Below are 140754 nucleotides of genomic sequence, written 5' to 3' on the forward strand. Positions count from 1 at the left end.
GGAAGCCCTTCGTTACCCGGTCATTGTAGCTCGAGTGGGTTCGTCACTCCTGTGCCCTGTTGTGGCTCATCATAAAGGCGAAGGACACGCTGGTGCAGCGATGCGTCGTGTTGCAACCGGTTGGACACACTCGAGACTAGGTGTGTGTGTGTGTGTGTGTACGATGGGTTTATGTTAACTTCTCGAGAAGCATTGGAGATACGCGCGTATTTAGGTTGCTATATATATATATAATTTTGTGCCATCACATGCCACCTGGCAAATGATTTGATTAAATGTGTCTAACAAATTAAAAGCAATTCTCATTACCTTCTCACATGAATGAGTATATAATTATAAAAATCCACTCATCTTTTTCGGTTCTCAATTGCTTTAAACTAAAGATACCTTTGCTTTCATTCATCCACTCATCGTTCTCAGAATAGTAAAGCAAACCAAACAAAGTTCGTTAAACATACACGCTACGTTTTCTGTTCGAGCTGTTCGTGCTCTCTCACAAATTTTCCCTGGTTTTCTCGGAACCAGTCACGTCGCAGGTTGGTATAATTTTTTAAGAGCCACTCTTGCCTTGAGTGCAGCAAGTGCAACTGCACATGCCTGTTGCATTCGAGTGTGGCTTGCTAGCTTCTGAGCAGTGTTCAGTAGTGACTCCTATACCAAATTCCCAGATCGCTTTTGGACGCCGGGCTAGACTCTTCTTTCCCGACCTTGTGGAAAACGGTGTTTGCGAGGACGATGTCCCATTTTCCTTTACTTGAGGGGCAGTGAAGTTTTTGTGTCCTACCATACCCGCGCTTGGTAGATGGCTGCTAACGAACCAGCGATGAATTAGGTGAAGTATGCCACGATCCGGGAGACACTCACCTGAAAAAGGAAGAAGAATGGAAACTGTGAACGAGCTGAAATACCGGGCAATGGGTAGAGGCGGGAGATAATAATTTAATTAGGTTGCAAACCTCATTCGCGGACCCATCATCATGTTTGTGGAATTTGCTCTTCAAACTGTAGATTGAAGCATCCAACCTGTTTGGATTCCGTTCGAATTCTTTTTGTATTATTCCTGATGCGAGTGTAGATGAATATCGCGCTAATTGCAAACTTCTCTTTTTTTGTGAAATACGGAGTGCATCCTCGTTCGTGGATCGGGCACTTTTTCTCATTCGAGCCCTTTCTTATTCTAGCTTTTATGTGAAGTATTTGTACACTGGTTGGAAGTTTGCTAAAGGCAAATTGATAAGTGTCGTATTCTGTTCAATTCTATGCATCGCCAAGTTTAATGACCACAAAATCACAAAACTACGTGAATGTTATCTAGCACAGGAAACGAAAAAATCCTACACTGCATTAAAGACAATTTCCAATATGTTGAACTCGTTGACGTCATTGCTCTCAAGGCGAGAGATTGAAATACTCCCGGCTACTATGGGGTATGCAAAGGTCAACTCAACAACATACATTGTACTTTGCTTCGTATTCCGGTCCCTGCCCCTTGCCAGGCTGCATGCAGTAATTTACGGACAAATTGAACCCCATTGACCATACACCGCACACAACTAAATAGAGCCCTTTGTAAATGATAATTTATTTTCAAGTGTGTGCGAAAATAGAATCCCCTTTTCTAGCACAATAACTCAAGTCGGAACCCTCCGAGGTCAGAACGGCTTCTGTGTTATTTCCGTGCAATGGAGACGCCTGGTGTCCTGTCCGGGGTAGGTTGTATTTCTCGGAACGCGCCGGACTCGAGCTGTCCCGGAAATATTGCTGATGGTTTAAATTAGGATCCGTGACGTAAGTAGCTGTGGGTAGTATCACATTGCATCCGTGACGAAGGCGCATGCTGTGCAAAATCAGTTGAAACACCGTCGAACGACACGACAAGGGCTGGAGTGGTTGCACTAATTGGATTTCTTGTGCTTTCGATTTGTCTCGGTAGACAGGTATATTTGATTGGGCAAACATTGACAGCGTAGCATTGAGGTAGCCCACCGCTTTCGGTGCATTCTAATTAGCCTCTAAAGCCGATAATACATGTTTCGTTGTTTTTTCTTCATCCGATTATTCGTGTCAATTTTGGCACCGGCCACGTGTCGCTATTGGAGAAACCGAACTTTATCTAGCTTGAGAAACTAATCTTTTCACGTCGTGATAGATTGAATAAGTAACTGAAATAATCGAAAGTGCAATGGAGAAGCACACCGCAAAACGGGTGAGGCCCGCTGATTTTGCCAGAAAGCACACCAACCAGAAAGGGATTTGAATCCCCAAAGCGGCACACAAATCTGCCCGGGCTGGGAAACCCGTAGAAGTGGATCCGTGACCGGCAACATAATAAGGCCGGGAATCGATTTTTGTTTTCTAGCCAAATGCTGCCCCTGCTGTGCAGCAGGAAATTGTTTGCGTTTCTTTCCGCTCGCTCATCGTGCGTACCATAGATATCGTTTTTTTTTTCTTGTCGATTGGAGCACAAGGAAAGGAAACTCCTTGGAGCAATAGCCAACCGAAACGTGACTACTTAGGAAGAGCGCATTGTTTTGTATCGGGTTTGTCGTATGGCCTTAATCGCTCACCCAGCGTTCTGGTGCTTCGTCCTACTAGATAGAAGCTATTTTCCCAAGCCAAACGTGGTATGATTTGATATTGAAACCACCATGCAAAAGCCTAGCAAAATAAGTGATTTATCGTCATAGTGGTAGGGACTCTGAAATGAGCTCAAACTTTTCGGCAAAAATTCGTATAGTTTTATAATGGTTCACATTCTTAGATTGCGTTTGGTTAATTTTCTCGTAATGTAGTAAAATGTGAAGAAATGATTATGAAGCTTCTTTTCTTCATTCTGACCGTTACGCATGTAGACATTCCCAACAAAATATTTTGCAATTTGCATTAATGGAGGTACGCATTTTATAACATTACCAAAAACATAGTTAGCTATCACACAATAGACGTCGACAGACAATTCTAGTCAAAGGTCACAAAGCCACGGTGGATTCGAGAAGAAAGGTGAGTGACGAGAGTGAACCGGGCTGGATTCCTGATGGTGCATGATGCACGCACATCGTCGTGTCGCAATATAAAAAAAGAACCGAGAGACATATTTTAGCAACCCATAGGAAGAGAGCCGGATAACCGTCTTCTCTTTTTCACGGTGCTCCACATACCGACGCATTCATTGGCGGTGGTTTCGGCACCACGTGTGGTCCCCTCGTGTCCTACGTGACTGTTGTTCCGGTGCGGGGACTGTCCGTGAATGCCAATGCTTTTGAGATAAAAAAGTGAGGCATCTTGTGGGACAAGAGGCAAGATTCGATTAAAACGGAACCAGTCGATAACCGACGGTCCGTTCGTAAGGCAGCCACAAAAGTCAAGCCACACACGGGCGATGTGAGAAACACGCAAAGATGGCGAAGGAAAGAAATGCAAATAGCGCTCTGATGGAAACGGAATGGAACGCAACCACTTGGGCATCCTCGTAGCCTATGAGCAGATTGGTTTTTGGGAGTTGGGATTGGAAAGGACTGCCTACCCGGGCACGTACACGGCAACCCGTGCAACCGCACGCAATAGCACAGCAAGCAAAGCTGGCTAAATGAACAATGACGTGCAGAGATAGTGATTTACGATAGCTGTGCTAGAGGAGAATACCCGCTTGTCGGGAATGTTGGAACTTCGATAGTCAGATTAACCGAGTCAGCCCGGGATAAGGCTCTCTGCGCCTGTTAGGAGGAAATGCCTTTCAGTTCACAAAAAATTATTCAAATCTAAATACGGCCAGGCTGTTCTTAAATAAATAACAATAACAATAACGATAGCCAGATTGAATGTTTGATGAAGCGAATCTATGAAAGAGAATTGTGTTACACTCACGTAGTTTTCTATTTAAAAAACTTTTCTGCTGACTTTGCCGTTAACCTAACACCTAATTGTGATTTTTCTAACACAGTTTATGTCGTTAACGATGGTAAACTGTTCTTAAGACTCTAATAGGTGTTTGAAACGCTTAAAACGGTTTATGTGATCCATAAAGCTACCAACTTTACTGGCACTAAGCGCTATTCCATTAGCAATACTATGGCGCTGGTACTGACGTGCCTATTTCTAGAATGCTGCTTGACATTTCGTGTAGCCGGAACGTCGTCTACCCGGCTCATAAATCGTATTTTACCAGCGGTAAGTATAATCCCGCTCAGCAGCAACGGCTTTTGTGTAGGGGTTAAGACCGATGCGTGTTTTTGGCACTGCCTTAGTGCTGCCGTATCGGGCCTGAGTTGATTCGTCTCTCGTATGTGAGTTGATCTGCCCGATTAGAGGAATGAAGTTCTATTGAGGTTATGATTTTGACATCTGTAGTATCAAATTCTGGAAACCGCGTATTGTTAAGCCCCTCAATTCTAACCCATTTCAATGCCATCGCTACGGTTCAACTAAAAACGTCCTAATCCGCTCTGCATGGGGTGCAAAAGAAATGCCGCTAACCGTCGGCGCTTTGCCAGTCCAATCAGATTCCGCTACCGATAAACGAGGGCTAAAAATACCATATCGCAAACTATTATTTACCGCTGAACAGGTAAACTAGTTCGGCGTCTCGTTGTTGCCGGTGTCGTTATCGAGATTCGGGATCTAAATCTGCTGCTCCCTGATGGTGCCATCATTTCCGTAACGGTCACCCTCATGACGCCGGCACGCTTTGCATAGCATCTGATCCGAACCCGCGTCGCACTAATGACAAGAACGAACCACCACCGTTGTGTTGGTAGTGGAAAAGTAGGGTGCCGGTTTCCTGCCGGAAAACGAACGACGAACCAGTCCGGCACAAGTCATGATTACTGTCGGTTCGTGTGACCTCAACGCTAATGCGAATCACTTACCATTTGTATCGGTCACTTGCTGCGGCGCCGGACGATCGAATGGCGTTCGCTTCACTTATGAGTTCATCACGGTTCGCGGGGGACTTAGGCTTCCATTTTCCAGCGTTTGCTCAAAATGGTTGGGTGGGTTTTTTTCCCCCACAATACGGATAGACTCACCGCAGCCCCACGAGTGTGTGGGAAATTTGTCGCACAAAGTTTTGACCCGCCGTACCGCACCGATAAGCATCGCGTGTCTACGTTTGATTAATTTATTTACACTCCGTGTAGTAATGGGAGAAAAGCGAAACATTTAGTAGTAATTGCTCGTGGCCGATATCGATTCGCTACGGGAGGACCCGGTTTCCTGTACATGTGAACACGTGCAGCTGCACGGTACCGGGCCATGATCGTAAATCATCCGTCATTAGTATGCTTTAGCTCCAGCTTTTTTGTTTCTTACCCTCTAGCGCAGAAAAAAAGAGACACGTGCCCTAATGATGCGCGGTAGACTTTGGTACTTGAATGTGTGCCCATTTCATGGTGGTTTCCTAACCGGGTTTAATGGGTATACTTCGTCCAGTGGTGTGCCACTTACGGGCGATAAGCTCGCGTTACGTTGTTCACGCCAGATCGGGTTGGAACGAGAATCAGCTGGTTGATTTGATAAGTTTATCGATAAAGTAACGATGAAGGAAGTTTGCCGAGACTTCTCGGAACTTCCGGTTAGATCATGGATGACAAACTTTTTCCCTATGAATGAATGTATGCTGCTGGAAGTTGAGCCGTTAGTTCGCCGGAATATAAACGAACATCCCACGTGCTCCGTTGGTGGATCGAAGTCATTCCCCGAAATTGTGTAATGGAAGGAATCGAGGGATAAAAATAGGTGTTATTCTTCGTATAGTTGCGTATCTTTCGAGATATTCTTTCACCATTGGATGGCAGGCTTCTTTTCCAGAGAGATACTTGAATCAAAAACCTCTTGTTGAAGCACGAAAAGTGGTGGGATCCATTGAACCCCTACATTAATCGTATTGCAATTAAGTCTCACTTTTGGTACGCATTACATTTTTGGCAACCCAATGTGACCTTTATCAATTTCACGCCTGCTAAAGGGCACGGGGTTTTTATTGGCTTCCAACAGCATCAAGCCAGCGTGCACGAGCTATGCAAGACGGACATTTTGCCCACACAATGAGCCTTGCGCGACCCTAAATGAGCGAATAATGGGCAGGCGTCAGCGTCGGTGTCAAAATATGTCAAAAGTTTCTGATCGTGCCCTTCGTGGGGACGATTTGCGGACCCCTCCGGTTCGATTTAGGTCTAATTGACAGCAGGAAAAGTCCGCTCCATGGGATGCGGTACGGCACCGTACGACAGCACTCGAAACCTCCCCGTTGCATACCATTCAGGCACGTGGCTGGACAAAAAGCAGAGCAAAGATGCTGCTGTCCGCCATTATCCCCTTCCGAACGGGGGCACATTGAGTGAATGGAGCCATCTCGGCGATCTCGCAATGCGTCCATCACGCAGTGGAGCGAAATGTCAAAGGTTGACGTTTCCGGCAAGTGTCAAGCGAGTTCAAAGGCGCTGCTATAACTGAATGTCGTGGCGATGGTGCCGAAGGCTCTTTCATGCTGTTATTGCTCACACCCGTTTGTGTGTGTGTGTGCGCACTCGTGTGTATGTGCTTTTTATGTGGTGTGCACGTGTGTTACATTCATTTTTTGTGATCTTACGTTTTCGTTGAGGTCATGAACTACGATAGCCTCCCGAGAGTAACAAACCCCTCTCGCAAGGAGTCGCCGGAGTCCGGACGATGGTGATGCTATCCGTAATTGAAAGCAATTCCCCATTGTAGCCATCTCTTTGTGTGTGCGTGTGTGTTTTTGTGTGTCCCCAAGCGACCCAGTGTCCCCAGGAGCCCGTGTAATAAAAGTGAGTGAAAGGATATGGGGAGATACTTGCGCCCCTGGGCCCACAGATGCGAGGCTCACACTCAACTGGACAACCCAATTTGTGAAGCGTGATGGACGGCATTCGGATGGACCACTGGTTTCGTCACCAGTAGCTGTGGCCCGGTTTCGTCCTTCAAATTGTGGCTTCACGGATGATGCCATCACCCACAGGATGCCGGTGTGCGATGCCGCACCATTCCTGTGACCATCGGCGAGGTTTGAATGGGTTTTCGGTTGGGAAGCGAACAATAGCAGGCAAAGAGCGCAATCGTGTCGTTGTGGAGAACCATCCGTAGGAGGAGGTGTGCGTTCTGTGAGTTCCGCATGCGAGCAAAAAAAAAAGTGTTGTTTTAGGAACGTTTCCGTTGGAGGAAATAAAGTAAATTAATTCCGCGCTGCCACGACCACAAATCGTTGTGGTTTGTGGGTGTTCTAGAGGGTGATTGCCGGTTAAGGCTCATAAATCTTTTTATTGCTGACAATCAACTCGCTGTTGATGAACGCCTCCCCTCACAAGGATGTGAGTGGCTAAGAAAAATTCCAAAATGTTCACCAACAAATAAAAATCCATAGCAGTTACTCTCGCTTCTTAGAATAGAATCAAGGCGCGAATATGGCCATGTTAGATACATATGTCAGCCGGCATGTACAGAAATATGTGCACTGTTATTGGAGTTATGACATTTTATGTAATGTAATGGTGTTATGAGTAACAAAAATCTCACTAATATTTGGCTGTTTATTGTAAATCCGATAAACCGCGCTCATTCGTTCGATCAATGATGCTCGATGCTTGATTTATTTTAACAAATCTCTATGATATGATTCCCGAAACGATGAGAACTGCCGTATAAGAAGTTTATTTCTAACTTTCTTCTTAAAAAATTTCTTTGCCTAAAACGGGCTCCGATATGATGCGCAATGAAAAATGAAAAATTTGTAAGATTTATAGTAGCGCTTTGCTGCTCTAATCCGCAGACGAACTGCTGGTGATTTTCGCTATTTATTGAGCGATCGCGACTATCAGAACCGCTGAACCATGCGATCGGTTGGAATTTCGATGTCATCAAGCACGAATCGGCTCGTCCAATTTGTCCAAAAAGTTATCGTGGGTGGAACCGATCCCGAAGAAAAAGTCCCGGCTTTGTGTGCCAGCGCGATTGTACCTTTTGATGCGAGAAGGCAGCAAAAGGAACAGTCCGGGACTGCAGAACGGTAGGCAGAATATTGTTTCGATTGTAAATTATTATTACCCCGGTCACGATTACTATCGCTTGGCACGGAATCCTTCAGCTGGCTTTTGGACGATCGTGGTGAACTACGCTAGCAGCCTATTGCCGTGGCACGATGACGAATTTGCCTTGCATGTATGCCTTTGTTCTTTTTTTTTTGTTTTCGTCTCATTCAGGCACACCGGAAAATCGAAACCTCCCGTGACTTCCCCGAACCCCAGGGCCATTTGCTTTTCGCACCCCGGATCCCGTTCGGAGCTACGGCGGAGTGAAGTGTTTTAAAACAAAATTAATTTAAATTAGTTTATTAACGATTCTCCGGTTCTCCGGGGTCCTTCCTCGGGTCGGGCTTGAGGAAAATAATGGGGATGTGTGTATGTGTGTGTGTATGTGTGTGGCTTTCGGTTCGTGACTTATTTCATTTCGCTGCCGGTTTCCGACGCTGCAGGAATAGGCAGGTTTCAAACCCGGGGACATAACGACCGCGAGGGTCCGTTTGACCCTAGTTTGACCCAGTTTGACCCCCGGTTTGGGCTTCGATGGGAGAGAGAAAAAAAGCGTTGGCAACAGCTCTACTAGTTTCATGAGTCAAGTGAATTAATTTTGCTGCATGAATTTTGGACCAGCCAAAGTGGCGTAACCATTTAGCAGCCACTCTGTCGGTCCATTCAGTCTCATATTTTATTCCATCGGAGGTCAGGTGGCGATGGCTGGGTTATGAGCAGATGGAATACCCTAATGGATGGTGCGGCTGCTTAAAAGATGTGAGAAATAGTTAGCCTCAGCAAAAAGGGTGCACTCCGTGGAAACAGCTGCAACTGTTCATACTATGGAAACCGTGCCACACACTTGATGTGTTCTACTTACTTAGTGACTTTTCGCATGGACTACGATAATTTAATTCATTTTCCAGAATAAATAAAAACGAACTCAAGTTTTGAAATTTATCTCAAATTAACTTACACATTTCACGTTCGTCATTGCCTACCTGGTGCTGTCCCATTGTATACCGGATTTCCCGGCGGGGAAATATCATTTCACGCAATTCATTGATCGAATCCCCTTAGGGATCGAATCTTCGCGCCCGTCGACATTGGCCACCATTACAGGGCTCGAACGTTGAAGCGATTAATTCGTGAAGCGAACTGGGAAAATCCCATCGATTGCGATAGAGCAATCAAACCGTAGACATCCTCGGCTCGGAATGGCGTGAGGCGTGTTTGTTTATAGCTCAGGTCGTTCGCGGAACTACGGCAAACGTGCGGATCCGTTGTTCAAGCAGCGAATACCAGAAAACAAAGCTGCAATCGAAATGCGGCGAATGGAAGAAGAAACGAGAGTATGACGCGTGTCGGAAAATCGATACACCGCAACACTGCCGCGCTGGGTAGGCAGCGAGTTGGCGAATTCGTACCGAGGGTCTCATCTGTGGGCACCAGCGGGAATCTCGACCTCGGATCCCGTTCCGGTTTTGTGCTTCTTTATCTTTGCTGTCTCGCTCGCACCAGGCACCCCTCCGAGGTAGTAGAGGACAAACGAGAGTAATAGCAGCAACAACAAAAAAAAAGAGATCCAGTAAAACTCAGCATCAGTAAAAGCGTTTGGTTATCTGCTTTTTCTTGTCCTACATGTTTTTCCAGCAATCTTTACTCGTCCACCGAAAAGGTTAGCAGGAGTATAAGCTTTTCCTGTTACTCCGTGCACGATCTGCGATGAGATTACTCTCGATCTCGAAGCAAAAAACCACCACGCTGTCGAACAGGCCATCGGAAGAGGACCGGTTGTGGTGTTTAGGTTGCCCGCTAAAACAAGGCAAACGAACCTAATCTCACTATTGACGTTCACACGAGAATCGATGGGAAACTAAACGAGGTGTTCAGACGTGTAAGGCGGTGGACGGGCATTTTCCGGACCATTGTCTGTGGTGTCGTGTGCCTTGCGTGCACCACACTTTTCGAATCCGAATTTCGTGCCAAACGTAACACGCTCCGAGAGTATTGTTTCTGGCATTGTGAATTTCGACTTAAAACCCGTGGAGAGGACGAAGATTTGAAATCCCGCTTGGAACTGTATTTTAATATGTTTTCTTTTGAATCGTTTTTTTTTCTTCGTTTCATTACTCCTAGACTACAGGTCGCTTTCAATGCACCAGGAGCTCGGATTTATAGCCTTTTCATAGTTTTTTGTCCCCGGCGTTCGAAACTCACTATGTGCGTGTGTTGATTGTGGTAAGTTGGGTGGTGATTCAGGAACGAAGAAGGGCGTTTCTTCACGTGAGGGTACTCCGAACTACCCTCCAAGCAACCGAGGACACAAGGTAAACAGTTTAAAAGCTTTCTGCAATAGCTTGTCACACCTGTCTTTTGTTGGGGCTTAAGTCAACTACGAGCTTTTCTGCCATCTTTGGTTTGGGGTCGATCCACGAAAAAGCCCTACTCTCCATTTCTTTCCTACGCTTTCCTGCCTCGTAGCACCGTTGCATAAACCGCTCGCTGCGGTCGACGTTTTCTCGGTTCGTTCGTCCCGAAGGGATAATACATACTAACCCCCACCACATTTGCGTCGAAGGATGTAGTCTGGGTAGAAAACTTTGGCCTTAAAGGGTGCCATTTTCGTAAGAACATGTCCTGCGCAGCTCCATCCTCCTATCCTCTCGGGGGAACGCAACGAGTAGGCGCACCGGAAGACGCAAGAAAAATAGGCTCGGTTAAGGAATGTACACCTTGACGAAGACGCGCCTCAAGCGCCGGCACACGGTACCGCTGAAACGAGCCGGATTGGGATGCAAACAAAATGGCAGATTCCCCTTCCGTTTCTTTGAGCTGGGCGGTCAAAGAGGGGTTTCGCGCAAAAAGGGGTGTTTTTTGCGCACGCCATCACTTGATTTACGCAGCAAATTCAATTTAATTTGCAATAAATTTCCCGCCCGCCCTTGTGTGTTGGTATGCGCGCGTGTGTTTTATGTACATCTTCTTCGTTTTATTTCTCCACCTTCTTCACGTTAGCTACTTTGCACGTAGTGGTGCCTTCGGCCTCCTTTTCTCCCTCTTCACGCACCTTATGCTCAAACTCGCGTGTCGATAAATGCGCCGGAAGCCGATTACAAAAAGGTTGGCTTAACGTACCAGTGCGCGCGGTTGTTTTGTTTGTTTGTCCCCGAAAGTTTTATTTATTTTACCACGGCTCCAGCGAGATCAGCCAACGTACCACCAGTAGCACCCTCTACACGCCCATCTCGTACCTCTACAACCCGATTCCGGCTTCCGGTGGTAAATGGTTGACACCTTTGCGTGAGGTTGTGCCGTCTTGTTTCGGTTGCTTGGAGAAGCGAATTTGTCTGCCGGCGCGTTGCGGTTTTGCGGAGAATTGTTTGTCGTGTATTGACTTACTCGTGGAATTTTTGTGTTGCCGAGGCTTGTTTCTCTTGTAACGGAATTTTCACGAGAAAAGTTATGCCGTCCTTGTGGTTTAACAAATGTGCAAACACGTGACAAAATGTGTTTCTAAAATGTAATTGAATATTGTCCAGCATTGCAGCATATCTCGAACCGAACGAAAGTTTGACTTCCAATGACATCCATTTAAAGGATCCAATCACACACGATCCGTCAAAGTATTAGCATAAAAAAAAGGTTCATCAGTGTGAAGCTTAGTAAGATGAAAGCACACAGCCTTGGTTCCAACCTGACAGCTCCTGGCAGATTAATGTGTACCTCCGGTGGCGATCGGCGCGACACGGTCGACCTCGTTTCGGTTGTCGATGTGAATTTGGAGGCACATCAGCGAGCAAAACGGAAAAGAAACAATTCCCAACTACAAAAACCAAACAAAAAAAACCCCGCCGGAAGTGAGCGAAACAAAACGAAGGCAATAGGGGCAAAAAAAAAAAGGCGCAAGACATCAAATGGATTGGCTTCACGCGGACGCGGGTTGTCGTCGTCGTCCAGATTGGGTTGGCTTCGTGGCTTTTTTGTAAGGCTTTCTGGATTTGCTTCCTGCTCGTCACCGCCTTTCAGTGTGATTCAGGGGTTATGCTTCCCGAGAACAGAAGAACAGAGAGGGAGAAAGAGAAAAAAACTCTCCATCGCCCCGTCTAATGCCACACTCGATGAGACGAAGGTCAATTCAATTAATTTTATTGCTAGATCTAATCCGATTTGAGGGATCGGATTTGTCCGGCTGGGACGGTCGTGGCTGGGCTGGTCGGACTGGTTGTGGACTTGGATTTGGTTCGGACAAATGGCACATTCGGACACTGGGCAAAACGAAGGAAAATTTCTCTCGCTCGAAAACCGACCGTTGCTTGTCGGAAGGCAAAAAGAAACAACAAAAAAACACAACAGCAACAACAAAAATGCCCAGACATTTTCTACCTCACCCGGCTGCCAACGGTGTTTCTGCGCGCGCGCGCGTGTAAGTTGAAGGCTAGCGGGTCAGGTTGCGTTGATTAATCATAGGATAGCATGCGGGAGGGGAAAGAAAAAAGGTTCCCCCGCGAGACCCACTCCACTGCCTGCACCTGATGTGTGCTCAAGGTTATTGAAAAGTCAAAGTTGTCCTCGCTGCTCCATCTTTATGCCGGAGTAAGACGTGCCTTTTGTGCCACAGTAAGCTGTGCAAAAAGAAAGAAAGAAAAAACCTTCACACTCACGAAGCGTCCGTGCGCAGCGAAACGAGCGCCTGGCCCAGAAACAATCACCGATTGGGTCCGCTTTTAATGGAAACGGAAATGGAAAATGGCCCCACACTGATGAACCCGTTTCCAATGCCAGCGCAGAGGTACTGCGAAAGCTGTGTGCATATTCACGACTGGCAAATGGCGCACTGGTCCCAATTCCATCAACCAGCCTCGTGCACAGACCCGTTATTGTGTTATTATTTTTACTCTCCATGGCCAAGGTCGTCCAAACATATGATTTACGGAGGTCACTCCGTCGCTACCCTTGGCACTTGGACCAGGCGTCCTTCTTGACTAGCCGTAACCCTCTGTGAACTGGGGGGCTTGGCCCTTGGAGCGATCGAATTCGTCCTCCAGCCGAGTCAAGGGAGCGACCGGACGCGGCGATGAGCGTTTGATGTTAGTTGCGTGTCGCGCTTGTGGGGTTCGTTTGTTTTCACGTCACTCAACAAGACTGAGGGAGCCCATTCTTCGTGCTTCTTTAGATCGCGGATCCATAGCGTGGCCGGTGATTATAACCATCGTCCGGTAAATTTTCACTATTAAGGTTACGAGGAAAGCAGAGAACCTGTGATGGAAAATTTTCTACCATCTAGCGTGCCATAATTCATTTTGTTCGAATGCTAATCAGTGAGCGAAAGCATTTAACGGGCTTTCTTCTCCTTCGCGGTACCCGACGGTGAATGATAAATGACCCCTCGGGGTATTGAGTGAGGTGACATGACCTCCACTAGGGCCAGTTGAACCAGTCCACCTACCGGACATAGTGACGAGAGAAATCAATTCCCATAAACGTTTCCACCCGCCCAGGCTTCGGGTAGAGCTGTAGTGATGGCTGGGCCGATGTGTGATAGTCGAGCGATAAGTACGGTATGTGATTTATGCTGCTTTTATGGGCACGTTTATGGACACTTATGGGCTGTAATTTTGAGAAAAACATTCGCCTCCGATCGCTCCTTCGGATTCCTCTCGGGGGATTGATGGGTAATGGCGATAGCTAGTTCGCTGAAGTAGATAGCTTTTCCGAATCCTGAAACTTTTATGGGTACCTTCCGGTTGGCCGACACAGCCGACGGGAAGATACCCATGAAGCTTCTGCTTGTTTCTATAGTGTAATCCTATTAAGAATCAGTGTGTTTATTTCATTTGGAAATATGTGCATATTACATACATATATGTGCATATTACACACATATGGTATGTACTGTGAGCATGTACTAATGGAGGCGCCTGGTCTTTTATAAGTTCTGTGACATACGATTCGTTCAGGTGGAGGCGCCTGGTCTTTTATGAGTACTGTGCCATGTACCACGCGTTCAGATGGAGGCGCCCGGTCTTTTATGAGGCTCGTGTGACAAATCAGGAAATCATATTTAGTTTTACGCCAGCGACTATCTTGTTGGAGATATTTTGAAAATCGTTATATTATGTTCTTAATTAGTTTGTGTATTATCTGTTTCGATCTTTCACTAAAAATCACGAAAGGGCACTATCATTTGGTTTCCAGGATCGTTCTCTGTCAGGGAAACCAAAAAGCCACCAAATGCAAGCATGAAACCTGTTTTCACGAGAGATTTTCATTGCGAAAGATTTACACTGCGGGTGAGAGCGTTCTATAATCCAAGGTAAGGCAAAACTTTTCGACTCCTTTCGAGCATGCTGGCACGAACCACAAGACTGGTCGCGCACTGGTGGCTAATTAATCCAAAAGCCAGGGCAGCTTAACGCTGGTAACTAGGCTTGAAAACCGACGGACTTATACGAGGGACAAAGAGAGAATAATAACGGAACAGTGTGCGAGCGAAACGGTGCTTTATTCGTGCTTCAGGTTCGGTGCCCCCTGAGTTTACCAGGAAGGCTCTTCGCCGTGTAGATTGAAACGAAAACAACAATTTTCCACCGCCGTAAGCGGTAGAAGCAGGAAGAAGTGTGGAAATTGATGAGCAATTTTGCGCTTCAGCTGCTCGTGCCTCTAGCGGTCCAACAAAGGAGCGCAGAAAAAGCAAACGGATGAGGGAGTGTTAAAATTTCTCCCAGGTAACCTTGCGTTTAAATAATTATCTGCATTGCATCACGAATCCCGGCGAGTTTCCATCCAGTCTTACTTAGGGCTTTGGTTTTCATTACAGCACCGCGTTTTCATTACGATATTAGCACATTTACTTGCTGTTTTATCTTTTCTTCTACATCTCCTCGGTCTTGTTTGTTTGATAACGGTTTAACATGTGATTAGCTTTATTTTATCTATTCAAAGTGGTTTTGGATATTACAGTAGGTATTTTTCTGACTTTGTTGTGTTCATTTTAGGTAGATATCGTTATGATTTATGAAACAGGCCAAAACACCCATATAATGATATAATGAATCGTAATCTTGTGTAATGATGACATTAGTATACTTTTTTCCCAATACCGACACGTCTACTAAACAAATTGAATATTTTTCAACCACTCTGCCACCCAGGTATGAATGAATGAATAGAACGCACCTAATCGTTTTATGCGGCCCATTTTAGTTTACTGTAGTTCCAAATGGTTAAGCCTCGCGAAGAGACACGCAGCTCCGAGCTTTCGAAGTTTGCCTCCTTCGTCACGCTTTCTTATGCTCCCTTTGCTTCTACCCCACGCCGCTTTCCAATCAAACGCCAGGATCACGCCTTTACTTTATGCCTCCCGCAAGGGTTTCGACCTGCACGAGGTCCTCTGAACGGCGTACAGACGCGCGAGGCAAACATAATAATAAAGCAGACATTTGCTGGCACACTGAGCATGAAAAATTCATCCCCAAACCCGCAACCATCCTAACCTGGGCGGTCCAGTTCAGGGGCTCCTCGTCGTCCTTTTCGTCGGTGCGGCAAAATTTTGCTTTCCCCCACACAGCCGTAGGGGCCTGAACCGGCACGATCCCACAGTCAGCAGTGTGGCTGTTTGCGTGCTTTCGTGCCGGCTGGATGCTGCCGCTAATGCTCACGATGGGGCTCATAAAAATGATTTCCGGTCTTGGCTCTTGGCGAACCCGGCACACCATTCCGGCCAGCGGATAGAGATTGAAGAGCCACGGCAGACGTTGGGGGAGTTGGCGGGCGTTTTTTTGCGTCTCATTTATCGTTAATTTTTTTGTGCCGCGCCCTCTTTTTTTCCGGTATCAGGCTCCCTGGAAAATGCAGCCAGCTGGACCGTGGCCGCGAGCGATGTCCTATTTTTGGTGCAGTGCTGGTGAAATGTTTGCGAAACGGGTTCCCTCCCCGGATGTGCTTCGGAAACCGATCCGTGCCCAACCTTGGAGCCGGTTTCACTTTTCCCGCATGGCAGCTCTCAGTGGCTCGGTGACACGTGAAATTAAGCCTCACCAGATGGTACTGCACATGTCCCTGCTGTTTGTCGAGATGCGCAGCAAGGTTCCGAGTTAGGAAAGTAAAATTGCTGGTTACCTTTTTGGAAAAACAGATCTAAAATTTAACTTATCCTCCGGCGTGGCATCTTGGGAAATGCGGTGCAGTACAACGAAGGCTCTACGCCGATACGTATCGACTGGATGGAGATGGGAAGAGAAAGAGAAAAAAAAAGCAAACAAACGAGAACGGAAAATCCGCCTGCAGTAGTAGCGCATCACATTTCGGTACGGTTCATGCCGGAATGCGCTACGTATGCTGAAAATTGGTGCAATGTGCAGCTTTGCTCGGTTGTTCGTTATCACTTATCAGTGCCAGAACGCAATCCAACCGGATTCACCGAACCAATTTTTGTCACCGATCGCATGCAGTAGGGAAGTTATTTTTTTACCTTCACTTCATTTTTTTTTGCTTCTTTCAAATTCTCTATATCCTTTTGCGTATCTCCAATTCCACTCGATGCACGGAAAACGTGGCTGCAGAGGTTTGCATATTCGAATCGATATGTGATGCTACCGGATACGTGCCGACGAAGCATTATTAAATCGATCTCGTTCGGCATTTGGTACAGTCGTTTATAACGAGCGCAGTGCGATGCGAACGGATGCGCTGCATTTCCGAAAAGTATCGTAATCGAACTACTTTTCTTTTCATACAAAATTGTGCGCTCATCATGAGATAAATGTGTCTTATATCGGTGTTCTTATCCTCAACACGAGCGCAGTTTGGAACATTTTTTTGCCAACTCGAAAATAGCTCTGATTGTCTTTTTGAGGCTGAAAATAGCCCACGAGCACACCCTAGGCAATAGCTGAGAGCGTACCGGAATGCGGTTCAAAGATTAAAATCACTTAAATATCCAAGAATCCTTCAGTACTGTATTGTTCCTGTCGTCGTGGTTGGCTGCATGAATTTCAAAATAGCTGACGCTAGACCTTCTGACTCCCACGTCGAGCAGAGATCAATGGTCCCATCTTACAGCGCCGGCAACTGGGAGTGCCACTGATATCGAATTGGTACGGAGCTGGCCAAATGGCCACCCTCTCCCGATCGTCGCGCCCGTTGATTCATGCTGCTTCGAGAGCAATTTAGCAAATTTTATTACTTCCATTATTATCCGGTCCCCTTTTGTGTTGCGTCGTTATCAGGCGGTGCCGTATACCTCCGATTTCCCACAGCCAATCTGCTGATTCGGTTCTCGGGGTCTACTCGAGTTGCTTTGAATGTGTGTTGGCTTGCGGGAAAACGTACGGCTAAGGGCGCACGCACAACAACAACCAAAAAGAGGAAAAATACGGTGTAAAGTTATGTTCTAAAAAATATTCATCTGCCAAGGGCACCTACACATCTCGCCACCCGGTGCTGCCCCCACCACGGCTCCATCCGGCATTTCCGTGAAAACCCGGGTGTGTTTTCTTGCCGCAAGCGAAACGTTAGCTTTTTGAGCTATTCGCGGGAAAAACAAACAACCGATCGCGCCCCGCGAATGCGTAGACGCGAAAACGCGCGTGGAAAAAGCACCGAGAGCCGAATGATGATTGAGGAAAATCCCTCGACGCGGGAAGATAAGTACGGTTTCGTTTTTGCATTCGTTTTCGCTCCATTCCGTGGGCGATAACTTCCTCGTTGGTTTTCGCGGGGGCCCGGTAAGCCGCGTCCGTATGAACCATTACGGGCGAATGGCGAAGGGCGTGTGGCAGGAAGTGGCCCCCTCGAGAGAAACACAACAACCGAGACAACAACAACAAAAAATGGAATAAAAGAAAACTAGGCGACGGACGGAGATGGGCTGTGTGAAGCTGATGAATCCAAGTAGCCTTGCTCAGCGAAATTGAGCGCACATTGGTATCGGGCGCAAGAAGGATGCGGATAAGCAAGGCAACAAGGAACGAAATCTAGCGCCTTTGGCTTCCGTGGTTGTGTGTTTTTGGAGCGTTTTTTTTTTTGTTGGTCAACCCACAAATGCGCCACCTTGGGGCACCTCGGGAAAGCCATTTTCTCGCCCGGAGACTATTAGCAAATTTGTGCCACTGCGTATATTTGAACCCAGTTGCCGTCAGTTAATACGGAGCATACTTCTCAACTAAACCTAAGCGCCAAAGTAGGCTTGGAGAAAAGGTGTTTTTGCTGCATGGCACCTCTGTTGGTGTGTTCGATTTCCCGCAAGTTTTCCTCCTTCAATGTGTTTTGCTGTTGAGTTACAATCCGTTGTGCAGCAGAATTTAAAGGGTCGTGTATGAAACCTTGTTCCATAGCAAAAGAAAAGCTACGAAAACAAACGTTTCTCCTCCTCTTGTCACTGGGAGATTTTCAAATGTTCAAAATGGAATTGTGTCAACGATGCCTCGCGATCGGTCGATAGCTAGAATTAAATTACGATTTCTTAATGGGCTTCAACCAGCGTGGAGTCAGCGCTAGCGTTTGTTTTGGAAAATTATACCACCATGATGATGGGCTTATCTGACGTGGAGCAATCGTTGAGGATTTAAATTTGCATCAGTAAGCAACAAGAAATGGGCTTATGCATTACAGCCACAGCTCCGCAAAGAAGAGTGTTGGTAGAGTTGGCATTATGGTAGTGCTTCGCAAAATGACCACTAATAAACTGATCAAACTGCCGAAGTGTTGGTTCATTGACTAAAAAGGGTGTCACGAAAAACAGAGAATTTTCTCTTACCCACAGCCACATACCCGTGTCCGACGGAAGTGTAACCGTTTCTGCCACGCGTCACTCTTCCCGGAGGCATTCCGAGGCTCGATTCCGTTAGTGTAACGGTTGGCCTGGAATTCGTAAACGAAGGGCCTCGAAAAGAAAGGTCCTCCAAAAAACCATCCCGTGTCGATAATAGAAATGTTAGCGTTAACGTCGAAACTAACCAATTCCAGTGACGGTACGGCATTCCACCGTCTCGAAGGGCTCGACTCTCCAAAGCTCGTCTTATACGCGGGCGCTTCGTAGCACGTTCTGGAGGCAGTAGTGTTGGTGTGCATAAAATGTACATTCGTCGTGTTGTTTTGTTGCTCGTCTTACCCGCCGCGAAACCGTCTAACTCTACTTCGATGCCAGGCTAGAGCGCTGGAGTTTTGGAAGGCGAATTTCGTCCGTCCGATTCGAAAGCAGCCGAGACCTTCTGCTCGAGCCTGTTTGTGATTAGTTTGCGACGGCAGAAAATGGGCGAGCTGGCCGGAGGCCCATCCATGAGTATAGAGAGGCAACCACCGTTTCGTTCACGGGTTGCCTCAGTGCGCTTGCTAGCTGGCAGAGGAAATATTTTCTCGTTACGTTTTAATCCAGGCGCGATCGTAAATTTCCACCCGTTTCTCTCCTGGGCGTGGAAAGCATCTGCGGGCGTTTGAATGCTGATTTTATTTAGCAGCGCGTACCGAAACGAGAACCAAGACTAGCACCGAAAGTAAAAGAGGAAAAGAAAAGCCCGCCACAGGGGTGACAGTTTCGGGCACGGTCGTTATGCACTCCGTAATGGAAATATTTGCGATTCATTAGCGCGCGGAAACCTTTTCACTCGCCATAAACTACGCAAGGCGGTGCCGAAACTCCACCAAGGGTATCATTTTCTGTCCGTTGCTTTTAGGAGAAGAAACGTTGATTGACTGGCAGATATTTTCAAAATACTGTTGAAATATTTGACGTTATTAAAATCTATGCCAAACTTATCTTAGCCTAACAAGTCCTGTAGATTTAACATGGCGCTTTAGGTTTATGTACATGCTAGACAAAGGCAAACACAATATAACTAAACGATCCAAATTAGAATCAAAATGCTGATCATAATTAAGAATATTACAACGAGCTAATTTTACTGATGAAATGATGTTCAATTATAAGCACTTTTTAAAAACCACGATAGGCGAAAATATGATCTCTTGTTATTTCCTCTAGAAAACATTTTCATCCTTGCGCTCAAAGGCGCTACCAGCACGACACGTGTCGTTTTCCAGAGGTGATGTAATTCTTGCTACCTAGTAACATCTTAGCAAGAAACCGGCCAAAAAGGTAAAACCTTACGAGGTCATCCAGGCGGGCGCCAAAGTATGTATCCCATTACGGCGGCACTGGCTAACGAAACGTGCTGGAACCTAGCTGCTGAAGGCTAGCTGGTCCCTTACATTGTTGTGCTGGGCTTACAATGTTGTGTGAGATTCGCTCCAATCCCTATCCAACCCTACGGTGGCCCTGCAGCTTCATCGTATGCGGGTTGTGTTCCAGTGCTTCCGTGCTACACGTTCGCTCTGTGGTGACCTGTCGGTCAGAAATCCGGTCCGTTTCGATTACGCCCGGATATGCGGGATAACCGCGGATCAATGTCCGTACCGTGTACGCGGTCCTGGTGCGCACTAAGCCAAACAAGGTCCATTTTTGTACCTCACTGCTTGTGTGTGTGTTTGTGCGCGCGCGCGTTTTCCGATCGAAACGAATCCACCAGCGAATGATATCATTCCCGGGGTGGGATATTTTCCTTTTCCTGGCTGAAAGAACCGCGGCCACTGGGGTGGTTGGTGGTTGGTTCGTCGAGAAAGGAGCAGAAAAAGAAGCAAACAATGCTCAAGAACGGCAATGATGATCCGTAGGGGGCTCACTTCGCAGCTGCGTTGCCGTGCGATGCCGAATCCATGTTGAGCCTGCCGCTGCGCCGGCGGAGATTAAGTACGTGCAATAAATTTTTAATATTATTTCCGCACGCTGATGCCGCTTACGACCAGCCCTCCCAAGGATGGGTGGCGTGGGGTTTCGAAAGAAACGGAGAATATTGTGCGAGAATAATACCCACAAACGCGTGCGCTTTCTCTGGGCACCACTGCGTTCCTCGGATCGATCGAACACGGGGCTGAAAGTTCCCAACCCATGCGATGGAGGCGAAGGATTTGTGACTAGATCGAGTGACGTAGCAAAAATCCACCCGATGTCGTGAGGCGTATGCGTAGTCCAATGCCGTTTTAAGACAGGGGAGGAGTCTTGCCTCGAACTTCTTCCTACAATCGCTCGAAACGTTCTACTCCGCCAAGAGCGTGTGAAATAGCTGGACCGGGTGGACCAAGGTGCGTCACTGCAATGCACCGCGGTAGCCTAATGCCACTAAACCGAGAACTGGATGCTTTATTGATTTTATTATAAAAATAAATGTCCTTCAGCAGGGCAATGGGACGGGAGACTCGTTAAGAGAACGCGAGAGTCATGGCGGATACGTGTGCGTTTTTTCAAAGCTTCCAGCGACGATTGCTTCAGCGAAACAACGCCTCTGCAGCGCACTGATTGTACTCAAGGGGTCGTTGACGTACGCGGCACTCGCCGCGGTAGGTGGCTGAAGTTGTCATCGGCGTCTGGTTAAAGCTGAAGCCAGCTCGTCGGTAATTGAATCTCGTGCCGGATCACTTTGGAGCTGGCTGATGTCCCTGCGAGGGACACAGGGCGCCTAGAATTCAAAGCATCAAAGACGCACAACTGGCCCTGGGACCGTTAATAAACCGGAATTGCTTCTTCCACCCGACCGAGCAGGATCCTCGATACAGTGTCTGTCACAACCGTCGCATAACGACGAGGTTTTGCTGTTTTTTTTTTCAATACCAAAGCCACCCTGGTGACATCCGGTGTGTCAGAAATTGGAGCCTTTACAGCTTGATCGCACTCGGCGTTCCTTGAAACGGCGGTTGTGCTAACGTTTTGTAGCACACTGTGTGCGTCGGTACGTGCGCACGTTGCCGAACACAATGGTGTGTACAGTGGGTGACTGGCGATTAAAAATTTAAACACTTCCCAGCACGGTACTTTTGCGTCCCTTCCAACCAAAGTTGGGCCCTGCTGCACAACCTTGAACCACCGGATAGGGATAGGAAAGCGGCGTGCATGTGCTGCGCCATCGTCTTCCTGGGGGCGCGGATGTTTGTTTGTTCGGTTATTTGTCTTCCGTATCTCTCTCGTTCTCTCGCACGCTTCCCTCACGGTACGTGCCTCCCGGTAAGCTCGGAAGGATGTGTTTTTCACCACGCAAACACACCACACAGGCACACATACTTGCACTTTGAAATAGACGCGAGCGCACCGACCCACGCACGCACGACGAACGGCTCAAATGCTCGAAGGCTCGTCGACGGCAGTGGGCAGCAAGCCTGGCTTTGGGAGTTGAGCGAGGCCATCGCCTCTGTGCGAGTTACAACGGCTTGGGTGGGTTGCAGGACGATTCCAACACTTGAATGAGAATTGTTTTGCAATTGCAACCGCCGTTGGTAAACATTTTGCGTAGAGAGCGGGAAGTTGACTTTGTTTAAGCAGCTGGTTCGAGTCCGGAACATGAGATACTTGCTGAAGGAACCGTAGTACTTTTTATTCTCTCCGGAGCTACAATTGTTGCTCTGGCGGGCTTGGGCTACGAGGAACAATTGCTATATTAAAAAAGTAAAATTGATTCAGCAACGCATTAAGACAATGCAATCTCAACAATGAGTGAATAACGAAGGACATCTTTCTACCGGATATGATCCATCGAAAGCAGATTGTATTATGCAAATTGTACAGGTTTAATAGTCGAATAGAACAGAAATATTTATATTAGACATCGTTTTGATGATTCAAACTGCGCCTGGTTGGAATGATTTATTTATTACAGCGGTTATTTCCGGCCCCTCGTTTGCTCTAGCGCAACCGTCTAGGAACCGAGTGTGTTGTATCCTGTGTCAACAAAGACAACGAGGGTTGCAAGCTTTCATGTGGAAGAAACGAGGCTCTATTTTTCAATGTATCATGTATTCGCTTTCACATCGGACCGGTGTGCTTGAGCGAAGGGCTTTTTGTTATTTTACATGCGAAGGGATAACCAAGGAAAATGCCGAATCTAGTGCTGTTGAAGACAGGTTTTTTTTAAGAGCGATTTGGATGGGTATATGAGATTGTTGTGGTGTGTGGTTGAATCGATTTCGTTTCGATTCAATTTTGAATAGATCCCACATTTACGTTTGAAAATCGCACCGCGTGATTCGAACGAACGAGTGGATTTAATGTGAGTTGTGTAACCAAACTCGGCACGTAAGAGGAGAACCTCAAAGGGATCACCGGGATTCATTCGGGAGCTACTTACCTAAGTAGTCGGATTCACTGATACAATCCACTGACGCTGCTCATCTAATGTGACTCGAAACGCGTACCGTGTCGCTCTTCTACGGCTTTAGAACCTTCGAAGCACAAATTCACCAAATTTGCCGCAGATCCGGAACACGGAAAACGCTCGACGCACACACACACACACAAACACTCACACGGACAGGCGGAACACCGTCTGCAAGGAATCCTGGCTCGTATCCGGAAGATTACTTCTGTTCCCCAAACAAACGCAACAGCCCACCTGGTGGTGTTGAATTTAGTAATTCTCTCTTACGTGTGGTGTGCAGGGGGAATGTGTGGCTTTCGTGTGGTAAGTTTTCCAAATTTCAACCGACATTCAAATTTGCCCTCCAATGTTTGCTTTCCACACTGGCGCACTAGCGGTCGATCTCGAAGAACATTCGGTTTTGCACTCGCGAAACGCAGAACTACACGCTCAGACTGGTGCTTACACTTTCACACACCCATACACACATACATATATGCACAAACACACAGCCTCACACCTTCGGGGCACAACGGGATGGAAGAAAAGCCACCCGCGCGGTTCTATCCAGGGAACTAGGCAACTCGTACGCGGAAAACCACAGCCTGCTGCTAAGTCGTCATCATACGTTACGCTGTGCCGAGAGAAAGATGGACATCCGCGTTAGCACGATTGTTTTCTTTTGAGGTCGCTGGTGCGAGCTGTTAAACTCGCTGCCCGATGCCACAAACCCGGGCTGTGTTTCGTCGCTGGATCGCATGAACTTGAACTTGAACGAACGCGTAAGCGGACACGGTTTTCCAATGCGGTGGTCTCAAATTCTGGCCCTCTACCAGGAGGCTCGCCGTCTCGGGTCCCGCTGGACGTGCTGCTAGTGCCGTACTCGAGACTCGAGCTTTCGCTTGCACAGGGAAGGTTGCTCTTCTGCACGGTCAAGTGAACGCCTTGGAAAGGTAACCTCAAAACTGTCGCAACCACCGCAGGGACGGACGTGCTCTGGTATAGTCACACGCCAAAATCCGCACCGTACGCCGTGTCCTGTTCAACTGACAGAAAAAGGACACCCGAAGTACGTAGGGGGTTGACCCACGGAATGACACAGCACCAGCACCCCACGACAAACTGAAATCCGTCCCTTCATCCCAGGGCTGGAGGAGGATTTCTCTTTCGCGGGAGCTCCATCTCGCTCGCCGGATAGCTTTCCAAGCGTTTGCGAGTGATCGTGCGTCCCGCTCGCACGTTTTGTCGCTCTTTTTATCGCCTTCACCGCATGGGGAAAATCGCAACGAGTGAGAGAGTGAGCGTAGCGCCAGCGAGCCAGAGCTGAGAGCCAGAGCGGGAGCTTTTGCTCGCCATTATCCTCACGGCTAAAGCTCGAGCGAGGGATGGCAGTTTTCGGCATCGAGCGAGGGCATGAGCAAGGACAGCATGAGAGCGAGTAGTAGCGTTGGAAAAGCGTTTTCCTCGGCCCGTTCGGTTCTGCCGCGCCAGGGTCGATAGTAGTGGTGTGCGCCGTGCTTTGCCTGAGGCGAGCCTTTCGGCATCGCTCGCATGTGATCCGCAAAAGAGGAGCCAGGGTGCGCGCGAGGCGAGTTTTGGCAAAACTTTCGCAACCCGCCGAGACGGCCAAGGAACGAGGGCAAGTCGAGGAGGAGCCGAAGGGATGGCTTGAAGAGAGTAGCAGGAGAATCGGTACTGCAGTGAGGTGCAGAGACCGACCCGGACGTGAGATACCGCAGCACGAGACGCGCGATTTTGCTAACCGACACGTTCCGGTTTCTCGGATCGAACCAGTAGAAAAAAGGGCTCGCACGAGTTGACCAGAAAGGATCGAGGTTAAAAATACCGTATTGCAAAGTGAGAAGCAAAATAAAAAAAAAACCTGAACTTCCTCACACCACCCACCCACTCGTTCACCTTTACCGCCCTGTTTTTTTTTGGCACCGCAAGAACAGCTGGGCGGTCGTTTTTCCGATTTCCTAGCGCAGCACACACAGTTGAGGCCCCATCTTGATGGTAAGGACTTTACCGTCAAGGACACGAACCAGCGAACCAATACCGCCCGAGGGTGTTCTCCCTTGCTGCGTACAGCTTTGTTTATGACCTACACAGCGAACCGCGTCGGATCGCCAGTAGGTTTTCCTCGCCAGTAGGTGCGCGTAGGCCACCAACGCCATCCGCCGGTTATCTGCACCGCTCGCGGCCTTACTGCAAGTTAAAAGAGCCTCCCTCTGGCGGATTGGAGCGTCACGGAGCTACACGGGGACAAACGGGGCATTTGCCAAATCGCTTCAGTGGGAGATTACGGTTCGGGTGTCGCGTACACACAAGCACACTGAGACGGTGACGGTGTCCCTTACGCTGGTCGTCACTCGCACCTGCAACCGACTCCTGGAAGAGGGAGGCTGCGATAGCGCCGGGTCTGCTTCCGGTACGCACACCACCATATGCGGGTGGCTTTTCAAAAAGTACGAAGGCTCGTGTTTTTACCGCAGCACACGACGATGGTGTAGGCAAAGGCACGCAACGGCAAGACGTGTGTGTCGTTCGCAATGCAGCGGTTTGCCGGTTGTTTTTTTCCGAACTGGCACCAGGGACGGAGTGTCGAGTGAGAAAGAAAAGCCCGCACTATCGATGGGGGTGAAGGAAAGACAGTGTGAGCTACCACAGGCTGAGCTACACGCACTTGCGGCGGTATCAGGTGGGAAAATTTTTAATTCCACACTCGTGGTAGCGATTGAGCTTGATGGCGAATACACGGCTCAGGTAGTCAGAGTGATCTATATCGTTGTCTTAACTAGACCTCCGGGTGAATGTATACACCCTGAAAGGTAGCTCCAAGTCCGAGCACCGAAACGCAATAGGAATTTTCGCTTCTTTGCAACATTACCAGCACAAGCACGTCGTTGGATGCCGTCTCGCTGGATCTCTTCAGAGGTCAGAGCTTTGGGATGTGTAAGCAAGGGTTCCTATCTTATTGGTAGGGATACTACCCCCTGACAGACCAGTACAACGCGATAACGGGTGACTTTTGGCCACGGAAACACTGGCACTCGCTTAAACAGACACACAGAACCACGCGAACGAGCAATCGCACACGCCACAGCCGCTTGGTAGCGAGTTCAATCTCATACTGTCGAACCGACGGTCTGTCGGTCGTGGGGCGGCTTTTTTTTGTGGTGTTGTTGGTCTGCTCAAGCAGCGCGCTACCACGGAAGCTGCTCAGAGGAGAGGTTTTCCAGTGGAAAACAATCGAAACGCCACACACATACACCCGCTTGGGCTGCAGGATGTTCCGGTTCGTGTTCGTGTTTCAATTTACTCGCAAATGTGGAGCTGAATCTGTTCGCAGAAGCGAACTAGAGTCGAGCTCGTGGATGTCTCTTCCAGTGCTCAAAGCTGGAAGCTGTTAGGGTATTATTTCGAAGAGTGAACTTAGGCATGCTTCTACCGGAGTGCCTGGTACCGGTGTACTACTAGAGTAAGGGCAAGCATTACTCTAAGTTTATGAAAATCGCCTCACAATGCGGTTAAAACTATATTTACAAATCTAGGAATGAGACGTTAGTATTTTGTCGGAGTACAAGGACACAATCACATGCTGTAGAAAGCAAACCGTCTTTAATGATAACCATACATCTTGGACATTTTCCATGCTTCCAGCTGCATCTGTGTGCGTTGCGGAGGGGAAATTGACGCATGATTTTATTATCACGTTTTGAATTCTTGCTCTCATTCAATACGGTTTTCGTTGCGAGAGCTGACCTATTGCCAGATCTTATGCTGGAGAGAACAAAGCAGTCGCATCTCTCGCTGACATGAGATTTGTCTCCTCTCAGGACGAATGGGTAGTACCAACAAAATTAGAAGAAAAAAAATCAATGACGTCTCCTGGCAGGATTGTAATGACGTCATTCTCATAGCGGGTCAAATTCCGATGTAGATAGTAAAAGTTTCTCTCAACGATAATGGTTCGTTCGAACACAGGGAGCAATGAAGGGGGAAAAAAAACATGAGGCTGCGTGTTACAAATGGAGGCGCCAGAAAGTTGTCCTTGCTGATTTATTGCTTCAAATATTTCGATCCGACGTCATTCGTGCGTGAGAGGCATGCATCTGAATCGGCTGAGTTAGATCGTGCTTTTTTGCCTTATGAGAACAAAACAATCAATGAAATGATGCTGAATTTTGAGATTCCAGTACGCATGATGGCGTTGGGTACCGCCCGTTCTTACCGGTGCTCTGTCTGGCACGGTATCTCCCCAGGTGTGTGCCCTGTGACGGTGATAGTCGACGGAACGAATCGATTGGTCGGTTTACAGGTGCACGAGAAAAAGCTTTATCTGAGGGTACCTTTTAATCGGTCGGCTTATCTGCCCGACTTCCAACCGTGATCCGACAGGCGATCTACATTTCTGTCTTGGGCCACTTTGACCACTAAAGGTGGACGCTGGAAGCAAAGTAAAAAAATGCCCCCAATCGCGATAAGAGATTGGACGGCTACTGATTTTGCGGGGTAGTAACCCTCGATGGTACGATAAATCAATGGGAAGCTATAAATACTCCTAACCTCACCAACGGGGGGGCTCATTTGTTCAACATTCGCAGGGATAAGAAGGTACTTGGAATCGGTTCGCACCAGACTTCTGTCTCGTGTGTGTGTGTGTGTTTCTGTATTTGATTAAACGAGTGCTCAAAAGCTGCATACCATTTTCATTTCCAGTCATCCCAGACATTAGCAGTACACTTGAGAGCTGACAAACTAACGCACCATGCGCACGGGATTCATTGTAGTGGCCTTAATGGCCCTGACGGCAACCACGGGTGTGAAGGGTGAGTGTTTCGGTTAACGCGATTGCCACTATCGATTTCATGTGTGCTGTGTGTTTCGCTCTATTTGCCGCCAGAGGTCGCCGGTCAGAACATCATTCTGGACGCGATCATGCGCCGCATTCTGGAGAACCTGCGCGAAATGATGCGCACCGGAAACCCGGAGACGGGCATGCCCGTGTTGGCCCCATACAACAACCCGGATCTGTTCATCAACGCCAGCTTCGGTGGATTGCTTGAGTACTTGAGTGTGTGATTTTCATGCGTGAGCTTCTAACCTAACGGCGGGTTCCCGATCCATTTCACTCTGCTCTTTAGCTTTGACGCACGTTTCACGCCAATGAACATCATCGGATTGGACACGTTCGTTGGCCGGCTGCAGGTTGATCTTGCGTCGTTGCGATTCCCATTCGAGTTCCGTTTCGATGAACTCAGCGCCCACGGCTTCTACGACGCTAACGGACGACTGTGGGGATTGATTCCGATCTTCGGTATCGGTGATTTCTCCGTGCGTCCGCGCGATATCCTGGCAACCGGATTTGCGACCATCACCGACAATGGTCAGGGTTTCTTGATGCTGTCCGACTTCTCCATCAGCCTGCAGATCGGTTCGCTCGAGAGCAACATCCAGGGCCTACTGCTGGGTGGGGATTTGTCCGATCTCCTGAATGCCGTCATCCAGGACATCGTTCCGTCCGTGCTGCGTAACTTCCCCGAAGGCATGACGAACTTGCTCAATGCGCTGGTTGTTCCCATTGCCAACCGATTCCTAGCAACGCGCACGATGGAGGACCTTATGGGTTTGCTGTTCCCGTGAGAACACGTTGACGTCTCGTTCCCTTGTTTGGTGTAACATTTTAAACAAATAGATCGTCCAAAGCGCAGCCATTCGGTGTTTGAGTTGATACTGTACTCATGATAGGCACTAACGTTATCACACTGTTTATCGCGATTATGCTCGTCGAATTTGTTACTTTGCTTCTTTATTTCCTTTGTCGTGGCGAAAACTTTCGCACCCCCGGGTTTGTTGTTGAGTTCACCAACGAATTATTTGACCACACTCGTCGCTTTGATAAATGTTCCGTGGCGATAAAAATCGTCGGATGCAGCTTTGATAAGATTGGGAAACAACACTAAATCAACAGCTGGGGGGTTTTAATCTGCGAGATAAATTTCACTTAGTGGTTCTACTACATGATTGAATTTAATGATGGATATGTAGTAAAGGAAAACAATGCTTCGTTTACTGGTGGTAGTTGATATTAAAAAGTTTAAAATGATTATTTGAAATCATGAATTCAAGATAAATTCTCTTGAGGCAACATGGAATTTGTATAACTCGCAGGGAATCTAACGATCGAGTTCGAACCACCCTGTGTGTGTATGGAACAAAGGGCACCATTGATGAGAACGAGCCATGGTTTATCGTTAATAATGACCCCCTCGGAAGCCCAATCAGGTGTGTTGTGGGCGATAAGAACGTACGAGATTAAATTTTGGTTTCTTAAAACAAACCGGTGCGACACGGCTGTCAGGTCACCAGTCAACAGCCAACCTTTCGGTAATCTCTACAGTGAACTCTTTTCGTTCCGTTCTGGTTGTACATCAGTGTATTTGTGTTCCGTGCCTCGATTGATTGTGCATTACTGCGATGATGCGATTGTTCGTTCTGACAGCGCTGCTGTCAGTGATGGCCAGCGATGCATCGATCATCCGGCGACAGCCTCAGGAGCAAGAAATCCTCCGGCCTGAACTACGGACAACGCTTGACGAAGCACTCGCTCAGCTGCTAGAGAACATTCGTGAGCTTCTGCGCACAGGTGACCCGGAACGGGGCATCCCCGTTATGGCTCCGCTGCAAACCGACCGGTTGGATGTCGATCTCAGCCTGGGTGGATTGCTAGAGTAGGTTTCGGAATAGTGCGTCTTGCAATTCAACAACGTATAGCGTATCCTTCGCATCTTCCTCAGCTTCACGGCCATTCTTGGCAATCTGTACGTGGATGGGCTCGACCGGTTCCAGGGTACGCTCACGCTGAACGTGATGCTGATGGAATTCCGGTTTGATTTTCTGTTCCCGGACGTGATCGCTCACGGACATTATGACGCGAACGGGCGTCTGTTTGGGCTGATTCCGGTGTTTGGGGTTGGCAACTTCCACGTGGCACCTCGCGATCTTCGCATTCAAGGAACGGCCCAACTGCGCCAGCTACCGTCCGGTTACCTTCACATGAATGAATTGAACGCCAATGTACGGCTTGGTTCGCTACAGGTTGGTTTTAATATCCGTTCTTTTTTGTGCTGGAGTGATAGCGAGTGAGGCATGAAGCATGCTATAACGTTTTATTCTCAACGTACTCTTGACAGAATACAATCGATGGTATGCTGCTGGGAGGTGAGCTTTCGGATTTGCTCAATGCTGTAATTCAGGACATCGTCCCATCGGTGCTGATTAATTTTGCTCCGGAGGTGACAGAAATCATTTCGCGTGTCGGCATACCGATTGCCGATTCCATTCTGAACACGATGACGCTGGACGATTTGTTTGCACTGATTCCTCTGCAGCAGCAGAAGACTGAATGATGGAACATCGTCGTTTAATGTTTATTAACTATTAGGATAACGTCAACACTACTGCAACAAAATGGTGGATGGGTTTTATCTTTCGAATAAGTAAATACATTTTATTGCAATTTTTTCTCACATCTAGTGTAATTTTTTTACTTACAGTTTGGTATAATATTTTTGAGACCGATGATCAAAAGTGAGAATCGAAGATGCATTTACACTGCACTCCTTACATTTTACAGAATGAACGATAGATTAAGCATGTCTGCTTCTTAAAATGTCACTCTTCGTTGCTTTCGTTCCCTTTTACAACAATGCCGTGTCGTATGCAACACGCAAAACACATGAATTTGTACGCAAGCTTGAACACAAACGAAAGCACACAGAAAGCTTCACAACGCTCGTAAGAACGCAGTTAAAAAGCCACAGAACGTCAATACACAGTGCATCTCTTTTATTCCGTTTATCGATTTTGCACGTGTATTTAATGGTTACTTTCACATTTATAAGACCCACTTTTTACGAACTTCACCGAAGTCTGCTTTCACATTCTAGGTTGAAGTTAAGAATGTATAAAGAATGTTGGTTGTATGTCCGCGTCCAGCATCCGTACTGGTTGGTTGTGAATTTTGCCAAACATTTACCGTTACCTCTCCGATATACCTTCCTTGTTGTACCGAGGAGGGGAATCATAAAAAAACTGGCCGACAGTTGTCGATGCATAGCATTCATGTGTAAAAAACACATCTTAAATCACACGTGCTTACCGCGTTTTGGGTCGACAGGGTTTCATTGAAACCGCCCAAAAAGGTCCATCAACCGTGAGCTACACATGACCGATTAGATAAAGCCATGCCGCTATCGACCACAATCGTTTGACATTGAGTTATTAATTTCCCGCGTCTCTGGCAGTCATTTATTGCTCGGCTTCTCAGCATCATGAACCTGCGTTGTATGTTTTGGTTGTCCTCTTCGTTCCACGTAGCGTTTGTTTTTATACTGACCATACCCGCCACATATGGTTTTTGCTTCGTCCGATATCTTACGATCCTTGAAATTAGGTTAAGCAAAGCTATCGGTCAAGTTCGTCAAACCATTCACATGCAGTCAACGTGCTAGTTTTCCCATGATAAGCAGCTCTAGTAGCATTAATGCTTACGGTTTGAAGTGCTCTCCCATGCGCTCCTTGCGGTTCCCAACGAGCAACCGCTTCAGTGAGCTGTTTTGGGGCAGAGTCCTCGAGCAAAGCTCCCGGAATAGTTGGACCAATTGCACGAGATTATCCTAGGAGCTTCCTCAGATAGCAGAGCGTTCTGGTATTACCATTATTCCTTATCGGCGTTGGGCTTCTTCCTCAAGAGTGTGGAATTTCTGTGGATGGGTTTCGCAACCCTCCTCGATGCCAGGCAAGACACCAGATAAAGAGGATGGCAGGTTGATAGAAAACGTGAGAGCAACGAGCGATATTTAAACACTTCTGGCGCAACGAACCAGCAGTGCAGTTGGGGCGATATCAACCAGTTGTTACCGTACTTTTCGAGCGTTCGCCTGGCAGTGTGTTTTCGAGCTCAGGATGAGACAGTTTACTTCAGTGCTTGTGTGCGCTTTTGCGCTGTTGGCTTTCGTGGGGGCCGAAGAGAATGCATCAACTTCCGAAGAGAATGGTGTCGTTCCGACGCGAGACAACTCGCTGAACGAAATGGTGATCGAGTTCCTGGAGAACTTTAAGCAAACGATGGTCTGTGGCAACCCGGCGATGGGCATTCCCGTGTTGGCCCCATTTCATCTCGATCACTTCGAGATCGACGTCGACGAGAAGGGACTCAAGTAAGATTCTGCGCGATCGAGGCAATGCATACGAAAAGATGGTGTCTCGTATGCTGACGCTAATAGAACTTTTCCTTCCGCCAGGTTCAAGGGACAGGTGGATGACGTTAGTATCGATGGGTTGAACGAATTCGAAATCAAAAAGATCGACATTAAGATGCTGAAGCTGCAGATGGACTTTGAATTCTTCTTCGGCTCGATCCGCTCCAAGGGCCATTACAAGGTGAAGGGCAAAACGATGAGCTTGTTCCCGTTCAATCGCTCTGGTCGCTTCCGATTCAATGCGAATGGTAGGTAGTTTTGTGGCTTGGCTGCCCTTATATTTCGCACGCACTACATCCTTTTCTTTTGTGTACATTTAAGGACTCACTCTGAAGGGTAGCGTAAAGGTTGGCCTCAACGGCGATAAGATCGAAATTCGCGAGCTTCTCGTGACTCCGACGATTAAGTCGGTCAAATCCGACATTAAAAACGCATTCTTGGTTCCGTTCAGCAATTTCATCTTCAATCGCATTGTAGAGAGTGTTGTGCCCAACTTGATCAACGACAACCAACCGGCGATCACCGAGTTGATCGAGCAAAGCCTCAAACCGCTAATCAATGGAAAACTGGGTGACTTGTCGCTACAGGACTTGATCGATATGGTGACCAACGGTGGTGGTGAATCTTCACCTGTCACCTGCTAAAGGAGACGGGTTGGTCCGCTCCTTCAAACATTACCGCCGACCTTGGTTTACTTATCTGAATCGTATCGATTATTTTTGTTAGGGGTTTCGAATGTTCCTCGTAAAAAAATCTACCGTGATGAGATAGATAGATGTGATAGCCGTAATAAGACTGCATAGACAATTGATTAAAAAATTGAAATTGAGAATGTTTTGTTTTGTTGTTGCATTGCCATTCACTTATGATTATAACATTCATTTTAATCATTTCTTCAATCAACCCCGCTGCGGGAATGGTTGTTCGTAAATCAGCGTAACGAACCAGATGCCCTTCCTTGCATTCGCCTCGTTTCGGATTATCTACATCGTGTCCTATTGTTTGCGGAAGCCACCGTAAAATCACTGTGCGGAAAATGTTTAGCTCCCAGTGGTAACGGCATAATGTGAACCTATTTTGCTGGCATAAGGCCCCGGCGTACCACAGTGCGCCCAAACAATGCCAGGATCATCCCCTTTGGTTCCGCCTAAATCCTACCCAGCGTAGCTTCCGCACCGACAGTGGGCTTGTTTTTGTGGGCTTTTTCCCTTCTCGCTCATTCGACACTTACGTTTATCGACAACTACCATCGGCAAGCTTGCACACGATATTGCTGTTTTTAAATTCCTAGAAGGACTGGCTTCGGGTGTTGTTTGTATGCGGTGTGATTGAAATGTAAAGTTGATCCTTCAACGATGTCCTTTCATTGTTGCAGGATGAGGGTCACAAATTCATAAAAAAAAAAGGAAACCGCTGCAGCCTCACGCCAATGGCCAATGAGAAGGACATAGGGAAGAGTAACAACAACTGCTTGATTACTCCGAAGCAATAGGGAGGAACACTCATAAAAGGTCCATAAAAGTGCAACGAAGTCAGGGCAAAGCGAAATGCTTGCTAACAGGCGGCACCGGGAAGTTGAAAGGCACTCGAGACCATCCCTGAGCAACGGGAAGGTGCGAAATGGTTTTTAGCACATCTAACATGAGTCAGGACAACTTTTTGTTTTACAATCCTTGGGAGGTGGCGAGGGACGAATTTCATTCCATAGAATACGAGTAACGAAAACGTGCTGACAGAAAGGTTTGGGTGGCCACGTTGTTCCTGATAAGGACCTAGAAATTCGACGCAAGGCTCATTTGTTTTATCTCGAAACAGCGATCGACGTTGGTTCCCGGTCTGTTGTACTCAAATATCCGACAGTTGTGCTGGCATTCGCATGAACTGTGAACAATTGCTAAACATTGAGCTGTATCAAATCACAATTTGCAAAGGTTTTTTTTTCTATCACGAAGTTATTGTGCAAAAAAACAGCAATATGTGGTATAAATAACTACGGATGTTTTTTTTTTTTCAAGAACCACTAGCGGTATGGATTGTTTGTTGGACGGGTATTGCGTAAGATGCTTCTAACTTTTGCTTTGTTTGGTGGCACTGGCGATGGAGTGACGAGAATAACTTGTTTGTTTTACCGTACCGCAAGTTATCAGTGATCGAAAATTATCGCTGCAATGACACACATTGCAGCTTGATTGGTCAAAGCCAATGTTGATTCTCAAGCCATCACGTTTTGCCATTTGCTTTCCGGAATACTCATGAAACGTTCTTGCCTCTCATAGTCATAGTCGTTGTTTGAAATCCCGTAAAACGCGCCATATCTAACGGGGTTGAATGCCGATGTTGTTTGATTTTCTGCAATAAGAGCACAATACTTCTTCCTAGCACTCGTCGATAAAAAAACGTGTTTCACACTGGGTCGGCTAGAATTTCTAAGGACGTAAGGACATGCCTCAAACGGTCGACCCCCGGGGGAAACAAAAGAACACACTCGTTACAATCCATTTGCTGCCTCACAAACCGGAACGAACCGAAACGAGCCAGAAGGTGAGGTGAAACACACAGTGTTGGGATGCGTTTTTGGTCGGTTGCGTTCCGAGAAGGGCCTTTAGCGCCTGTGCAGTTGCAGCTCTGGAGCACGGCATTGCATCCGCACACCGGTGAAAGTCTTTCCATTCGATGCCGGGTGGGAACTGTTGAGCTTCGAAGAGCCACTAGGGTGTGTGGGTTTTGTGTTTGTTTCGTTTCTCTAGAAGTGATCCCGCAGTCTGATAATTGTTTAAAGGAAGCGATCATGTACGGCTAGGAAACCGTTGCTGTGGAGAAGTTCTGGAAAAAAAAGAGCACAACTTCATTAGACGTTCGAGCACAGGGTATGGCTTCAGGGAACGGGCGGCCATCTGCCTGTATGCTTTTGCCGTCCTTCCGGACCTAATCGCATCGCAAGGATCTTCAAAACCGGTTCGGTTACTGGCCACAAGAGCGCGAAGGTTCGGATGTGAATTTCGCGAATTCCTTCCGCACACGGGCATGGTGTTATCATGTCGCTTTGATCTATTTTTCGCTTCACTCTTCAACATGGCCCACCAGAGTTGGCTAGCGTCTAGACGCTTGGAGCATTTTAAAGTAATTTCTTTCCGGTTTTTTCCCCAACGTACACGCGCACCGTTTGAAGGGTCTTGCAAAGCGAAAACACACCCAGTGGAGCCATCGCTATTTTGTGTGGTTCCCAACGCGAGCGAGTTTCCCGGAAATCCCAGACGACGGTGGAATGGCGCCCTCGCGAGGTCCCATATTTGCATTGCGTGCGCAGAGCTGTATCATTCGCCCCGGTCAGTTGGCTCTGTCGCTTTTCGACCAACCTCTCGCCGCACACCGCTTGATCGGTGGCACCGAACTTGACCGCTACCCCGTTTTCTGCTGGTTTGGCGGTTTTGGCCCTTTACATCCCGCCACCCCGGACGGCTTTCTGCATCCGATCCGCGCATGCGCATCGCCGCGTTCCGAGCTCGTGCGAAATGCCGCGCTGAGTGTTTATGTCTTTTCCATGAAATCCGCGCGCCAATCGATGGCGAGGTTTTGCTGCACAAGGAAGGGCCAAGGATGAAAGCGAATGGGACCGACTGGCGGTGCTGGTTCGCGTCTCAAGGGTCGGCGGTTGTTGTTGGCATCTATGTTGCGTTTGCTGCTCCTCCAAGCGAGTTCGAATGCCCGACACCACGCGCACGGTGGTTATTTTTAATTGCGCGTGAAGCAAACATTGCGATACATTTTATGAGTGATGGTTTTATTTGCCCATTTCTCCGAATTCGAGGAATTTTTTGGAAAGGCAAACAAAAATGCCAGACGCACACTTCTTCACAATGTATCACTTTTTGGAGCTACTTTCCTGTATAGCAGCAGCAGCATCCGCAGCACCGTGCGGTACTGGATCGCCCCAAGGTTATCCGATTGGGATGAATATTTCGGCGAACCGCAAACAAACAATCAACCGACCCGCGAGGAAGAGGTCATGTTTACGCTTCCACCCTGGACGTTGCGGTCGTCCCCGGACCCACCCAAGTGTGAGTGCATTTGAAACGCGCGCATCATGATGCAACTCGCGTGGTTCGGACGCTCCCACTGCGCGTTTTATGCTCACGGATCATGCTGCTTTTCTGCCATGCGTTTTGGTTTTCTTCGTTTACCACCCGGCACGCAAACCGCATCGATTCCTAGTATTTTTGTTTACGTTCTCTCGCTGTGCCGGCGAAAGAGCGAACGAGACAGCAGCACTAATGCTTGCTATTCGTTTCATTCTGCTTTTCGCAGCAGCCTGTCACTGAGAGTTGTGTCAGATGCTCTCTCGCGATGAAGCGCGCTTGAAATGTGGAACCGTGTTTGCCTCGCTTCGATTAGGCTGTGTTCTATTTATAGTTCGTTTCTGTTGACGCTAATTCCTGCTTATTTCATAAACCTGTTGGAAATCAATAGTATATATGTGATTATTACACAGTTGAGCTGAATTCTATTGACATTACCTATCAAAATGAAGCCCGGCTCAACATTTTGCACGAGAATTTAAATCAGACATTTTACAAGCACGACTCAACTCCTGATGCAGCACCTGTAAACAGTATGCGGCCTCTCGCGCTCTCACGCTCGCCGATCGCTCTCAACCGTCACCGTTGGAAACGGAACAACAAAATCATGTTATTTATTGTTCTATCTTCGGTGCGTTCGGTTCGTGTCAAACGGATTTCCTCTCATGCGACTTGTTCCTGACGGGTGGTAAAACGCGCGCATCCGGCGAGAGAGAGAGAGACAGAGCTAGGAATTCAATTTGTCCGTGTGGTTTCGTTCGGAAAAGCTTGTCTCCAGGCGCCAGCTGTCACATCCTTCAGCTGCCGACATCCTGGCCATCTTCCCATCCGATCCTTCGCGCAGGCTATCGACGAACTGTGCGTACGTCGAAAAAGGCGCAATTCGGCGAACTAATCAACACGCGAAATCATTGAAGCTTCATTCCGTTGGGTGTTTCGCTGAAGCAGCAGTCGAGTGTTGTGGAAACAGGAAGAGGTAAGTTTTGCGCCCCCGCCGAAAGTCCCGTTTTGTCAGCGCTCCTGCTAGCGGTAAATTTTTTGCCAGTTTGTGCTATTATTTCGTGGTTCGTGGTACGGGACTCAGGATGCCGGTAGTGCTCTGATGCGTGTGATAGCGTGATGAGTTTCAACGGCCACCGATCCGAACGGGGGAATGGATCTTGCCAAGGGCAATGAAACGGTTCGTGTGAAAGAGCGCGCGCGGTGATGGATTTTCCCAATTGTATCAATTCCCCGAATTCCGAGGACTTTGCGTTCGTCAGCCCCGGACGATGCGAGAAATTGTGCGTTCAGGTGTGTGGCATTTCCCAGCGAATTCCGGGAAATCCTGTCCATCGATTTTTTGGAAGAGACGAGATGTACGTTCGGTGCTCGGTGCTCCACCGCATATCGATGGCGATGAGAAAACGGTTCATTGCGTCAAACGAATTTATGAACAATATGTACATGTATATTGGTCCTCACGCCGTACATGATTGTACATGAGCAACGTGGAAATACTATTCGACGAATCCCTAACAATGGCACCCATCATCCGACACCCGTCTACCAGATCCGGCAAAATGCATGCCGCACGACACATCCAATTACACGAACCTCGTTCCAAGAAGCCGTGGTGACCCTTTCGCATCCCGTACCCATAGCTGGCTCTGGACTCCAGGAGTCTCCACAACATCAGCTAGACGATGGCTTCGGGCATGTTAGTGACACAACTTGACACTATGGCTGTTGCGAACCTTCTCCAGGATAGTCTTCAGATGCCATAGAAAGCCTTCGCAGTTAGGCGGCTGCGGTGCTATGATTGTATGATATCAAGGCACAATTGGCGATAGTTACGGGATTAAATTGGCGGTGGCTAAGTGATTAAACATCCATGATAGTTCTAGTTCACAACCCTATCGTTTTAGTTAGCTTGGTTATAATCAAATATTGAAATGATGCAACTACATTAAGACCTGTCATCTGGGGTGTCATCTACGATAATGGTTCATAATCCAAGATGTTGGCTTGGTTGATTTGTTTTCTTCGTCCCCTTGCAACAATCTACACAATGCCCACGATGACTTAGACCTCTCAGTGTCGCGGAGCGGAAACTTACAACCCGGCTGCTGCTCGTTTATTTTATGCGCCCAGTATTAACACGGGAGTTGTGCTCTTTCGCTAACGAAGACACGCTTCGTTCTGAACAATGAAGACACCTAACCTGAGCTGTAGTGGAGTTGGTCTATTAATATCTCCCCCAACGTTACACTGACGCCAGTTCATGTCATCGCCCAATCATTACTGTGCAGTGGCCTGTATTTCGCATCGTTTCTTATCTTCTTTTTTTATTGATAATTATCAAACAATCTAATGAACGAATATTGTTTCCTTTTCTCGTGCTTCAACCCTCCCAGCAAAGGGCAGCAGTTCCCTGTGCGCGGTGAGTTGCAGGTCAACTACTAATTAGAGCGATACGGTGACTAATATCAAGTAGCGAATCTTTTCCTGGAAGAGCGACCGGTAGTGTATGCCTAGCGAAGTGAACCGGACCGCGTCAACGTGGTGTGCTGCTTCTCTCTGCTGTTCCCTATGTTGGCATTGTGTGATATATCCTGCTCGTCAGTGAACGTGAAATTTGCTGAGCATTCGAATGAAAAATTGAACTTGAATAGGGGTTCGATATTGACTCGTAAGTGACGCTAGCGTGTTTAGTTGACGGTTGAGTTGATAACCATTTTACGTGTGTATCCGTCACGCCCTAGTGACCAGAGTGACCGTTTTAAACAATCGGCATTCTGGCATTCCATCTCCACCAGGCACCGTAGAAAGTGGAAGTGCAGGTGAGTGATAACGGAGACGTCGCCACAATTTCAATTAACCACCAGTGTGACAAACTTCCCGTTCTTGGCGTTCGCATCCGGGCGTGTCTTCCCGTTGCTTACTCTCATTTCCCGCGTGGTGATTACCCAACGACGACGCTTCATTCAGGTGAAGCGGATCAAGCGATAATTAGCGCCCGGGACCCGTATGGACGCTTCCTGGAAAACCGAACGCCGTTAGTTGCGTGGTGTCTGTAAGCGTCGCGCGGAGACCGGTAGGTGGCTTTCGGCTAAGAGTGGTGCTAGCACACGGACGCCTCGGAAGAAGGCGAGGAAAATCAATCAGCAACTTCCGGAAACAGGAAGTGATTGGGCAGTGCACCTTAAGCTGGTGGGCGGAAGTAATCGGCAAGGATTAAAGGATAAAACTGTTCGCAACCGTACTCTGGGAGTGCCAAGCAAAGTGATTTAAAGTGAAGCGTGTAAAGCGTGAGGGAGGAGTGGTTAGTTGGTTGGTTCGATTCGATTGTGGTGTGCTTCATTCCGGTTCAGTTGGCGATCGAGTGTCGATCTGAGTGTGATCCTTAATTACTCCGTTGGAGAAAGAGTGCGCGTACGAAACTCTCGGATCTCAGAATGCAGCTCGTTCGAAAAAACGTCATTTCCAGGTGGTGGTGTGCGGCGATTGTGCTGGTGTGCGTTTCCGTCGTCATCAGGGCGGAAAATCATTGCAGCGAACATCGGTACGAGCATTCGCTCAACACCCACCACCTGCAGTTTACGAAGGAAATCCCCGACCGGGAGTACGGCGTGCTGAAGCAGTTCAAGAGCTTGCACTGTTGCGGCAAAGGCTACCGGAGCATCGAATGGTGAGTTGATTGTGCTTCTGATTCATTATCCTTCACCTGCAGGTTGGGTTAAGCAAAGCACATTTTGTTGTCGAGGTTGATGGCTCAGTTTAGAAGGATAGAAAGCTGAGCTGTCTTAGGAACAATAATTGACCGCAACTAATAAATTTCGGCCTTTTTTATGGAACCCGACATTATGCTACGACCACTACAGAATGCCCCATGCTCGATAGCAACCTGTTCGTCATGTTTCCCTTCCGAGCTATTTTTAGCCATCGCACTAATATACCACTTGGAGCACTGCCGCCTCCGTGCCGTGTTGTTTTGAGAAAGCGATCTTTTGGCAACGTTTTTTAAACCGGCACCGCCCAACCAGCGAGCCCCGGCGGTCATCGTCTCGATCGATCCTTTTCTTTTGGCAACGATTTTTATGGTTCCAAGAAATGTGCGTTTTCACCGGCAGACAGTGTTATTTTTCCCCCATCCGCCTATCACACCAAGCCCGGTAAAATATTACGTGCGCATCGTACCGGCTCCGGGGAAACAATTTTTACCACAGCAACCGACCGGAGCCGAGCAGAAAATTAATCCGAGACTATAATGAACATCTCAAGTGGCCCCGCAGCTCTATCGGTGACGAGCGGGCGCGGTGCTCGCTTTACAATGTTCCACTTATGGCTTTATTTGTTCTACAATGTTGAGAATGGGACGTCATTCAGTAGGAACTTTTTTTCTGCGCATTCTTTTTTTGTGGCGCCTGGCGCGGATTTGCCGATTCGCGTGTGCCAAATTGGTTCGTCAAGAAAAAGCGTCTAAGCATATTTCGAAAATATGCTGCTGTTTTCGGCACTTGCAAGTGTTGACACCAGCACAGTGCAAATAAGCTGCCGAATTTATTCCCGCACAATCGATGAGCTGGAATTAGGTGCCAATCAATCCTTTGTTGACAAATGTCGATCATATTTTGAGTTTACGGTGATTTATGTTACCCTCATCGCATCTGCATGTCCCCGATTTCTTATCTGATTGCACATTGCAGGTTGGCATATGGCAATAAATCGCGCTCATCGATGACAAACACCGCCTTCTCGAAGCACGGTGGAAGATTTAGCATGAATCATAGCCAGACGCGGGATTTGCTCGCTTGCTTAATGCTTGTCGCCGGAATGAACTCGCATTTTTCTTTTGCTTCCTCTGTAGTTGTGTTTTACCGCGGGAGCAAAAAAAATAGAAAAGCAAACAACCACCGCACGGAAGATTCCAAGGGCTGAGAGGTGACGCAATTTCTTCCCCGCGTGGAACACGGGATGTGCTTCCGCGGTAGCTTAACCCTGGGAATGGATGGTGGCGTAAAGCAGCAGCGTTGCAAATGCCGCCTCGTTTCATGGTGTTGATGTTTTGCGATGCGAAAAATTCCACGAAACATGTATGATTCTTTCATGTCAGTTCCTCGCTTCCACGATCAACTCGTCGGGGGATCAAAGTTTTCCCTCGCACATAATTTAAGCTTGTGGAAAACATTTTTTGGGAGATTTACTCTTTTGTAATCGATGGGAATTAGTTTACCGATCCCAAATTATCTTTGCATTCCATCATCCAAACACGTCATAAGCACGAGGGAAAAATACTTTCAGCGAAGAGCCTTGTTTGCGCCCTTCTTCTTCCCCTCGTCACAGTCAACACTGCGCGGGAATTTTCAAAAAGTTTTCTCTCACCTGACACGTTCCGGGGGGAGTCATTTCTTGCTAGGGAAGTGTCAATACCACGCCGTGCATTGGTTTTGGGTTTGGTTTGTTGTTTCCCATCATCACTTAGCTGTGATTTCGGAGGAACTGGCGACATAGGTAATCAAACTCATGAGCGCTCTATTTGCTTCTGCTCGTGTGTGTCGTGTTTGCGGAGCACAACAACTGGGGCGCAATGACGGAAGACGTGTTTAATGATGCACAGGGACTGGTTAACTCGTTGGAGAAAACAAAAATGCAGTCAACAGAAACAAACAACCCGACGAGGGCAGAAATTGATCAGAAGACGTAGCGCTCTCTGAGTCATCAGTTGCCGCCAAAGACCCACGGTGTGACGCAAACACTTCAAAAATCACCGTTTGTTTGTCCGTTTCCGCACTGACGTCGGCTATGAAACTAATCGAACACTTGTGGATGCTTGTTGCATCATGATGTGCCTAGGCTTATCTATGCTATTGTTTCTATCCATTTGTCAATTATGATCATTAGTTTTGATAGTTACATGCCACCACAAGATCGAATACAGCGGCGTGTCGTTCAACTAGGAAGCACTAAGCTTGCAACTGAATTTAAACAACAAATCATTGTCCTGCTCCAACACATTTATGCGTGCCTACGGTTGTGTTGATAGTAACAATTGGTTATCATGGGAATGGTTGAAACATATTTCTGCCATCGAGTGGAGCATTGTTTGCTGCTTATTTCGGAATGTCGTGCATAACGCAGCCCGGCAGAACCCCATTGAAACAACAATCGACAAGAGTTCTTGGTAAACCATTCGATTACCACAGATTTTTTTTATTTCCGGAGCCATGCTGCGTCGAAACGATCAGGGGCCAACCAATCGTAATGCTTTCGATGAGATTGGTTGTTACCTAAACAGTGCCTATTATCGATGCGTTAAACATTTTTCTTGGAAAAGGAAAACGCGAATCAATTTCTAAACTCCACTCGACATAAATTTGAAATTCAGTGCATGATTATGGCAAATATCAAAAACAAAAATACAAATTGTATGAACTGCTGGCGTGCAATGCACTTGATTAATTAACACGAAATTGAACTCATCAATCCATTTCAAAACGTTAATTATATCTGGTACTCCAACTGTTGGATAAAATTTGCAAAGCTATGTAATGATAAATATATATTTATCCACACATTGCCACATACACACATGTTGGGTATGTCTATTTCCACCCCAGCATGCACACATTTGTGTTGCAATATGATTTGGTACTGATTTTGGGAGTTGCAAACACTATAATACGTGTGTATTTCGAAGAATAAATATCAATCAGTAATTTGCTCAGTGACATAAGCTTGCAGTGGCTTTGAGTTGAATTACGAAAACAAACTAATGAGATGAGTTATTTCAGTAAATCGCTGCATAATGAAATTAGCTGCACGATCATTACATTTACTACAAACCAAGGTGGTTGGGGAGGCAATTGAATTCACAGTCAACTGCAGATTTTAAAGTCGAGTAAATATATTTATGTTGCCGCTGGTTACTTCGCTTCCCTTCAATTTTCTTTCTCCTCGTTTGGGCTTTGAAAATTCAATCCGCCGAATGTAAATAGAACAGGCTGTTTGAATGCAAACAAATGATCAATTTTTAGAATTTGCTCGAGCATGTCGCTAGGGAATATGTTTCTGCTCAACCGGCCGGGTTGAGATGGACCCCATACAGCTACTTGTTTGTAATCAATCGTGTATCAATACGCCCGTGATGCAACCACTTCAGACATATTACCATTTCAGCTTAGGTTGAAGTATTACGTTGAAAAAAATAATGTTTTTTGCTCGTCTTTTTTTCTCATGAACGTGCTCTAACATTGTATGCGTAAGATTCAAATCATCCACAGTACGATTGCAATCGTTTTCTCATTGGAACCTGCCCGGGAGGGGCTGTTCAGAACGTTTCACCCCAAATATGGGCCAGTACCACCGTGGCCCCCGGAATTCTCGAAATTCATTCTTCATCCAGCGATCTGCGTGCCTGGGAATTCGCGGAAGGAATCCTTGGTGAACTGCGAGCAAATAAGGGCGTAAGCATCGGCGGGCCGAGTTTTCATCGGCAAGTGAGAAAAATCCGTGCTGTGTAAAGCAAGCGGATTCACCGAGACGACGAACGCGGTCGATGCCAAATGAAGAGAAAAGTGTGAAAAGCTACATCGAAACGTGGGCACACTACATGTCCTTTCGATGCAGGGGCTGGGTGCATTTAAAGATAAATTAATCCCCTCCCTCGCTCGTGTTTCGCGCCGGGATTTACCCTGACGCACGTGGGACAAAGAGAAGGTTCGTGTTTGTGTTTAGTCTCTGGCTTTCGCGGAATTATCCTCCGCACTGTTCGTTCATCACGGGCCAATAGCTATCCCCTAACCCACTAACCTCCTGCGCCTATGTCCCATCTGGCCTACCAATGACGGTAAAGTGCGAATATTTTCCGTGCCAGCGAGCCACACTAACTGTTTTTCCTTCCCGGAACCGGAACCGTTGTTTTCCCATCTCCAAGCTCTAGGCGCCTTCTACTTTTCTTTTCGTTCGACATGAGAGGTCGCCAGGGTTTGTCCTTTGGTATCCCCGGTTCATGGAAAGTGGCACATCTCCCCGAAGCTCCGTCGACTCGCTGTAGATGAGGAGGACACTCCGTCGTTGCTGTCGTCCTATCGGTGTGAGCCGCCAGGGCTGGTCAGTAAGACGCGCTTGTATGGATCAAGTCAACGTCCTTTTTCCCAGTGTGACATGGACAATATATGGTTATTTGGCATCGGTTGCAAGCCGGCGTTCACAATTTTATCCACTAGAAATTGTGCCCACAAGCGTGAATGGGGGAAAACCATTCAAGTGGCTCGTAATGGCGTAACCCAAGTTTGCCGTTCGGTTTGCGCATGCTCAGGAAATTGATTCCCGGAAAAACTGTCTGCTCCCGCTTGCTGCTACGGGCAGGTTTCGCAAACCGTGCTGTCGGAAAGGTTCAACGTTGTTCCCCCGTTGTACAGTTTCCGGTAGCAAGCAGCCGTAGGAAAGTCATTTGAAGTTCGATGTCTATGTATATGTCGCTTAAAAAATGCATATGATGTATGTGTGCGATCGCCAAAACGAACCGTTTTGCAGTTTATTTACAAGAAGGTGGTTGATATTTAGCAGACGAGTTTTGCTATTAACTTTGTACTGTTAATGCAATTATTTTTACATTTTCTTTCCTATCAAATACCACTGTGCACTTAAAGTTTGTATGACATATAATGGATGCGAATAAATTCATGCTCGCGCATAATGAGATCGCTAACTTTAACCGCGATCAGATGATGTTTTTGTGGAAACTCACAATTCATTCTCCTTCGCTGTTGATAAGCCGGTCGAAATTTTCCACTCAAGGTGTCGCTTTTAAATGGACTCATAAATTGATGCACTTACAATTTATGCTACTTTTGCGCACGAACCGACGCCATCCAGGGTAGCTGCACGCAGTCACAACATTGGTGTTCGAATTTTCGACTTTTCCCGCCAGATAATGGCCCTTCACTTCTCCTGCGCATATGATGTGTATCATTAGACGCTGGTGGTTGAGCAGGAAGAAATGCAGGGGCGCAGTTTTCGTGCAGGCTCCGAGGAACGCCCAATTACCGGCGGGCAATTGCAGACGATTCGCTTTTCGCGGAACTCACCACCGTCCCCGTCTGACCTTTCGGTCAGTGCCGGAGGACAATTTGCGCCATCAACCGTAGCCCTTTCGGATACAAGTCCCGGTAGAGCCGGACGTTTTATTGCATTTTCGTGTGCATACATCATCCGCGCCATCATCATTATCTCGTAATGTTTGGGGAGTAATTTTTAGCCTTTTATTCACCGTAATGGCATGGGAAAGGGCGGAGTTCGTGCATGGGTTCCGTAAGCTGGCTCCATAGGGCTTATCTGCAGGCCAGCGGTTGCGAGTCAGAGATGGGAGATGAATGACTGTCAAATTGGGCTCACGCAGCCGGTGGAAAGCGGGAAATTTATGACGATGGTTCCAATCGTATGCGAACCGGAATCGATGGCTTTTTCGCCCATCTTCCGCATGCTTTTGTAGTCGAAACGAAGCACAGGACAACAGACTTTCGTGAGTATGGGGTTGTTATGTTTTTTTTTTACCGTGTTTCACTCCTTGCGTAAACGTAAAACGAAACTGGCAAAAAAGTGTAGAATGGCAATGGGAAAAGAAACTCTAAAATTGGGCTTTAAGTGCAAGATCAACTACAACGTGGCTACGATTACGATTCTCCAGGCTCACTCGCAAAGAACCTCTGTTGTTGAGAATCCTCTCCTAATTGGCCGCGTACAAAACTCCTCGCTGGGGAAAGGAGCAAAACTGCCCAATTTTATGTGCAACTGCCATGTGCATCTCCTCCTTAACCTGTTGTGGAATAATTTCCCTGCTTTTTTTCTGAGAAGCCTTAGCAATATAGCATGTTCTTTTTGGCATCGTCTACACGACGGCTTACAAATCGAACACCAAATTACTCTGTATGTTCGCAAAGGTCTCTCTTATACTGTATGTTGCAGTAGTTTAGCATCCCTTTAGCGCTCCGAGGCAACGATGATTGATCGGTTGAAATTTTGAAATCCAGCGCTTTGAAACTGAGCCAATGTGTTTCGTCCGAGAACACCTCAAGCACAGAGGCAGACTTTAAATCGTTCGAAGTAATAATTTGTGGGTGCATTTCTACAGCCAGAACCTCGAAGATGCGCGTTATAGACGCATAAAAACGAACCGAATAAGTTTGTTTTTACGATCGAAATATCGAGTTTTTGCGTTCCGGCATCTCTGGGTAATGAAATTTATTGCTGCAAATGATGGCTTTCGAGTTTCTTATTACGGCTCGGTCAAACCACTGAGTAGCTAATTAGATGCGAATTCTTGGTTTCCATTTTGCCATTTGCAGTTAATTTGGCTACAATGTTTTCGAATCCGAGATTGGCGTTCATTGTTTGAGTTTTTCCTTCCGCTAACGAAGCCTTTCACTTATTCAATTTCATCATGAAATAAAAAAAAATTTGAGTAAGGTCGACCACAGAGGTGGATGGCGCGTGTCCGAGGCTTTCCGTCAATGCTTTGTGTGCCATTGTGCATGTTAATTAAGGCGCTCAAGTTCTCTTTCTTACCCACTTTACAAAAATTGTTAAATCCTGGCCAATATAGAAAAGTGGACCCCTTGCAAAGATTTACGCTCGAATCTAGGATCCCCATGAACCAAATCAGAGAAAATATATGTCATCAACTTTAGTTGATTCTCAAGCCAAAGGGTAGGGTAAGAATATTGTTCGTGAATAAGATGCCATTAGTGTTTGTCTGTCACAGACTACACCTACAACACCGCGGTAATTGCAAGTGGAAATAGGATAAAGTCTCTTTTTCTCATGTGTATGCCCCGTCTCTCTCTCTCTCTCTCTCTTTCTCTTTCTTTCTCTCTTTCACTCTCTCTATCTAACTACTCTCAACAATGGCGGCTTTGAACGACGATTCCCTGTGATGGTTGATTCTTAAAATTACATTTGCTTCTTGGAAGATCGGTACTGTTCGCCGGTGTTCTTCTCGGAAAATCTGCTTTCCCAAGCACGCACACATTATTAGCTGCAAAGAGGATTCCCGCTATCTGCGTCGTCCTTCGTTCGAAGCGATGGAGAGTGATGCGCGGGACTGGGGACGGGCGTCAGGAAAACGGGGAAAACTCATCACCCCGTGTCAGAAAGAGCCAGCCCAGCCCCCGTTTTGAACGCCCCTCCGTATCGCTGTTCTGGCGATGATGAGCAACATCGGTATGCCCCCGCACAACAATCGTTAGCGAAACGGCTTTTTTGTGTGTGTTGAGATGATTGTAAGAATGTAAATGAAGGGTCGGAGGTGGCTGTGCCCGTCACTTCCCGGAAGTATGTCGTGTGGTAGCTGCGTTGATTTGCTGCCCTCGGAAACGCAATTTGCTGGCGACAGTTTGCTCCACCGCGAACCTAATCGCGTAATTCATTCACCCAGAAGAGTCCTTTCGAAAAGTTAGTATTACGCGCAAGTAGAAGAGAGTGGCAGTGCGGTTTGTTATAGCGAGAACGGATCGACGTAACTCGAAGAAGGGAGTCTGAAGGTCTCATTATTTCGTAAATCACACTTTTTGTCTTCAGGATCTCGGTGGTCAAGCCAATATAACATTCCTTCCTGAGTGTTCTTTTCCAACACTGCGTCCCATTTAATATGTTTTTCTTCCTGTAACGGTTATAGTGTCCGATAAGTGTCTTTTCCTTTAGGGTTATAGTGTCCGATGAGGGTTCGTTTATCTTATTTCGAATGCGAAAAAGTACCAACGTTGGTTCACCTTCCCAACATCGCCATTGATTGTAGTAAAACAACTCTGGGAACAACATTGAAAGCGGTCTACTGTACTCACTCAAATAGCGACCAAAGTATGCAAATTTTGTACAGCGACAAATTTAATGGATTCCAGGAAGGACTTTCGATAAACCCAACGGTACGCAACCAAGGGGGTCCTGCGATAAGAAAAACCCCGGGAAAGGCCACATTTCCGGATAGAACATCACCCACCCAATATGTTCCACATTGCCACCCGATGTTTGTGGTGCGAACGCTCCTGTGTATGGGTATCGAAAACCAATATTGCACAAAGACACTCCTTCAATAGGTCAATCCCCTCGAAACCGGGCCCCGGTGTGTTGTGCAGGGCTTTGCAAGAATCGATTGGCTTCTCGGAAAAGTCGATCGCATTTTCCGGTTGCGCTTCTCGGCGTACCCAAGTTGTATGGTATTTTTTTTGTTGCCAGCAGTTTTGATCTTCTCCTTCCTATCGATACCGCGAGAGCCTACGCACATGTTTTTAATCACCTTAATGTCGTCACCAAAGGACGGCCGTGAACGTTGGGCGTTGTTGGGCTGATTATTTCACACGTTACTTTCTGATGGCGCCCTGAATTGCAGAAGTGTACAAGACGCTGTCAGTCCCACACATACAAATACTGTCCATCACTGGTAGATAAGAGTTTTCCGTGAAACGGTTGGGATATACTTGTTTTATCTCATTTTCATCTCATTAATCCCTTTTTTTCAATCTCTTGTGCCCCCACACATTCTACATATCCTTGACGAAGCGGCACTGTATCCTTTTTCAGCGTGGTCGCGAGGCGCGTGATAGCCTTTTTTGTAAAATGATGGAAATGCACAATGGACAGCATGAAATAGTGCATTGCATTTATGAGCCACGGGATTTCAAATGATTTTTTTCCTCTCATGTCTCTGAGTGTATTACAAAAGTAGCTTTATGATGGTACACATAAGCTTTTTTTAATCTCTCGTGCATGCGCGTGCGTGTGTGAAAAAGTCTCGGTCTGCAATACAACCTCCCACCACACGAGCCGGCCATTTCCATTAAACCCCAATGGTGACCCATTTCTCCGTAATTGTGTGAGCCATTTCTTGAAAATCCCGGGATTAGCAAAATCATCAGAAATATCTCCCCCAGACCTTTTTCGACGCCCTTCGTTGCTTGCTGCTGCACAGCCGGTGTCATCTGTTTCCATTTCGTTTCCAGACGAGACGAGCCAATGGCTGGAATTTCAAAAAGAAGGATCCTTGCGTTCTGGCCGCCCCAAAGGAAGATGCCGGACGCTGGGTTTTTCGTGCAGTAAGCATTTCGTGGAAAGGCTCCAGTGGGCGCTTCCGTGGAAAACCAACCCGGCACGAGAGAAGCGAAGCGCTGAGAATTGCGTCAATCACAGTACGCTTTCCATTTTGTCATGTGCTTTTGTTCATCGGTTTATACCATTGGGGTTCACCGATCACCAGGGAATCGGGCTTCATCATTGTTGGAAAATAGAATAAAGTTTTCCAAAGTCCTTTTCTCGCATGGCGTCTGACCCAGGCGCGGTGGCTGGTGCATCCAATGGCGCAGCCAGTAGTGAGGAAAATCCCCCTTACTTGGTTATGTGGGGCATTGTGTACGTGCTGAATTGACAACACCAGCAGACATTCGTGTTGGTGATCCTTTTTTTTTTTGTGTGCAAACTTGTCCCAGCTCATTTTGCTGCAGTTTTTGCAACCGTGATGCGCATTTGCATCCCTCCGGACTTCGGAAGCACTTGGTTGGTTTTAGCCTCACAGCCACATACACACAGCCCGAACAACGAACGCGACAACGACGGTCACTTGCACTACCTACCGGTGGTCAAACGATCCTCCCAAGCCCCAGCAGCTGCACAAGCAATTACGGTTCAAACACTCTGCCTCGCCACGGAAAAGCGCCCGACCTGACCGGGGGTCGGTTTTATTAGGTTTCGGAATCTATATGGTGTGTGCGGAGGTTTTATTTTTTATGTGTTTGCTGCCGTCCGATTCGTCGTACACAGCATAATTGCAGCCGCTGGGGTTGGGGGCTTTCGCACGCAAAGCAAAAACACACACGTCGCCCTGGGGAGGAAGCGCGCATACGTTCTCCGACCCAAACAGAAACGCAGAAACGGAAATGGAAACCGTTTTTCGATCGAGACACGTAGCTTTTTTTTTGTTTTCGTTGTTTTTATTTGCCTCCACCGCTCGCTGGTGACTATAGCAGCCCTCTTTTGGTGCTGGTGTTGTGTGGAAAGAACGGGTGAATGGAAGGTTAAATTGCACGTTGTCTCCTCCGTGTCGTGGCGAAACCACCAACCGTGTGTGTGTGGGTCGTACCCTCCCCCGCGATCCATCCGATGCATCTCTTCTCTTCGCCTACTCCAGCCAGCCAGCGAAGAAAGGCGCCCACAAACACCCGGTTTCACCCGGTGGCAGCATAGGTGCTCGCTGCTGCATCATCATCGTCATCATCGTCATCATCATCGTCATCCCCTCGGGTTGCCCTTGTTCCGCGCGCGTCTGGGAAGCGACCCGCGCGCAAATAATTTTCCGGGAAATCAGCCATCGCCTGGAACGCGCACACGATGACGGAGGAAAGAGGCTCAGAATAAACGGAGTCGGGCAAAATGGGGTGAGGGGGAGAAAAAAATCCCCCCCCCCTTTCCGCCACCCATCACCCATTGCTGTGCTACCGTCGGAAGTTGAGGGTGGCGTACCCCTTTCTCTCCTTTGTTCCCTCTCTCTCTCTCTCTCTCTCTCTCTCTCTCTCTCTCTCTCTTTCGTAGCCACTTGGTCTATTAGATTCGATGGGAGGGCTGTTATTATTTGTAGGTATTTAGTTTCGCTCACGGGGAGTTCTCTTCTTGTGCATGTGCACTATGTCGAGAGAGAGAGAGAGAGAGACATACATGCATTTCTAGACTGTAGATCGGATCCGTCCAAACGGCTGGGGGAGTATTCTATGCAGTTTTTGTCTTTGAGTTGTTGCATCACACGAAGCGGAACTCTAGCGCTAGTTGACCAACCGTGTCGAGTTCGACAAATCGGATCATGTCGGGTTTGTTCAGATGAAAACGGACAAGCAATGCACCAATGAAAGTCGGCTCAGAAGTGTACTTAATTTCCTAATCTCCCTCCCCCCAGCGCGCACTCATGTCCTACGGAACAATACCAAAACCAACTCCACACTGTGTATGGTCGCTCTTTGAGATCGTGTGCAGTGACTAACACGAATGTCCGGTAATTCCTGACGACTTTCATACACCGAGCGTAGTCTTCTAGCTCCCACGGTTATTAGAGTTGATGGGGAAAGTGTTAATTAGGGCGTAAGTTGGTCTTTTCACACCAGAACTGACGCACAACGACCCGTGGAGTTGGCACAACATTAATTGTGAATGGAAAATGGGCTATTTGAAATGCGAGTTATTTTAAGCTCGCGTTGGCTTATGCGAAAAAGCCGTAGGTGTTGCAGACGTTTTATATCCACATTCGTTACCATTGCTTTACTGCATTATTTAGATGTTGAAGAAACGAGGAATTTCGTTTCACCTTCCTGCTAAAGAAGGCCAATTGGTAGAAGCAAACCACTTCAGAGATGGTCCAATAATAACCAAAAGGCTGTCCTTTCATTATTGCTCTTTTCCGTGGCCACGTACTCCGATTCATTCCAAACTATCAACGGAAGGTGTACATTTTGCAATTCCATTGCGCCCTCTTTTTTTTTTTCATTGCAAAACCGTGCGTACCAATTCTTTTACTCGTACTCCTCGGACCGCACACCGCCGCAATGGTTGGAGACGAATGGTCGCCATTAATAACATAAAAAGTGTAAAAGCGAACCCAAACAGGAACACAGGAGTCGAAGAAGATCCTTTTATGTCCATGCGTTTGCGCCCAGGGCTTTTGCATTCCGGTGTAATAATGCCCAGTTTGACCGAACCCCGAGTCCCTGTTTCCCGGTATTGATGATGATAGAGAGCAAAAGGCAGAGCGAAAAACGAAAAGATAAAAGAAAAGCAAGAAAGAAGGAAAATGGCGTGCCAGAGGAGATTGCTTTCGTCCCTGCGTTGCGCGCCCCGTCGACATGATCCTCTCTTGGTCCTGTCCGGCGGCGTTCCACGAAATCGGTAGTTACAGATGATTGAAGAGGTCCCGGCAGTAATTGTAGCCCGGTGTCGAGATGCGTTCGGCCCGCAGAAAATGCTCCCAAACTGAAGCAGAAGAAAGAGCAAGAGTCTGAAGGACGCGCACAGGACGGGGCTGATGTGCGATGAGAATTTATCCAAAAATGTGCACTGTGGATCGCAGCTTGCATATGTATTGGTGATTCTTTCACCCTAGCAGCAGCATCGGTGCAGTTGCATTAAATGTGCACTTTAAAGTAGCAGCTTAACGAAACGGCTTTATATAGATTTGTTTTTTTTTTTTCATTCCTGCCACATCGATGCTCACCCTGCTGCTGGGTCACCAAAACGAGCAGCACCTTAAATCCATCATGTGTGCGCCGCGTGTATGTCCTTGCGCCCTCTTTGGGATGTGCTTCCTCTCACCTATTAATTAAATGAAGAAACGATGCTTTAGCTAGGCGCTGCTGGTCTACCCGACCCACCACACACACCGCAGCTATTGAGATGTTTCTGCCGGGTCTTTCGTTCGGGTGGTATGTTTTGCTCTTTTACTTTACCTTTGTGTTCGGGTTCGATCGCGTCATTTGTTTTACTTGCTGTATTTCGAGTGTTTTCCATGCGCCCCAAAACACCGGTTCTCGTTAAGATTATCTTCTACCGCTGCTGCCGCCGTCACAGCCACACACCAGCGTGTGTTAGTAAAACTGCGCGAGAACCACCGAGATGTGTGAGATGTGTGCCCTCTGTTGGTGGCTGCTGCTGCTGCTGCTGCAGGTAAACGCGGACACAATGGGTGAGAGGATTCCATGCGCCAAGAATGAAGAATGGCCCTTTTGTGGTGACCCATTCGTCCGTCCTTCCGTGGGGCATTCCGTGGACTCGACGACGGGGTGATGATGAAGATCCCGTGCTTGAGATTAGATCGATCCTTCGGCGACCCGCCGCCTGTTCGTCGGTCGAGACGCACGGAACCAGCATTATTATAAACCGCACCGACTCGGTTGAACCACATTTTGTGCGGCGGGGCATGTGTTGTAGCTCTCCCGCGTGTTGGAATTCGGCAATCCCATCCGGGGGATACCTAGAATTTGCCTTCGTCCCACCCCGGCGAGGAGAGCAAGCAAGGAAGAGAAAGAGAAGAAAAAAAACGAACAGTATGCCTAACATTTCCAGTGGCATCCGATAGTCGGTGCTCGGCCGCTTCATCGGTGTCTGGTGCTGGCGGATTCGTTTTCATTCTACTTTTCTCCTGGTGCGGGTCGGAAGGAAAGCACGCGAATCTCCACCGTTCGAGGGATTTGCACACACTTCCGCATATTATGTTTCACCAGCCCTGGGAATTGAAGGTTTCTGCCTACTTTTCCCTTCGCTTTGGTCCTTTTCTGGCGTAGGTAAAATATGCGTGTATGATCATGTTTTCATCCCTGCATTGGTCTGGGCTGTGAGCAGCGATTTGCCTTCTCCTGAAGATGATCAAAGATGAAGCGAAATGATGTGCCTCTGATCCTGTCTCCTTCGGTAGGAATTCTCTCCCCGAGCGTTTGATGTGAGAATGAAGCTGACAAGCGTGTATGTGCTTTCAAAAACCACCGATAGCTTTGATGAACCTCCGGACGTTTGTAGCCGCTCATATGCACATGATGATGTCGCCTGTTGTGGCTTTACCTAGGAATCCGCCACTTTTAAGGTGGCCTCGGAGACGCTGGGGTGGAAAACGCGATGAGCTGGCGACGGGGCGGTACTTGTGATGCCCTTGATGGCTTCCCGAGAGTGTTCACCAACCTACAATGCAGTGCCACAGGGTCCGGGAACTCCGGCGGTATTTCTCACACTCGCCGAGATGCGGGATTTGAATGGGGCCATATTTCCGAGAATCTCGACTCTCTTCGGGTCGCCTTCCTGGTTGTTGGAACGTGTGCTCGCGACGTCCGTCGTGGAATAAAAAGAACCTCAGAAAAGCACAGAACCTGAAACAAGAACCTCTCTAAACCACCGGACCGTAATCATCATCTCTCTCTCTCTCTTTCTCTCGGCGCGTAATCCTCGTCTGCACAACCCGGCTGAGGGTCAACCTTGGTCCGTAGCAGCGGCAATAGCGATAAAAGGATGGTGGGTTCATTTGGGACGACGTTCTTGGGTGGTAGAATGATGAAGAGAGGAGTTGCTCTGATGTGGCTGGGTGTGTCGTCCGCCTATTGTTTTAACCCGACGGAAATACGACACCAAGAAAGGAAGAAAAGAACGGAGGGGGGGGGGGGGACTCTATGTTCCCTTGAGACCACGAATCGCAGAAAAGGTTGGTGATCTTCGCCAACGTTGCCTCACGAGAAAGAAGATCCTTTAGGTCGTCCCACTGCTATGGAACGCTCTGAATCCCGTGGGTCGCAGAAGTAATGTGGATTTTTGACTCTCTCTCTCTTTCTCTCCTCGACGTTTGAGATCCAATTTCAACTGCATGACTCACCTTAAGGTCCTCAAAATATCACTGGTATGCGCGAACCTAACAGCAACTCCCACGGGACCACATTACGTATGTGCTGATAATGATGACAATCAGATCACCACGAGCGCGTGGTGGTCAGTTTAGCATTCTGTCCGCTTTGGAATCTCTGCCTCCAGGCCAGCAGGAAACGACATCTTCGTCGGTCTCCGTCCACCCTAAACACAACCCCTGCTCATGTGCAGCTCGCCGGAAGGGACACAAACTTCAAACATAATCATCATCATCCACCCCGGCGGCGGTGGTGGCTGCATTTCGGACCGACACACGAGCTGGCCAATTTCGGGACGTAGATTGGTGGTTTGCCGTTCCGCGAATTGCACAGACCGGTCGCCGCTAAATTGGCCGCCCGGGCGCAGGACTACTGGCTCTAGTAGAAAGGCTCCATGGTGCGGATCTTTGTGAGGATCTTTTTTTATTATAATTTTACTGGCTCTTTTTGGGGGTTCCTACGAAGGGTGGTGCGAACCCGAGGCACATATTCGTTCGCCCTTGAGCAGTTCCGTTTAATAAGGTTGTTATGATAAGTGAGAAGAGCCAACAACGTCGAGAGATTGCGCGCATGCGTGTGCCCTTCCCACGAAATTTTCGCCTTCGCTTCTAGCTGGCGATCTTGTGCGGTTGGAGGATTCCTTTTAAGTAATTTCCCGGAGCCGTTGCCCCGGGGGCCGCAATCAATACCGACGAAACGTGGCCAGCGGCAAGCCATATTAGAACGCCACCACAACCACAGTCGAGCAAATTAAGCTGCCAAAAGAAAAGGAGGCAGCAGCTTGCAAAACTCTCCGTCCAGGGGAAAGATCGGCTTGCAATAAGGCTGCTGTGCACCGTCGTCGTCGAAGTACGTTCAACGAAGAAGGATGGCGACGATGAGGGACCACACGGATCCCCAAGGGAGCAAGGTCCGTCCGGGGTTTTCTTGGAAGCGGAAGCTGTGTTTCGTCAAATTTATGAAATTCGAATCCCCAGAAACGATAATGAGAGACCCAATTAGGTGCGACCGCGCGGGGTCGCCATGTCGGGATATGCACTCCGCCCAGAAGTCCGGTCTGTTTTAATTTTATCGTTCCGACGCTTGCTTGTGGTGTTGCTGCTTGTTTGCGACCTCCTAGCGACTGGTGCGGCGGAAGATGCGATGATTGTTCTACCGTCAGCTGAGCCAGAGTCAGCTTGAGATAGTAGGAAAATGTGAACAATGTACGACCGGTGACGTACCGCAACGCGTTGGCGCGTTTCTAGCGTGTTCCGGGGTGAACGCCGGTGAAGTTTTAATGCACCTTATTTCGTGGAAGGAAGGTGTTGCTCGGCACAAAGCCACGTAAAACAAGCGCACTTGCGGTCGTGGAAATGTACCACCACCACTTTGCTGTAGTTATAACTAGACACCGGGCACTAAAGCTTTGGTGCTAGTTTTTGGTACTGCTTTTTCTTTGGTGTCGGTTTTTTTTTAATGCAACCAAGATCAGATCAAACTTTAAGTGCTCTAAATGTAAGCTCTTGTCTCTTGCTCGTCCTCGAGAAAAACACGCATACGCTTTATTCCCGTTTAGTCTCTGCAAACTCTTTTTGAAACGTGCTTCGAATGTGGGATGAGCTCACGCACCAGGGAATGGGAAATGGTATCATTTTCTCAGAACACACTTCCGTTCGGTGTTGCAGATGAGGAAAAAGCCCTCGTTATCGGACTATAGTAACATTTTCCCAAGAACGTCGCGCCCAGGATGTCATTTTGATATCACCAAAAAAAAAAAGAGCCCCGCCTTTCGATCAACCAGACAACTGGCGTCAACGCAACAACACCACCCCAAACCTCTTCACTGTCCAGTTCCTCGCATGGTTGGCCCAAGCAACGACCTGTGATTCGTGTTGTTACAGTTTTGCAATTGACTGCCACTACCGAAAAGAAGGGGCTTCGTTAGCTTGTCGATAATGTGCAGTGATTTCGCAAGGTTCTCCCTTCCGAACACACCACTATTTGCTGGCCGATTTGAACAAGCCGGTGTCAAAATTTGATGTGCCCGCCCGGTGGTGGTTTGATAGCGTCGGCCCGGAAGCAGACGTTAGAAATTTGCGTGTACTTGGAAACAGATGCGAGAAAGCTATGTATGACAAGCACCGCGGGGGTTTTTAGCTAATCGTCTACGGCCATTCCGGTTAACAGCTGTGCCCCTGAGTTGTGAGGCTTGGTTTCGTTAGGTCCCCGCACATGATAAAGCTCTCATCTATGAACCCTCGGTTCATATCGACAAACTTTCGATCGAACAATATCACGACTCTAGGTGCCACTGCGCGAGTGAAGTGTGCTGCTGATAGGATCGATACCGAATTAAAATTGATAACGAACGGAATTCTTCCGAAATAAGATAACCTACACTACGTGCTAGATCTAGATTGATTGCGACATATGTGTGCGCGACGTGTGTGCGTGTGTGCGATTGCAATGGCGCCCCCGCAGTTCGTAGAAACAAATCATTTTCATCCCACCCCCTGCTGAGTTCCACGGATTACGATCGATGCGCGCTCGGGAGGTGTGTGTTGTCTTAGTACGTTGTTTACACCGTGGCGTCATGCATATTTTTTTAGACCTCCTCCTGTCAGTTGTCGAGGCGTACCTTTTTTTCCGAGAATCTCGATGATGTACTTAGCGGATCGATGAAGAACATACACACAACCCAACGTGGCGGCCGCAGTGGGCGGACGAAAACCACCGGGAGTCGTAGCGTAGCAACATCCGTCTCGCAAATGCGTTCCAAATCCGCTCACTGACGTTTTGTGATGAAACGAGTGTTTATTTGCTTACTTTCCATTCGCATTTTTATCGCACCCCCGTGTTAACGTGCATCATTTGGCTGCAAATGAATTCTTTCATATGGGAGGTGTTTTTTTTTTTTATTCATTACCTACTCCCACTGGCAATGACGGTTGGGACCGGTTCTAGGATTCCGGGAATCACGCGCGCGCCATCATACCCACGACCAGAGGGCCGCCAGTACGCGATAGCTAATTAACTCGTCACAGTTATAACCGTGTTGCGATCAGGCACGATTGCTGCGTGTCCGTCCCGTATGGTGACGAATAGAACGGTCTGCAATTTGCAATCGGCCCCTTCGCCAGTATGTGTGTGGCCATGTGCGTTGCCTTTCATCGTTTAGCGCGTTTTCATGGGAATATGTATGCCCATTTCCCATCACCCACCATTCCTGTCTAGACCGTTGTAACGATATCGCTAGCGTGTGATACGTAAAGCGGCAAAAGGACACGTTTGCGGGTGTGCGAGAAACATGCGAAAAGAGAGGTTAACACAGATCGTATCTTGCCGCTATCACAGGAACTCTATGTAGAGCGATGTCGACAGTGGCTTCTCCCTCTTCTTGACCTGACGAAGTAATTACTGCCACGAGAAGCTGTTCGGTAGCAAATTGAGCAGGTGAAGGCGGCGTTTCACATTATTTCACGCCCGAAATCGAACACCTTTCCAGCTACAGCAGAGGGGTTGCGCGCAGAATACGTCGGATCTCCTTGAACCAACCTCCCGTGTGAAGCCTTTCAAATTGAGCGCGCCCTCTAGTGGACGGGCGCGGCGGCATTCTCCCATTCGCCCGAACGACAAAGACTTCCGGCGGGTGTGTGTTGACTGGGAATATTACCGGTAAATGGTGTCCACCTTATTAAGACCACTTTGTACATGCCAAAGCCGCCTTACCATCTCGCTCTCGTTTCTCGTGTGTATGTGTATGTGTGTGTGTGTCCCGGTGGTCGGAAAAACCCCGCACGCTGGGAGCTGGCAGAGATATCGAATTACCCGGCATCACAGGTCCGAGCCGCCACACTCTCGCTCCATTGGCCGTCATTATTGTCACCGCAAGCGTCACATTAGGCTAGAGAGGGGTGACGTTCGGCCAAAGAGACCGCGCGGGTTGCGATTCGGTGAGAAGTTAACCCAATCCCACTGACAAACGTGCATCACAACACACCACACACCGGGGCAGAAATCAAGGGCAGAACACCGCCGTTTCCAAAACGTCAGCGAGTGGGAAGTAGTTGGCAAATACACACCGCCGCGAGTGACCGATGTAATCGGAGCTTCCTACTCTACAAAGGGACAACCTGCGTTCGGTTCCCTCTCCCGGTTCGGTAAGGGCAAGTGTGTTGTTTGGTCTGTCTTTTTTTTTTTTTTGGGTGTATGTCTCCAATCTCACCTTCTCTCTTTTCGACCTACCGTTTTGTGTGGCACAAAAGTGGCGCGCAGTGGTCGAGTTGTGGACCGAACCCCCCGTCCATCTCAGTTTGCCCGATGGCTGCGAGACCTGGCAAAACCACAAAACCGCCAGATTGGACGTCCGGCACGTACGGTGGATCGAGTTCTCTTGAGCGATGGTCGACAGCGCGCCAGCTAATGGGGGGTTGTGGGTGGGGAGGTGGCTCATGGTGGATCAAATTCCAGTTCTCACACTTTTCACGGCTAGAGAAGCCTTGGGCCCCCGGATTGGCCCCGTCGGAGTGGGACCGATTCGCAATCTATCTCCAGTGTCCACCTTGAGCCGGGGCCAGGGTTTTTGTGTGTCGGCTGGATGAAAACAAAAAGGATGTTTGTTTTAGGGGTGCAAACCACCGTCAAGTGGCGTAACACCGTGGAATCCTTATATTAAAAACCGTACCCTCTTTGGCTGTCAGGCGGCCGTTTCGAATGAGGTCCTCTGTGGGTGAGCCTTTTTTCACGCAAAAAAACCTTTCCTCTAAGCTCGGTAACAAGAAAATCTCTTATAACAGGAGCGTGCAGTGCAGGAGACTTCTTCGACGTCCGACCGCCTGCTAACCACGGTGACCGAGAATCCGCGGGGAATTCCGCGGAAAGATGACGGACGCACGATAAGCACGTTTGTGAGCACGTTGTTTCAAGTTGCTCAGGGGAGAAAAGTCGGGCAGACATGCAAATTTTGAGCGCACATTGTCGAACACCACACTGCCCAAAAGCGAGAGAACTACGACGTCGAAGAATTCTCGCATAGAAGGAGAAAAGGGTTTTTTATTGTTCTTTTTATACGCCATATACCCCAGCAAACTTCTCAAGAGGGATCAGGCTTCTGGACGAACATTTTGGGCCAGAAATATTCCCCACAATGAAGTATTTGAAATCCTTCGCCTGCTGGTTGTTGCACAACCACGTCGGGTTTCGAAAGGTCCCCTCGCCAGCATGCCGATGCCGAAGGGTGATTACAAGACTGCGAACCTCAGCCCCCGGCCGAGCATGGGGGTTAGTTTTGCATTATGCAAATCCACGTCCACCAAAGCCAGTAATCACCGCAGCCACAATTCCAAGTATGATTGTCTCTCTTTTTCGCTCGCTTCTTGCTTTGACCACGAGGGATGAAAATGACGGACCACGATTACAGATGCTCGGTCGGAAAATGGCAAACGATGGTTATGTCCGTGTCCGCCCAGTCCAAGGGAGGGAGTCCGGATGGACAGAAGCGAAAGGTGCTGCATCCCGCGTTTGACCAGTTCATTCCAGCAACGCTAATGAGACACGCGATCCACCATATGGTTGATTCGAACGGGTGATTTGAGTGTCATATTGTTTTGCGAGAGCTCTTTAGCATCATTATACAATGAAAAATAGCTGCCGCTGCTGGCGTTACGTACAACATTTAATCGCTTAGACTAGACGATTGGAATGCGTCCTGACGGCGGTGTTGTGTGGGGCAGTATCATGGACGATGCAATTACTGAGCGGCTAGAGTATCGCATTCACTACACAATCCACTGTTCAAGCGGTTGTTGAAATCCGATTTTCAAAGCAAACTATAATTATATGCACGATTGTCGCGGCGTTTACTGTGCCGGTTGGTAGTTTAAAACAGAGGCAGCTTTAGCTCCTTTTTCTTGTTGCAATTTTGCCCGGCAATACCTTATCTAGTATTCGTGTTCATTGTGCCTTTCGTCAAGGTTACAAAGGCCCCTTATCAAACGAAGTGCTTGTGAAAGACATACGTCAACACGTTATAAAAAGTTCATCACAATGATTCTACTGCTAGAAAAAACACGGGAAAGTCTCAAACCTAAATCTTCGCCTATGCTTACAGCCACCGGAAGCTTAAGGAGCTGCTGTTCGATGTTTAAAAATAAAACACAAGACAGACACCTCTCGCGCTCTGCATCGAATTACACTAATTAATCAGTTGTGCTGTGAGCGAGATATTTGATACACCGACAAAAGCACCGGGACCGTGCAATTATAATTATATCATTATTATTGTATCTACGCCATACCGCTACTTTTCACGGGGTTTCTGAACCTCCCCGGTTACGGTGAAACAATGTCGCTACCGAAACCTCCGCTAAAGCACAGACCTACCACCGATCAATCAGTGTCGATGGGAGATGTGCATTTTTCCAAAATCCGGGGAATGTAAAAAAAGAGGAAAACAAAACGGTGAGCGAGAGCGGGGATAGCAGAGAGAACGGGAGGCGGGGCACGCACGCAAATTGGGAAAATTGATACTTTTTCCATCATACCGACACATCGAGTGCCATCGGTTGGCGGCGGCTGGTTTGGTGAAAAATGATACGTATTTTTACTAACAAAAAAAAACACCAAACAAAAAGCGCACAAACGAGTGGCGAGTGGCCAGCTTGAGTGGAGGTTGCGTTTCATTTTTCATTTCACTTTTATCATCCAACCAGCCGGCATGAATTGCCGGAACGAACGGTTACATTGATGGGACGACGTGGGATTATCGGCATAAAGTTGGCAGAGTGGTAGCTGGAAGATTAATTTGCAATTCCAGTGAGAGAACGATTTGAGCCGTAAGGCACGTGCACTAGTAGCCACGTTGCCCGGTGCACGGTCACTTTGATAGGGCAGCGACATAAACCCCGGGATTCAGCGACTAGGTCTATTTCCCGTGTCACATTCGTTCACCAGGATTAATCGTTGTTTTCGAATCTTTTCTACCGTTCCGGTGCGGATTACAGGTTTAAAAACAATAAACCACACCCGTGGAGCAAGGATGTTTCGTCGTTCATCGTGTACCCGGAAGCGGCCAACCAAACGATCTACAGCCGCGGCCTAGAGGAGAACGACATTGGGAACTACAGCTGCATCCTGCGTAACGAAACGCACGCCATCAAGCACGAGATTGAATTGCGACTGCCAGGTAATAAGTTATATCTATCGCTATTTCGCGGAATGCGCGGCCACGTACGCTAAATCCACCGCGCTCTAACCGTTCCCATACTCAACCCATTTCCGCTTTCAGACAACAAGCTAGACGATCCGATGCCAACCTTCCGGCCGAGGGACCTCATGGTGGGTGTGGGCGAGAGTGTACGATTTTATTGCGAAGCGTTCGTCGGTAACCTGTACCTGCCGGATGCGGAAAACCAAATCGTGTGGAACCAGATGTTTGACGACCTGCCGCATAACGTCAGTGACAGCCTGCAAGTAAACGTGACCAGGTAAGAGGACCGACAGAGGTGAGCTAGATTGATACGTGGGAGCAGTAAGCACGCGCTTCATGTCATTCCAATGGTTGTTCGTGTTTCGAATGCGTCCTGATAGCACGCGCATTAGCCCCTGATAGCGTCTGGCAGTTCGAAGTAATTCTAGTTGTTATCAAGATTTCGTACATGTAGAATCGTCCTGATATAGGTGGAGGGGTGTCTTGTGCAACGAATTGATATGGTTTCCAGAAATGGGTTATTATGTTGTCGATTAAAATTGCCGGAATTGGATCTCGTCTATCTTGAGCTTGAGCAAATGCCAGTTCTTGGAAGTTAACGTCAGATACGCTATCTGGGGTTCTGCATTGAAGGGCAGCCATAATAGCCTTGAACGTGTGTTCCAAATTCGGCAGTAATTGGGAAATTTGTACCATTTTGCGACAGTTACTGCTGAGATTGACATTTTTGCTCCGTTTGTCTTCTCTACATCATCGTGATTGTTGACTAAGTGATGTTCATCATGCTTTTTTTATCTCTTTCAGAGAGGACAATCAAATAATCGGATCCTACCTGTCGATACCGAACATCCAGGCACACCACTACGGGCGATACCGGTGCCAGATCGTGTCGGGTAATTCAGCCCAGAAGCTCAATCTGAGCGTCCTGCTATCACCGGTCGAGGTGACGGCCATAACCGACCGACAGCTGTCCGTGTTGGTTTACATCATGGCAACGCTGTTACTGGTGCTGGTGCTACTGTTCGCGTGGATCTGCCGGACCGTGCAGCAGCGCACGAGCAGCAAAAAGGACAACCGCTGTTCGGCCCAATTTATCGCCACCACCGAACACGAGAGTGTGTAAGAAGCCGGAACCAGCCGCGATGGTACTGATAACATCCCGCAACGCGCAAACGTCTCATTGCAGCAGCGATGGGTTGGGTTCGATTCGGCGAGACTGAATATTGGTTCGGGTGGTAGTAGCACCGGATTCTTTCCGAATTTAAACGAGTTACATTGCAAAAGCGGCGGCACCAACAGACGAGGAGAGCATCCAACTAACAGATTTCGAAGCTGGACGGCCGTTTTTGTAGAATGTTTCTCAACCGATTGTACAGTTTCCAAATGTTCGTGTCTCAATGCACGATGGAAGGGATCGGAAGTTCCATTCAAGTGCCGCTTCACATGTCCCACGTGGATGCATCTAAATGAATGATTTCATTACCAATCTTACGTCTACTTACGGACCCCTCAACGTCGAAACCGATCTCCGAATGTGCATGTATACGACCGACCGGCATGTTTTTTTGTATGCTTAGTACCCTACGAACTACTGTGTTGCCAACAATGGCATACAACCAGAAAGGTTTTACCGATCAGAATATGCCTCCGAAAGTATTGTGAACGATTTTTTGTTTTGCTAAAAGCAATCATTAGGTTTAATGTCTAACGAGAAACAAACAAAAAACATGGCTTACAATACAGTATATCGATATCCTTGATGTGCTCTTTGCAGGTTTGCTAGTACATTCCTGGACACTGCTGACCTTTTTCAAATGTACCAATCAAACAGGCCTATGCAGTGAAGAAGTGAAATAAACTACTGCAGGATAAATAGCTACAAAATCACAGAAAACATAAGGTCCAAAGGAACCACTATACAGAGCAGAATCAATCGAGCTAACAGTAGCAATAATCAAAAGAAGCACCCACGATTACTCTACCACGGCTATTACTTCGTATCGGAAACTCCCCTCAATGTCCGTGGATCGAAAGGAGGAACAGAGAATCCTGTACAACTACCACTAAAAGAATGAGCGCTATAGCTATATTAGTATTTGGAGATGTGTCTAATATTACGTGTTTATGTACAAAAGCTTAGAGCGGGTATTAGTAAAGGCTGGTAGAAAAGAAAACGCTTGATACGGGGGGCCGGTGTGCCGGGCGCAAAAGGACATGTTTGCTGCGGCCCTCAGGGTCAGACAGAACGCGTAACGTAAGCGCAACACACTTGTGAGACTAGTGATTAATGTAATACTGAAGCATTGGCGTATTAGCCCAGAGAGATGTCGGAAATGAGTTAGATAAGCTTAGTATACTATACTGCCGATGGTGGTAAGTACGCGAACGTGCGTGGTGATCGCTTAATTTAATGACATTATTTATTTATACGGCCCCCTAAACCAGGAGACAGTGACTAATTATTGTATAGACTATATTGTAAATTATCGTAATTCACGCGAGGAAACGTGACACTTGAGAAATATCTTTCCTCCCGTATCGTAACTACTTGTGAAGGGAATCAAATGTTATTCTTAAAATATCGCACAACAGAACAGTAACAATTCACGTAACGTGTATTGATCTTCAAACGATCTACTTTCTAGTACGTTGCTTTATATCTTCGATCCCTTCATCGTTAACAGGGCGACCACGAACAAGCAGTTTCATGTACGAATTAGCAATTACTTGGTGTTGCTATGATGAGGCGCAACTAATGCCAAACAATAGCCAGGATCTCGCACCAGAAGTAGGTTCAATGCGAAGGAAACGTTTGGCAACGAAGATCGAAGAACGCCTTGACGACGTTGCAAGTGATAGGCTACGCGCTGCACGAACAGTTCGTGTCGCCCGAGCATGACGGAGGAGAACAGGTTCTAGTGGTGCAGTATTGTACAGGGAACGGTAACGAATTTAATTATCCTTGCATGTATTTGCGATGAAAAGGACGCGCCTCCTGTGAAGACTAATATTTACATGTTACGAAACAACACACTGCACAGCGCAGTAGTAAAACCCACAGTACACGCCAACAGTCCGCGAGATGGTTCTAGTTCTCTCGCTGGATTCGACGTCTTGGCTGATGGTACTTGTCGTTAGGTTAGTACGTATTCACATCTGTAGATTCATCCTTATGCATACATAACCGAGATAAGTTTAAAGTGAAATAAACTCATTACCATCGTCGTACACCGACCATGCTTATAACATCAACGATAAGCCGCTGGAGTACGGACTGTAATTTGATTTTGTAGAAGGGATAATTTGTTAAAAAATCACACTTTTCTCTTTGTGTAGTTTATGGATTTGTTATTACAGGGTAAACTATGTCAATGCATTCAGTATCTTCGATGATTAAGACGGTCAGTAAATGCATGGTAAAATAATTATATTGAAGGATGTTCTGGTTCGGATCATTCATTCCTCATTTATTTCGTTTGCTTTTAGGATAAAGTTTTAAAAGTTCCTAACAGGTAAAATAATTTGTTTTTATTCATATTACAAATAATAGTTCAAACATTAACGTTGAAATAAGTTATTCTACAGACGGGATTCGAAAACGGTCGCGGATCGGATTGCTCCTAAATTCAAAATGTGACATTTGCCACATCCCATCTGACGTTTGATAAGTCAAAGTACGTGCGGGTTTACAATTGTTTTGGTTGTTCGCTACGACGAAGTTACAGTCTCGCTTCTCGTAAGCACAAAAGTAGAGAAAAACGTGTTGTTTGGATTAAATATACTGCTAAGTCCGATAAAAAGGTATGTATAGAACCAGTTGTAATGAGAAAATTGTTCGCAGCTTGACAGAGATGTTGTTTTCTAGCGAAAACAAGCGCTATACAACTGAGAGCTGAACATATTGCGGCGGTATCAGCTACAACTTAACGTTTGATCTCATTGTTTTTGATTTATTGCAGTGTACGAGCATGCTGCTGAAGTAATACTAGCGTTGACAATAATCATCGAATCTCGCTGAAGCACATCATGCTGCAATAAAATCATCCGGGCTCCGTACGTCGACATATGGTACCCACACGACGAACCGTACCGCGTTGCTCTTGGTAACGTATTTAGGTTAGAGGATCCGGTACTTATTGGGCTCGGCGAGTCACAGGCCATGTAGCAGAGGCCACCGCGCTCGGTACGGCTCGATCAAACAACACCCAACGGCTGTGAAATGTTTTGCTGTTTGAAGAGCTGCCTCAACGGGGTGCTGCCGGCGCAGTCAGTTCCCTTCACGAAAACCACCCCCAACCCGGTCCAGCTGGATGTGACGCACATGGGTAAGCTGCACAAACCATTCCCAATAGCCAAGAGATTGTGTTTTATAATACCTTGTATTGGTTTTTTTATCCATTCCCAGGTCATGAAGTCGTCATCATTAAGAACGGGCTGCGAGCATGCGGAACCGGGGGCGTTCTGGCGAATGCACCACTCGTACAATCCAAGTCGTACTTCGAGGTGAAGCTGCAACAATCGGGCCACTGGTCTATCGGACTGGCAACACAGCAAACCGATCTGAACCAGTCCGTTGGTGGAAAAGATCGCGAATCGTGGTGTCTCAACTCGAACCATCTGGTGCTGCACGGAGGAGATGTCGTTTATCGATTGGACGCCAGCAAGGGCAGCGGTCCAAATGGCGGCCAGAACTCGCCCAGCCACCCAGCCAGCGCAGTTCCGGTGCCCGTCGATCTAACGCCTACGTCGGCACCAGTATTTCCGGCTGCACCAGGGAGTACCGCTGCCGTAGCGTCCGCAGACAGCGGCCTACCACAGGAAGGCGACACGATAGGCGTCGCGTACGACCACGTCGAGCTGAACTTCTACCTTAATGGGAAAAATCTTAACGTGCCGGTGCTAAACGTGCGTGGAACCGTCCATCCCTGCCTGTTCGTCGATGATGGCGCCATCCTCGACATCGTGCTGGACAACTTTGCCTTCGGACCACCTCCCGGATTCGAGCGCATCCTGATCGAACAGTCGTTACTCTGATTCCTGCGCCGAGCTTCACGGTGTAGGCTTCCTTCGTGTGCTTTGTTAAGTTTTGTGTCACCTTTCTCGCACGAACCTATCCACTACGATTACTCTCGTCCTGGAAAGGACGTACGAAAGGATACGTAGGATTACGTGAAAGGAAGTACACCATCGCTTCAATCTCTCTCTCTCGCTACCTATCTTATTTCCAAGCCGGATGTTACGTTGTTTATAAGCCGTTGGTGTTACGAAAGGAAAGCTTTAATACAAACCGCAACTAACGCTACGATAGAGGCACCGTTGATCTTAATCTAAAGTCTTTCACGTACGTTATCGGGCTGCAAAAGAAGTTGCTGCAATATTTCTAGACATTGTTGCTGATGCGCCCGTGAAACTATGCATTCTCGCTAACCCCGACCTCAAGCTATTTCTCGATTAGACTGTCCTCAAAACAAACGTGACCAAAAACTATTCACTTCTCTAAAAATGCTTTGTACTGACTAGGTATTAACGCGAAATGATTGTATGTAAAAGAAGGGCGCAAAACGATATAGGAACGAAATGCCGAAATCTATTGGAAATATACATGGAAATATTTATTGATCTATTTCATCAATCAAAACTCGTTTGTGTTGTGTTTTCTTAACTATGCTCCGAAAGAAAATCATTTGCCAAGAAAAAAGGTAATGTGATGAAATTTGTTACGTTCCGCTTTGATTTTGAAAAAAAAAATTCGGGTTCGTCGCTTGTACTCAACACGTGGCATCGAAGTCTCCGACATCGCCGAAATCATGCGCTCCTGTTACTTCGGGTCGAAATTTCGTCGGCTGCCGGCTTCAGTTTTCGACCGAAATTTTTCGCAAAAATACCAAGAGCGCAGCACACGGTGGAGGTTGATGTGGCTGGTACCCGGGAGACTTGTGCGTGACGTCAAGCGACGAACCTCAGGAAAAAAAAATTAATTTTGAAAAAAAAAAAATTCGGGTTCGTCGCTTGTACTCAACACGTGGTATCGAAGTCTCCGCCATAGCCGAGATCATGCGCTCCTGTTACTTCGGGTCAAAAATTTCTTCGGCTGCCGGCTTCAGTTTTCGACCGAAATTTTTCGCAAAAATACCAAGAGCGCAGCACACGGTGGAGGTTGATGTGACTGGTACCCGGGAGACTTGTGCGCGACATCAAGCGACGAACCTCGGGAATTTTTTTTTTGAATCTTTTTTATTATTTCTTTCCAATATTTATTATTAATTACTTTTTTCGGACAATCTTTTTCGGATTGCTTTTCAATTTTTCTTTCGATTTTTTTTCTTCCATTCTCGCTATTTCTTTCTAAAGAATTTCGCAACACCATAGTATTTTGAATTGTTCCAATCTTTCTCTCGCTCCCGTATAGTTTATTGTTTACATATGTGTATATATATCTTTGTTTATGCGTGCACCCTCGGGGTGTGGGAAGGCTCTTTCTGAACCTCATCTTCTCCTATTTACTTCTCCTTTCGTCACGTAATTTCCCAGCGATTAACGTTCGGTCTATCGCTAACGAAGAAATTAAAAAAAAAAAAACAAAACGAAACAAATATGCTCTGTACAAATGGCCTGCTTTCTTCTCTACGATAGAGAAAAGTATCTTATAACTACCTCATCTACCCTAACGAGAGTACGATCACCACTGCTTGCGCGATTACACTACTCTAACGCCACGTGAGTTGGGAAGTGTGATGCAGATGTTTTATGCCTGGTTTACGCCTTTTTGCCCGTCGTCAGGATTTGGTTAAGCTTGAGTATTGTTACGCTATTCAACAACACACCGCCTGGCGCCTATTCTACGTTCCCTTCCGGTGTCGGTTTTTATCCGCGTTAATTGATTTACTGTCCCTGAACTCCTGACTCCTGCTGACTCTAACTTCCTGCGTTTACATTACTTCCCTATCTCTCCACTGTCTTCCAAAACGCTCGCATGTCTTTCATCTTTTTCGCCGCCATCTCGGTTGCCATAGATACGCCCTGCTTGAGTGTTCTGCTGATACGCGCGTATCCTGAACAAAGAAAAAAACCTGCCTACTACGCATTAGATAGATTTACCAATCGTTCATGGAGGGAGAGGTTCAAAAGAAAAAAAGCTTAAAGGATAACACACTTTCAGAAGGCGCTTTTGGGTTGCAGAATTCCCCTACCGTAGTGGGACATAAAAGAATGAAAAAAAAAATCCCCCCAAACATACAACCGGAACCGGGATTGTGTGGGTTTAGATTTATGGGGAAAATTAGAATCAGACAGCAGCGCTCTCTCGTGCTTGCGTGTGTCAGTGCTATCGAACACAGAGATGCGGAAGGCGCCAATCGATAAAAAAGAAAACATCTTCTCCAGGGTAGCTAGGCGCACGAATTATAGCAATATCCTCTTTATCCTGACTCTTCGCGGCGGCTGGACCGCAATAAATCGTGATAATTCCCCTCCCCCGGGGGTGGTGGTGTGAGTAAGCGCGGCGCCATTCCAACCCTCCCCCCCCCTCCCATCCGTCAGCCGGGTCTGGGGCCAAGGGCACTTTTTTCTTTACTTCGTTAACCGCCCCCACCTGCATTCCCAACACCTACTCCTCCCCTCGCATCTACCAACCGAGCGTTTTCCGAACGGCTCACGCAAAGGTACGGAAAATTAACCCCACTCGGGAGTTCGCGTCCCTTTTTGTTGGAGAGGTGGAGGAATGAAAAGCGAAAAGAAAAAGATTCCCCGCCGGAAGGATTTAATTCCCGAAGGCAACGAAGAACAAAAAAAAAAGGCGGCAGCAACCGAAAAGACAACAAAAAAAAGGGTGCTTTTAATCGCTGGTCCGGTGGTAAAAGAAAAACCACCCCCTTTTGATGAGATGGGGAGGGTGGGGGGTTTTTTTTCCCCCTTTTTACGTCTCAGATTCTCGGGACGCTTAATTTCTAGCTTATCCTTGCGATCCCCGGTGGCAAACCTGGTTTTGCTGATTGCATTTTCTTCTACCTTTCTTTCGGTCTTTCGATTTTCCTTTCTTCCTTCACTTCGTACATTTCCACCGGTGGGAATTTTCAAAACCTCTGTCATCGCGTTTCCGTTCCCTCGGGGTTTAGTGGGGGGAGGGGAGTAAGTTGAGCTATTTCCACAACGAACGCGCGAAAGCTTCCGCAAGGACCTGCACACAGTAAATTCGTTAACGATGTTAAATTCATCACGCAAAGAACGCTCCGTTGGGATGTTTTACATTCTACCGCACCCGTAGCCTCCCGTTTTCTTTATCAAGTGTGGCCGAACTGGTGGATAAAACACTCGTTCCCTGTTTTGTATTAACTGCACTGGAAAAGTCTACTTCTTTACCATTCTACCCTCTGCCTACGTCACTGCTTTCTTTCACCATCGAGCCGTTTTATGCTTCCTCGATTCCGCCATGAGCCCATGGGGGCTTGATTAATTGTCCCTCATTAACGTGTTTGCTCGCTTAGTCTGTTGCGTTGTGGGTGTGTTACTTGTTACCTTCGCGTAAGGCGTAGGCTCTTCCTTATCGCTGCGCTGCCGCTGCCTATGTAATATCTCTTTGATATGGTTGTATGTTGCGTTTTTATAGTTCCCTCACATCCCTTTCTTTTCTCGCTGAGGTGATTGCTTAACGCTAGGTGGCCGTTTTTCACACGCCGCAGCTAGCTGGTATCTGGTATATCTGGCTATTGCACGCCTCACCGCCATTTGCGGTGAAGAAAAACTAGAGCTATCTAACGTATGTGCGATGCTGTTGTGAGTTTCTATTGCGCTACCGTGCTCCCTTCCGCTTCGGAGGGAGTGAAACTCCTTGTCTTCTTCCAGAAGACGGAGCTGGTGGAGTGTGTTTAAAATATGGCGTCAAATGCTTCACCTTGGGTTTGGGTTTGGAGACAACACGCTTCAGTGGGCGTAAAACTAACGTGCCAAGCTTGCGCAAGCTCGCTAGCTACCGTGGGGTTAATGGATGTTCCTGTTGCGCCTGACAAACTGGCCACTTACAAAACAATTACACATCCGGAGAACCACAATTCGGAACCTCGGTGCGGTCGCTTTTCCCCCGCTATTAATCTTTGGTACGGGGGCTGGGGGGCGCTTTGTGTGCCGCGACGGGAAAAAGATCTTGCGATCGACGCTATCTAATGCATTAAAAAACTGTCTTGTAGTAAAATCTAGTACTAACTGCCAAAGGAAATCGCTGATAAACGTGAGAGGACGCCTGTTCTTAAATGTTTAAAATCTCTTATCAACTAAAACTGTACACACAGACGGGTTCGGGCTCGGACTCGTCCTGGCCGCAAGCACACACACACACACGCAGATCCTTGAGGGCATCGCGGTCCAAAGTGTCAGATAGAGTGAGAGAGCAACCGATGCCAGCCGCCGAGAAGCGCGCGTGTAGTCCTTTTTTTCTTGATCCATCCAATATCCACCCTTCTCGCATCGGCTCGCTAGTTAGTTGTGGTTGATGAGAGTGGTGTTTTTGTTTCTAAAAAGAGAAATAAGAACACAAACAACAATAGAATTAGTACACCGATATCGTACACGGGAAAACAGAGGAAGCAAATTGAAATCAATAGAAAACACAAGCAAACAGGAAACCGCAGAACTTTTCTCCGAAAGTTCCCAAAAAGGGATCCCCAAAAAGGGTTTAAAATCGCACCAACGTTTTCGGTTTCGTGCTTTTCAGGTCAATTATCCGTTGGTTCCGATGGAATGCATGACCTTTCTCGCAAGGCATTGTAACTTCTTCACCTCTGAGCGTTGGTGGTTTTGTTGGTTCTTTTCCACGCCGAGAAACCACAAACCCCACCAGAATACACACGCGGCGTCGTGCAGACCCATTTCCTTTCGAGGCAAATGATACAGAGCCAAATCCCTGACTGTACGTGGTTTGTGTGGTGCAACGGTGAAGAGAAGTTTTTACGATTTCACCCCAAAAAAAGAGAGAGAAAGGAGAAAAACCACAAAACCACGAGTCCGTTCCTCGCCTGGGAAAAGCCCAATTTTGTGAGGTCACGAAAACGATTGATGAACGTTGCACGGGGGTAAAAGTAAATGCAAGTCGAACGAAACGGCTCCTGAAACGCTTCGAGAAAGGCGCCACAGGCAATCGCAGCATACGTAATAATCCGCGAGCAGATAAGTGCGTTTTCTTTTGCCACTTTCGGACGCCAGGGATTTTTGTGACACTCACATGTTGCTTTCCTTTTCGCTGCTCGCAACTCGGGCGCTCTTCCGTCTACTCGCAGCATTTAATACTTTTAGGCTATTTTCTTTTCGCCTCCGGACAGGAACGTGACATGAATGCGATGTCGAAGATCTAGTGCTGGGGAATTGCGCGAGAAACGATGAATGCTTTTTGGGGTGGGTTTTTGATGGAGAAGATATTAGTTGCAACGCAAATAAGAGCAACACAGCACGCCCACTGTCTGGATTGAAGGGATCCATTGCGATCCTTCTCGGGTGTCCACCATCTTACGTCATTTCCACTTTTCCAAGCGTTAAATCTGAAGCAGAATGGATGACTCAAAACGTCCGCTATGGTCACAAATGAGCTCAATGAAATAATTACGTACAATGTGTCGCTTCTTTGGCGTTCGAATTGTCAATACTTTTTTTTTCTAATTGCTCACGCTTTGAACAAAATCATTCGAAGAACGTGAGGAACGAAAAAATGCAGCTTTACAGCGGGTGCAGCCAATTGGTCCCACCGATTGCTCCCACTTAATGAAAGCCATTGTGGTGCTCGAAACAAAAAAAAAGTGTCGCTCGAAAGGAGGGCAAAATCTTAACCTTTTATAGCAACAATTCAACCGAATTAGAGACTCGCAATTTCAAACGATTTCATGGAACGAAGTGTTTTCTTTTTTTTTTCCCCAGCCAACGGTGAGACCGAATTTCCAGGTGCCACCTGACGACAATGGAGAGCAAATTAAATCCACTGGAAAGGAACCGAAACAACGCAGGAAGCAGAATAAAAATCGAACCCGGAATCATTTCTCCTGTCCTCCTGCTTTTTGTCCTTTGTCGCATTCTTTAAGCACAAAAGGCACATATTTTTATATGTATTTCGTTCTACAACGAGCTCATATACACCGCTCCACATTAAGTGGTGCGTTTAGATAAATGGCTCACACTTAGCAAAATCCTTCGTCTCACTTCCACCTTGGCGCTTGGGGGGGAGTCAATTTTCCGCGTCACAAAGAAGAAGCCACAGTTACAAGAGCATAAACTCCCCTCCATAACTCCGCGTGTCTGAGTAATTACGAGTTTTTAAGGGTGGGAGGATTTCCTTAACGGCCCACCCATTAAACTGTGAGACGACGCCGTCCGTGAGAAAGTGCTCGCTATTTAAGCGTCAGAGAATGGGCGCGGATGGGATTTTCCCCACAACCAAAAGGCCAGAAATTCAAATCAGAGCCAAAATTCTCCCAGAGGAGACAGTGTTTCTGTTTGCTTTCTTTCAAGCATGGGGAGGTTGGTTTTCCCCGATGTCAACTTTACTTCTAATGCTCCATCGAGACTTCGCTCGAGCGTTTGCTGCTCGTGTTGTTTGTATGTTTGTTTATAAACGTACTTAAAGCACAGTCTAAAGGATTTCCGCTTCAACATCAACGGAAGCGATATCCAGAGCGCGTTTAAAATAAATCTACGAAATTTAGCGTATTAATTGCACTTAATCTCGCTTCTACTTGCTCTCTCTCTCATCAGAAGTGATGGATGTTGTTGGTTACGCTTGAGGAAAATTAAACCCACACGCTCGTCTACGCGCGTGTGTGTGTGTGTGTTGCCTCCCACGTTGCGCATTTTCCGCAAGCCACACACCACACCCAAATCCGTTGCTAAATTGCGCGCAAAAATAGAAAAAAAAACAAGACGAACACCCGAGCGAAGAAATCAAAAAGGACATAATCGCGCAATCATGGCCACCGCACGAACGAGTGAGCCCGCGACCAAACTCATTCCATATGAATCTGAGACCGCCGGGTTTTTCCTCCATTTTCCTCCACCGAACCGGAGCCTAGCTGCGCGCCGATTAAAAAGCCCTCTCATTAATTAACCATTCTAATTAGCAGCGAAAGCCATTTACATTCCCGCGTCCTGGCCTCTAATAGGTTCTCCCTTTTAACCCCGGTGTTTGGAAGGGCGAGCTGAGGCCAAAACCCACCCACCCACCCACACACACACAGTCACAGAAAAAAAACCAGCAAAAATCCCCAAATCCACCCTCGGCGCGTTTAAATCGCTCATCCAGACGGTGGCTTTTCGCGTCGTTATTCCCTCTCTGTCCCACTAACTAGCCGGCCCCCGCTTGGTCTCTTCGGTGGAAAGTTTAACGAAGCATCACCCCTCGAAATGGAAATTAATCTGGCGGCTCTGGTCACCCACCACCTGGCTCTCCCTCACACACCGATCCCACAGACACCTCGGGAAAGCTCACGCCTGCACGGAAAGACTCCGACTCTCGACCGACACTCGTGCATATGGCTGTGATGGAGCTCGAATTTTCGAAAACCCACCCCCGAGGACTGCAACCAACGGTGGTCACGACGGGTAGTATGGTAGGGAGCCGCCTGTGCTCGCACATAATGTCCCACCCCCCAACCACTCCATTGACTCGAAAGGAAGTCACAAGCAAATGGCGGCCGCACAAGGCGACGGTGGGATTGCGAACGAGCATTGCATATCGTTTGGCGAATGTACTTGTCGTCGTCGTCGTCGCCTGCGTGATTATGCTCTCGCGTTCGAGAATAAGGTCACCCCGATGCCCATCCGTACAGTTCAGACGAGCAATGTAAATATCGAAATGCAAGTCAACGTACAACCCCGGCCTGATGGTGACTCCGGAACGGAAAAGATGAACCTTTGCATCGCGCGTGTGTGGAAACGATTTTCGTAACCTCTGACATTTTGCCTACATCCCGAACCTTTTTACAGGAGGACATTCCCTCGAGCTCTTTGCTTGAAATCAGCAAAATCAAAGCAAACCCTTCTTTCGCTGAATAGACGCAGCATGCATTCCGTTGTGCAGCAGCGAAGCACCGGCAGCAGGACCGACAGACCGACCGACCATTGGAGCCTGTGTAAATGGTGTCTGATGACATCAGCATAGTCCCTTGGGGAAGGTTTGATGCCCATCCACACGTGCCGAGTCCTCACGCGACGCTTTCATCTGAAGGCTTTTATCCGCTTCGTTCGGTTTTTCATCCCGAAATCAGCATCCACCGATGGAGGATGATGTCGTTCCGAGGAGGAAAAAGCGCCTCGAAGCGGCTGCAAATTCGACCGGCGAACATGGCATGTGTCATCGTCGATCAGAAGCTTGTATGGGGGCCCTGTTTTTTTTTTTTGCGCCACCGATTCGGAAGAACGCTTCCGGTAGGCGCAATTGGAAACAAGTCAACTGGCGGCTAAGCCGTGCACCCATTCCAAAGGAGCCGGCTTTCATCTTTCAGAACTAAGACGTTTGCTACGAAAGGAGTGGATGTTGAACGTTTTCCAGTTCCACCCTAAGAACTTGTTTCGGAAAAAGCGTCGATTGCGAGACAGAATCGAAAGCATCCGTTTTTCGGCGTAGCTTCCATCGACGCGTTTCTACCATATTTCGAGCGATTGAGAAAACCATTGCCATGCCCGAGGGAGGGAGTAATTTGATTAGGCTCGCGAACTATTTCACCCCGTCGTTCGGCTATTTTTGACGTTTCGACACAGAGTGTAGCACACGAAAGCGACACCGGAAAGCGACGTCCGGGCGTGGTTGATGGAACCGGTATGTTCAAAAGCGGTTCCATTACACCGTAGGACGCTGCTACCTAGGAGGCTTCGTACGGCAGCGGATGGTTCACAACGACCGTACGATTGATCCGTTTGCAAACGTTACCAGCGGCATCGAAACGTCACCCGTGGGGGGGGGGGGGGGGTCGCAAAAGGACACGAGTGAAGCTTTCGCGTCCTGCTTGCACACTCGAGTGTGTGAAGGTTGATCCGTTGCGAAACAGGATCACAATGATCACCCAACTCCCGATGAAGGATGATGAGTCGCTATAGAGCTTCACGGAAAATCAACGGGTTGCTTTCGTGTCCAGGGAAACGGCACGTAAACGACACGTCCAGACCGGGAAATGGAGTTCAACCCCAAACCATGCTTCTTTCACTCTGTCCTTCGCCAGATTGTGCGAGAATTGTTTCGCGTGACTGACGCTACAATGACGATGGCAGCTTCCGGTAACGGGATTGAAATCCTAACTCGCCCTTACGCTCCTCGTTGAATGCCGACAAGCCCATCAAAGGCCGGCCAAAGGGCGAGATGAACGACGGACCTCTCTCTCTCTCTCTCTCTCTCTCTCTCTCTCTCTCTCTCTCTCTGTCCAAACCCCAAAAAGGATCGAGCACATCGGCAACCGATAAAGGGAAGCTCGCACCATGTTGGGCTCATGACAAAACGAAGATTTACAGCTCAATACCAGCGAAACGAAGGGCGTGTGTCCGTGTGTCCATGTCTCTGTCGTCGGGAACGCATTTCATTTCCAAAAGCAGGAGCACGAACAACCAAGGTTTGCGAGCTTTTGATTGTGTTTACAAATCTTCACGGCAATTCATTTTCCTTTCCAACGACCGGTCTTGTTTGGTTCGAAGCTCGAGAAGAAGAAGAAGCTGGTCGATTAAAACGTCTCCCCAAAGCTTGATTGCTACCAGCCTAATCGGTGACCGAGAGCAGGTCGAGCTGCTTGACCAGCAGCTATTGAAGACCTCTTCACACAGGGGGACGTGAACGCCGCAGCCTGAATGAGACTTTAAAACGCACTTCAAACTCTCCGGCGAGCTGGAATATATCCGACCGCACGCGGTTCGATCGATCGAATCGTTAGCTGGTGGATTTTACCGAGTGGTGAGTTGGTGGCACAATGTTTCCAAACACACACAGAGCATCTTCTGACAACAAGGACACGAGAGACGGTGTCGTCGTGGTGAGTGGCCACTTTCACCAACAAATTACTTTCTTCCAACTGATTACGACAGTCGGAGGATGACTAACGCGCCCAAACGACTCCGCAGACTTTCAGCACGCTCGGAAATGAAATCAATTTAAGTAAGACGCACTCCCACAATCACAGTCCCTTCTCCTGTGCATAAGAAAAAAAAACAATCGACGACCCATGGAGGGTGGCGAAAAGACGAGCGAATTATATTTGCATATCCGGCGGCTGAGCGAGCCGTCATTGTGGGGAGATGAAAAAGTGCGCCTCGAGTCCTCTACCATCAGGAAGAGAGCTGATCCGACCGTTCCTGATTGTTCTGCTAGGGGTGCCTGAAGCGAATTTACTGGCGATTTTGGATGCAGCGTTGGGGTGATAAGAAAAAATGTTGCAAAAACAATTCCACCACCTCGAGGGGAAGACTACCATTGCTTCCATATCCCCATTTGCGCGCTAGACCTACTTCTTTTCATCCAGATGGAAGAACGCACCAAACCAAACGGCCAATCGGCTCCCGGTTCCAAATATGGCGCAAAAAAAACAACCTCGTGCCAGTTTCACCGGAACATCGCGAATTCCGGAGCGCATGGCAGTTTACGATCTGTTTACGAATGCATAAATTACAGCCAAACAAAGAGAAAAAAAAAAGGCTCTCGCTGTATCTCACGCTTTCTCAAGCGAGGGTTTTGTGCCCATTTTGTGGGTCGAATTTTCGCAGCAGCGCTTTTTTTTAAATATTTCTCTCCTACCCATCCAAGGGAGCCACACTCACGTAAAATGAGTTTTATTCATCCACAAGCACAAACAAACGTCTAGCGGCAAATTGTCTCGAGCGCCTGTTTTAAGCATTGTTTACGGGAGCGCACTTTGAAGGAAAAACAATGGCCACTAACCCACGCGCGGTGGGAGGACATCGGTGTGTGTGTGCAACGGGGCGGGATTTATTAATTTGTTTACGTTCTCCCCCCCACACCATGGAATTCCTCTACCCCACGCAATTATCCACCCCGATAGGGCTAGGGATGTGTGCGCTTGCGGGCTTCCTTTCCAAGGATCGATTAAATGAAAGCGAAAATACACGAGTGGTTATTAAAATGCCCTCGCGCACCACCCACACACACACCCATCCGGAGAGCATTTGTGCGTGCGTGCGTCTATAATTCGATTTTATTGACACTTCATTATCGATGCGCCCTCCTCACTCGCGGGGAAGCCCTCAGGCTCCATCCTGTTGTGGTTTGATGCGCAATCCGCGGGAAAAAGACCCCTGGAGTGATTAAGAGCACACATACGCACTCGCACGCACGCACGCACACGAACGGATCTCGTTTTGTCCGCCAACACTGACTCCACTCGACGTGACTCGTATTACGTTGGGTTCGGTTAATGATGCCGAAAAGCGGCTGCCAAAGGACACGACGAGAGAAAAAGAGTGAGAGTGAGAGAGAAAGAGAGAGCGAAAGAGACAGAAAGTGTTTTAATCTAACGCGCGGGACGCGGGACACAGGATCGACTAAAAGAGACGAGCGGGTTGAGAAAAAGAGGAAAATTGAGTGGAAATATTTCAAATTAATTTATATCCAACCATCCCGTTTGCTCTGCAGCCACATTTCCCGAGCGGAAACGAGCTTAGGATCCAAGGATCCATCATCCAGCGGCTAGCGAGAGAGAGAGAGAGAGAGAGAGACAGCTCACCCCTTGCGCCATCATCCATCGGCCATCGGCGGACAGCAAAAAGTTTTGGGGAAAAGCGAGAAAATGCGGGTCCGCCGGAGGCACGGTTGGGCAATTAAAATTTGGCAAACAAAACGCCGAAAAGGATCCGCGAAAGGACGGTGTGTGTGTGTGTGCGCGTGCTCGCGAGCATTTCTCGAAATCGCACCGAGAGATAGATATTTATATCCATCCTCTCCACCCACCTGGGTTTGCTTTGGGGTTAGGTTGCGTTGGGTGGATGACGCAGAAAGGACTCCTACAACCAAGGGGGTGGTACACACATCCGGTTGGAGCCGCGTTTGCCAAATTGAAAATCGTTTTGGGGAAAATTTTGGTGGGTTTTCCTGCCACCGGCGGATCCACACGTTCGACAAGGATGCTTCATTATCCCGTAACGGATGTGCGGTGAGTCCCAACGATGGCAGAAGCTCGTCGTTCCACCAGCTAAAGCCCAGCCCTTCGAGAGACGGCATTGTCGCTCATTCGGTGAAAAGGGCCACGAAATGCATTTCGCCGTTCGATTCCCTTTGAATGGCAGCTGTACGGTGCGCAGTGCGCTGATGAAAGGTGCATAATTTAGAGCGGTTTACGAGGGCATAACTTTCACGTGGGGCTGGGAAAAAGGGGCCAGTTACACGGCAGCTCGATGTGGATGGACGGGCTCCCGAATTGGGAGCAAATAAAACTAAAAACCCAGCACAGCTTCGGTCCGTTTATCGCTCGCGCCCTTTTGCATAAGCGGCGATTGCTCATCAAAATTGGATTCCAGCTCGAGGCTTCAAGGACGCGTGCATTACTCCGGGAGACTGGTCGGCGGGCCACATTTTCCACAGATGGATTGCAGCAGCAGCACCACGTTTCATGCATAGAGCGTATATTTTATGCACAAAAACTTACACCGCGCATCTGAGCCCAAGTGGCGTGGGAATGATGCCGTGGTCCTGCCCATTTTCCGTCCCGTTTGAAGACCATAAACTGTGGTCGATGTTCAGCACAATTTATGGCACAAAACAGGAACCATCATTTGGCCGTTGTACACACGAATAGTACACACCCGTCAATGGACGCGCAACATTTGAGAACTAAGCGGCAATTTCACGCCTTTTCATTAGGCTAAATTTTGAACAGTTTGCTATTTCGTTTCACACTTCCGAGAACGCCAGCAGCCACTAATCGACGCGGTAATAGCAGGTAAAGTTGTTACACGGGTCCTCGGAATCAACAAAAGTGAACCAGCGATTGAGCCTGGAGGGAAAATTAATAACCACCGCTCAAGAGAAACCACCTAAATGAGCCCGAGCCCCTATCAAACCCTGCGAAGTTTGACGCCGAATGCGCACCACCAATATCGGTATCCCATCAAGATCTACATTTGAGTGAATTATGAATTCAAATTACGTTTTCGTAAGCTTTTGAGGTGAGCTTATTACCCTCGCTGGTGGTGGCAAGATGCGAATAACTGTCTATACCGAGTATCGGCTTTTCACATCAAACAGGAGGTGGGTGGGCATAAACCACCGCGAGATGAAACCACCTCAAAAGCAGGCGACCGAAGGCGGTTGTGGTTGATCCGCGCACAAAAGCCTACACCGGGGCAATGGCGGTGTTCTGCCAATTCCACCCGGGGGCAACAAATCACGAAACAATGGCGCGAATGGGAAGTGAAATTGTGGTACCGACCGCGTCCGTTGAAGTCAATAGCAAAAGCAAGCGGACAACGACAACGCTGGCGGATGATTGAGAGCCCAACCGACTACAAAACTACAACTGACCTTTCTCGCGCGAGGAAGAAGCTCGCGTCTTGTCGCTGGAAGCGGATCAGAGGGAGAATTAAATGGGCTTTCATTCAATTAGCACTTGCCTTTTGCGTCGGATGCTGGAACCGAAATCGAAAGCCTACAATCTAGTTGCTTCAGGAGCCGCTAGGTGGCGCACAACCACGTTTGGAAGCTCGTTTTGGAGTCGAAAGTGAGCAGCAGTTGGAAACCTCATATTAGGGCAAATAAACCATTTTCCTGCGCGAACCAAAACGTTCCGAGAAAAGCGCCCAATTTCCACCACCAAGTCGCACTCAGAAAAGCAAACCTCCACTCAATGTACAACAGTATAATTAAACTTCATAGAATGGGGATTTGTGCTCCACAAAATAGGGATGTTCCTTGTCGGTGTGGAAAAGGACCTGTTACGAAACGTGACCCCGGGATGTGGTTAGTTTAGCCCCCAAACGCTGCCAGCCAGTGGGGGGCGATTGAAGGCGAACCTACAAACTCTCCAAACATGCCTAATCGTCTACTTGCGCGGTTTTGCGTGTATTTAGGGAAAACCTGGGAGCCCACGCGCGCACAAAGGATGCGTCGAAAAATGGAGCGCCCGCAGTCGGGATATAAATGGAGGTGCTTTGTAGGACGCCGAACACCGGGCAATGGCTTTGGTCTGGTGGTACCAAATTAAACACCGGTTTTCGTTGGCTCAAGCACGCTCCATCTACCGGCGTGGGCTTGTGTTAGTTCACCCGGTTAGTTTTCCCTCCCCCCAACTAGCGATCGATTGCCAATCGATTCCGGTGCTCCAGCGAACCAACACCGAACGGAATGATGCACGTGCACCCAGGACTATAGGAGGGTTGTGAAAAATTCGTGCCCTTCGAGCTGTGTCGGGCTCACAGGGAGCGTGGGATCATAGTGGGATGGTGGTGAAAGTACCGGAGAATACGTGCTCGAGATTTTTCCCCGACGACACACACTCGAGCGAGAAGAATTCAAAGGGATCAAAGCCACCGGAGCTCCCGGTTCTTGGGACGATAAGCGCCACCGAGTGCACGGCAGAAGGGTTAGTAGCACCAAAGTGCACCACCACCAGCACAATGGATGCACCCAGAAACGGTGGGCAACAATATTGCACACGAAATTCACTCCGTTCGTCCGCGATGGAAAGAAACGGATTGTGTGCAGTGGTTTTCGCCAATGGAAAAAAAGGCGGTTGCATAAGCACTACCGTTGCAATAATGTGCTGCGATGTATTTTACAATCGATTGTTAGGAAAGGAATCGCATGCGAAGGCAAACCTCCGCTGAGGTCCCAAAGCATTCTAACATCGCAATGACATCGGGGGCAAATACCTTCGTATCCTTGTTACTGGCTGATACAATCAGCATTACTAGCGCATCACCCAGACGGCTAGTTCTCGAGAGTTCGTGTTTCGAAAGGACGCACCTTCCCCAGTCAGGAGAGGCCGTCTCGAGACGTTGGCCACCACACCGACTCGACGCCGCGCTAATGTGGCGAAGAAAGTGTATTCTTCCGGGGAGGTAAATCAAAGAAAACGCACTCAGACGCCTGGTCGGGCGGTTTAGTGGTACTTACCACGATATCCAAAGAATCAAGAAGTCATCGTCGTCGTCGTCGTCGTCGCTGCTGGAGTTTTCCATTGTCCGAGAACCGAGACGCCGCCATACGGGACCGAAAAGCTCCACTTTTTACACTACTCAAGCCGGGCGCGTGTGTGTTCGTGCCACTTGAGAGCGGATCATTTGGTGCGAGGCGTCAGCGTTATCCTTCGGGCAAGCCCACCATAAGGGCCGTGAAGATGGAGGCGCAGCATGCAGGAGCAGTCTTTCCACCGCAGGACACTAATCACTGAAGATAGTGGGGCCGGGCTGGTGGTCGGTGGAGAGTTGCACATTCTTGGGTAAGTCCCGCTTGGGTTGGAAGGGCGCACATAAAGTTGCCACGGGCAAAACCCTTCTGCGGGTCTGGTGCAGCGGGACTGCATCAGCTTCAAGCCGTGTGCTTGATTGTGCAGGCTGCACTTATACGCTCGAACGTCGTCAACGAGGTCATAGGCCGGAGGTGGAGCTCACCGTACGTTCTGGTGTTGTGTCTGGAAGGCGATGGTGGTCGGTGGCTGTGGTTGCGTCCTTGCTTCCTTGCGCTGAAATCTCGACCTCGCCTTGAAGATGTTGCGCCCTACAATGTATGGAAGGGGATAGAGAAAAAAAAGGATAAAGGAAGAATAAATGAGATGAAATTAAAATAAATTCTAATGAAATTAGCCAACCATTCTCGTCTTTCCAAGCTAAGGATGGCCCTACAGAGGGCTAAGGATATAAGGAAGGTCTTCCCACGAACGACAAGGATGCATATTCAACACGCCTTCCAATCGGTTTCTTGTTGAAGTTTTTCGATTTAAACTGCGACTTATGTTCGTGTTGAATGGTTTTTTTTTCATGCTATTTTTTTGTCGCTTCCATGAGAATGAGTGTGCCTAATTTTATCATATTTTCCTCCCGCTTTCGTATGAATTTGAAACAAGCGTCAGAGTTCGAAGGACGAACAAAAAGACTCCCAGCTAGGACAGAGTATTGGTGAACGATTCTACATCCTCCCAAGGACCCGAAAGAGAAGAGGACGAAGAATGTTCAACTCAACGGAGCTGTACCTCAAAAGTATGCCGGTCCAAAGCTATTCTACCGACATAAGGCGGAACTCCTTTTTTTTTGGGGCGGCCGAAACCAAGCCAAACACACACATAAGCGCATTCCAGAAGAATCCCACAGGAGAGAGAGTGAGCAAAAACGTAACCAACCGGAAAGAGGGTGATGAATTGGATATGGACGAAAAAAGAGCCTTTCCTCTGATCGTTTTCTACACAGTCCGATTGCGACGAACCGCTGCTGCCGAGCTAACTGGAAATGGAAATGAATGAAGCCCGCAAGAGCAAAACAAAAAAAAAAGAATAAAATATCACCCCAGACCCATTTTCCCATTTGTAAAAGTTTTACGGTTCAAAAAGTTTTCCCCAAGCCTGGATGCTGGACGAGAACGAAACGAGAAAAGCGCGAGTGCGAGAGCGGCGGGGACACGTGTCCTTAGCCGAAAGCTTCCCACTGTTTCTCGTCGTCCTGACGTCGTCGCCTGCGTAGCCTGTCTCGGCTGTTGATTTCTCGGAAAAAAGGGTTTGAATGTTTTAATCAGTCGGTCAACTTTGGCGCTTTAGCTGCGTTCTGAGCCTCGGCACAGGACTTCGGTTCCGGTTCGCATTTCCGTTGCAAGGACCTTTCGGCAGAAGCGCATACCAACCCGAACCGCCTCGGGCACGGTATGAGGGACCGTCCGTGATTTTGGATTTATATTTTCACTTGCTTGAGAGCTGAGTTTTCCGGCCAAACCGGACTCCAAGAAAAGCGTCACATTTTTTTTTGAAGGACCCGACGCACACGCTAGGCTATGCTAATTAAAACGAGTTGTGCTAATTTCGTTTGCATTTAACCATCCGCCATTTTTGCTAGGGGCCAATGTTTTCCTTCAGAAATTAATGTGTACTCATATTTCGGAACGAAGCGAAAAAAAAAATGGCTGACGAAGTGAAGGAAACAAAAAATAAACCCACCTCTAATTAGCCCTCACATTTCTTCGCCACGAAACGAGCGCTGGTGGATAGAATTACACTTAATCCTGTCTTAGCCGTGCAGACAAAACATATATATGGCCCCTAAAAATGGGCTATCGACCGCATCAGCGGCAGCAGCGTGCCAAGCATGCCGTGTGGCATAAATTATGCTCAAAAAAGGAACAAAGTTTCCATCGGAGAAAGCGGCGGCAAAGGAAGCGCATTTTCCTTATCATACTTATTGGTTTAAGGAGGTGATGAAATAACTCGCAAACGCGACAGCGAACATCCGGTGCGCTCCGTCGGTGCCACATTGCGCCCACGTCCACGTCCCAAACCACGACACGATGGCGTGGAATGTTTTTGATCCGATAAAATTCCTTCATCCCAGCCCGGACTCGGTGGCTTCTCTCCTCCCTTTTCCCACCAACTTTCAGCAGGTGGTACACCCCCGCAACCCCCATCTACCCTAACGACGACACACTTCCATTAGATAATGCACTGCACAGCGAGACGGAGCCAAATGAGGGGACAAAGTTTTGGCAAGTCGTTCGTTCTTCGTGACGCGCAGAAAATAGCGAACGGAATGGGGGGGGGGAAGTGTCCTCGGCATGCAACAACAAGAACAACAACGAAAGAAAACAAAACGAAAAATAAACGCCCTCCCCCCAGCAGGTTCATCGGGTGGATCTAGGATTCGGATTTCGGTCGCCAGTCGTTTAACGAGCAAACGGGGTTTTTCCGGGACACACCGAGCGGCACCTTCACGACGGTGGTAAACAAGCGATGGAAAGTCAGGCACGTGGCCACAGACACAGGCAAATTGGGCGCCAAGTGCGATGATGAAGCACTTGGAAAATCCATCTGATGGAAAGGCCAACTCACCGGGGTGGGGGATGGTAACTTTTCCTACCACGGGAAAAAGCACCACTCTATGGGCTGCGCAACGTTTTACGGTTGTGACACGTGCAGAGAACAAACCGTGCGCTTCGGAACACCGGAAAGTCCATCCAGCAGGCGAGCGCTCTCTTTCGTCCGCCTCGGATTGTTCGTCGTATTTTAGTTTTATTTTTGCATTTAATAATCACGGCGAGTTTTCCTCGGAATGAAGCACACACCAAAAACAAAAAAAAAGCAAAAGTTTGTTCCGAGTCAACCGTCGTTTCTTCCGTTGAACCACTCGAGAAACTCCCGCCCTCCGAACACCTGGGGCAGGATTCGTGCCAAACGTACAACCTATTAAAAGCGCCTGTTTCATCGTTTACTCGACACTGCGCAGCTGTTATCATCGCCAGTGGCAACAAATCTGCAAGCTGGAAGGAAAACGCACCGAGCGTCGGCTGGTGACCGGTGATCACTTCAGGTGCGGTGTTGACACGCTTACTTAAAACCTATTCACGAAACTTGGAACAATAGACAACCTCGCTCGCTCGGTGCTTTACAGCAACGCTAATGATGATAAGCCACCCGTGTAAAATCAGCCACCCAGGCGGCCAGCCTAAGGCGCAGGATAGCACCGACAGTACCGACGAATTTCGCGCGCTCACAAACAAAGAAACTTCGGTAGCGAGCCTCCGGCCAAGGACCAAGTTCTTCGATTTCCTGACAAGAAAAGTAGCCGGGAATTGTGGCCACTGACTTCACGGACTGACTCGCTCTGACTGGCCTTCTGTCGTAAATATTTGCTTACTCGAGGCGCCAAAAAAGAAAAATCCACGCCCATTGAAAGACGTACGCTCGTCGGGTGGTAGCATATTTTCGTTCGATTACGGTTTCTTTAGGGGAGGCGAGCTGTTGTGACTCGGGAAACTGCGTCCTAGATGGCTCACCAGACGTTGCATACACGACGCCCAGAAGACGGCAGGATGAAGTGTTTATAATCAACAGCAACGCCATCACACCCCGGAGTGTCGCCCGGAGTTTGCCGCAATAGCAGCGTTATCCTGAACGCCATCGCGATGGCGGAAATCTTCGCTGCTAGGACACGTCACCATTGGGTGTTCACCATTTTCTTCACCATCGGGCGGATGTGCGCTCCAGTGTTGTTGACGTCGTGGTTCACATCCCTTGGTAGGTAAACGGAAGCGCCCTTCGGAAGCAACGTGGCGGAGCGCACCAAAAATTAGCCTAATCAAGACATCCTTCTTGTGGGTATCCTTCGCCAGCTCCCAGGGAGAGCTAGCAACACAATGTCGTCTAGCCGCATGTTTGTGCATGCTGATGCTGCTGTTGTGTTCTCGTGGGGTGCCAAACAGGATGGTAAACAGTTGGCAGGGCACAACGAGTGCCAGTGTTGGCGCCGCTTGGTCGTTGGTCAAGGAAATCTAATTTAAGCCAACGACGGCACCACACGTTCGTGAAGGCATGTTTGCAACGTGCTGCGGTGACCAGCATGACATCGCACGCACCGAGAGCGAGCTTTCTTCCGTTGCGCGTTACAACGAACATTCCAAGAGGAGGGCCGTTGTTCGCATGGAAGCCGATGTAACCCACCGGGGCAGATTTGCCCCACAGAACGGATGCTTCCACCGGGTTGGGCACAATATGTTGATCATGATTCTAACGTCCCGGGGCGGAACGAAAATCATAACCATTCGGTGCGCGCACGTCGTCTAACCACGTCCCAACGATGGTGACCTTTAAAAGCGGGCGACCAGCGGGGTGTGATTGGCGAATCCCTCGGCGACGGAAGGGCGAACCTTCTGCTTCTGTTCGCCCTCCCATGATCTCGAGCCATAAACGTGTCGTGGCCAATAAACAATGAAATAACGGTGATGTTCGGGAAAATGATTATTATCGGTAACACGAGCAACCGAAACACGGTCAATAACGCTACAAATAGACGGTAATGTTCGTTTCCTTCCGATGCAGCACTTTTCTTTTCGCTTCCGTTTTGTTTTTTATAGCGCCACTATCATGGCCCCACAATACTCAATCATCTCTCCATTTTGTACTTCTGCCGGGCACCCGGTTCGCCTTCACTCCTTTTCCAGCAAGAGGTCCTCGAGACCACCACACAAAGGCCAACGGTAGTAGTGAACGAAAAATCAAACCTTGCACACCAAAAAAGGGCGCATAAAATGGCACTGCACAGTGGCACATAAAATATGAAACACGCAAAGGAAGTGTTTCGTGTTAAAAAAGCAAAAAAAAAATGAATACTATATATGTTATTCACCGCTGATTGCAACGTTTATTTCGTGGCCATCGCGTGGCAGGTCCCCAACACCTATTTGCCGCCCTTTTTTGCACACCGAGCCAGTTGCATGGTAAAGGAACCATAAAAACGGGGAGGTGGTGTCCTGACGTCTTGGTGGACAGGACCTCGTGACGGACCCCTGGCAGATGGTTCCGTTCTGGTCGAATGGGGAGAGGATTCGTGTCCAATATTCCCCCAGGTATCATCTCGAGCCGTGTTATGCTCGTCCTTTCTTCCAATTTCACTAATTGCTAGCATAAAACCGATAATGACATTACGATGATGGCCGTACCAGGTATCGTTATCTCGTCCTTCCATGTCCTTCCATCGACGAGATTCGATGGACTGCAGGCTCTTTGCACGTGTGCACGGGGAGAAAAATAAAACAAAACGCTCTTCTTCAGCCAACGATGCGGAAAAAAAAGTACCACTCGGGCGGAAGAAAGCTCCGACAACGGGCACACCTAAATGGCAACCTCTTTTCGAGGCCGTCATCATATTCGGCTTAGATCGAACACAACCAGTGTAGTGTTGGGCGTGGGGCCGGAAAATAGTGATTTGCACCCAATTCGACGAGGAAGTGGTAACGATCGAAAGGAATTTTTGATGCCACATCGGAAGAGCACGCCAGGAAGAACTCGAACAAGACGATGACACCAACCGATGGGATGCTGTTCGAATTCATGCCCATTAGCGGACGTTGTGCTTCTCGGAGTTTCTTCCTCAACACGTGTTCCAATCGGGAACGAACTTCTGAACTTCACAGATATATCGTTAATGGGCCACACTTTGGCACAACTTTGCATCGCTAGGCGAAAGTACATTTTGTCCACCCAACTAAGACGAAATTTCCACGAGGGTTTTTTCCCTCCCCCGTCAACCGGATTATCGATTCATCTCGACGGCCCATATTGAGCACACATGTGTGCCCGCTGTTCGCTGTTCGCTGTTAATGATGATGGGTTGTGTTCCAGCAGAAGGCTCGGCTAAAATAAAACAACCCAAATGCCTCTCCCGTAACCGATCCCATCCATCTGTCAAAAACCCATCAAACGATCGGAACGACCACCAGCGCGCAGCGGGGGATCGAAAATACACGCACAAGCGGTGGTGGAAAAAAAGGGAAGCAAAAGCGAGCGAGCGAGAGAGCGAGAGAGCCCTTATCCCTTCGCTTCTTTTCGCACGTAGGATAACATCTCGCAACCATATGTTGCTGCCGACGGGATGGCCGGGAAAGCGGGTCCGTCATCAATAAACAGAGCATTATACGGAACGCCGATGAAGTAATTCGAAATGGAAATGAGTGACTTTTATGGGTTGCGCTGCCTTTCAATGGGGTTCCGCGCGTCGTTTTCGGGTCCTTCGGAAGGTCATTCTGTCCGGTGTGGGTAAAAGCGAAATAGGTACATATATGCGACAAGCAGCACACAGCCAGCCGGTTTCTGGCCTTCGCCTATCGGTCGTTATTGGGTTTTTTTCCCCTCGACCGGAACGATTTATTTATGCTCATTTGCAAACCGCGACAGATGCCGATAGAAGAGACGCAACGCCATATATATCCGAGAAGCTAACGGACCTCTACCCAGCCTCTTGATCCTTTTTTTTACCAGCCGGCTCACTGGTGCTCGCAGTTAATGAGCGGCCATTGAACATCCTACCGCCGATTCGGAGCCGATTTGGTGGTCCATAATAGTGCTCGGTGATCCCGTGACACTGGTCCGGGTGGTCGTCTCTACCGACCGGCAAAGGATGGCGACAATGCGATGATGATTGATTCCATCCCGATGGACACCAGTGGTGGTCGGTGGCAGCAGGCAACATACTGGAAGAAGGCGCACGAGAGCCATCGAAAGACGGAATCAGCAAAACACCAAGGAATTTATATCGGAATAAATTATGCAAATAATGTCATCGCGGATTGTGAGCATTATTGTGCTTCAATGGACCGATGGACCGATGGACGGATAGACGGAGGAGAAACACGGCAGATGGGGGGGTTGGGGGAGGGCTGGTCCACAAGGACAAGAAGGTGGGCCCCTCTTTCTCTCCACTGCATCGTAGTGCCACTTTCGTGATAAGCAGCGAACGGAGCAGCAATGTAACGGAGAGTCGGAGTTTTAATGAATTTAAAAGCGTCAACAAGCAATGGCGACCTCGCGTGCTACGAGGAATGCTCGAACGTGGCCACACCTTGCAGCAGAGCCAGCACACCTCGCCATCGATTATCAACCAATCAATGCAAATGAAAGTTATAGCTTCATTAATATGCATTCCTGGCACCAGTTTGTTTACTGATAATTGGTTTGCTGTTTCGGAACCATTTAGTCAGATGGCATTCTGATCGCCGTGTGGTCAACTGACGTTCAAGGTAGATTAGAATGCCACCACAAGGTACTCTCTTGTTCAAATAAACAGCTATATCTTTTCTGATCGTATAAGTCGAATTTTAAGAGCTATCCATTCGTCTAGAAGCATTCACGCTTGAACACCGTCTAACTCGACACTGCATAGGTTGAAGATGCTTGTAAAGCAAGCGCATCGCACTGCAAGTCATCGTTTGCAACCGTGTACAGACTCAACTACCCTCGCGTCAATCCGCATTCATTAGCAAACATCCATGAACGCCATGTATAATTGCTGCAAAATGGTGCTCCCACATAACCCGTGCGATCGTCCATAACAGGCTACTTGCCCTCTTGGGGTCGTCCGCCAAAATGGACGGTCACTTTCCCTCGGATGGAGGATTTATATTAAGAGACAACGCGAAAATGCACACACACGCACACACCCATTGCAACGATGCGCTCGTAATTGTGAGCGGTTCTCTAATTCTCCGCATCCTTCAAACGCAATCTAATCGGATGGGCCACGCGAACGGACAGCTCCCGCAGATCCGTGGCAATGGTGAGCAGTTAAATTAATGAATTTATGGTTTTATGTCCCGCGGCGTTAGTGAGGCGTTTTTTTTTTCTATCTAATTTCTCCACGATCGCACCCAACCAGCCTACGAGCATTTAGCGTCAAACCAATCAACCCGAGCTGTGGCTAGGGCCTGGTGTCGGAACGGTTGTGTCTTGCTTGACGATCCCGGCGCTTGTTTAAGTTGCTTCATGCCGGAAGCGAACAACTACGCACCCCTCTTTCGCCGGCTCGTGGGCGTGCAAAATGGGAAATAATTGACACGGTCCTAGTGGACGATTTCGAGCGTCCGAAACAAATGGCACCCGGCACCAGCCCCGTCGGAGGCGAGCTCGAATGGAACAGACAACAGACGATGATGATAAAAGTTGTCTCGTCGTTCAACCAGCACGACCCTGCCTGATGTTCGTTGAGGGCAAGAGGCCGTGGCGGCAAAAACAGGCCCATAGTGGGGTGTCAATAGCAAATTAAGTTACTCGAGTCGTAGAAACAGCGTCCTCTGCTCGCTCTGAGCTCTAATCGAGCAGACGACTCGAGGCCGTTGACTCTGGGTGCGTTCATGCGACTCTACAGGATGTTGTGCTGGACTGCGGCGAACCCCGGCCGAACGGTGGCGTATCTTTTTCTCCCCTCGGAACACGCCGGTGTGGAATCTCCTCCGTCAGAATGTTATACCAATCGAATGGCCCAAACAGCTCAGTGTGCGACACACGGACGCTCTCTAGTGGAACGGGACCACGAGGGCCATCCGAGAGCGTCGAGGATGAATGTTTTATCGCTCCACCATTCCGAGGAGTCGTTAAGGATGCTGCGAACCACACGTGAACCGGACGAGACGTGCCGGGAAAGTTTGGCCGAAGCGCGGCTCCGACCGGTTGATTACGGCTTTTCGCTTGCTCCCGATGTCCCGGAAGGACGATATTGCTCGCGTGCGTGTATCCGGTCGTCAATAACCGATCGAATGGACTTTTCCGAACTCCCTAACCTAATTCGCTTTGGCTCATCATCGACCTCCGCGTGGGACCTCAGGGAACGCGATCCACGGTCTCTTAGCTGGCGTGAACGCGACTCGTTACTTTCACTATCGATGGCGTGGTTGCCACGAAAACCACGCGCTAGGGAACACAGCACAGAATCGAGGACATTTCATAATGGAAACTGATGAAACGTGCCAGGAGACGATGGGGTGGTTTCCGAACCCCCGCAACCTAACAGGCGCGGTCCCTCGAGGGAAGGAGCCCAGACAGGCAGGCAGTCAGGCAGGCAAACAAATGGAATGGATTTACCGTTATTGGATTACATCTTCTCGTGGCACAAAATGGCGTGACCGCAAGCAGTCCTCGACGAGCAGTCCCCACGAAAACAAGGGACACCCAACGAAAGCGAGGACCTCCTTCTTCGCAAGCTTCGCCTCATCGTTGTATAATCGAAACGCCCTTAAGGTCGGCTATCGCACAAGTCCATCAGATTAGGGCCAAAACTCAATCGAATGTGGACCCGGCAGATCTCATTAATTCTTGCGATTGACTGCCGACTGCTTTTCCCTTCCCGCGAAGCTTTTCGCTTATGTCAACCGAGCGGCGTTTTTGTCCTTTTTTTTATAACACTTTAAACACCACCATCCACACCTTCATCGTACTGCGAACCCGGAAAAGCCCGGAACTTCTTGTACGAAATTACTTCACCGAACGGAACTGCGGGCTCGTTTCGCGCATCGTCTTTGTTAGCTAAACCATTTAAGCATGATGAAATGTCGTTAAAATGTTGTTAAGAGTCTCTCCCACCCGCATTCGCACATTAATGAGACAGCCAGAGCGAAGACGCGCATCGGAACAATCTTCGCCTCCGGTCTGGATTTAGGCTGGGGGCGACATTTTTAAAAGCATTTTTCAAAATGACTACATTATCTACTTACAGAGCGGTACATGCATCCATTTCCGGCGATGATGACGATCTGCGTGACGACGATTGCGGCGATGATGACGACGACGACGAAGACGAGCAGCGGCCGCGTGATACGATGACAGGTTACATTAACTCGTTAACGGAGAGACGTGTGCGAAGCGCATTTTCCGCTTTTCCATCTTTCCACCACACGCGCGCACTTGTCACTTCACGCTCACGATGATGGCATCTCGCATCGGCGTACTCCGTAATCAAACACACACAGACACACGCGCGCGCGTGAGGATTCTACACGCCAACGCCAAAACGGAATGCTGCCACAAGGAGCCGCACAAAGTGGAGCAAGGATGGTGAAGGAGAAAAAAAAAAGGGAAAACGAAACGAAACGAAAGCCAACCGCCAGCTGCCATCCAGTGACACTCTGTTCGATCGAGGTTCACGTCCCAGACGCTCGGTAGGAACGAACTTATAGTGGCGCATTTTCCATCATTTATCGCATCCCATTTTTCATCACCTTCACCCTCGTGGGCGGCCCCAGTTTATCACGCACCCATACGCACACACATACACACGAGCACTGCTGTCCGGTTTCGTCACGGTGGCGGTTTCACACTGGTGGCCTTTTCTCACTGCGCACACGTTTTGACGAGGGTGGTAAAAAAAATAGCCAACACGTGGGACGATGCATCCGTCGAAAGGATTTCACACTCTCTTGCCCTTTTTGACGGTGCGAACTTAAGAGGACGCTTTCGCGCGCGATGGATGGTACGTATACTAGTTGCTAGTGCAAGCGCGTGTATTCGCGACGGAAGAAATTAAATGCATCGAATACTCCGAATGCTCCAAAATAGAGGAACAGAAAACCACACGCGCCACGTGGTTCATTAAAGTACTTTCTCCGGACAGCAAAACGCATACACACTCTCCTCGTTTGGCGGTAGCGACTTATGGTGGCGGTTTTTAAAACTAAACTAATCTTACGCAATAATCCGTGTCTCTACCGTTTGCCGCGAACGGTGCGCATCGTAGAAACACCCAAAGAGGAAGCTGCACTTATCGGTTGATGGCACCGGCTGCTCTCCAGCGGACACTGCAGCCGTTCCAGTTATCATTAGATTAGCATAATGCAACCTCCCACGAATGGGGAGTTTTTAAAAAAGCTTATAGCGTCACCTTCCGGACTACCGGAGGATACCACGCGTCGACCCAGTTACCAATAATATCTTTGATCCTGCGTCCCACGCGGACGAGAGCCGATCCGATTTGCGGTTCGCTTCGGTTCGCTCGATCGATTTATGGCCGAGCTACGGTTCTACATGGCTACAAGCGCCGACCACGCGCGCGTAACGCTTTATCGCTGCAACAGCTGCTGAGCTGCATCGACCGTCGGGTGCATATCCTCGCGCTTTTGCATCCGCTGTTCCGCTTGTTGCTGCTGCTTTGTCTTCTTACGCCTACGTTCACCGGTTGGACTAGTCGTCGGATTGGGCTTAGCACTAATGGGGTTGTCAACGTCAACGCGCGGTCCGATGATACCGCTGCCACTTCCGGCGCGCCAATGATTGATTGAGTTTTGATGAGCGGTCACTGAGCTGTGGTTTCCGCCGCTACACCTAGACGCCGGCGATGTGGCGCGTTGGTTCGATGGTCCGATGACCGGCAAGGGTCCACCGTTGCTGGCGGAACGCCACCGGCGAGCCGTGGCCGCCGGATCTTTTGGATGGTGGCGAGCTGTGGCGCGGTCACGACGCACGGGTGTCATCATCGATGGCGCCGAGCGGGCCCGCGGAGGCCGATATCAGTGATGCTCGTTGCTTGGCATGTCGTCGATGTTGCTGTCCCAGTTGAACTCTGTCACGCCGTTCCGCACGCCTAGGTTGCCCAGGTGCGCAAATCGTACCTCGAAATCGTTATCTTTGGCTTTGAGTCGCTCGAATCTGTGGAAAGTAAACAGAAGTGAGACCATTAATTAAACACAAAATTCCAACATTTGTCCTGCCAACTTTATGCACGATCGTTCTGCGTAAAGTCTAAGTAAACTTCAAGCGGCTTACATTCATTAAACTGCACAGACTATGCGTCATTCATTTGGCATTTGTTAAAGTAAGTCCAATGAACTTACAATTGCTCATTAGCACTACTAAGAAAATGTCCTATTTATGTTTCTCGAACATTCATTTAACACCAATACTGCTATCTTGACACCAATCCAGCCTCTGCTAAATGCATAATCGTTTCACAAAAAATGTCCTCATCTACTGCGCCAAAGCTAACGTTACGAAAATATGGCAGTTATTTCGGTAAAAGTAGCCAACAAATGCGATGGTCAGTTAATTCTTCGCCAGCTCAAAATAGCATAAAGCAGAGCGTTTGCCCGTCAGTTACACCAACCACCACCAATCGCTAACATTCCAACGCTGCACCATGAACCATGTACGATAGACCTCGCTCTACGCTACGGCACAGATTTTCCAGTAAAGCGTGCTGCTTACGACCAACAGCGAAACTCCGCAACACTGCCAGCCAACTTCATCGTGGCGTGTTGCAGTGCCATAACAGTTGGTTGGGTTTTTATTGCGCCAATCGTGGTGTACCACGCGCGTCACGTCAAGTCAATGCTTGCAGTCACCATACGCATTCCGGCAAGTAACGGCTCGCCCTAGACCACCGATGGGGTGAGATGCACGTTCAGGACACCTTCCGTCAAGCGTCAGGAAGGAAACGTCAACTATCCGCGAAAAGATTGTGTTTCCGGCGTGGGGTGAACATCTCGCCACCTCGGGCAGGGATTTATGTCACTACTAGGCGAAGCAGCATAGAATGGGTTGTGTCACAAAAGGGCCGGTTCATGTCTTCGGCTGTCTGTTAGCTTCTCGGGCACGATTTATGGTGCACTGCATGTGACGGGCCCCCCCCAAACATGGCGCGTCTTATCTGTAGCCATTTATCACACTTGAAGAAGTGCAGTAAAGATCATGTTTTCGGCAGGGCTGCACAGCGATAGCTCTAACTGGCGCTCGTGGCGATGGATCTTTCACACGAACCGGTGAACGGCTGGAAAGTTGCAAGTCGAACTGACGAAATGTGCACCCTACGGTTTGTACTACCCAAGGCGATAAGTGTAGAACATGTTGCCTAGATAAAACTGCTCGCAAACAGAGCCCACAGCACCAGACCCGTCGAGGCAGGTGAAGTGAAAATGCAATTGTAAAAACAGATTGCATGTCAGAGCGGTATTAGGCGAAGCAGTAGCAATTTTTCCACCGCGTCTCCAGCCCATCTAATCGTCTCCTTCTTTCGGCTCAAGGCGGCACTTTCAATTAATAACTGTTCCGCCCGCTAGAGGCTTCCAGGCGCGGTAGCTTCTGCCATCCTTATCCACGTGCCATCAGACCGACGTTCCCTGAAATGCTTTTTTAAACGACTTTGCTCATCGCCTCGAGACAGACTCGTGGAGAATCAGCGAAAACACCAAGCCGGCGGGTACCGGAAGAACTACAAACTGTTAAACGAAAGCATATCAACGAATGGGCCGACCCTATCAACGGAAAACCCAACGAATGTGGTCCTTCGGTGGTCCGGAAAATGAAACCCACCGGTGGGAGGAGTTCGTGTGGTCTCGATAATAGCGCTTCGAACCGAAACAACCGGAAGTGGCTACTTGTCGCACGCTAGGAAATTGGCCCCCCGAACGGCCTCGGACGCGAGTTCGTTGGACGTACCTTTGGAACATTAGCTTCTTCGCGAACGCGTACAGCTCGAGGTCGAGCGCGTTCAGGTGGTCGATGCGGCCACGTTGGGTCGGTGTCAGACTGTTCATCGTCACCGTCGATACGGTGGTGTTGTGCTGCTCGAACGGAATCGCGAACCGCAGGTTAAACGTCTCCTCGAATATGTACTGTGAGATCTTTTGGTACTCGGTCAACCCGAAGTAGGACATGGCGGCTAGATTGCGCTTGGCGCTGGCCAGCATGATGCGGTCTCGCTCGGCGGACGGCATGTACGTCTTGTTGTAGCAACCGACCAGGGCCAGATCGGCAAGCATGCGCGTTTGCCGGTTCGCGGCCAGGTTGCTCTCACATCCGGCGAACTCGTCCAGCGCCACGCCATTCCAGTTGGCACCTGTGAATTTGAGAGAGCATAAGAGAACGGATGAGTTGGGGTGTACAAGCGGTTTCAAAATGCTGTAACAATTCAACAAATTGAGCAAGTGTCGGGACGGAATCCACCACTAGCTAGCCCTTGCCCTACTTTTACACCACGATAATGTATTTGTGTTTGACAGACATCCATAATGTATAAACAACTCGTTGATACCTCTGCGAGTCGAAGGCTTCAGGACAAGTAAGCGTGACTGAGAGCAAGTTGAAAGCCAAACATCTTCCCAATGTTAACACCGACCAGCCAAAGCCAAACCACAGAGAGTGAGAGTTGTTATTTCACATGGGAACCTGCCTTGCACAACAAAAACCCACCACATGCACACATACACGTGCACAGTTACAACAATATTTGATCACATTTGGTGTGTTGAGGCAGCCGTCGCTCCGATGGTGCCATCTTGCATGCTGCACGTGATAAACGCAAAGATCAATTCCTTGTTCCACGCACTGCTGCCCCTTTTGGATCAAACTTGGATTAGATAATCAAATAAAGCGGCCCTTTTTTTCCATTCGCTACGTTGCGTGTGCTCTCCAGCCTTGGGCATCGGAGGACGAAACCGAACGCGGGAGGAACAGCAAAAAAAAAACATAAAACACAACTCAAAAATTGAGGCTCATATTTTGCGAGAAATCATCAAACTCGTCGTACCCGTGAATTCGCTTCCGCCAAACGCGAGAACAATCGGGTGGAATTGAATTTACTTAACACCAAAGATGACTGCTTCCATCCGCGGTTCAAACACTTCCCCTCGACTGGCGCTTCAATTTGCACAAATTTGCACAAATTAATGCTGATTCGATTCAATAACTGTTGGGCGGGTTCGATTCGCGAGCCGTGCGTAACGAAGATTGTTTGCCCGTGACATCCCGTGTCACCTACCACGCATGTCAGGACATGATACCCGCCGTCGAGGCGATTGAATTAGTGATCGAAAATGTCAATTTATGTTCGCAAAATGTTTGTGAGAGTGTGTTTTTGATGCGTTAGCATGTTTCTTAGAAGATCATTCACCGGCATGAATAGACGCACTTGATGAGTTTCGTGCGAATGTGTCCTTCGTGTCCTCAAGAGCACATTTTGGAGTTTGCACTCGTGTCTTTCAGGTTTTCCACCTGAAGACATTGCCAATTGAAATGGCATTGGAAAATGGATAAAATTAATTCCCAATTCACCCCAGCCCAACTCCCAATCGACCTGTCGTAGATCGAACTTGTCAAATCAGCAGCGGAGCATATCATCCTGCGTTCCATTGCAAGTTACACGGAGACGCGCGAAGACACAAATCAATCACCCGTTGAGTAATTGCGCGATCGCGCGAATGCATCGTCGCCTGATGATAATGCCGAGCAGCACAATGTTTGCATCTAGGAGAGTAAATATTGATTACGAGACATTCACACCTCGCCCTCAGCGCTTGTTCGCTCGATCATCGATCGTTAGCGATGCTGATAGGACGCGAGCTCCGTTCGTTTGTTGCTATTTGATACGGTAAGTGAGCTCACGGCCCATCGGCAATGGCCCTTCGGCCCGGAATCATGTGGCACTTTGCAGGGAACGGCGAAAATGCGCCACGATGGATTGATTATCTTAATGTGCTCCCTCGTTGTCGGCGCTCGTTCGAACGCATTGTTCGAAGGGCAACGATGTTCGCTCATTCACCCGCCCCAACGCACGCTCTGGGCACGTGTTTACCCGCGGTCTTGTGGTGGACGAAAGATATGCCGCAGACGATGTCGCGAGGGAAAACAAAAACCTGATAGTAACCGCCAACCACGACGACGCCGATGTCACTGTCCCCGCGTGGGCTCCAAAGATGGGCTTGTAATGGAGCATTTTTATGAAAAGCAGTTAGCCTTAAATTGCAACAATACAACCCCGGCATGCCGGCGTTCCGTACGTCCTCTCCAGAGTCCCCTGGAGGGAGCAAGTCTGCGCAACCCAGCTGGTGGTGGGTTGTGTCTCGGGTGAGAAACCTCTTTGCTAAAAACCCACGGCAGCAGCCTCCCGCCGAGGACTCGGAGGTCGAAGGGATGTCTCGCAGGGCCTCGCGACCAATTCGGATCGGAACGCCGCCGGTGTCGTATGCAAATTTACAACCGTTGATATTACTTTTCACCACGACCCCCCTAACAGACGCGCGGCCCAAACGCCGACCACGTCAATAAAAGGAGCAAGGCGAGGACCTCGCCACGCGGATACGAAACGCGCAAACGATGGCGGATGATGATGGTGGCGCCGGCTGGCTGTACGGTTCTTTGTGCCATATAAGACCAAACGGATACGCCCCATTCCCACCCCAAGATGCTGTGTGTGTTTGTACTCGGGGCGCGCATTTTATTTGTCCTATACGACACGCTTTGTCGCCCCTGGGTACCGCGAAACTCGCTGCCATTGCGAGGACCCGGAGAAAAACAATTATTCCCACCGAACGGTTCCAACCCGGGGCAACGAAAATCTCGCCCTTAGCGGAGAAGGTCGCTTTGGTCGGCTGGGAAATAGGCAACGCGAAAAGAACATCCTGAGAAGGACCACCACCATCGGGGGCTTTTCTCGCTCGTCAAACGCGTCCTGGGCCCTGCCGTGTCAGCTTTTCCACGGAACGAAGTAATGAATGCGAAATACGAGAAGGAAATGGAAATTACACGAAACTTTTTCACTCTCCTCCACCGTCGGCCCGAGCCGACTGGCGGCTGTGACTCTCGTGCAACCAAACAAATGCTGCTCTGCTGGCTGCTGGCGCGCGGTAAAAAGGGCGCACCGAAGCATAGCCGAACCGGTGGACGAGAAAATATATATTATTTTCACGCCGGACGAGCTGGCCGGGACACGGACACAGCTGGCTGTTCGCAAAAGTGACCGAGAAACGCGCGCTCGGATAAAAATATAAACGTTCACCGTGTCCGCGTGTCCGGAGACCGACTCCCACCGGAGTCCGGTGCTCATCAGCCCGGTAAAAGGATCAAATTTTATCTCATTCACGCGCCGCCAGACGACGTTCGATGAAGAACAGCCCGAAATTGTCCTGCACACTGCCAGGACACTCGACCACATTAGCGGACGAGCGATTTTAGGAAATAATCTCGCACCAATGGGGGCATTTGCTCGCGTTGTCACAGAGACGGCACTATAAGCAAGCATCGTTCGCTGTCGCCTCCATCTTAAGGCATGTGGTTTGGGAGCTTCTTCTTCTTCTTCTTCTGCTACTTGTGCACGAAATAAGCTTTCACCAAACAAACGAACGCAACTCAAACAGTGAAATGCTCGCCAATGCTCGTAAAATTTTCCAAAACGCAAGACCCACCCGAGTTATGCTGGGGCTGCCAGTTTTCCAAAGCATTTTCCCCGTTCTGCTACTCTGGCGAACATCGTCGGTGATGCTTTGCGTTCTATACTCGTCCTTCCGCCCGACACCAGTCAAGCATGGTTAACGAACAATTCTTTAAGCACCGAATTTTCATCACATTGTAATGCTTTGAACTGGAGCTTTTGCGTCCCGTCACAAACTTGCCGATCGATGGCGAAGGCGAAAACGAAGAAGAAACACACACACACACACGTGGAAAACGAAGAGGACGGAAAATGAAGACTAGGAACAGGAAAACCCCCATCTCGCCTGCGTTCATTTTCCAAGCCGTCGACCAGCGAGCAGAGAAGGGACGCCGTTCGTTAGCTCGATGACGATGGAGTTCATGATGTGCGCTGCTCGGGAGGCTCTTTAAATCAAAATCCCAATTCTCCATTTCTTGGCCGGTTGTTGGCTGGTAGAACGTTAGCACGAAACACCGGCTGGCGAGAGGAGGGACACATCATTTGAGGAACCAGAAGAAAGGCGCAAGCGGGCACACCACGAACGAGCCTTTTCCCTTTCGGACGAAAAAGTTCCTTCGAACAAGCTGCGCGAGCTCCCCAAAGGGACATTCCGGGGGGAAACAGTGGATTGCGGCAGTCGGCTTCACGAAGGAAGGACACGAAGGAGTGAAGTCACACGCACACACCCACCCACAGACACATACACTCACCTAAAAAGCTAAGGCACAACCAAATCAACCCCCGGCGTGTGCGAACACACCCGTGCACGATTATTTTCTTATGCAAATAGATGCATGTTAGGGAAGATTAAAAACTTGGCCATGAATTATTCATTTCCCGTCCCTTCGGGAAGGAGCGTAGGATTTTTTGCTCCCACCCACATCAGCGCAGTTTCCACCGCCTTTTGGGAGGCCGGAGTCGCGGCCAGAAAAAGCGACATTGACCGCAAAACGGATCCCCGGGACAGCACGGAGTTGACAGATCTAGCCATCACGATCCGGCGAAGGTCGGTTTCATCACCGGATCGGGCGCCGGCGCGATCGTTTTGTGAAGAAGGATTGAATATTCGGGGGCGTGAGCTTACGCGTCCTTCACAGCTGGGTGGGTAAATGCTGCCCATCCTTCCGGCTTTATGAGCCGATCACTCTTCGGGCTTCAAACTGGGCTTATTTTGCTTCATTTTTACTTTCTTTTTCTTCCCTCACGACGCTCATGTCTGCATGAGTGCGCGATATGCAAAATGAAAATGATATCGTATTCCATTTTCATGAGCCTCACCCGCCCAGAAACACCCACCCACCGGCGAGAGTCCTTTTGTCAAACCACTCTGACTCAGAAAAGGTCTGTCTTCGCGCACAAAACTAAGCGCGATGGAGCTGCAAAGTTTATCACATGCCGTGCGAACGATGGTTGGATGGAAATTTTGGGAAAAACGGAAAGGGAAAAAAAGCTGAGAAGCAAACACGTTCCTAAGTATGCGCGCACGTTGAAAAAATATAGCGGAAGTTTTTATCCAATTAAAAATAATGAGCAATGGTGTCGAATCGTGAAGGAAGATCGCTTTCATTGCTGCAAGAAACGAGAGATGTAACGCAAGTACATCGCATTCGTTTGGTGCTGCTGTGCGGTTACAGAAGAAGATGTTTCTCAAACAATTATTCATACTCCAAAACCTCTTCAGGGTTCGGTTGAACCATGAACGAATCCTGCAATACGTCGTACGGAACGCCATAACGAGTAAACAATCGATTGCGTTAAGGGAAAAATATTAGGCAGCAACCAAGAGCTCTACTAAAACGGTGAGATTCCTTATTTGAGCTCAGTGCAAAATAGGATTGTTGCAAAATTTAAACGAGTCCATTTAGAAAACCAAAATCAAAGCACATCCATTTTAAAACGACCCATGCCATTCGGAGTTACCTGCCCGAAAACAGCCCCATTCACATCCATACTTTGCTATTGCTAGATCCAAATTGTGCATCCATTCTAGACCCATTTATGTATGAAACAAACCGTATAAGGTGAATGGTCGTACCGAGCATTCGAGATAAATCACGAGCCCAAACCCGGCATCCCCGATGACAATCATTCCTTACACCTTGCAAACGGTAACCCGAAATTCAACTCTACCTTTAAGGCCCGTAATTCAACGGAATGAAATGCAATCAATCCTGCAGGACCTACACGAGGGCAAAGGCCAAATGAAATTCGGCCCACTCGTCCGGCCGCGGTCCAACAAACGACACGTTGGCAAACTAATCCACCTAATCCGGAACGATTGGGTCAAATTATTCCCGGGATTTATCCTCAATCGTCCTTCCGGTCGTCCGGGTCCGACAACAGCACAAGCTCTGGTTCCACTTGCCCGATTCAAAGGGCAAAACGCAGCAAGCTCCGAGAAAGCCCCGAGGGTAAACGGAAAATAATCCGGCTGTCAACAATTGGGAATTCAAATGCGGAGTGTGTCACATGCGAAGAAAATAGTGCACACGCCGTCCTCCTTCACCATTCCATGCGTTCCAGGATTCTGGGGGCTCGCAAATCGATCCTGCTCGTGCGTTGTGGCGATCGCAAGCACAAGCAGCACAAATTTCATTTCCCACTATCATCGGACACCATCTGAGTGCTTGCGGGTTTGGCAAGAGTGATAACCAACCGTCGTTGGAGGTTAGAAACGACTTACGAGGAAGCCCAGGCTTCCGACCAAATTGCTGCCCTTACGAAGGAAAGCAGCACACGTGAACAAACGAACGAAAGAAGAAAGAAAAAAATACACCACAATGAAAACGAAAATCACCCCCGTGTCCGGTTTGGTGGATAAATTTATGTCCGCTTTCGCGCGAACGCCGCACAACTGGCCGCTAGGAGGTTAGCCAACGAGCGAGCGTATCTATTTTATGTCCCGCACCGATGTGCCGGAAAAGTGGTGAAAATTTGCTCCCCCAAGATGGACGAACACGAACCAACACCGGAGCGTGGCGGGCAATCGTTGAAGCTGCAGTAAAACCGCAATCATTTCTTCTTCCGCCGCCATCGTTCAATCTACGCCAATGGCTCAGCTCCCTTAGAAGACATCGGATCGAAAGCGGATAGCGGCGCCCACGAGCCGGGTGATAAGAAGATAAAATAGAAAAAAAAAACCCCCTCGATACGGGTTACGGGGAAATTGCTGCCCTCCGGTTCCGGGCGTGGAATCGTCTGACTATCGGAAAGGAAAGCCTTTGCTAAAGGGCCTTGCCGATTTGCTTCGGCATAGTAAGCGAACAACCGAAGCTAGCGAAAACCCACATGCCCAACTACGTGTGGCGTGCTTGTGATCGTTCTTCTTTCGATGCCCGTTCCGATGGAACCGGAAGAACCGTCCCCCTAGCGTTAAGAGAGTTTTCGTGTAGAGCAGAGTTTGAATATTCTATCTACAACCGGTGCTGCGGCAGCTTGACATTTTATGCTTTGGAAATTTTCTCTGCAACGTTTTTTTTTTTTGCTTTCTTTTTCAACCTTTTCTTGGCTCCATTGCGCGAATCCAAATCCACACCCACGCGGTCACATGGGCCGAAAATTCGGTTCCATGAAAAGCGTGAAAGGGATAGATGAGCCCAAATTTTCCGACTTCACCAACGCGCAAGATGGGAAGCGAAAATGAACGCCCAGAAGAAGGAGCAATGCAAACAACGAACGGATTCGAGTCTTCTTTGTGATTTTTTTTCTCTTTTCGCTCGCTTTTCCCTTGCAACCATCGATTGGGGGCACATCAAAAAGCGAACCGCTTCCGAAATGTGAGCCGCGAGAGATCCAAACAACAGCAAAAAAATCAGCTCCCCAACCATACGAATAAGCAGCAATAAAAGAATGTGACCCGGGAAAAGCGATGGCAACCGACTGAAGCGTACGAGAGAAAAAAATGTCCTTTTCAAGCACAAACACACACGCACACGCGAGCAGTGGGAGCCCTCTTTGAGCGCAACCAAACGGAATATAAATCCGCTTCATCGAACAAACGCGTGGCCGGGCATCTTGAGCTGATCAGGGCGACGCGTACGCAAACTGTCCTTTACCCGGTGGGCACGGAAAGTCCCATTTTGGTTCCGGGATGCGGCAACAAATGGATGCGCACTCATCTCGCTGCCCCGGGGAGCAACCAGGGGGTGGCTGCTCGATTTGATGGAACGGCGGGTGAATTCCCAAGAGTGTCCTTTTGCCGGTGCCGGGGCTTGCCGAAAAAGCTCACATCTCGCCGGTTCAAGCATTGTCGTGTTTTTTTTTGTCGCTCAGGCAGGCGCGCTCGCCTGAACCGAGCATATAAATCTTTCAAGTGTGCTTACATTTACTTCAACGCTGAGTAGCTGCGGAGCGACGCATCGAACCCGTCCAGGAATCGCGTGGAAACGGGGACACAAAAGCGATGAATGCACGGTATGGAGGGAGAAATAATGTAAGAGCATTCCCATAAGCGAATATCTTTATTTTGCTCCAACCGATGAGAGAAACCGAAGGATGTGGGATCAGAACGTGAACGATCCGGGACCATATCCTGACGGAAGATTCGTCCGGGTTTCTGCACCACCCGCTGATGGAGACGTCGTTGTGGAGTAGCGAAAACAAGAAATAAAACCTATGACTGAGGAATCAGACCAAAGGCAGTTAGCTTTCTGTTTGGCGTAGCAAATACGTAAGCTTCGGAAGCGAGCGTGTGCCCCAAAAGAGCAGAACACGAAACACACTGAAACCGGATGGGACGATCCTCGGTGTTGCTGGATTACGTGCGCACAAGGGTGGCGCTTCGAAAGCCACCGGAAGTACACAATCTACCCTGCGCACGGATGAACACAAACGCACCGGAATGGATCGACCAACGGACTCCACCATTCTGTGGTTGAAAATCGCAACCAACGGCAGCTCGTAACGATTGTGAATTTTCTCTGCTTTATTTTCACTCGCCGGGCCGCCGGGTCGGAATTTAAATTATCCTGTTTCCGCTTCCGGGGGGCCCCACCCGGGGCGATGATGTTTGTGTGTGTGTGTGTGTGCAAGAAGAAAAAAAAGGAAATAAATGAGCCAAAAACAAGCCTCTCATCACTTTCGCAGTCCCCCGTCGGGAGACACAATTTGGTGAAATTAAACGAATTGCTATTTCCGGCCCCTGTATTTATGCAACTTTTCGTCCTTCCCACGTAGAACGGATACGACTAAGCCAAAAGCCGTCCCCCCTTCTTAGCCAGTCAATTCTTACAAAGGTTCTGATAGCGACTGAGAAAGATGGAAGGGCGAATTGAAACCTACAGGTTGGACGTCCTTTAAAAAAACATACTTTTCTTTGACTTGACGGGAGATTAAGAAATTGGACCACGATTGAGCTGAATGGTTCGCGGATGGGTTAGGGAAAAATCCGGAAAACTGTAAAAAAAAACGACCCCACCGAATGACAACTCTCGGATGCCTTATTCCGTCGTCGTCGTCGTCGTCGTGGTCCCTTCCGGCGACAAACGGGCGCGGTCGTATAAAATCCCAACGAGAGTTGGCACGACCCTCCTCCTTGGGTCGATTTTCCGACCGTAAGCCAAATAATAATAAGAAGCAGAATGGGCCAAAATGGGACAAGTTGCCTCAAAGCGACACACGATCAGCAGCAGGATGTCGTCGGCGGTGAAGACCGAAAATTCAAATTATCTTATCCTTTCAATGATTAATCTTTTGTCGATGGGATTCGTATTTTTTTTTGTTTTTGTTCTGCTTCATCTCCCTGTCGGCATTCGAAACGCTGACATTCCACGACAGTAAGCGATTGGCCTTAACTGAGGTGGCATTTCGCTTGGATGAACGGAAAAATTGTACGGAAAGGTAGGGAAATGGAAAATGACTTGATGATGAATGCAATTTCTTTACAATTCAGAACAGTGGGGCGGAATCGCTTAAATCAATAAGCGCTCGTGATTGGCTTTAGTTAGCACACGGTGGTCACGGCAGTCAGTGGAACGCAAACCGAGCAGGAAAAAAATAATCTTGAACAATGGCGGTATTGCAACCATTATGTGTGTTGTTGTGTGTTTCTGCTTACGATGCCGTTCCACGGATCGGCGGTGCAGCAATCGTTTCATTACAAGAGCAGTTCGGCCCTTTACGAGAGCCACTCAAAATGGAATAGTTCCTTTGGCTTACAAACAATCCATCCTGTGCACTTCCGGGACACAGGTGGGTGGTGCGCTTCAATTCACCCTTCGCTGTCGGAAGCAAACGTTGATGACGATGGTTGACTATTTTCTACCAATAAAAAGTCCGCCCACAATCACCATGCGCCTTTCCAAACCTTTACCGGAAAAAGCAGAATATATAGCGAGAATAAAAAAACCGAGGAAGAGAGAGAGAGAGAGAAAGTAAAAAATATTTTCCCGATTACGCTACTTGGCATTGGACAGGAACGGTGGGACCCAGTTTTCCCAGACCCTTCCAAGGTCGAGCAAACGAGCGCGGCGCGATGATTGTTGGAAAATGTTGGCGAAAAGCAAAAGCAACCCCATCACAAACGCTCGTGCCTTTTCGCATTCTCCTGTTCGTCCTTTTTGATTACCTGCTGGCTTTTTTCGATTTTGTTCACTTCAGAACACTAACGATTCCTCCACGAAGGATTCATCCGGCAGGACGGCCCCACCCGAGCGCCGAACAGTTGAACTTCATTATCCCGGGAAAAATCCAACCCCCGGAAATAGGGCGCAGACTCTGCGCCTGTCTGGTTTGGTGGTGGCAACCCTCCCGAGGGGTGATCGCGGATGAATTTTTAGCAATCCAGCGACCTGTCGCCGACCTGCCACCGGAAAAGCGCTTTTCACCGCGGCGATACGCTTCATTGATTATGATGAAGGAACACAATTTCGTGCCCCAATTCCCCACAACACATTCCCAACAGACCAGGCGCCACGGCGACAGCAATCGGGTCGGTAAAGAAATCGGATTCGACGGTACCGTGCCGCAACCGGAAATTCAAATACGCGATAGAACACCCAAGGTGCTAGCGACGTTTGTGTTCTACTGTACGAGTGATTGAGCTGAAGCAATTTCACAAATGGTTGAAGGCTCGAGAGCGGAGTTTATTATCGACAAATGGAGGCGATTGCTGGGGTCCTATGGGTGGCTGAACCCCCAAAGGAAGGCATCTAGAAAATTAATGAGAAAATTATCAACACTCTTCGAACCCCAGTTCGTACTAATGCCATGCAAATTTGTCCAATTAGAAAATAGGCTTCGAGAGGTGCTATTAAAATGATGGCGCACGATATGGCAATAATCGATTGTATAAAGGGTAACGGAATCGAAACAGACATGAGCAGGCAAGGACTGGTATGGATTCCAGCATCATATTCGGCTGCATTTTTGCTGGCCTTACACTATGAAACTCTTTGTTAGAAGCTGATCGACCCTTTGAACGCCAAATGACTACGCATTGCTAGCGATTGCCTTTTTCAACAGGCGTGGATGCATTTCGAACAAGTTTTTCCTGCTCTAACCACAGGCTGACTCAACCGGGGTCTCATATACATTAAGCTGATTAAAAGTAAATAATACGCAGTCGCGCGATATTTAAGTTATTTCTATAACTTATCTAACCGCAATGATTGCCAGTTTCGTGGTAAAAAAAATCACATGTTAGCTTAAATGCTTAATCGTTTTGACTGCAACGAAGCGCACAAATTCAACTCTACGCTGATTGCACACAAAAAAAGACAGCTGTGATATGCACATCATTAGTCAAACATTGTCGAAACCATGCAATCAACCATAATTACCATCGATTATTGTGTAACGTACTAAAAACGGCAACTCTTTTAGAGCTTTTGTGTGTGAGCTCTCGGGCAATTTTTATCGTTTACTATTTCGAGCACGCTTCCCCGTCGTGCTGCTGCTGCTGCAAACGATATGTTCTCCCATCTAAAACGAGCTTCCTGTGTTAATGCAACCGGAATGGACGCTGTTGCAACAGGATGAATACGATATTTGTGGCTGCTCGTCCTTGTTACTTGTTACGCTTTCTCTGCCTGCACTCGTCGTTCGTGTCGGTGTTCGTCTCGCCAGAAATGTCATTACAACCAGAAAAATGCAAATCACCGGCGACAGGCGGTTGAATGAGCATGGCTCGAGCTGACACTGTCACTAGAATTTTGATCGTCCCGACAAACGCAGTAGCATGGCATGCAAAATGCAACAGTCTGCACTGACACCCTCCGCTGCTGAGGCTCTCTGGACCCACTTCGTCGATAACCTCATCATCACTGTCCAGTTCAGCATCGAAACTTCGACAGGATGTGCATACTAATTATATCCATGCCGGATGGGATGGGAAAATCACCCAATCCTCACCACACCAACGGCCACGAAAAGTTGATCAAAAAAACGGTCAAAAACTAGCGCGTTAGAATGTGTTTATTTTTTGCCCCTGAAAACACACAACCAGCTGGTGCGCTTCACACACACAGACACACACAAACCGCGTCCTTCCGGTGTGGTTGCACGCAGCATCGATAATTTATCCCGTTTGCGCGTGTTAATGGACTAAGCGGACGATGATCACAGTCGAATAATAACGAGAAGAAAAAAAACAGCATGCTATTTTTTAATATCTCCCTCCACTAGCTCGCACCCGTTTCAATTACGACGGTTTTCAGTTTTACAATCAAAATGCCATCCTCCCGAAGCACGTCCGTGTTTCCTACCCCCCAGAGGCGCCCGCTCGCTGTCGATGCGCAACAAATGACGGTCTCGATGCCTGTCTCGGGACCAAATCCTTCCTACCAAGACGGCACGAACACGTCCACCACCAGGCAGATAGTCCGCCGTACAGCAGCGTGACCCTCAAGGGATAGGGATTTTTGCCCCAAAAAGCAAGCCCTCCCATCGAAATCCCATACAACCGACGGGACATTCGAAAGAGGCTGCGTTAAAAATTCACCCCACGTTCTCTAATTACGATGCAAGACACGTCACCACCAGCGCCAGCGAATACGGTCCAGCTGGAAGAGAGTGAAGTCTGCACACGGCTCACGGGCGAACAAATTGTCGGAATGATGGCGCACCGTTGTCCTTGGGCAGGAGGAGGCACACGTTACTACGTTGCGGCGCGCATGCCAGACACCCGAATGCAGACGAGCGCGCATATGTTCGCGACATGTCATCGCGTCACCCAGCCGCTAGGTGCAGCTCGGTAAGCTTTGCATCGACGCTCAGGACACGTCCGATTATGAGACCAGTTGCAAAGCATCCGGTCACACTAGACGCCCGGGTTGCTCGATGGATTAAAACAGAAGGACACCGACCGTGGGTTCGTCTCGAATGCAAATGGCAAAGTACAAAGTAAAAGATCTTCACAAACCTCGCAGTACTCACCGTTGTAACAGGGCGGCAGTTCGTCGGCCGTGGCATGCCGTCCGAGGCACCAATGGCGCGCATTTTTCCACGTGGCTCCACGTTGCACGTGCCGGAACTCGGAGAGGTAGCGTGCGATCGGTTCGCGCAGCAGCGTGATGTAGAAGTAGCGCCTTTTTGCCGTTTCACCCTCGTTCTTATCCAGCTCCTGGTCAACGCAGCCGGTCAGCTCGGTCCAGTCTGCGTGCAGGCCACACTTCCAGCCGGTTGAGTAGCGCGAAAACAGCCAGTTTTCGTTCCGGTGTGGCCGGAAGCAATAGCAGCGCTTTTTCTTACGCTGGCAGGTGCATGGACGCTGGATGAAAGAAGAGAAAAACAGGGTAAGAAGATGGTTAGTAAATCAAAATCAAATATCGATGCTATCGACGAAGGACGGACAACGTGTTTGAAATCCAAAATGCTAAATCCATCCCAAGAATACACCCAAAACGGAGATTTCTTTACAAGCGCTAATGCACATTTTCCCCCCGGCCACTGGAAGAACGTTGTTTTCCCTCAGCAAGATGTAACATTGCCTGATGTGAAAAATTGATTTAAATCAAGGACGGCACCCCCACCAACAGGCAGAACGCTCGAACGAGATGGTTCGAGAGGGTTTACAGATTCATATTTACCGATGCATTAACATTCCACTTACATCGCTTCCCGCCACACGGGATCATAAATTTTATTCCCGAACATTGGAGCCGCATCCATTCCAGGACGCGACTCGCGCTTATTTCCGTATGCGTAACCCATCGCATAAATTTACAAATAAAAGCAAAACCCCACGGATCTACAATGAATTATGGCATCCAGGCGATGCTTCAAGCTACCTGCCACCCGAGGGCAGTTGAGCCATATATCCGAGGAGTGAGTGAGATCGACACACGATAGACATCCGCCGGGGCAGGGGTTTCGGAGCAAGCACGGTTGGAATCACATCCACCAATCGCTACACACAAAGAACGCGAAGCATAACCAATTCGTCCACCATTCGCGGGTCACTGGAACCTCTCGCACGTGGGTGCGGTTTTCTGAGGGCGCTAGAATTTGTTATCTTCGCTTTTCCACGCCACATCGCCGCACATGATTTGGGTGCTGGCGAGGGATGCGAAGGACACGCGAAGGAGAGTATGCCGGAGAGATGCTGCATCAACAAAAGATTCATGACCGAACGGACTCCGTGTCCGTTCGGTTCCGGTGAAGGAAGCGCAGAGATACAAACACACACCAAGGGGTTTTCCTTCTTCTGCCCGCGTGCGATCTATCTCTCGTGTTTGCGAATACTAGAGCGTGGACTAAAAATAGAGAGATGGACCGACGCGAAGAACTCGGGAGCCGTGAAGACACGAGCGGCATTTATTTACATTTTCCTCCCGCGTGCGGCTGCAATCGCACCGACCGTTCCGTTTTTGGGATCTTAAGTTTATGTAAATTCATTCATCTCCGCGTTTGGAGTTTTCCTTGCGCCGTGCGAGCGAACGCCGCGAATGGCGCATGGCAAAGACACACGGAACGGAATTTTGAATTAACAATAAGTGCATAATGCTTCTCTCATTGCTTTATTGCCGAGCTGCGTCAGCCAGTGTCCCGCTGGGTAGAATACGCTGCTGAATGCGCTTCGAGATGCAACTGCAGAGGGCATGAAAAAAAAAGGGCAAATAAAAAAAACACATTCAAGAAAGGGTGCGGACAGAAAACAGAAGGCCGCAGCGCATCCCCATCAGTGACAGCTCGAGCTGCGCTGAGGCAACGAAAACATCGAACGCATATTTATGATACATAGCCTCTCGGAAGCCGATGTGCATGTGCGTGATTGGAAAATTACGACAAATCGTTGGAGATGAAGGAGCAACAAAAGCCGCCAGTAACGAATACGACAATGCCTTCTCAACGGCCCCGTTCGAAGAAGCTACCGTGGATGTAGAGATATTAAAAGCAAATGAAATTATTTATCTTACATGGCTGGGGAAGAAGCACCCAAGAATGTTTCCCCAGACGTTTATAAACACGCGCACTTTACAACATCCACGCCGTATCCAAACTGAACCTAGATAAGCCTTGATAGGCCCCACACAAAGAGTGGGCTTCTTCTCACTTGCGTTCAACGCGACACAGGTTCCATTAAAAATTACTGCACTTTAGGGGTTTTGTTTACGCGCGCACAATCACGGTTTCTCCGAATGCCGAGCATCATCATTTAAATCATCATCCTCTGTCGGAGAGATTTATCACGCCCGCTACTCCACAGTGGTCAGTGAAGTTCGACGAAACGCACTCACAGGCCCTCGAGGGCTGACCCCACGGGAGCAATCATAAATGCAGCAAGCTGGCAGCAGGAGGCTTGCTTGTTTCGCTTGCGTGAACCCCACGGACCATTTGGCATGGGATAGCAATCAAAACCCGGGGGTACGGTTCGGTCGGTGCACTGATTCCGCCTTCGTGCATCCGTAGTATGCCTCACCCGGTGGTCCGGAGCGCTCAATGGCTCGTAACGTATATCTCCCGGAGATAAGCTCGGGCGGGCCTCGATACGGAATTAATATTCCGAAAGAAACGTACATTAAAAATGACAACATCCGCCCATCCGCAGGGCCACATCACAACGTTGCAAGGCCCACGGGTGCGTGCTCGGAAGCTTCCGACACACGGAGTCACACACGTCAGGTTCAATCAGTGTGCGCGAGGACCCTGGGACCCTCAGGACACACAGGAAGTGCAGCTGAGGTAAGACGCACAATACCGCGACGACGATGACGACGGTTCTCGTGTGTGTTCGTGGCACATTTTATCGAAATTGTGGCATCTCCGGGAACAGGCACAGTTTGTTTTCCGCCTACGAAGTCGAGATCTTATAAAATCCCAGCATCCTCCCCAAACGCAGAGAAGCAGCCACATATGAGCGCATATCGGCTGGTAGCTTTGCGGCACGAAAAGCGAGATGATGCTGATGTTTTGATAAAACTTCAAACCCAACCGTTATGCGATGCGAATCTAAAATTTGGATGAACTCTTGGTCCTCTTCGTCTGGAGGACGAATACAACACAGGGTGGTTTGGAGGGTAGGTGGGCCAAAGTTAATTTAGATTGACTTGATTCTTCAACCACCCGACTCGGTGGATTGGGTGGTAGCAAGAAAAATGCACCACACCACGAAACAACCGGAAGAGACAGGTTGACAAGGTTTATCGGAATGATCGTACCTGAGGTACCTGAAGCCCGGGACCGGTATTGAGGTGGCCTCACAAAAGCGCCCCAGGACGACACAACAAAAGTTGAAGCAGGTTTCGCGCACAAAACTCACCCTTCTACGGTACACGACGAAGGTTACACCCGGGGGAGGTGTGCTGGAACGCGAACTGACTTCCAATTTTCTTGCTCCAATCAGCCCCAAAATCTCGGGTCTGCCATGAGCGCAAGGTAAACTTAATCCTGGCCGTCTTTTGAACACCTTGCGGTGTTGGTGGACCAAAACCAAACGCATGGTTTGGATGGCAGGAAAAATCATTCCACGACTCCATCGACCGGATATGGTTCGCTTTCACTGCTATTGGGTTGTGGTCGATTTTCTTACGACACCCATCTTTGCTCAACTTCACCGCCCATCTTTCATCGAACGCTGTTACTCACGTTGCACCAACCGACCAAGCGGTCAATTCGCGGTTGGTATGTTTGGGTGTATGTGCGTGCCTGAACACAGGAACGAATAGTCACGCGCATTCGAAAATATAACTCCACTTGTGCCGAAACTTCCCGCCAACGAAACCGTGCATAGGAACGAACGCTGGTGGTGGTGTGGTCAGAGTCAGAGATCGCTCCACCGCTCACTGGCGGCAAGCTTCAGTCCAATAAAATGACCGCTCGAATCTCCTGCCGCCATCCAATTATGTGCGAGTATTATTGACTCATTTTGTGCCGAACCACGGGTGCGCACATGTCTCGGTGGTGATCCTGCTAGCGTACGGGGAAAATGGCGCGTAGAGTATTATTGCAAATTGAATTAATTCCGGGACACTCGCTTTTCACCCGAGGAACCGAACCTGCCCCGGCCGATCCGAAACAAAGCACACACCATTGTCACATCGTGTCGCCAACCTGGGGGCAGCAACAGCGGTGCAACATAAAATCAATTAACGAGTTATGAAAATTGATCCGAAATGGGAACACCGGCCGAGCTGCAGGCAGACGTGCGAATAGACCTGCTCGTCCTTGATAACGGGGAATCACGCACACACGCACCAAACCGGGTGGACATCCTTTTTTGCGCCATTTTATTGCCACCAAAGCTCGTCCCTTTTCCTGTATAATCGCATTAAAATATTTCCCCAGGCAAAAGCTGGGCAGCTTTTTTTTTCGGGAAGAACCACACTCGTTCAGCTGTTGAGTGTGAGTGAATAGTATGGGCATGTGATGAACGCGATTCCGAAACATGACGAGCAGCATTTGGTACGATGTTCTCAACCGCTACATCCCGCAGCATTGGCAGACGAACATCACACCAGCCAAAAACCCAGTGACATGGGGCTCACGCAAAAAAAAACCGAAGGCAGATGCTGCGACAATTCAACGTTGTCTGCAATAAACCTCAGCAGCGGTCTGGATGGGACGCTTCCGGTGGCGTACTTGTCACCACACGTACATTGCGCCACCAAATGCCACCGACGTGAACGTGAGCCGCAGTCGTAGTAATTTGCTGGTTCAGGCGAAAAATGATCGATTCACTAACGGCGAGAGGGTGTGTGCCAAAGGAAGGCACAAATAGGCGCCGATTCCATTCATGAACGAAACCCATGAATGTGCTCGAGGCGAGGAAAATGCAACTACACGTCGTGCAAAAGCCGCCAGTTGTAGCAGCAGCAGCAGCACCGTATTGGCTGGCTTCCTTCTGCTGCTGACTCGACTAGATCGGTGTCGGCTTCAAAAACATCGTGCCAAAATATCCCAAAAAGAAGGGAACAAAAAACAAATCAGCAGCGCATGCACCATGCAAGTAAAAAAAAAAGGAAATGCAAGAAAAATGCTGCCCGGCTCTATTCGGGGTTCTGTTTATGGGAGTTCTTTTTTGCTGTTTGGTTGGCTATATTATGTTGTCGCTATCGTGCCGCGATTGCTGAACCTCAAAAACAGTTAGCTTTCGCGATGCCATTCCGTCAACTGTTTTATGACCACGACGACACCAGAGGGTGCAACCGGCTGAGGGTGGCAACGTTTGTGTCCCGTCTTTTGCAGGTCTTTGCCCCAAACAAATGTGTGAAATTGTGAGGGATCAAAAAAAACACAAAGAAAGCACGAATTCGATCGTACCACTACGCCATGCCTGCCAGTTTTCGTAAGTGATTTTGGCTATTTTTCATTTCGGACATGGCGAAGTGGGAAAACCCCTCGAAACACACACAGATGGAAGCGAGTTTTTCCGAGGCGCGCGTGCGACGAGCGCCGATGTGGGATGATTTTCAATTTAGCAACTCGGGCGGTCGGTTGGTCGATCGTTTCCATTTCCGCCGGGTGACAGTTGAAATATTTCGCCTAGCTCCCGTTGGAAACCGCGTGGAAAGAAAAGCTCGTCTACCGGGAGCAGCAATCGATGAAGGAATTTACTAATATCCCAATCACTAGCGGCGAGTTGCAACGGCACATGGTGCAGCTGCGAAAGAAAAAACACCTCTCGCAACTCAACAACATAGCAGCACATCTTCTTGCAGACGGCAACACTCTCAATCGATGGTAGACCATTTGTGAGCTGTCGTCGCGAGTTTTCACGGCGTAGCAGCGAACACCGAAAGAAAAACATGAGCCGACAGAAGCGAGAAGCCGCTAACAGTTTAATAATGTTTTATGTGGCCGAAATGCGAAAGAAGTGTGCTCATGCTGGAGCATTTTCGCAGCGACGTGAGCAGAAAGAAACGCTACGCTTCTTACGACTAAAGCTCGGTGTGGAGGTTTTTCCCCGGTGGGTGGTCTAACGATGGAAATGTTATAACAGTAGGAGATGTTCGAGGCCACCATGTGTATGTGGTGCGTGTTCGATGGGCCAAACAAGTTGAGCTGAGCTCTCTTTATGCACAGCGAAAGAATGCCAAGGTCTAGGCCCTTTGGATCCTTTTCCAGCTTCTGCTGCGAGCATAGCGCTGTCTCATGGCGGAAAAGCAAAAAAAAAGCATGCTGCTTTTCCCTTCGGTCCGTTCCTTGTCTTGTGCTCAAATTGAAACGTCTGCGCGTACAAGCTCGTCGCTCCATCGACGGGTGTAGCGCACCAGGGCAAGATGTTTAAAATTCTCGATGCATTGCGTTTTGGATGGAGTGGCGAAACCATCAGTGGTGTGAATGGCGCGATATCTGTCGTACGAAGCGCGGGAGGTCGGTCGTCGCCTTCCATCGCGGAACAAACGCTCCCACCAAACACGATCGTTTATTGATCGTTTTACTGCGTTGTGTATCAATTCCGGATTAATGGCCCCCGACCGTTTCCGTACAAGCAATGGCAATGGAAAGAAACAACGGGAACTGATTTTGGTGCGGTACCAAGCCGTAGGAATGAAGATACATCGCCTTCCATTCTGCTCCGGCTGGGAGCTATTTTCATGAAAGGTTTTATTGCCACCAGCATCAGCAAGAGCAGCATCAGCAGCAACACCACCAGCAGCGCCGTTAGGGCGATCGTTCATAAAGCCAAAATTGAATATAAACAACTTTAGTTACCAAATAAATCACCAATTCCGGGCGCGTTCTAACACGTGTGTCTCTCCTCCTGGGGTGCAGAGACATGCAGCACCACAATCGATAGAATTGAAAAGTGAAACACAACAAAGCCACCGTTCCGAAGAGGAATCGCATCTGCAATCGAACGCACATCTCCACAGAACGGCCCCATAAACGAGTGACAAATTGTTGCCCTCCCATATGGAACCTCAGCCAAGAAAGCCTGCAAAAGTTTCGGCGGGAACAATGGCTTGGCGCACACCAACCGAATGGTTTCGCTCGAAACCGCGTGAAAAACAACGGCCAGTTGGCTTCCTTCTCCTTTTTTTTTGCACCTCCATTAAACGTCGCGATGAAGCAAATCGAAACAAAATCGCCAAACATTAAACAGGCATTCGGGCGATGAATTATGTACCACGGGGAGACCACCCTACCTTCTTGGTGCACTTCAGCCCGCGATCAAGGTGAAAGTCATTATTTTGGCAATATCTTAAGATCTTCGCGTTCGGGTTCGCACCGGGTGACACAGAGGGATCTGGCCGATTTATGGCACCGCGTGAAGATACGCGCCACACCGCGTGTTTACGCAATGGCCGTTTTCCATTATCACGGTGTGTGTGGGTGGAGGAATATCTTAAAACGCCAAACAACTACTATTTTTCATCCTAATGGGCACCTTTCGGCGCGACGTTTGGTTAATCCGAGCGGGACACCTTGCATTTGCCACGTGGCTAGCGGGTGGAAAACTTATCGCACCGGCGATCCCATTTTCCGATGCTGGACGCTTGCGTTTTTCTTCAGCCCATCGCCTATCCTTCGCCTCTATCTCGAAGGCATGATTTATCTTCGCGCGATATTTATGAGTGCCGCACGGTTTTCCCTCGCATTTTCTTCTCTCGCCTTCAACGGGTACTCCTGCTCGCACCAAACTGGTTGCGGGAAAACGAAACAAAAAAAAAGGAACATTTTAACACCCGGACATGAAAGGGAAAAGCACCGGCGGCAACAACCAAGCCAAACCAGGCCGCCCATTGAGAGGAGGCATTAAAATATGCTAACGCGGCTCATTTTCTGATTTCGGCACCATTTATCGCTCCGTTCACGCAACGGCTCTCGGTGGCGAGGAAAGGGCAAACGGCATGAGGTGGATGAAAGGGCAGCTCCACCAGCCGTAAGGCAGATGAATTTACCCGTCTCCCTGCTTCGCTAAACCAGAGCGCTTTTCCCTGTCACCCCCCCCTCCCCCCATTCGGTCACAAACATTCGGTCGGTGATCAAATTACGGAACGGAAATAATTCCGACACAAATAAAAACCAACAGGTTGGCGCCACTGGCCGGGAAGGGAAAACCCTGCTGGCGAGGTGGTGGTAGCAGGTAAAGGGCACACCGGAGGAGTTGAGGTCCCAAGGTGCGATTCCCTTCCCAGCACGACCATCGTATGAAGAAACCCCAAACGAGCCCCGGAAACCCTGGCTAGGCTAATGAAACGTAAAGCGATCGTAATGCCCAAAAATAGCTTTTCCCGAGAAAATCCACCCCAAGCGGTGGGCGAACGAGTCGATTTTCATTTGGCCCACAAGAACGAGAATCGATACTACCGATCCGTGCGTAACGCATACCAGCGGAGAGAGAGAGAGAGAGACCCTAAACCACACCGGTGGGTGGTCCTTTTCCGTCGCCCTACACTCCTCCCCCCACCAACGGGGGCGATTTTCCCGAAACGTGTGGAAGTCCTGATTCGAAGGAGAGAAGAAAAAAAAAAGGAAAAAACCCACCAAAAACACCGGACGACCCCGAGGTGAGCAATCGCAAAGAAGCGCACATCCATCTGTCGATAGAACGTCGAAGTCGCCGTCGTGTTCGGGTCGTCAACATGACGCGCTACGATGCGTACGGTTAGCTCTGACCTTAGAGGGCGCGCAACCCTACAGGGAACGGTGGGGCGCGACTCGGGACGGATGTGGAGGACTTCGAAAAGCCACAGGTTTCGACGACGGGCATTGCATTGCAATCCGGGGGCAGCAGCAGGAGGTGTACGTTCGCTTCTTCGTTCGCGTTTGGGGGCGAGAGTTTATGGTGCGTCATAAAAATAGATTTTCGGCCGTTTCCTGATTTAAATGTCAACGTGAATAAAATAATGAGCGCACACGCTCTCATGCGGGCTTCCTCCTCGGTTCGTGCACGCAGTGCAGGTTAATTCCGCCCGAACGTGCGAGTGTGAGTGCGTTTGAAGGACACAAGCAAGAAGGAAATCGATTGGGAAAAGCGTTTGAGCGTTGAGCGTGTTCTGCTCGAGGCGTGCAGCTTGTGGCGTGTTGTGCGCAACTAACCACCGGTTCAAATGATGACAAGAATAAAGGTTTTAGGGGTTTTTTTTCTTCTTTGCTGTAGAGAATGCGCCAAGAAAGTTCAAGCATCAAATTTCACCAAAATCAATCCACCACTTCAACAAACACTGCGCGTCACGATTGTCCGCCATCCGACACGTCGTCAACACAAACCGCCCAATAGACGCATTTCCCGAAGACGGACGACCACAAACATTGCACCAAATTGATGATCAAATAAAACCCACGATGTAACTTTACCATCACCATCGGTCGATCCCTTCTCGATGAGAACGCACAGCGAAAGCAAAAGGAACCATCCGATCCGAGCTATTTGCTCGAGAAACTTTCGACGCCATACAAAGCGGAACACTTCGTCCAATAACTTCCCGCACCACGGACGACGTCGGGTGCTGTTTAAACTGTAACCAATTTGGACTGGTCTCGTCGGTCCGGCCCCCCAAAAACGGTCCGACGACAACACGCCAAACGCGAGAATGACTGGGAATTATTTCGACACCATCCGCTCCGTGTCAATCCGCTGCCATTTAAGGTGACCGGTGGTAACGAAAATTTTCTTCCCAACCACGGGGAGACCGAGTGAAAAATGTGTCTGCCCGTGCGTAAGATGTATTTTTTTTTTCTCGACGCGACCACCCGCGAGGCAATGAAGGAAGATCAAGCACGGGGAGCAAACGTGGATGCAAGGATGAAAAACATGCAGCAAACAGAAATGAGCCAACCAACTTAAACCCCTCGCTTTACATCGCGAACAGCCAACACCATAAAGAGCGTAATTTACGTCCACAAAACGTCTCGCTGGCCGCGCAACTTTTGCTGCAGAAAGTGGTGAAACGATTACCGAAACAACCGATGCGATCCATCGCCCTCCCCAAAAACCCTCAGGACACACAAGGGAGAATCGGCAACTCATCCCTTAAAAACCCGTTTCACTGAGCACTTGAATGGGGCGACAGTTTGCGCTGATCAGCCGAATAAAAAAAGATGGACCATAAAGTTGTTTTTCCACCAGAAAAAAAAACACACCCCCAACCAGGGCAGACGGAGGATTAGCCACCCCGAGAGAACAATGGGTGCGCATTCATTCACGGACAATCCAAATTGATGCCGTCTGGGTCGTCGGGTGATACATTGTCCAGCGGTTTACTTCCACACGGGGCCGGGATGGTTTGGTAGCTCTGTTACACCGGTGGCGAGGGATTTGTGAGAAGGATTCACAGAGCAGCAGCAACAAAAAAAAAGGACATGTAACGTGATCTGCCGTGCAATCTGCGAGGCCCACAAAGCGGTGTTGGGAGTGATGGACGGCATGGTCCTTCGCTCGTTCCGCCGGTTGCACACATTTCCACCATTTCGACCAAACGATTGAGCAATAACCTTTAACTGCCGAATGTGTAATGGTCACGGGGCAGGAACCCAGCAAGGAGCCGGAAAAGCGGTGTATAATTAAATCGTCCAAGCGTTCCAACCGGTTCCGGTTGGAACCTTGGGGTCCGCCCGATAGACACCAAGGGATCGCGAATTAGTCAACCGAATGTCCTCTTCCTGGGCGCATCCTGGGTCAGAAATAATAAAAAAGAAGCGAAACCACCAGATCACATTCGCACAGCGCGAGCGATAGACATGGCACAAGGTGAGCACGTCCCAAGCGATATGCTACCGGGAACGACCGGATCTCCGCGACCGGAGACCCACCTATACATCATCCGGCCAGCAGCCAAATCGACGAGCAGCACCGGGACACGCACGGGAAGCATCGCACATAAAAACCGAGCAGCACAGCGACGGCCTAATGGCGTGGCAGTGACTCCGGTGAAGGGGTTTTCGGTTGGTTACTGGCTGCTGGTGGGTACCTTTTTATGTTTCCTGCTATTTAATCCTACGTTTAATGCCACGTACGTTTGTGCCAGTTCCAGGCGGCTAGTGTATCGCACAATACCATCGCCCAGCGTCGACGTCTAGCTTGCTCCCGGTGGTTCTATCTGCGAGCTGTGCGCTTTTTTACACCACTTTATGATGGTGCGGATAGCGCGAACAAAAAATCGATCGCACCCAAATGGCGGCGCGTCATTCGCTCGAGTGAAGATGATTGCTGCCGACGCCGACTACACACACTTCGATTGTCAATCAGAAGCGGCCACCTTTCCGACCTTTCGCCCTTCGGTGTCGCTGGCACAGGGTTGGTGGAATTGAGGGCGGCAAAAATGTTCAATTCACGTCAAGCATGAAAATGTCTTCTGCTTTGCTCCATTTTCGGTGTTCGACTCGCGGTGTTTGCAGCTATATGTGGGGATTTGATTCGAACACACCCACACGTCTATCGAACCAGCTGCAGCTCCGAAAGCTGTCAGTCAATGGGGAAAATAAAATAATGGAAGACGTTTAACCTTTAATACACTCGCAGCAAACAAACCCGCTAAAACCCATCGAAAGGGTTATCTACTGCCGGCAGCGGGGAAAGGATACGAGCGAGTAATTTCGCTGTCAGGAGAAATACCAGCTAACATAAGCCATACTGGGGATTGCACTAACTAAAGCTATGTTAACAGTCTCATCGTTCGTGCTTTGGAAATACTTGCAAAACGTTTTTAAATTTATTTTGCAACTCTCCTCCATGTCGAGTGTAAAAATTGTCTATCTATTTTGACATTTGCATGGTCGAGCCGCATATCTGCAATTGCGCTCGCAGTCAAAAGTCCTGTTCAACCTAAAAAGGATGATTGGACGAACTACATCGGGGAGTAAACTCTTCGAAAAGGTCAACAACAACCAGATTATTAGAACAATCCGGAACAGGAAAAGGTGCTCACGGAAACCAAAAGACTCTCTGTGAATGTTGCAGATAGAGAACCCGCTGTCTAAGCCTCGAGGAAACAGCAGCAAGGATACTTCCGCCCAACATATTAGGCAATTAGAATAGGATCCCCTTCCTCCTGATAAAAACGCTCTTCCCTATCCTACCCACCCCCCAGTTGACCGATCGATTCGCTTAAATTGCAAACTTCCATATCGATTGCTCCGAATGCCAGCAGCAGCACTTCTCCAGCTGCGATGCAAACGAAACATAAATCACGCCGGCTGAGTGCGCTCTCATGCAAAACAATCCTCTTTTTACCAAACGAAGCAGGGTAATCCCTCTTTGCCATCCGAGATACGACCGGGAAAGAGACAAAAGCACGGATCCAGAGGCCAGACTCATTTGCCGACGAGAGGGTACCAGGTGTTCGCGTATGAATTAGTGCTGACAAGGACGAAACTGTGAGAAGCGAATCGTCCCGAATGCTCCAAGTATCCCATGTTCTCATGCCGCCACCAAACAACGGATCGATTTGATGCGCTTGAATTTATATACATATAAAAACAACGAAATAGCATCGTATCGACTAGAAAACACACACACGCGCCAGATCGTCCCGTGTCTTTCGTTCCGGAACGGTTGTCAGAGAATCGGAGAAATTATGCTGAATTTACGGAACAACCAAGAAGGTCCGATCCGGAAGGCTGCAAAAGACCAGGGGACGCATGAACAAGCCGGTGGGGTCTGGGACTGAAATGGTTTCGTGTTGGATATATACATTTTTTTTTTTGCGTCTGTAAGTTCACATTCTTTGGAAAATTTCTCCCGCGCGGGCACTTGAACTTTGAACAACCCAACAGCCAGTGTGCTCTTGCAAAATTGTTCACAAAATAAAAAAAACGAACAAACCACCGGTCGCAACCTTTTATGGCGCGAACGGGAAGGCGAACATTTGAACGAAAAAGACAAGCAGCACATCCACTTGAAGACTCGCGGTGAGAACAAAAATCGCAGGGCAAAACTCTGCCGCTGCCACACGCTTAATCGCATTTCGCCAAACATACCAGACGTGACACGCCAGCCGTGAGGGAATGAAGTACATTTAAAACAAAAAGAAAACAAACGCGGCATTGCATCTTACCTTCAGATCCAGATCACGCACCAAATGTTTGCCGAAGGAGGTACCGCCAGTTTTCTGGATGTGCAGGAACACCATCACGTCGTGCGCGTTCATGTCGAACTGGAAGTCGTCGTTCAGGACCTCCTCGTAGCTGAGGCCCGGATTCGCCAACAAGTTCTGCTGGACCGGCTTGCCGAGGTTGTCATGTTCGTAGCCAGCAGCCCCGGATTCCAGGCCGGTGCCTCCACCACCGGCCATTCCGAGACCGCCCGATGAACTGACGTCCCGGCGTGACAGGGCACACACCTGCGAAGAAGAGAACCACGCGCACACATTAGTGAGATGACGCACCTTGCACAGGTTGAGACACACAAACTCGACCTCGAAGCGCCAGAGATGCTGGATGTGATTTACGATCTAAGCGGGCAAGCGAGTGTGTTTGCATTGGAGAAACACTCGGGTGCTCGCTGGAGCTGAACATTGGGTGAAGGAAAATGGAATCGGATCGGAGCAAACACGGAAAAAGGGGTAGCAGCGTAGTTCACGCCAACGACGCTCGAGCGAAGAAAGGCAATCCCGCGTTTCGCGTAATCTCACTGTTTGTGTTTGCAGTCTAATTGAAATGGTCCGGACTGCTGCCAGCCTCCCAGCGATGATTAATCACCATCTCTGCCTGCCGAGGCCATCGACTGATAACCACATGGAAAGGGTGCGAGAGCATCATTGGGATAAAGGAAATCCCTGCCCCGAATTAGTCCATCATTGTTCGACCTCTAACAGGCTTCCGAATTGTTTCGCCATGGGCTGTCTAATCGCACTGGGGTTTCTGCAAACACCAGGCGTCACTGGTGATAAGAAGTAAACAGCAGCACGGTGCTCTTGCTTTGTACTGTTTCTGCGTCAAGTCAATGACACATTTTGAAAACAATCTCCCAACAGCTGAAACACCATGAAAGCAAGACCAGAAGAGTGCAATAATTTACGATGCAAAAATGCCAACTTGGCCCACGACGAAGAAATCCTTCAGAAATTACATCATCCGTTAACCTCACACAGGCACTTCATCGTCTTGCCATTGGCCCAGGAGGATGTGGTTCGTTGCCACACGTACAATCGTGTGATGAATCGTCCAGAAGTTGCTAACGTCCAGCCACAGTGGGTAGCAACCATTCGCTTCGAAAGACTGATCTGACTGGATTGTCTGGATAGAACTCTTGGATTCCGGTTCCGTTGCGAAACACCGTTTCCCGTCCATTACGGGCGATGGGAACTTTATCGAAACATCGTTAGCAGGAAAACGCAAGGAAAAGTTAGCAACCATTCTGACAAGAGTTTTGCTTCGGAACTCCGGTTTAGTGATAGTTTTGGCGTAGGTGGCGGTATGATGAAAAAAACATCTTAAAAGAACATCAACCCGTAACTTACGCAAGGCGGAACGCTAATCATTGCACAATTCCCCAGAACCCTCTCCCCGAGTGAGGGCTTCGCCAACGCATAAATTCAAAGGCTATGTACATGTCAGAGAGACACTGTTGTCCCCATATGTCGTGTTCCAGAGAAAGCGTCGCCCAATTCATCCAAAAAAAAGGCGGGAAAACGGGCAGAAGCTTCTAACGAGCAACGGAACAGAAAAAAACAAGACCAGCGCACATGTTTCGGCAATTTCGACCACGAATGGGAGACCCCATTTTCGGTTGGCCCAAAAATTGCGAAATTATGATTGATATGGGAACATTTAGCGTCAGCCGTCTTCCGGAGCGACAGCACCACGCGGCTCCATTGACATTGGGATAGATGGATGATGAAATCAACGCCACACTACACGAGAAAAAGTCGTCTAGCGCTCAACGGCGATCCACGGACATGTGTTACGTCTACCAGAGGGATGATGATGCTGGGGAAAGGATTTTCCAAGCGACCCGTTTGGCGTTCGGTACGCCTGCCAACTGATGGTTTTATGGCACATTCCAAACGTTCAATCCGCCGCCCGGTACAGCATGCGTTGGACAAATGAGATCACCACACAGGAGGGTCACCCTCATATCTCGTTCGCGTCGTCTGATGTGGCGTTACAAGGGGCCGAGAGAGAGAGAGAGCGAGAGAAAAAAAGAAGAAACAAATTGCTCCTGACGGGGTGGCTTGTGATTGAATGCCCGAATAAAATGAAACTGAACGCATGAGAGGAAGCTCTTTGCCGGCGTGGAAGTAGTCAGCGACGGGTTGATTTCATATCTTTCCCCCATCTTCGCCATGCCGTGCAGAATCAATCACACACGGAAAAAAGGCCGCCTCTTGAACCGAGAGGCGGTGGCTTTGTAGCAGGGGTCAAGAAAAACCCACCCCATTTCATTCGGTAAATGTCGTCGCGACGCGATCGGCATGAATTTCGCTTGGCTTGCGTACGACGCTTGATGAGATTTCGAGTGGTTCGCCGAAATAAAGTGGCCACCGGAAGGACTCGCACACACACACACACACGGCACTTGAGTGTGCCGGCAAAATCAACCGTATCGGTGGTTCCACACATCCTACCCGAAACAAGCGACCCAAAAGTTATGGTTCGCTCTCCTTCGCCATCCCGGTGAAGGTTTCCCACTTTGGGAAAACTTGCGTGAGATTTTCGAGTGTTTCTCCAATGCCACTCGATTCGGCGCATCGGAGTGGACCAAAATTACATAGGAGAGAAGGCAACATTACATTCAAGTACAACCGGGGCAAAAGAAAACCGCCAACCAATTTACCAAACCAAACCAAAATTCCCGAACCCTTGCCGGATCCGACCACATCCGGCCGGCCGGCTGGAATCTAAAGCTTTCCTGGACCTGTTTTCTAATCTCTTGCTATCGGTTCCGTCCGATAAGCTCAGAATGGGGCCACCTTCCGAGCACATATGATAAGTCAGGGAGGGTTGATAATAGAAGGACAAAGTCAACCACTTACCTGATCTGGACAGTAGTACCCGAATCCGATGATGCCGGCGATGGTGAGAAACAGACACACGATGATGATCGGTCGCCGGAGCCTCCAGCGGGGCTCCATCTTCTTGATTTCGTACACTCCACTCGACAGCAGCAATGTCAGATCACTATCTACCTTCACGGAAATGCTCTTTTTCATATCCAACGAAGGGATCATTACCTTCTTCATTTGCACGGCGGGTGTGTGTTTCGGTTTGTCAGTGGTTTGTAAACTATTTTGCTCGCGTTTTTTTTTGCTACCGTTTCACACGGCCTCCTTTTTCCAGCCACTTGTCGAAGGAGGAACACGTTCGGTTCACGTTTCACTTTCACTCTCGAGCGCGTCGTCGCGTTCGGTTGAGATATATCGGTTCTATTAGCACTCGCGCACGTGTGTCCTTTCCTAGCACCGCGCGACAACCAGCGTGTTCAACGAAGTGATAATAATTCGATTGACCAGCACCAGACAACGCCGCTTCACCCAATTGCGTACGACACAGCCGCACTCGTTGGGCCACAGTCGTTGAACTCCACCAGAACCAGAGGATGCTCTGGTGCCGTGAAAGTACGGCGGAATTACTTAATTCTCACGTTTCACCATCCCGGATGGCTTATTTTTCACTTCGTACCTTTAACACTTCTTTGCCCTTTTTTTTCGCACTAGGCCTCCGGTCGTGGGTTTGGGAACTTTTTCGTAAACATACAATCACACACACACACACACTCTCTCACACGCGCACTCGAGGATTATGCTTTATGCCCTCCCGGTATGCAATCGATCGCGGGATTACGAAAACGCAACTTCTAGGGCTCGGCTGCGGTGTTTCGGGCCTATTCTACAGCGATTAGCTATGTTTACGTTCTACTGCAGCATGGTTGTGCAGAGCTGACGAGTGGATTTATACCGACAACCAGCGGTAACATCGAACTCGAACATACATCCAAAATGCGTCCGCATGCGGGGATGCATCATTCACTGCACTTTCCCCCACCTCCCACTGGCACTACTTATTCGATCACGAAATTTAGACACCTTGAACCGTCTTCTTCGTCGTCATTTGTGCCATGTACGGGCATCGACACTTCGGCTGGCGGTGTCGAAGAGAAAGATTAACACATAACCCTGCACGGCAGCGATGCGCGCACCACGGTTACGGAGAGGCAATCATTTCTTTCGAGAAACAATTTTAAACCATCTTTCACTACCAGCGACGGCAGCACCGATGGCCCATAGCGGGCGAGCCCTTGCGACGACGTATTTGGGCAAACGCGACGAAAGGCGACGCTTTGTTTTGCTTTTGTTTGTTGGTTTTTCTTCTATTCGATTTGGGGCTTTGCTAGCCAAGGGCACACGGACACGGCACAAACGAGCACACACGCGTAGTGTACGTACAATGAACGATTTCCTAGCGCACGGTGAAAATGCACGGGATTGTTTTCGACGGCCAGCGAGCGATGGATTTCTCGCGGTGAGAGAACCGTCCGTCCATGTCTTGCTAGTTTCGCGGAATTTTTAATTGTGACAGTAGATGGTGCAAGCACTGCGCTACCCCAAGTAGCAGGCTCGTGTGACAGCTGATGTCAAAACGCTCGCAACTGTACCCAGGTTACAGATCTGATTGAGTGGACTACTAGGAGTCACTCACTAAGTCACTCACGATGAATAGCACTAGATATGCGTAATTTAAACCCAGCCATAGTTAAATTTTATCTAAATAAACACATTTGATTAAATGAACTGGTTTTATAACATTTGATTTACTAATTATTAAAACATATCTATAGGCCGAAAAGATGAAACATGGGCATAATTCCAATGTAGATCAACAAGCAAATCAGCTCCAGATGATATGGATAACATTTTATTCAGGCGGTAAAACGAAAAAAAAAAGATTAACGAGAACTCAGCTCGCCGTTCAAACCATAGCGCTAACCAACTGATTTTACCAATAAACAAAGAAACGAGGAGACAATCACACTACCCACAAATAAATTGCCATTTGATTCAAAACCTAGATATGGCTTTAAATTTATATAAAGCGTATGAAGGAACAGATCGTTCATGTACACTTTGAAACAACACAAAGCTGGACGGTTCCAGCTAAGAAAACAGACGACAAACGGCTCATTTTCTCCTAGCAACACTTAGTCCAACTCATATTTACGCACGAGCAGCACGTGTTCAGCATCGGGAGACAATTAAAATGAGATGATAATTCGTTAAACAAATGGGTAGCAATGATGCGACAATCACGTTGCTCCCATTGTATTCCCGCCTAATTACCCTCGGTGAGAAAGTGCAGTCTTGCAAGACGCAGCATAAAAACTCTAACCAGACAGGAAGCTGCCCATTCAAAATGTATCACACGACAGTACAGTTCGCTCTGTTTTTTCTAATCATCTGTTGCTACCGGGCTTGGCGCAACTTTCGCGCATGGAAGCTGCTCGGTCGCTTGCCAGGTCCACTAAATCTTCCCTTTATAGGCGCGATGTACGTGGTGCCCGGTGCGGATACGTCACGATACCTGCAGACTTTAGTCAATCTAACCCAAACCTACGGATCTCCACTGTGCCTTTGGATAGGCCCAAAGCCGGTAGTGATCGTGAGCTCAGCAGGTCATGCTCGAACCATTCTCACCTCATCGGCCACCGTGGAAAAAGCTAGCTTCTATCGGTTTACACCGCTGCGCGGAATTTTTTCGTTACCCGCCCACAAATGGCGAATCCACCGGAAAGTGATACAGCCCAGCTTTAACCAGTCAATTTTACGAAGCTTCATACCGTTGTTCGAACAAAAAGCGAATGTAATGGTTCACAGTTTAGACGCAATGGCCGAGCAGGGTGAACCGTTTGATATCTATCGATGTACTGCTAGATGCACGCTAGACATGATATTTGGTAAGTGTTAGCATTCGTTACATGGCATTTTCGTTTTTCATTTGGGGCTTTTTTCAGCTACAACATTGGGAACGGACTTACACATTCAGGATGCTCCAACATGCGCTTATTTGGATGTACTCGAAGAGTAAGTATCACGTCATAGTAAAAAAGGAGGTTTTCGTTAAACTTAAACACTCTCTTCCCTTTGAAATCGATAGGTTATTTGAAATCGTGACTATTCGGGCGGTGAACATTTTCCTCCATCCACAGTGGCTCTATCGCTGGACCTCTGTTTATCGCAAGGAAAAGAAGGCGTTAAGAGAATTTTGTGCCCCTTCTAAGTCTATTCTGTCAGAAAAATCGTTGGCAAATGTTCAATCTCCAGCGAACAAAAGCTCGTTCAGTCTTGTTAGGCATCTACAGGCGTCGATCATAAGCGACACGGCCAACGAGGACGTAGAACACGAACTAAACACTATCATATTCGCCGGAAATGAAACTAGTGCAATGACAGTTGCCAATACTATCCTGCTGATTGCAATGCATCCCGCGGTACAGATGAAGCTAGCAGAAGAGCTACAAGAACATTGCGGAAATAACGTGGAATCTATTAACTACGATACGTTGAACAAACTAACCTACATGGATATAGTTCTTAAAGAATCGCTGCGATTGCTACCGATCGCAGCCGTTATAGGACGCAGAACGACACAAGAATTAGACCTGGGAGATTATCGATTGCCAGCCAACGTCGATGTGGTCATTGATATATACGACATCCATCGGAATCCTGCCTATTGGGGCAAGGATGCGGATCAGTTTCGCCCGGAAAGGTTCGAATCGTTAAAATACGACCACTATACGTTACTCGCTTTTAGTGCTGGGACAAGGAACTGCATAGGACTCCGTTACGCTTGGATTTCGATGAAAATCATGTTGCTGAAAGTGCTTGCTCGATATCACATCGAAACGGATCTCAAGCTGGAGGATTTGAACATGAAAATGGCCCTAACTATGAAGATATCCAACGGACATATGGTAAAGCTTACACACAGAAGTCAGTGAATTCCACAAAAAAAACCGATGATTCTATTTTTCAACTTCATCACTCATTGTTTGGATCTTGCTTTTTACATCGTCGGGGATTTCCAGCTGCTTCAGATTATCCTCACCGATTTCTTCCTCCGTTCTGTGAAATAGACAATGCATGTTACTAACAGAAAATAGCGACAAGAGGATGACTCTGCGCGCTTACTTACCGTATCAAAATGTCAACCACATTCTCGACTGCGGTAAGAACGACTTTATCGCCCTCTGCACTGCACTCAAATTTATGCAGCTCGCGAAGGATCTCATACGCACCGTGATCCCTGAGATATACACGACCCTTTCGCGTTGCACACAATTGCGCCAGCGATTCCACCAGCATCTTGCGCACATCCGGATCCTCTTCTCGCTTCTTATCTGGTCCCAGGTACTGCAGGTCTACTGGTAGCCTGTCGTTTGTTTCGTCGTCGAGCTCCTCAGGACCAGCGAGGGGTAACAGGATGAATGGTAAAACATCCAGATCCTCACTCAGCAGCCACTCGTGCACGGAGGAATCGAAACAGACGTTCTTAAGTAATCCCACGGCGCCACCTCGACGCACAATACTGCCCTCGTGATGCACGAAAGGTAGCAATCGTCCCAGCAGTCCTGCCTTTCCACAGCAAAACACGTCACGGCCCAGTTTACTCTGTGATACGTTGCTGAACAGTGGCCCTAAGTAATTCAGGTGGCACTTTTGTTTGTTGTAGTTCACCCGTGTGAAACAGGTAGTCAATTTCTCTAGGCAATATTCTATGGCGAGTAAACGTTCCACGACCGTTTCGACCAGCTGCTCTGGACGTGTGATATTACATAGAACCATGCACCAGGCATCACTTAGTTTTGAGTTCTCGTCCAAGACGGCATGGTAGGCTAGCGGAACCAAACGATCCAATAACTGGCAAGGCATTGCACAATGCTAGTAAATCGAACTTTGATGGAGGCAAATATCAACGTACCTTATCTACTACCACAGTGGCTCCAGTTTCCTCTGCCGTGATGTTAACGAAACACAGCACTGCATCTTTAGCAACGGATTCTTCGTTCGTCAGATCCAGCAAGTTAGTTAAAAGTGTTTCGTTCTGTACCAACAGCGCTATTCCATCGACGGAACCAGTAAGACCTACAAGAACGGTTTTTCATTTAACGCGCCTTGCCAACTTATGTACTTGAAAGTACCCGCCACTTACCGAGCACGTGCGATACTGATACCACTCTCAGATCAAGGCGCGCCGTTTTCGAAAGAAATGGAACTATCTCCTCTAAGGCTTCCATGTTTCTAAGGCAACTACTCGTGCGATAACACTGCGACCGGCTAATGTATTATTCGAAATTACGATTGAATCTAAGAAATGTTTTGATATTTAAAGCGCATGTCTGCCGTCAAACGCACGTGCTTGACATTGCACAATATGTCAACTCAATTATAGCAACCGGAATTGTAAAACAAATTCAAAGTAGCCGTTATTAAGTTGAAAACAGTTTTGAATGTCAATAAGCATAGCTAACAATAAGCACACAATTTATTAGTCGCATTACAAAATCCTTCTGAGTATTGCAATTTCCAAACATATATAATAGTTATTTAATAAACAACAACTCATCAACTAACATCTTGCGGCTTTTTTAGAAATGTTATCTGTATCAAAACGATCTCCGATCGCCTGCAGTATATCACCAGGGACTCGCTGATGTTCACTAATTAAATTTGCGATAGCACTGGCGATCTTTTGTTGCAAAGCTGCTGGAGTAAGCGAGCCATCATAGGGGATCGGCTTCCCTAACACCGTACGTAATTTGACTGGAAATCCACCATAAATGGGAAGAACGGGAATTTTCAACGCTTCGTATATGCGTTTAAAAATCCACTTTGCTATCGACACCGTACGAAAACACTCGCGGATATTAACCGTGAACATCGGAATAATTGGCTGAAATAAGAAACGTTTTCAACCGTTCTTTTTTATGTACTCATGCACACATTGTACAACTTACCACCTGCGCCTCTAGCGCGACCCTTGCAAAGCCCGTCCGATTCTTCCAAAGAACTTCGTAAGACTTATCGCCGAACTGTGCCTCGTACACTCCACCTGGTGCAATGGATAATAGCTCTCCAGAATGCAGCGTAGCCACGCATGACTGTGCCGAACCGGACGTAACTTTCATTACTCTAGAGACAAGTTTCCATCCAGGAATTTGATCCAAAAACCGATCACCAACGGTGTGGATCAAACGATTCCGTTTTATCATCGTTGCGGCCGTTAGATAGTACATATCGATGGGCAATGCACCGTGATAATAGATTAGCAATGCAGGTCCATTTTCGGGCAAATTTTCCAACCCAATCACCTCGTATCCTGCAAAATATTTTAAGCCCATAAGCATTTCTTGCTCAATCACGTGTAGTGTGAGGAACTATTACCGTGGAACACTTTACTGTGCAAATGCCAAACGAAGGCCATCATCCTTCGGGCATGGTTCCAGAATTCATCTTCATGGATGTGCTTCCAAAACCGCAACCTGCAAAAAAATTACAATTGATTGCAATACTAAACTCTTGAAAAATGCATGCTTACCGAAAGAAGTTGCACAGATGCAGGTACGGAACAGATGATAAAATCAGCAACACATACATCCACGGCAGTAAAAATAATATCACCAGTGGTAGCGATAAATTATGCACCAAACCAAACCAATCTGGACATAAAAAAACACGTGCATGATGTATGCACCGAAAAGAAATTATGCCCATCCCGATGTCGACTCACCAATCATTGTGCTTCCCAGAGCGGGCATTGAACTGCTTTCGATGTCCATTTCGAATGTAGCCTTATGACTGAGACTCCCGTGAGACCTGCAGCATACGTTAATGTTAAATTTACATTGCACAGTATTCGCAGCACCGTTAGCAACCGCATTCGCGATTCACTAAGCGCACCAGAGATAATCTATCGGTTTGAAGTCTTATCAATTCGTTCTCACGTTTTCGGTCGCCAAATCGTGTACTATGAACCGAGACTATCGTATGGGATTCAGCATATATCAGCTGATTTTGGGGTATATCCAGCGAGTCCTTTGTTGTGCGTTGGTTGCAGTGTCTAATGCGCAGGAAAAGTACTGCAGCAGAAAATCGATACCGTGCAGTCGGTGATGTGCACCTGTTGAGTTGTGTCGATAATATATACACCGAGCACTGAAAGGATGATTGTGTGAAAAGTGCGCCTGGTAACATTATCTGCTAATATTTAACTACCGTTCACTAGTACAGCAGCGGTACGCGGTTGAGGTTTAAGAACACCTACGACTTCATGCACGACGAGACGATGGTGAAACATAAGAACGCTACCGAGGCTCTACCAGTAATCAAATTAACGGCATAACCCCTCATCCAACTGCCCTTACACGCCCGTATGTTTGTTTACCATAGGCAATTGAACCATCTAATGCCGAAAGTTTCAATTGTTCCGCGGGAAAGCAAGCTAGAGACTGTGCGAGAAAATGTGATTGAGCGAGTGGAAAGATGATAACGCGATCATAATGCGTGCACCCCTCTCGAAAGCACACATCGAATGCACTTTTCGGAGGTAACGATGTTCAATTGAATATTTATCGCGCTAACTCTTATACTCATTAACATGTATTAAGTACAGATATATTAAATATATCGGCTTTTTTTACTCTCTTTCCATAATGATTTGCAGCACCAGTTTAACATTGTGTGGTAGCGAAGATGGAAAGTCACCTTACGTAGACTCCCCGCAGCTTCCGTTTCATTGGGCTTTTTTCTTGTGAATGAAACGGTCGAGCAAACCGTGGAATATGCTGCCCGGTATGCGCTGGTGCTTGTTGATAAGCTCTTCGATGGCGTACGCTACCTTCTCCTGCAGATCCTCGGGCGTCAAGGTCGGATCGAACGGTATCGGTGCGCCAAGATGCGTACGGAATTTTACCGGAAAACCACCGTAAATCGGCCGCACCGGAAACCGTACCGCATTGTACAGCTTAATGAACAGTCGCTTGGCTAGACCGACGGAGCGAAAACCCTCGCGCAGGTTTTCAGTAAACATAGGAATAATAGGCTAATAGACAGAGAGAGAGAGAGAGAGAGCAAAAGAGTGTGTAAGTAAGTAATGCATACAATCTGGAGGGATAGGGAATGTGCACCAAAGGCTGCACATTCGCCGCTTGCAGCCCCCTACCGCTTTGGACTCGATGGCTACTTTCGCGAAGCCAACTCTTCTCCTCCACAGCAACTCGTAATTGCTGTCACCAAACTGTGCCTCGTACACGCCACCCGGCGCTATCGAAAGCATGTTGCCGTCACGGAGCACGCTCGCGCACGACTGTACCGTACCAGGGCTGATCTTCATGACGCGCGCCAATAGCGTCCAGCCGGGTACTTTATTGAGGAAACGGTCCCCAACGGTGTAGATCAGTCGTTGGCGCTTCAGGTATACCCGCGCGGTAAAGTAGTACATGTCTATTGGAATGGCCCCGTGATAGTATATGATTAGTGCCGGGCCAGAATCCGGAAGGTTTTCTAAACCGCACACCTCATAACCTGTAGCGAAGAATGAACCAAACCACCGCTCAGTAGGATTAGTTTTGCCGCATAGTAGTTTCTTACTCGAAGCTTCGTACCATGAAATATCCATCCGTGAGCATCCCAAACTACCGCCACTAAGGTCCGAGCGACGTCCCAAAAGTCAAAGTCACCCTCATTGTAAACCTGTAATATGAAGCGACTAATCCAATAGCATGAATCGTGTAACTTTTCAACTTGAATCTTCCAAAGCAATATTCTAGCTTACCTGTGAAGCTTGTAAATGTAAAGAAACGATATGGTACAATAAATCAGCAGTACAAATGCACAAGGCAGCAGGAATGTAACCAGTATCGGTGTCAGCAACCGATACAACCAGATGGAATAGTCCAAGTCTATGTATTGTCCTAAGTTAAATGGAAGGTAGAAACAAATCTTAAGGTTAGCAGCATAATAACTGGATACTGAGAATGAATGAAAAACTTACCAATATAAGCGAAAAAGGTGGAATTTCTTACAGTCTCATTGCTTAGTGCCAACATGTCATCTGAGGAACTCATCGCGAGGCCGTGCAGGTGATGTTCCGAACGTACCCTAACGCTACGGTTGGATTGTTCTTCTTGCGGAAGTAGCCAAGCTCACTGAAAAACAAAACCAGTTCAGCATTAGTTGTTTTGGTGAGTAGTGTCATGCAGAAATGGTAATCAGTACGCGAAACCGCACTAGCAATAACACCAACCAGGGCAGCTGAATGAGGCCTCGTTGACTAATTACGAGTGTTTGTATTTACCTACCCAACACCGAAACTGGGCTGGCGGGCCTTCGAGAATACTTTCTCGAAGGTCAAGATACGGAATGGCAGTCACGGAATATTGCACCGAACGTCGTCTTTGGCGGCGGCCGTGCATCGAAGAGCTGATGCAGTATATCTGCACTAATATTGCGGTACCGCAAGTTTACCCGAGCGATGTTTTCTCTTCCAGCGGGTTCTCTGTCTTATCGGTGGTCACAAGGGACAATAACGATACGATCGGGCATTGAACGTATCAGCACACGCATTGTGTTCTCACTCGACTTGCTTTCTTCTATGCGGTGATGGAGGCACACCGCGGCACCCAAGGGAACATGCAAAACACTTTGTTCGGTCGATTTCTTTATGAAGCGCGATGGTAAATAGCACGCTCAACACACCGCTGCCGCCAGTATCCTACGCAATCAATCGACGTTATGGCGAATGACACATCAAAATAATAATAAAAAAAGCACGCCAAAAGCCTCTTCTTGCTCCACTGCTTACTTTCCTACTAGATGTTGTTTTGTTTATACCATACGCGTTTGACAGCTGATCGTTATTGATGTGTGAGTGTACGATACAAGAGAGTGAAAGAAGCCCGAGCCTCCTCGTTGACTTTGAATCAACGTTTAAATGCCCTTTCGAAGGCTTTATAATTTTTTTCCCCAGTTTTCTTTTTTTTCTGTACATACACACGCTTTTAATCGCAATTTCCAAGAAATAATTTATTCGTAGCATCGCTGCATGATTCGGTTCTATAATGGGGTTGTACAAGTCTTTTGAGTAGAAATACAATCGAAGCTTCAACACCATTAATGCAGAAGATGGATTGATTTGCCTTCATTAACTGTTTTGATACTTGTGCCAGTGAACCGCGGTGTTTGTAATTAAACACAAAGAATCTAACGCAACTAAAGACAAATAAACCCATCTCTTTCATATACCTCATTATCTAGTATGTGAAGTTGAGACAACGAAACTGAACGATTGATTCCAGGGCTTTCTGATACGTGGAGATTAGTCAACGAATTTTTTAAGTCGGAAAAGCAACAAGAATTGGAGATTGGAAGGTTGACAAATTAATTTGTTTGGATTATGTGCTAAAGTTTACCACCGCCAGCAGCACGCGGTGGGAACCACGTGCTAGTTTCGCTTTAACCGGCTGACAGTGCACCCATAGAAAACGACGTGCTGTCGGTTTTACGTCAACTTCTTTGCCTTTTGGTAGAGCGTATCAACGACCTTGCCCATATGCTGTATCGTCTCAAGTGCAGTCTCATAGGTTTTGTCGACCGGCGTCTCCTCGAACACGATCAGCACCCCAATGCCTTGGTCGAGGATACCGCTGAACTTTTTGTCCAGAATCATCTGTGATAGCTTCTTCTCGACCTGGGCGATTGGTAGGGCAATCTGTTCTGCAATGAAGCTCACTTCGCATTGCGAGTATGGTTCGATGATACGGCAAAGATTTTGCTCCAGCATCGTATCGTAAAGCGTGCCTAGATGCGCCTTTACAATCACATCGTCTTCCAGCTCTTTCTTGTACTGCTTCAGCGCATCCTGAAAATCGGCAAGGGAGCGTTTGTGCGATGCCTCTGCGACTGCCTTCATAGCATCAATGTCGCGTCCAGAATACGTTATGGCCTGTAGGATTAACAAAATAATTAAGCCAACAACCTATCCCCAGAGCACCTCAAAAAGACCCGAAACAACATACCAATTTGCCACTGACGATCTGATTCACGTCATCTGACTGGCCGAGCATAATTTTGCACAGCAACATATATTTCAATGCAGTCAGTGCCTTGCTGCTCTGAACGGAATCGAAGCCCTCGAATGCTTCATAAAAGTACGAAAAGGCGGTTTTGAAATCGCGCTCATCAGCCGCGTGAAGAATGCCCGATTGTAGATCCAGCGTGGCCTGAACTTTCGGGGCGCAGTAGATTGCGTTTGCTGTGGTGCGAGCGGAAGTGAGAGCGGCACGAGCCTGAAAAACAAAACATCGTTACAAAAAATCGTCGACAATCCTCCTTGCATACCTATAAATTTCTTTTACTTACCTTCGGCAGATTGCTCAGAGCATGGTACGTTTTGCTTTCCAGAAGTTGCACCTCGACGAGCAGATTTTTGTCGTCCAATTTCTTAAGCTCCTTCAGTAACTGGCTACCAAGGTTGAGCGCTTCCGTGTACATGCCCGTGTCGAAATAGAGCGCAATTAGTCTCGCCTCAAGCGATTGCCGCAGGAACGTGCGCTTCTCTTGCTTGGCCCACTCGATGCATTCTTTGCACAGCTGCACTTCGATGCCAGTTTCGGCCTCCAAATCTAGAAACAGATCAACTAGCGAACGCACCAGCTTGGCCGCTTTCGCCTTGCTGAGGAAGCTAAGGAACGGACGGGTCACTTTGATCAGGTCGGCCAGCTCTTTGGCCTTGCCCTCCTTCTTGTACGTTTCGCCGAGTTCCAGAATTTTCTGTTCCTTCTGTCGGATCTGTTCCTCATCATTCTCGTCGACCTCGAGATCACGGGCAAAATTTGTCATATCCAGCCTGTTAAGTGAGTGCGATTGGGCACGATCGAACAGCATAGCGCCAGCCATTCTTGAAGTCGGGCTGTGTCTTTGTGGTCGGCAGAATGATTAGGTTGCTCGGAAAGAAAGACACTCGCTGCCGTGCAATGGGTATGGGAAATATAGTCACAAATCCGTCTGAAACGACCAGTTTTAGAGATCAGTTCACTATTGCAAATGCCGTAACGCACAAAGCCAAAGGACTAATGGTTCATACAACAAAGCCACTAGGAAAGGGAAGGAATGCGGAAAGCGACGTCCAGTGTCTCGTTTGAGGACAATGACGTTCAAAATCGCACAAGTCATCGGAACGCCGAAGCAGATGTCAACAAGCCTCCTTTTTCTCTCTTTTTTGCCAGGGAGGCGCTGACCTTTGCATATCCCATTGGTTTCACAAAATAGCAACAGCTTTACTTACCGATTACTGTGGGTTTGAGAATGTTTTATCAATTAATTATGGAGAAATTCACGCAACAACTCGCAGCCGAGCGTTCTTCGTAGCAATTGGATTGACAACGCGGTTTTGACAGTTGTCGATTTCTGTTCAGTCATCATACACAAGGTACGCGCAAGATAAGGTGTGCTTAACGATGTTGAGAATAGAGAAAAATATACAAATTAAATTTAGTTAACATATATTTGACAAAGATTATGCACTCACTATCGTTAGTAATGAATTAAAAGTCCATGAAGGGAAGCTACACAATATATTAGAAGATAAATGACAAAATTGTCCTTGAGATGAATGAACATTTCAAATGAACTGATTCACTTTCAGGATATAAAAGGATATTCGGTAAATTTTATTTCAATTGTAAATGTAGCTTTGTAATTGTCACAATTTAACATATTTTGATTAAAACATTGACAAGTTGATGAAGTAATAGTTCTCTTTGACTAGTTTCGTAAGCTAATCTAAAGACGAATACCGTTTTAATTCTCATTTAGCTTGTCAATACCATTTCCACATACGTCAAGAAATGCTCGAAAATGTAAACAAACGCATCTTTCTTGCCAGAACTTTTATTCGGTACATCTTCGATTATTCGGTAAGGATATATTCGGATACGCTTGTAACGGTTCCCTGCTAAGTGGTATTTTGCGAAATAACACAGTAAAACTGATATAGAAATAATAAGTAATTTTTATAGGGAAGTAGATGCGCACATTAAGCAGCAAAATCAAAAGGCGCATCAAAGCCGTATAAGTTTTACTAACACAGAACTTTTAAACGTAATTTTCAATTATATTAAATTCTGTTTTATTTTCTAGTTTTTTTTAGATATTATGGAATCTGCTCAAGTAAGAGCCAAGCGTAAGAAATACGTTCTCACGCTCCAACAAAAACTTGCACTTATCAATCGATTCGAAAGCGGCGAAACCGTACTATTGTTGGCCCGCGAGTATAATATAGGGTCACAGACAGTACGGGATATTATTAAACAGAAGAAAAAGATAAGGGAGTTCTTAGTCCTCTGTAACGGTAAAACGGCACAGATGAAGCGAAAATCAATGAAGATGTCCTCGTTCGAAGAGCTTGATTCTGCCATGATTGACTGGTATAACAGCAGGGAAAGAGCTGGTAAACTAATCACAAGTGCGATGGTTGTAGAACACGCCAAAGCCTTGCACAAAACCTTAGGTTTCGAAAGTCAATTCAATGCCTCGGCTGGTTGGCTCAGTAGATTTAAGAATCGATACGGAATCACAGGAGAGCATCAACAACCTGCCGATAGAACAGAAAACCCCACGCATCCGGAACAATTTCGCGAACAGTTTCGGCAACTGATGGAGGCGGAATCCTGGCTACCCGATCAAGTATACAACGTAGATGAGGTTGGGCTGTTCTGGAAATGGTTTTCGTCGAAGACCTCTACCATGCGTCAGGAAAGCATTGAAAAAATGAAAAAATCGTATAATGAACGAGTCACGCTGCTTTGCTGTGCAAATGCTGCGGGAACACACAAGCTGCGACCGATCATCGTCGGAAAGACGAGACATCCGCATACGTTAAAAGGGGGACAGCAACTTCCAGTGGACTATTACGTGAGCAAGGGAGCGACCATGAGCCGAGACATCTTTCATCGTTGGTTCGAAACTAGCTGGATTCCGGAGGTACGCGAATTTCTAATCGGCAAGGGGTTGCCCCCGAAAGCAGTTCTTCTACTTGACACGGCTTCATTTCATCCAGACGAAACCGAACTGCGTTCGGATGATGGAAATATGGTGGCTAAGTTTATTCCGGCCAATATTGCAAACCTCATCCAACCGATGCAACAAGGAATCTTGTCGCTGGTAAAACAAAACTACAGCAACGGGTTAGTGAAAGCCCTTCAAGACACGGACGCCAATAGTTGGACATTGCTAGACGCTGTACAGTGCATTGAAAACGCGTGGTCTAGTGTAACGTCGAACGATGTCGTAATGTCATGGAACAAGATCATCCCCACCGATGACAAGCAATGGTCATCACACCCGGAAAAGTCTTTAAAGTGTGAGGACGTTCAGGAATATCATCCTATCGATCAGTCCACCTTAGAAGAATGGCTGGATGTCAACAAGGATGAAGCTTCCAACGATAATGACGTCGAAATAGCTATTGACTTTGCGTCCACGAATTATGAAAGTAGCGAATGCGATCCTTCAGAAGCAAAAAGCGCTAATAGAAGGATTGAGCCCTTTGTCGCATTGCAGTCTGTAGAATGTCTGTTAGGATGTGTCGACCGAAATTGGCTTGAGTATGAAGAAAAGATGTCACTTAGACAGATACAGGCAGATGTTCAAAAGCTGATGAAAACCCTAGAAAACAGAACAAGCAAAACCACAGTCATTCCTAGGGAAACTGTTTAGTTAACAAAATAAAGAAACATGCTCCCTCACGGAACTAATTTGATGTATTGCTTAATAGCTCATACGCCCTGCAAAGCGCTTGAACTGATAGAAAGGACATGTTTCGTACATCATCCAAAATTTTGCCTTCACGGTGAGCTACCACGCCGGCTCACAATTTGTACCACTTTTGTAACAATATAATTTTACAAACAAATCCAGTGTTCCTCTTCCTTTTCATCCTTGCGACACATGTCTGACCGAATGATGTTTACCAGCTCCGCCTAATCGATCTCCTCATTATCCTCGATATCGCTCCCCGACACCGACGCCGATCCCATTCCAGTGTTGGCACGCAACGCCTGCCGGTGTTCGTTCAGTTCGTTGATTAGATTTTCCTTGTTGGAATGCACGTAGTCCTGCACGTTTGACAGTCCGGCCACAGTGACGGCTCGGAATGCGGACCGCATCATGCTCAGATCGGTCGCCTCGAGCCATTCGTTCGTGTCCGGACCGTAACATTCGACATATGCGATCGCACTCACGCCATCGTAGCCACCGATCGCGAACAGCATGTCGTCGATCACTTCCAAACCAAAGTTGCTCCGCTGGTGGTACATTTCCTTGCACGCGATCCAACGACGCATTACAGGCTCGTACCGCTCGCAGCTGTTCAATCGGCTCAGCCCATTAAAACCACCGACGACGTAGATCGATTCGCCCAAGGTTGCACATGAGACGCCTGATCGACGGTGCAGCATGGGCGGAAGTGGCGACCACGTGTTCGCGGTCGGATCATACATTTCGGCCGTATTGAGACATTCATGCCCATTAAAGCCCCCGCAGATGTAGATCATGCCGTTTAACGTGCAGGCGTCGGCGTCGGAACGCAGAGAACCCATCGGAGCGATCAATGTCCACTGGTTGGTCCGGGGATCGTACCGCTCGACGGAATTGTGTCGATTCGATCCATTGTATCCACCCATAGCGTAGATCAGGCCATCTAGTGCGACTAC

At 48.2% G+C, this 140754-nt stretch overlaps 13 protein-coding genes across 13 annotated transcripts in view; 7 read left to right on the top strand and 6 right to left on the bottom strand.

Annotated features, from left to right (window-relative positions):
- The first annotated feature begins 27977 nt into the window (after positions 1–27977).
- On the top strand, positions 27978–28852 carry LOC128721144 (uncharacterized). Its single transcript, XM_053814866.1, has 3 exons — positions 27978–28038; positions 28113–28275; positions 28354–28852. The coding sequence occupies exons 1-3, from the start codon at positions 27978–27980 to the stop codon at positions 28850–28852; spliced, it is 723 nt and encodes a 240-aa protein (XP_053670841.1).
- An 834-nt stretch (positions 28853–29686) lies between these two features.
- Positions 29687–30618, top strand: LOC128721913 (uncharacterized). The gene is made up of 3 exons (XM_053815716.1): positions 29687–29940; positions 30007–30307; positions 30403–30618. Exons 1-3 carry the CDS (start codon positions 29687–29689, stop codon positions 30616–30618), a joined length of 771 nt encoding a protein of 256 aa, XP_053671691.1.
- A 1463-nt stretch (positions 30619–32081) lies between these two features.
- Positions 32082–33297, top strand: LOC128730668 (uncharacterized). The gene is made up of 3 exons (XM_053823743.1): positions 32082–32430; positions 32515–32720; positions 32794–33297. Exons 1-3 carry the CDS (start codon positions 32177–32179, stop codon positions 33114–33116), a joined length of 783 nt encoding a protein of 260 aa, XP_053679718.1. The 5' UTR covers positions 32082–32176; the 3' UTR covers positions 33117–33297.
- A 6688-nt stretch (positions 33298–39985) lies between these two features.
- Positions 39986–63252, top strand: LOC128721917 (fibroblast growth factor receptor 3-like). The gene is made up of 4 exons (XM_053815719.1): positions 39986–40218; positions 61924–62105; positions 62208–62406; positions 62934–63252. The coding sequence occupies exons 1-4, from the start codon at positions 39986–39988 to the stop codon at positions 63250–63252; spliced, it is 933 nt and encodes a 310-aa protein (XP_053671694.1).
- Positions 63253–65830: 2578 nt separating this feature from the next.
- On the top strand, positions 65831–67761 carry LOC128730984 (SPRY domain-containing protein 7). The gene is made up of 3 exons (XM_053824078.1): positions 65831–65930; positions 66089–66454; positions 66535–67761. Exons 2-3 carry the CDS (start codon positions 66349–66351, stop codon positions 67161–67163), a joined length of 735 nt encoding a protein of 244 aa, XP_053680053.1. The 5' UTR covers positions 65831–65930; positions 66089–66348; the 3' UTR covers positions 67164–67761.
- A 26289-nt stretch (positions 67762–94050) lies between these two features.
- LOC128722127 (heparan-sulfate 6-O-sulfotransferase 1) lies at positions 94051–125230 on the bottom strand. Its single transcript, XM_053815960.1, has 5 exons — positions 125024–125230; positions 122105–122389; positions 109098–109431; positions 95975–96374; positions 94051–94189 (listed from the first exon to the last, which is right to left on the bottom strand). The coding sequence occupies exons 1-5, from the start codon at positions 125228–125230 to the stop codon at positions 94051–94053; spliced, it is 1365 nt and encodes a 454-aa protein (XP_053671935.1).
- Positions 125231–127397: 2167 nt separating this feature from the next.
- Positions 127398–128985, top strand: LOC128721920 (cytochrome P450 4g15-like). Its single transcript, XM_053815723.1, has 3 exons — positions 127398–127938; positions 127996–128065; positions 128139–128985. Exons 1-3 carry the CDS (start codon positions 127398–127400, stop codon positions 128983–128985), a joined length of 1458 nt encoding a protein of 485 aa, XP_053671698.1.
- Positions 128986–129009: 24 nt separating this feature from the next.
- Positions 129010–130281, bottom strand: LOC128732244 (protein HGH1 homolog). Its single transcript, XM_053825415.1, has 4 exons — positions 130197–130281; positions 129966–130129; positions 129180–129904; positions 129010–129109 (listed from the first exon to the last, which is right to left on the bottom strand). Exons 1-4 carry the CDS (start codon positions 130279–130281, stop codon positions 129010–129012), a joined length of 1074 nt encoding a protein of 357 aa, XP_053681390.1.
- A 133-nt stretch (positions 130282–130414) lies between these two features.
- On the bottom strand, positions 130415–131823 carry LOC128721924 (transmembrane protein 68-like). Its single transcript, XM_053815727.1, has 5 exons — positions 131775–131823; positions 131583–131703; positions 131429–131526; positions 131002–131363; positions 130415–130937 (listed from the first exon to the last, which is right to left on the bottom strand). Exons 1-5 carry the CDS (start codon positions 131821–131823, stop codon positions 130614–130616), a joined length of 954 nt encoding a protein of 317 aa, XP_053671702.1. The 3' UTR covers positions 130415–130613.
- Positions 131824–132695: 872 nt separating this feature from the next.
- On the bottom strand, positions 132696–134438 carry LOC128731282 (transmembrane protein 68-like). The gene is given in 6 exon segments (XM_053824390.1): positions 132696–133085; positions 133206–133567; positions 133648–133723; positions 133787–133956; positions 134037–134190; positions 134344–134438. Coding segments are annotated over 5 exon segments (990 nt in total). The 5' UTR covers positions 134110–134190; positions 134344–134438; the 3' UTR covers positions 132696–132776.
- A 608-nt stretch (positions 134439–135046) lies between these two features.
- Positions 135047–137419, bottom strand: LOC128722179 (26S proteasome non-ATPase regulatory subunit 11). The gene is made up of 4 exons (XM_053816019.1): positions 137328–137419; positions 136403–137047; positions 136060–136329; positions 135047–135986 (listed from the first exon to the last, which is right to left on the bottom strand). The coding sequence occupies exons 2-4, from the start codon at positions 136937–136939 to the stop codon at positions 135543–135545; spliced, it is 1251 nt and encodes a 416-aa protein (XP_053671994.1). The 5' UTR covers positions 136940–137047; positions 137328–137419; the 3' UTR covers positions 135047–135542.
- Positions 137420–138196: 777 nt separating this feature from the next.
- Positions 138197–139759, top strand: LOC128721928 (jerky protein homolog-like). Its single transcript, XM_053815730.1, has one exon. The coding sequence runs from the start codon at positions 138197–138199 to the stop codon at positions 139757–139759; it is 1563 nt and encodes a 520-aa protein (XP_053671705.1).
- A 130-nt stretch (positions 139760–139889) lies between these two features.
- LOC128731600 (kelch-like protein 10) overlaps positions 139890–140754 on the bottom strand; it is a 2455-nt gene continuing 1590 nt past the window's right edge. The window contains exon 6 of the mRNA XM_053824730.1: positions 139890–140754. This exon is cut by the window's right edge and continues 36 nt beyond it. Coding sequence (XP_053680705.1) covers positions 140023–140754 — 732 coding nt within the window. The 3' untranslated portion in view covers positions 139890–140022.

Source organism: Anopheles nili, chromosome 2, assembly GCF_943737925.1.
Source record: "Anopheles nili chromosome 2, idAnoNiliSN_F5_01, whole genome shotgun sequence".
Lineage (NCBI taxonomy): Eukaryota > Metazoa > Arthropoda > Insecta > Diptera > Culicidae > Anopheles > Anopheles nili.

Coding starts and splice junctions, on each gene's coding strand:
- LOC128732244 (XM_053825415.1), bottom strand. CDS start 130,281: ATGGAAGCCTTAGAGGAGATAGTTCCATTTCTTTCGAAAACGGCGCGC. Junction 130,130..130,196: donor ATCAGTATCGCACGTGCTCG/GTAAGTGGCGGG, acceptor CCGTTCTTGTAG/GTCTTACTGGTTCCGTCGAT. Junction 129,905..129,965: donor CCACTGTGGTAGTAGATAAG/GTACGTTGATAT, acceptor ATGCCTTGCCAG/TTATTGGATCGTTTGGTTCC.
- LOC128721928 (XM_053815730.1), top strand. CDS start 138,197: ATGGAATCTGCTCAAGTAAGAGCCAAGCGTAAGAAATACGTTCTCACG.
- LOC128730668 (XM_053823743.1), top strand. CDS start 32,177: ATGAGACAGTTTACTTCAGTGCTTGTGTGCGCTTTTGCGCTGTTGGCT. Junction 32,431..32,514: donor GTCGACGAGAAGGGACTCAA/GTAAGATTCTGC, acceptor TCCTTCCGCCAG/GTTCAAGGGACAGGTGGATG. Junction 32,721..32,793: donor CTTCCGATTCAATGCGAATG/GTAGGTAGTTTT, acceptor TGTACATTTAAG/GACTCACTCTGAAGGGTAGC.
- LOC128721913 (XM_053815716.1), top strand. CDS start 29,687: ATGATGCGATTGTTCGTTCTGACAGCGCTGCTGTCAGTGATGGCCAGC. Junction 29,941..30,006: donor AGCCTGGGTGGATTGCTAGA/GTAGGTTTCGGA, acceptor CATCTTCCTCAG/CTTCACGGCCATTCTTGGCA. Junction 30,308..30,402: donor TACGGCTTGGTTCGCTACAG/GTTGGTTTTAAT, acceptor TACTCTTGACAG/AATACAATCGATGGTATGCT.
- LOC128721924 (XM_053815727.1), bottom strand. CDS start 131,823: ATGGACATCGAAAGCAGTTCAATGCCCGCTCTGGGAAGCACAATGATT. Junction 131,527..131,582: donor CATCTGTGCAACTTCTTTCG/GTAAGCATGCAT, acceptor ATTTTTTTGCAG/GTTGCGGTTTTGGAAGCACA. Junction 130,938..131,001: donor TCGCGCTAGAGGCGCAGGTG/GTAAGTTGTACA, acceptor TTCTTATTTCAG/CCAATTATTCCGATGTTCAC.
- LOC128730984 (XM_053824078.1), top strand. CDS start 66,349: ATGTTTTGCTGTTTGAAGAGCTGCCTCAACGGGGTGCTGCCGGCGCAG. Junction 66,455..66,534: donor GCTGGATGTGACGCACATGG/GTAAGCTGCACA, acceptor ATCCATTCCCAG/GTCATGAAGTCGTCATCATT.
- LOC128722127 (XM_053815960.1), bottom strand. CDS start 125,230: ATGAAGAAGGTAATGATCCCTTCGTTGGATATGAAAAAGAGCATTTCC. Junction 122,390..125,023: donor GGTACTACTGTCCAGATCAG/GTAAGTGGTTGA, acceptor TCTTCTTCGCAG/GTGTGTGCCCTGTCACGCCG. Junction 94,190..95,974: donor AAGAAGCTAATGTTCCAAAG/GTACGTCCAACG, acceptor TACTTTCCACAG/ATTCGAGCGACTCAAAGCCA.
- LOC128721144 (XM_053814866.1), top strand. CDS start 27,978: ATGCGCACGGGATTCATTGTAGTGGCCTTAATGGCCCTGACGGCAACC. Junction 28,039..28,112: donor GGCAACCACGGGTGTGAAGG/GTGAGTGTTTCG, acceptor ATTTGCCGCCAG/AGGTCGCCGGTCAGAACATC. Junction 28,276..28,353: donor AGCTTCGGTGGATTGCTTGA/GTACTTGAGTGT, acceptor TCTGCTCTTTAG/CTTTGACGCACGTTTCACGC.
- LOC128721920 (XM_053815723.1), top strand. CDS start 127,398: ATGTATCACACGACAGTACAGTTCGCTCTGTTTTTTCTAATCATCTGT. Junction 127,939..127,995: donor CACGCTAGACATGATATTTG/GTAAGTGTTAGC, acceptor GGCTTTTTTCAG/CTACAACATTGGGAACGGAC. Junction 128,066..128,138: donor TATTTGGATGTACTCGAAGA/GTAAGTATCACG, acceptor TGAAATCGATAG/GTTATTTGAAATCGTGACTA.
- LOC128721917 (XM_053815719.1), top strand. CDS start 39,986: ATGCAGCTCGTTCGAAAAAACGTCATTTCCAGGTGGTGGTGTGCGGCG. Junction 40,219..61,923: donor GGCTACCGGAGCATCGAATG/GTGAGTTGATTG, acceptor TGCGGATTACAG/GTTTAAAAACAATAAACCAC. Junction 62,106..62,207: donor GATTGAATTGCGACTGCCAG/GTAATAAGTTAT, acceptor TTCCGCTTTCAG/ACAACAAGCTAGACGATCCG.
- LOC128722179 (XM_053816019.1), bottom strand. CDS start 136,939: ATGGCTGGCGCTATGCTGTTCGATCGTGCCCAATCGCACTCACTTAAC. Junction 136,330..136,402: donor CTCTGAGCAATCTGCCGAAG/GTAAGTAAAAGA, acceptor TTTGTTTTTCAG/GCTCGTGCCGCTCTCACTTC. Junction 135,987..136,059: donor AGATCGTCAGTGGCAAATTG/GTATGTTGTTTC, acceptor TTAATCCTACAG/GCCATAACGTATTCTGGACG.